This window comes from Phoenix dactylifera, chromosome 2 (genome assembly GCF_051530095.1).
Source record: "Phoenix dactylifera cultivar Ajwa chromosome 2, Ajwa_hap1_PhDact_Kaust_v1.1, whole genome shotgun sequence".
In the NCBI taxonomy this organism is placed as follows: Eukaryota; Viridiplantae; Streptophyta; class Magnoliopsida; order Arecales; family Arecaceae; genus Phoenix; species Phoenix dactylifera.
In genome coordinates this window covers 6,579,456-6,723,634 of record NC_143191.1, presented here as the reverse complement: position 1 = coordinate 6,723,634, position 144,179 = coordinate 6,579,456, and the positions used below count along the sequence as shown (strand labels likewise).

At 40.0% G+C, this 144,179-nt stretch overlaps 4 protein-coding genes, 5 long non-coding RNA genes and 1 pseudogene across 14 annotated transcripts in view; 6 read left to right on the top strand and 4 right to left on the bottom strand.

The window, feature by feature from the left end:
* The first annotated feature begins 575 nt into the window (after positions 1-575).
* LOC103719535 (putative galactinol--sucrose galactosyltransferase 6) lies at positions 576-5,072 on the top strand. Of its 2 annotated transcripts, XM_008808824.6 has the most exons (8): positions 576-959; positions 1,050-1,104; positions 1,849-2,105; positions 2,322-3,404; positions 3,528-3,737; positions 3,864-3,998; positions 4,140-4,449; positions 4,555-5,072. In XM_008808824.6, exons 1-8 carry the CDS (start codon positions 781-783, stop codon positions 4,933-4,935), a joined length of 2,610 nt encoding a protein of 869 aa, XP_008807046.3. In that variant the 5' UTR covers positions 576-780; the 3' UTR covers positions 4,936-5,072. The 2 variants fall into 2 exon arrangements, with proteins under 2 accessions (XP_008807046.3, XP_017701305.2); XM_017845816.5 differs by lacking the exon at positions 1,050-1,104 and having other exon boundaries at positions 798-959.
* A 14,537-nt stretch (positions 5,073-19,609) lies between these two features.
* LOC103719534 (uncharacterized) lies at positions 19,610-20,708 on the top strand. Its single transcript, XR_605998.5, has 2 exons — positions 19,610-20,170; positions 20,327-20,708. It is a non-coding gene; the product is annotated as an uncharacterized LOC103719534 (long non-coding RNA).
* A 6,427-nt stretch (positions 20,709-27,135) lies between these two features.
* LOC103719533 (uncharacterized) lies at positions 27,136-29,271 on the bottom strand. Its single transcript, XR_005513886.3, has 2 exons — positions 28,563-29,271; positions 27,136-28,150 (listed from the first exon to the last, which is right to left on the bottom strand). It is a non-coding gene; the product is annotated as an uncharacterized LOC103719533 (long non-coding RNA).
* A 5,884-nt stretch (positions 29,272-35,155) lies between these two features.
* On the top strand, positions 35,156-35,863 carry LOC103719532 (uncharacterized). Its single transcript, XR_605996.4, has 2 exons — positions 35,156-35,530; positions 35,628-35,863. It is a non-coding gene; the product is annotated as an uncharacterized LOC103719532 (long non-coding RNA).
* A 28,774-nt stretch (positions 35,864-64,637) lies between these two features.
* Positions 64,638-76,421, top strand: LOC103719531 (uncharacterized). Of its 4 annotated transcripts, none has more exons than XR_005513887.3 (5): positions 64,638-66,209; positions 70,329-70,517; positions 72,525-72,578; positions 72,951-74,537; positions 76,371-76,421. It is a non-coding gene; the product is annotated as an uncharacterized LOC103719531 (long non-coding RNA). The 4 variants fall into 4 exon arrangements; XR_015975035.2 differs by having other exon boundaries at positions 71,057-72,578; XR_015975036.2 differs by having other exon boundaries at positions 71,046-72,578.
* Positions 76,422-79,719: 3,298 nt separating this feature from the next.
* Positions 79,720-80,732, top strand: LOC103719528 (calmodulin-like protein 6 pseudogene; annotated as a pseudogene).
* A 1,964-nt stretch (positions 80,733-82,696) lies between these two features.
* On the bottom strand, positions 82,697-103,891 carry LOC103719527 (uncharacterized). The gene is made up of 11 exons (XM_008808820.6): positions 103,435-103,891; positions 101,172-101,240; positions 98,688-98,780; positions 98,398-98,519; positions 96,520-96,715; positions 95,810-95,985; positions 93,471-93,600; positions 92,394-92,554; positions 91,612-91,703; positions 91,187-91,283; positions 82,697-83,082 (listed from the first exon to the last, which is right to left on the bottom strand). The coding sequence occupies exons 1-11, from the start codon at positions 103,747-103,749 to the stop codon at positions 83,037-83,039; spliced, it is 1,497 nt and encodes a 498-aa protein (XP_008807042.3). The 5' UTR covers positions 103,750-103,891; the 3' UTR covers positions 82,697-83,036.
* A 4,056-nt stretch (positions 103,892-107,947) lies between these two features.
* LOC113461997 (uncharacterized) lies at positions 107,948-132,714 on the bottom strand. Its single transcript, XM_089929328.1, has 3 exons — positions 128,346-132,714; positions 108,259-111,597; positions 107,948-108,141 (listed from the first exon to the last, which is right to left on the bottom strand). The coding sequence occupies exons 1-3, from the start codon at positions 131,540-131,542 to the stop codon at positions 108,120-108,122; spliced, it is 6,558 nt and encodes a 2,185-aa protein (XP_089785454.1). The 5' UTR covers positions 131,543-132,714; the 3' UTR covers positions 107,948-108,119.
* Positions 113,765-120,292, bottom strand: LOC148714528 (uncharacterized). Of its 2 annotated transcripts, XM_089928712.1 has the most exons (5): positions 119,854-120,292; positions 117,253-117,422; positions 116,637-116,840; positions 114,082-114,145; positions 113,765-113,931 (listed from the first exon to the last, which is right to left on the bottom strand). In XM_089928712.1, the coding sequence occupies exons 1-2, from the start codon at positions 120,166-120,168 to the stop codon at positions 117,408-117,410; spliced, it is 330 nt and encodes a 109-aa protein (XP_089784838.1). In that variant the 5' UTR covers positions 120,169-120,292; the 3' UTR covers positions 113,765-113,931; positions 114,082-114,145; positions 116,637-116,840; positions 117,253-117,407. The 2 variants fall into 2 exon arrangements, with proteins under 2 accessions (XP_089784838.1, XP_089784837.1); XM_089928711.1 differs by having other exon boundaries at positions 113,765-116,840.
* Positions 132,715-142,559: 9,845 nt separating the features above from the next.
* LOC149768197 (uncharacterized) overlaps positions 142,560-144,179 on the top strand; it is a 9,611-nt gene continuing 7,991 nt past the window's right edge. Inside the window, exon 1 of the long non-coding RNA XR_016399109.1 lies at positions 142,560-143,095. This is a non-coding gene — a long non-coding RNA (uncharacterized LOC149768197). The remainder of the gene's footprint in view (positions 143,096-144,179) is intronic.

Below are 144,179 nucleotides of genomic sequence, written 5' to 3'. Positions count from 1 at the left end.
AGTCAAATTCGAGTTTTTTAAAATTTAAAAATTTATTAAAAAATTAATCTAAATTTGAAGGAATAAAAGTATAATTTAAATAAGGGATTTATATTCATTGGGTTCGGAAGCATGTTTTGCACGAAAGTGGATAACTGTTTCCGAGATGGTTGACGTGTCGACATAACATGCATTGGTCTTGCACTGCAAGCGTCCTTCTTCTTTATTTATTTATTTATTTTTTATTTTTTATGGTATATTAATAGAAGGAGGAAAAAGGGCAGAACTCAACCCGAGCCCCCTTCCATCAGGGAATGCTTGATGCGGGTTGCAAGTTTTTCTTAGTACTGATGAAAGAAAACTTAGAAAAGTATATTCATACATAGCCATCCGGGCATGCAGCATATGGTCTTTTGATTTAATCGATATTCACACATTTCGAATCTGGACAAGTTGGATAGAGTTCAAGCTCCCTTGCACCACCGCAAGCATTCTTGACCCAATGAATCAGCTCCTGGAGAAAGACCGTTTATCCAGTTTCACGTCAACCATTTTGTTGACTGACGTGGATCCAGCTCGATGTCCCACGATCCATTCCCCACGGTGGAACGAAGCCTCTCGGTTCCGTGTCTCCGCCGCTCTCTGGCCCCGACCACGACGTGGATCCGACGTGTAGTTCTCGCGCGATCGGATCTCCCGTCCTCGTCCCCCATTCCTCATTACTTCCCTCCGCCCACCGGCTCTTCGATCGATCCGGAGGGAGGAGAAGAAGCGAGCTCAAGGCGCCATTTATACCGCACCATGGGGAGTACCTGTACATGCCGTGGGTTCAGTTGGCGCCTTCTTTCGCCTTCTCCCATTCCCATAAATAACCCTCCCCTTCGCCCATTCCTCCCACCATCATCGTTTCTTGCTTTCTCGTCTTCTCCACCACGTTCTCTTGCTCTCCTTCCCATAAACACAAAGAGTCCTCTTTTCCGGTATTCATTCTTTCATTCATTGATCTCTCTTCGCTGATCGTTCTTCTTCCTCTTTATTTGTTTTAATTTGTTGTGTTTCTTCTCGTTTAGTTTCCGGTCATCTTCTCCGATTCGCTGCAGCTCTTCCACTCTCTCAAGCAGCAAGGTAGATATTTGTATTTTCTATCCGCTGTTCTCTCTGTTTCTCCCTTTTTCTCAAGAATGACCGTTCTTCTGTTTTTATTTTTTTTCCCTCCAGTTTTTTCTTCAAGATAGGATTTTTGTGACGTTTTCAACGTCAAAGAATGGATCATTCTCATGCTTTGCCCTTCGAATTTGGTTTTTCCTTAGATTTTCCTAATTAAAGCTTCGATTGATTCTCAGTTCTCCCGTAAAGGATGACGTTCTTCTGTTTTTATTTTTTTTTCCCTTCCAGTTTTTTCCTTATTGCGTTTTTGTCTTCAAGATCGGATTTTTATGACGTTTTCAACGTCAAAGAATGGATCATTCTCATGTTTTCCCCATCGAATTTGGTTTTTCCTTACATTTTCCTAATTAAAGCTTCGATTGATTCTCAGTTCTCCCGTAAAGTTTTTTTTTTTTTTTTTTGTAATTTAATCTCGTTTTCTTCCTTATTGATTAGATTTTTCTTACAATTTTTTTTTTGTCTGTGAAGCTCTGACACCTTCTCAAGCAAGGAAGATATTAGAAACGCTCCAGTTTCCGATTATTCAACTCCCATTTTCTTTTTCTCTCCTTTTCTATTCGTTTCCTTGTATTTTCTCTTAAAAATTAGTTCTGTTTTCTTCTTGTCTTTCGTTTCAAGGTTGGTTTTTGATTCTTTTTTTCCATTAAAACTTGGATCTTGCTCATGGTTTTCTTACGGTTTTAATCTTTGGATACGCTGTAGGGATCCGGCTTGGAATCATCAGTCGTAGAGAAGGCTCGAAAGAAAGAAGAAGGGAAGGAAGGCGAGATGACGATCACTCCGTCGGTTCGGATCTCCGATGGAAAGCTGGTCGTCAGGGGCCACGCGATCCTCTCCGGCGTTCCCGACGCCGTCATCTCCAGCCCCGCAGCCAGCTCCGGCCCTGTCGACGGCGTCTTCCTCGGCGCCCAGTTCGCCGAGCCCAGCTGCCGCCATGTCCTCCCTCTTGGAACCCTAAGGTAAACAATGGGGAGATTTTTCATCTGTCCTTTTTCAATGTTTTTCTCTTCAAATTTGTTAATTTTCTCTGATTCCGATCGATTCACCAAGGTTACAATCGAACTCAATTACGTTAAAAGGTAAAAAAAGAAGAAGAAGAAGACATTTTCTCTTGCTTTCCGAGTGTTTTCCTCTTCGTTTTGGTTTAACATTCTTGGATTGTGATCAAATTCCAGGGATGTTCGATTCATGGCGAGCTTTAGGTTCAAGCTATGGTGGATGGCTCAAACAATGGGAGACCGAGGGAGGGACATCCCCCATGAGACCCAATTCCTCCTCGTTGAATCCATGGATGGCGAGGAGACCGTGTACACTGTCCTCCTTCCCCTCATCGAGGGCCCCTTCCGTGCCTGCCTCCAAGGCAATCCCCGTGACGAACTGGAACTCTGCCTGGAGAGCGGCGACGCCGATACCCGGTCAGCCTCCTTCTCCCACTCCCTCTTCGTCGGCAGCGCCGTCGCCGACCCCTTCGCCGCCATCTCCGGCGCCGTTGCTGCCGTCAAGCACCACCTCAAGACCTTCCTCCAGCGGCCTGAGAAGAAGCTCCCGGGCATTGTGGACTACTTTGGGTGGTGTACATGGGATGCATTCTACCAGGAGGTCACCCAGGAGGGTGTCGAGGCTGGCCTTCGCAGCCTCACTGCCGGTGGCGCTCCCCCGAAGTTCGTCATCATCGACGACGGATGGCAGTCGGTCGGCTCCGACCAGCCTCAACGCGAATCCAAGAAGCCTAATTCTTTACTTCGGCTGACCGGCATTAAGGCGAACAACAAGTTCCAGAGCAAGGAGGATCCAGCAGCAGGGATCAACACAATTGTTCAGACGGCGAAGAGCAAGTATGGGCTCAAGTATGTCTATGTGTGGCACGCCATTACTGGGTACTGGGGAGGGGTGCAGCCTGGGGTGGAAGCGATGGAGGAGTATGGATCAAAGATGCAGTATCCAAAGATACCACCTGGAGTGGTGGAGAATGAGCCCTGGATGATGACGGATGCGATCACCTTGCAGGGGCTTGGGCTCGTGAACCCGAGGAGAGTGTACAAGTTCTACAATGAGCTGCACAGCTACTTGGCTGCAGCTGGGGTGGATGGTGTAAAGGTGGATGTGCAATGCATCCTGGAGACCCTTGGAGCCGGCCTCGGTGGGAGAGTGGAGCTCACACGGCAGTACCACCGGGCCCTCGATGCATCGGTTGCCAAGAATTTCCCTGATAATGGCTGCATTGCCTGCATGAGTCATAATACTGATGCTCTCTACTGGTTAGTGTTCATAGCTATTTCTGAATTCTGTGTTTCTTTATGAAGTCGGATTGCTTGTTGACAGGTTTCTCATTGAAGTTGGCTGTGGATGTGCTTTTAATCTCTTCGATGGTGAAAATGCAGCTCGAAGCAGACAGCAGTGGTGAGGGCATCGGATGATTTCTACCCAAGGGACCCTGTTTCGCATACCATCCACATTGCCTCGGTGGCTTATAATAGTGTCTTCCTCGGTGAGTTCATGCTTCCTGATTGGGACATGTTCCATTCTCTCCACCCTGCGGCTGAATACCATGCCTCTGCTCGGGCGATCAGTGGTGGACCGATCTATGTCAGGTGGGAAATGGAACTTGATCTTTTAGGTTTATAAGCTTCGAGTTGAATCTTGAACATAAAGAAATTTCGTATTCGAGCTAAAAATCTTCTTGTTTATTTAATATTTTCTCATTTTGGATCATACAGTGATGCTCCTGGAAAGCACAACTTTGAGTTGTTGAGGAAATTGGTCTTGCCCAATGGCTCCATTCTTCGTGCTCGGTTGCCTGGTCGTCCTACACGAGATTGCCTCTTCTCGGACCCAGCTCGTGATGGTGTTAGGTATTCAGAATTCTCTTACTATAAACTTGGTTTCAATTACCAAACGTTTTATCTTAGATTTCCTTATAGAATTGGCCTTTTTCTTATTTGATCTTGGTTGAATGTGTTTCTGAATTGAAATTATTTGCTTTATTTGTGTAGCTTGCTCAAGATATGGAACATGAACAAATTCACTGGTGTCCTTGGCGTGTACAACTGCCAAGGTGCTGCATGGAGCTCGACAGAGAAGAAGAACGTGTTCCACCATACCGGATCAGATGCTTTATCTTGTGCAGTGAAAGGAAGCGACGTTCACCTAATCGCAGAGGCTGCAACTGACCATGATTGGCATGGTGATTGTGTTGTCTTCCGCCACAGAGATGGCCAATTGGTGGTCCTTCCTCACAATGCAGCATTGCCCGTCTCCTTGAAGGTTTTAGAACATGATATCTTCACCATCTCCCCCATTAAGGTTGGTCCAATTTTTCCTCCCTTTTGTAGTTGTCCTTCTGAAAATGGAGTTAGTCTATCATATTTTTTAGGACAAAACTCTTCTCACTCCTCTACTGTAATGCAGGATTTGGCGCCTGGATTTAGATTTGCACCACTGGGCCTGGTGGACATGTTCAATGCTGGAGGAGCAGTTGATGGCCTCACATACCACATTTTGGGTGGTGCCAACATTTTAGAGCTGGATTCTAGTTTTGCAGGGGAGATGAATGGAGCCTCAATGCGCTCGCTGGAGAAAAGAAGTGGCGATGCTGTGGCCTTGATTTGCATGGAAGTCAAGGGATGTGGGAGATTAGGAGCTTACTGTTCAGTTAAGCCGAGGAGATGTATGTTGGGCTCAGCTGATGCTGAGTTCTCATATGAGCCTTCATCTGGGTTTCTTACTCTTCAATTAGAAAACCTGCCAGAGGGCAACAAGAGAGTTCACAAAGTAGCGATTGAATTGTAGTCAGAGTCAGATACTACATTACATTCTTTTGTTTGGGAGAGCATGCACATTTTATCAGATTCATCAGGTTAATTGGATTGTTTGGGCAAGATAGATTGATTGATTATTGCTAATGAGAGATTCTGAGATTGCATTGATATCTTCCGATTACAATAAATCGTTGCATCGAATCATTTTCTGTTCTTTATAAATTAGCATACTTCTGAAGAATTGTATTAACTCCAAATGAAATGGTGAAGAAAAAATTCTTCTTCTTTTGTGGACTGAGGAACGCGCCACTGCCTTTTGTCAATGATATTCTCTTATGAACTGAAGTTAATTTCCAGCCCTACAGAGTTTTGTAGACTGGTTTGAAACATGATGTTGTCTGTAACTCTGTTCTTTGGAGGGCTTTAGGGTGATTTAGAGGGAATGGGTTCCCAAAACATTGTTCAGAGAATATACTGATGATTCGTGCCTCTTTTCAGTGAAAAATATAATGAGCTCCGATGGATGATAGGAAGAAGATATGATCAACAAATCTGCACTTAGGAAGATACCTAAGACCATGAAGATTAAGCTGCCACCATGGGCAGGTTTATATCAGTTGGCTTGGTTTTTTGACCTAAGAGTTCCTTCAATGGTCTCATCAGCGTTGGGGCAGATAATTGGTGTGTTTTGCATTCCTCCTTGCATGTGAGTGTAATGTGGTTCGGATTTAAATTTAATCATTAGAATTTTCCTTGATGAGATTTAAATTGTTATGAGGCCTCATGTTTACGTTCGTGGCTAAAAGTTTTGGAGACAACAAAATGGATGTTGTCACCGAAGTTTAATAATTTTTGTGATGACATTTTGCGTCACCAATCATGCTTGTTTTCTATTAGTATCCAATTAGTATCCATATCTATGCCTATATTCATCAACTAAAGATGAATATGAATATGGAAATACAGATAACTGATATATTTTCGGCCCTATGTTTATATATGATTGCAGAAATATGGAGAAAGGCATGCTTATTGCCTAAAAAAACTATTTAGCTCATGTGATTTGTTACTAAAAAGAGGGTTACCTTTCGCATGCATAGTATAGCCCACACTAATTTTGGAGAGAAAAAAATAAATTATAAAATTATTTGAAATTTAAAAACCATATATCTCAAGTACAATATACATTATTATTTATTTACAACTTAATCTTTTCTTTCCTTATATCCATTTTTCTTGCCATCACCTATTGCCTTTTGTATATTTTCTCCATAATATCTGCTGAGTGGCACCATGGCCTTCACTTAATAATCATTATTTTGTTTTCCTATATGCTCTTTTCATCCATTTCTTCTTTAATCTCAATTAGACTAATCTTTTAATCAAATTAATGAATTTCTAGCATGGTTTTATCATCTTTTTCCAAATTTTCAATATTCCTTTTAGATGAAGTCTTATACTGATTGTTATATTTAGGAATAAAAATATATCATTCTTGATTCACCATAACATTTCTTTCATGTGAATAATGTTATAAATCTCATACTAATGTTCGTATTATATATGCTTTTTATGCGGTATATTAATTTATAATGTTAGAAACTTATAATTTACCTAAGTTCCGAAAAAGTCATAACCCATTTATCAGATGCAGTTTTACTTTTATTTTTTTCAATGAAATTTACTTTTAATTTTAAGCACCAAGCTTTCATGCTGACAGAATGAATGTGACTTAACAAATGATCCACTGGAGCCCATACTTGATCCAACCCACTCGCTCTACGAAGCGTAATCTCATGAAGTTGGGTCAAAGATGGGGCCATGGACTAAAAGATTTTGGTGCTTCCTTGGTCGCCATGGACTGAGTTATTTAGATCATGCAAGTTTGCTTTTAATGTACTAAATCAAGCTTCTTGCGCCCAAGAAAGCTAGCTCACTCTGTTCCAAACTGCTCTTATATGCTACACCAACAGCGAGTCGATGGACATTTATTGATTGCTCAATATGATCCTCCTTCGCCTTCATCGATTCGAAATCTAAATGTCCAAGGAACATCTAGGTTCACAAAGTATAGATTTTTTGCTCTTATTACTTATTTCGCTACATGTACCAGAATAGACTAACCTTGCACATTAGTGCATGTCATACATGATTTACTACCCTGACTAGTTTGTGGAAGATTGTGGGTTTTAATACCTTGTTGGATATACATGACTAGGAGTAATTTCTGTAACATCGTGCAAATGTGGAGGAAGGCATTCTTCTTTAGAGCAAAACGAAGGCATTCTTGCTCGGTATTCAACCCATATCATTACATACGAAGCAAAGCCTACACTAGGGCTTGCTCGGTATCATTTTTTTCCTTCTTATTTATTTCTAAAAATCAAATCATAGAAACAAAGATAAAAAAATATATTTCATGCTATTGTGTTTATTTTTTATTTTTAAAATTTATTTTTATTAATTTTAGAAAAAAATGAAAGTAAGAAATTCTTACTTTTAATATTTTCAAATAAAAAAATCATTGTTTTTTAGCACAACTTCCACCAAGCTCATTACCTCAGCAACCAATACAATTATTGTCTCCCCCGCTACTGCTGCCACCAATGCCTACCACCTTCAATACCATCTTCATTAGCTACATTCGTCATCATCGCTGTCTCTGCCATCATCATTGCCACTATCACTGTACCATCACTTTCATCATCACCACCTCCACCATATAGTAGGTATGCTGCCACCACCATCATTGCCACTATCTCTACATCATCATCAATGTCGCCGTTACCTCTACTGTATAGTTGACAACCCTATCATCGCTATCGCCACCGTCATCATCGCCTCCTCCGTTATATAACTAAGGCTCCTCTACCAACACTATTGCCGCCTGCGTTGCCTCTTTTGCTACTACCAAATAATTTTAAAAATAATTAACTATCCAAATATATTTATATTTTTAAAATTTAAAAAAAAAGAAATATAATTTTTATTTTTCTATTTCTGAAAATAGAAAAATAAAAGTTATGCCAAATGGCACCTAAATTATCAAAAAATATGTACGGAAAAAAGAGGGAAGAACGAGCCTCCTTTTCTTCATTCAATAAATTTGGATTGGGCAAATGCCCGACTCTTTCTCCCGCAGAAAAAAAAAAGAAGAAGAGAGAGAGAGAGAGAAGAATTAACCTGAGATATAGTTATCCATGAGGCGTGAGTATTAGAGCTTACCTAGAGACAATTCTAGTGCAGATTCTGGGCCTTGCAAGATGCAGCCCCTCAAAATATTTGTTAGCTGTAGCCTGTGCACAATCCGGTCTGCTTCATACGTCCTCTTCAATAAAACCAACGCGTACTTGAGTCATGACTTGACACCCCCCCTCCCTCCTTGTGTCATTAAGCAACCCAACAAAACTAGCACCTTGATGCACTACTGTGAAATATATCTTTCCGGGATTTTTCGGGTGGTGAGAAGAAAAGTATAAGGTGGCAAATGCAATGGACTCTCATGAAGCTTACCATAGTTATCATTTGCATAAGATTTTTTATACTTCACCGAGTCCATATTAAAGAGGCTGACAAGCCTATCCTAGTTGCCATTGCAGGCAGGGATCCTACTGTACTTTTAAAGACATGGTAGTTAGCCTCGAAGGCACTATAGAATCATTTGAATAGAGAAAGTGAAGAATTTGAATTTAAAACATGAAAAGACTACATGTCTCATCCTCTACGCAAGGGAAAGAAACGGGAAAAGAGTGGAGATTAGGTCATGATTGAGCTTTGGAAGTAACTCTAATGGGAGCACGTTAGATAGCTATACTAACAAACATATATGCATCTTACTCGAGGACTCTTAAAAAAATATCTGACCTGGGCTATATTCTGGTAATTCCCTCAATATTTGGATCTAGGAAATTCTTCAGTTTATTGATGACGCTATTATTTTCTCCAAAGTTGGTAAGAGCTATATCTCCTCTAAAAATCAATTTGAAGCTATGTCCAATTATCCATTAACTTTCCAAAAAGCTTTCTTTTGCCTATTGCTCTGGATGTTCCTCAATTGTTGGGAGTATATGGCTTGGTTGAACTGTCCTCTCCTCTTTCCCCATCAAGTACCTTGGGCTTCCTCTCAATGCCGGTAGACTCTAAGAAAGCTGACTGGGTGTCACTCATCCACAAGATGGAGTCTAGGCTGGTTGGTTGGGAAGGAAGGTTCTTATCATTTGGGGGTAGGCTTATCTTGGTAAATGTTGTCCTCTCTGCTATGCCGCTTTTTTATATGTCTTTCTTTAAACTAACTTCATGGGTAGTCAAAAGAGTTCATAGAATTCGGAGGGCCTTTCTTTGGAAAGGGCCTGACATGGTCAATGATTTGCATTGCAAAGTTAATAGGAAAAAAGCTTGAAGGTGAGCTTGGCATTAAGACTTGGAGGACTTTGACACTACTTTAGTAGCTAAATACGGTTGGAGATATCTAAAGGATGATCAGGTCCCCCTGGAAAAGACTATTATCTTGTTTCTATTTCGAGAGGTGTAAACTTGTTGATTGCTGGAAGCCTAAGAGGAAATGCTCTGCTATCTTTAATGTCATACTCTTCTCTTTGCAGTCCTTTTGGAATAGATCTTCTTTTGGAATCAAATGGGACTTGCTCTTATTGTTTGGGAAAAGTCCCTCTGAAGGTTAGATGTTTCTTCTGGATGGTATTTCTTGACAAACTAAATGCTAAGAGAGACATTTTATGAAGAATGGGCAAGTCCCTTGGTAGCTATCCCTGTTGCTCTGATCCTTTAGAAACAGACACTCATCTCTTCCTATCTTATCACTTTGTCTCTGAAATGTGGAGCATTCTTTGCTTGCACCAAAATATCCCTTGTCCAAATGGTGATCTAAAGGACCTCTGTACCAAATTGATACCAGCTTGTTTCTCAAGAGACGCTCATAATTCTGCTATGCTCATGCTAATTGTTGCTTTTCTTTGGTGCTGCTGGAAGGAGCGAAACAATCGAATCTTGCTGAATTGAAGTTCCTTACCTTCATCCACTATCTTCTCTGCTCTCAGCTTTGTTAACAGCTGGTCTATTCTCCTTGATCCTAAATTCCTTCTCGCTTTTAGCAAGCTGTGGGATTGTATTAGGAAGCCTCGAGGACCAGGTGTTTTCTCTTGAGATGAGCATGGACGATGCCTTCTTTTTGTTATTGTTGGTGTCTTGTGTTTTTTGTTTTGTTTTTTATTTTGATGTAAAGGGAGGCAAAAAGATGTTGGTGTCTTGTGTGACTCTCTGAATGAGATGAAGCTCTGCTACTCTGCTCTTCTTTTGGTGCAGTTCTTACAGAAGCAGACTATGATGGAACCACAAGCATTGGGATGATCCCAGGATCTTTTGTGCTATTTGAGCCACCTTGTCAGGCTCTACTGAGTCTCTGTTTTTCTTTTTTTACTTCTTAGCGTGCTACTGTCTTTTTTGTTTTCTTGACTTTCACTGAGTCTTCCCCTTTCTTCTTTCTTTTGTATATTCCCTCTTCAATCATTCTAGATGTACATAAAACTTTTCTTCTTCCTTAATAATTGTTCCCATGACTAACGTGGCTTACTGCCCATCAGTCTCCTTTATTCTCAGAAAAAATAAATAAATAAAGAGCTAATCATTGTTGGAGTATTTCAAAATTCCAAGCCTATCTTTTTTTTAATCTTACGTACATTTTTTAGTCTCTCATTAGAAAGAGATAAAACTCAAATGGTCTTTATATAGTCTTCAACCCTTTTAACCTAGTGAAACAAAAAAAGTAAATTGCTCATGTGTGCATGAGCTCAATTGGAGGCCCAAGCCAATATTGGTAGATCCGATCTGAAAACAAGTTAACCAGGCGCATTGCGCTCGATCATCATAAGTCACATTTGAGTTCTAGGATTGATGGCCAGCTCCAATTATATGATGGGCAAGTGGTCCTACTTATATTTTGTTCCACGTTGAGGCGAGGAACATGCCAGTTTTTAATTGAATGGTTTGTCTACTAAAGCTTCAACATCCATGTCGCGGTACACGACAAATGTGGTTATCTTTCATTGTTCTTTCTATGGAGAGAATAGCGCGCGCTAGGAGAGACAATAAGTGTGCTGTCATTTATTATATTGTATAGATAATGTTCTGGTTAGTGGTTTTCCTAGTTGGAAATCAGAATTACCAAAGGATGGGATGGCTTTGTCTTCTCTCCCATGCCCCTTTCTACTGTCATGTTGCTTATGTACACTTATTTAATCCATGGATGTTAGAATTCTAACTAATTAAGAACTAAATGAAAGAAGCCAGTTAAAAAAAAAAGTTAAAGAGTTAAAAAAAAGAAATAGCCCAGTATATTTTCTTTTAAGATGTATTTAGTTCTCGGCCAGGGTTGGAATGGATTGGAATAGTCATATTCCCTAATGAATTGGAATTAGAATATCATTTAAATACCAGAGGAGCGCCAGGAATAGAAGTTGGGATTATATCTTGGGAGATTGAGATATTCCTATTTTTCTCCTGAGATTGAAATTGGAATGGGACTCCCCCTAACTAGACGGCTGGAATGAGAGCCATTTATTTTCATTCCTATTCCAATTTCCGAGCTCAACTGCCCCCAACCAAATATGCTATTAGATAATTTAATTTAGGGTTAAATAAAGGCCAAAGTGTTGCAGGTTGAGACTATACAACATGGTCATGCAATCAAACTATCATGTGAATTTAGAAAATTAAACAGGGATGCTAAAGATTAATATCTTAACTATCTCCATGGGATATCAATTTAGCAAGATAGAAATAGAAGAGTACAATGTACTGAAATAATACTGCCTCATGTAAAGTAATTTAGTTAAAACAATATTACACATTAATCAATTTTGATTTTTCAGAATAAATTGTTTTTGATATTTTCTACTGATATCTCCGAATATGCTTGCTTACACTAACTGAGATAATAAGATCATATTATGTATATAAAATTTCTTAACAATTTAGCAATCAGTATTCAGCTGAAATCTCAACTTATGGAAATTATTCAGCCACAGCAGCATCCACATTCATGCATGACCATACTGCATGATATGAGGTACAGAGTTTCAAGGGAGATGCTTGGAAGATGGCTTTCAAGATATCTGATAAGAAACCTAAAATACCTGCACTTTGAGAACAAGCAGCACCATCAAAACTAATTATGGGGGCCTCCATTGGACAGAATGACAAGGAGAGGGGACATGACGACCCAAGACACCCCAATGCCTGGTATTAACCGTAGTAACATCAGACATATTGGCACAGTTGAACTCCAAAGCAAAGTCGAAAGGCCTTGTCAGAGACTTGAAGCAGCAAGTATGTGTTTGCCTTGAAAAATTCTCATTCCTTGTGCTCCAAATGATTCACCTGACATAAAGTAAAGCAGCTAAAAGTACCATCAGAAATATTACTGGTAATAAGCTGCAACAAATCATCAAAAGAGGATGGTAGCATTGGACTATAAGTCGATATAGCAGTGAACTCCCATACAGACCTTGCAAAGTATCCTCCAGGAGATGATTAACACCTTCACCTAAGTTAAGAGATAGATCACCTAAAATATGTGGAGAATAAAGCGACCTCCGGCTAGCAATTATGTCATTACAAGGAATGAGCTTTCAGCTTAGTTTCCACCAAAACAAAAAAAAAAACAAAAGAAAAAAAAGAAAGTGCACCCTTGGAGCAACATTGCATTTCCAAGTCCATGTGAACCCTGCTGGAGATATTAGATAAAAGAGTTCTTTTGTAACTTGTAACAAGTGATTATAAACAGATTTAGAGGAATCTTTTTGGAAAAATTAGTCCCCCTAACAAGATGATCAGCTGTTAGAATGATAGGAATAGGCATGGGTAGTATTGGACTTGCAATCTTTTCGAGGAAATATACATAGCATCAATTTCCTGTACATCCCAACTTCCATGATGAGTGGAATGATGAGAAAAATATGAGATTAGTATTGTCATGAGCCAAAATCTCATCCAAAAAGACTAGCCAGAATATATTATTTAGATTTTTTGGTCCTATATAAGCATCCAAGATCTACCAAGTATAATGCCGATATGGGACTGAATATATGCCTGCACAGATTCTTACAAGTATCAACTTCGAATATGTACATAGGAACAAGCTGGATCCAATAACCCATCTAGACCATCAATATAGGCAGTCTGATGACAAGTAGAGAGCCGGATGACTAAGCATCATTTCGGAGTCTAATGTCCACGCCGAGAGCCTTAAAATTTTTGGATAGCACGTACCACTCTGGTCCATAAGCTTTGGAAATTAACCATGAACGCATAATGCCTACTACTCACTCTAGGAAGACTGCTACACCATCTCTCTAAGCTAAACATCCCACGCTACCAAGTGAAGCTGTTTTTGATCCTTGAATTGCTCCATACAGTAGCATGAATTAATCTCTTGATGCTATCAATTACCTTGCAAGGGACTAAATAGTCTCCCATCAGAAAAATGGAGTTTACGTTAGAACATATTTAGCTGAAGCAATTCTCTCGGTGATTTTTAACCCCTACAGAGAGGTCTGGATAGGATCAAGGAGTGAGAAGCTATATCATAAAGCCGAATCATACACTAAACTTTCGGAGGGTTTAACCTATGCATACAATATCTGATTGACATCCTTTACTTTTTTCTGAGATAGGGTTATTTTTTTTCAAGATTTAGATCATGGAACTACCTTATAAAGATGCAGCGTATTGAGTGACCAGGACCAAATTTCATTATTTGGGCCTCGAAATTGCCTAATCAAAAACAAAAATTCCTTTTTCAGGAAAGTTTGACCGGGTATATCTTTTAATTTAAAAAGAATGAGATAACGCAACTAAAAACAAAATTAATATAGAAGTTGAGATGTATATTTATAAAATTTTAGCTTTTTATAATTATTTTTACTAGTTTTGTCTATTTTGGAAAAGCTATATTTTTTAAAATAAAAAAGGAATCTTGACATTAATTGTGCGAGGACAGATCTCAATAGAGGCTTTGTAACTCTGTTTTAGGAGTATATTAATAAAAGAAAAAGAGATCTAGAAATTATTTTTATCAATTTTATATTTTTTTAAACTTTTTAAAATATTTGAGTCGAGTTGGTTAAAGAAATTTCTCCTTTCTCTAAGATTGGATCATCCGGCTAATGATAATGCCTCCCATTTCCACCTATCAAGTTTTTTTTTCTGAATTATAGTAATTAGTGGCGACCAATCAGCTAAGCAGAGCCTATTGACCAATAATGGATTCGCAAGATAATTCCACACATTGTTAATATTGATGAAGGAGTATAATTTGAGTACATGACTAATACAAATATACTAGTTTAGAATTCTTCGAACAGTTTGACTCTGAATTACCTGAATAAAGAGTAAGTGGGAGCCATTTGCTGAAACAAAAGAGTTGAGTCTGAAAGCACATTTAGGTTGGCTGCAGAGAAGCAAAATTAGAGTAAGTGCGCTTGGTAATCAGGTTTAGGTATGGAATTTGTAAGATATTCCGAATAGAGTGCGGCATCTTACAAAGAAGTCCTTGTTACTTTGGTTAAAGACAAAAACGACATACTTTTCAGAAGAAAAAAAAATCATGATTCTAGCAGGATATTTTTTATAAATATATTCTTTAAATTACCATGTGGTAATTTTTTATTTGTCACGTCACCTTTCCATTATGAACACTTGTTACCAAAACTATCATCTTCTCTATTCATTTAGCCCAACTAGAAGAGAGTAATAGTGGAGTCTTATGATAGTTAAATTTAGAGAAAGAGAGAGAGAGAGAGGAGAAGATTCACACATGATGGCTGTGGAAAGATTTAGAATAGCATAAGGGGGCTAAGAACGAATCAGTTGCAAGTTACTAAATTATGCAAATGATAAGAGGCCACAAAATAAGGGTTAGATTTATGCTAGAAGACAAGTTCGAGTCTAACCACGCTATGACTCCAATAAATCCTCTCCTCTCCTTCATTGAAATGGTTAATGAGTTCTCTAGCTTGGGAATATCAGTTCTGCAAATAACATGGTCAGTAATTATGAATAAGAAAGATGTATGCTAATGGCAATGTCAAAAAGAAAATAACGATCAATGATGAATCAGCATATCATCAATAATCTTTGCTTGCAGATGAAGTCAATTCCATGGATCACAAAAGAGTATCTATCAGCCTTGCTGGGATCAAACAAAGTTGCGCTATATTTTAAGATTTTATAGACACTTACAATGTCAAGAGCTTATTGCCACAAAAGTAGTTACAAGCTGCATTTTTTGAAAAAGAAACAAAAGTAATTCCAAATCTTGACCAACATATAAGATACGCACTGATTGGGGGAATCAAATACATCAAATTATCTTTGGGTTAAAACTCAAAGCTAAAACCAATTGGTTATGAATATTGTCTTGGTGTTAGTTTACTAACTTTGAACGGTCCAAGCATTTATTTCTTTCTGTCTTTTTAAGTAGAAGAGGTCTATAGATAGGGGTGGCAATCGGGTTGGGTTGGGTCAGATTATGGTCGGGCTGGATACAGGTTGGGTCAAAAATTCATCAACCTAAATCCAACATGTTCATTAAACTGTCAAAATTTCAAATCTAAATCCAAAACCGGACCCAATCCATATAACCCATTTATTAAATAGGTTAAACAGGTTAGACGGTTTTAAACGGGTTAAATCGATTTAAACAGGTTAAACAGATTAAGTGGATTGGTTAAATAGGTTTAAACAGGTTAAACGAGTCGGGTCATAACCTGACCCAATTATTAAACAGGTTAAAACAGGTTAAATAAGTCAAAGTTTTAAATTTGAACCCAGCTCACTTAATAAACAGGTTTAGATAGGTCGGCAAATTTATGACCTAAACATGTTTATGCCAAACCTAAATTTATTTAAAGCAAATCGTTTGCAGGTCAGGTTGACGGATCGGATCATAAATTGTCATCCCTATTTACAGATAATGCATGTATTATACAACAAGCGATAGCCCCGACCTCAAATTACTCCTAACCATCAAATCCCCCTAAAAGCAGCACGGAACCTAGTTTATTTGGCCAAAAAGCCAAAAGCTTTATCGATTTGGATTGCTTGTACCTTCATATAGAAGTAAGATGCCAACCGAATAAATTAGTATAATATACTAGTGATTTGTATTTGATTTATGTTTAATCTTCTCTTCACATTAACTTTGGCCGAAGTTTCTCCTTTGCATTTCATGGACTTCTTTGACAAAAATCTGCTAGCAGCTTAGACAATCAATACTTGTCCCTGCTAACAACTTCTAGCAAAGTGGTCAAGTAAGGATACATCTGCTGCATAATTTAGTTGTATTGTTTATTGAGAGAAAGGGAGACCCATCTTTACTCTAATTACCTAGGCTCACTACCTAAAGTTCCAGTTGCTAAGCGGTGGGATATGACCAAATTTATAAATTATCATGACTAATATATAACATAGAATGTTTATTGATGTAACTATGTTAGTATTTGAGTCTCCAAACAGAGTCATAGCTGAGTATTTTTATAATTTTATGCCACATCCCTCAGACCATAGCTTAAACTAAGGCCTTAAGTCATTGCGCAATCACATTGCTGGCCCCACAAGCAGAAGCCTGAGACGCATTTCTAGATTACTTTTCTTGGACTAGCAAGCTCTCGCTATGGCACGCCATGCCACGACACAGCACAAACCTCCTAAGCTGAAAGCAGACATGTAGTTGTTGGCAAATCAAATTCACGTAACCCCAAAATTTTTGCAGTGGTTGTTGGTAAATCAAATCGACAAAGCAAGCCATAAGTGTCAGGCAGTGGTTGGAAGGCCTAAAATGTCTCCCATAACCCCCTTTAATTATTAAGCAAGGAAAGGTGTCATGGGATGCTGGTTAATTATATAAAAAAATGTCAAGAACTTCATCAACAAGCTTGAGTTGCACCAATCTTCTATGTCATGTTGGCATTGAGTAACTTTTCAAGAGAGTAGTTGTAGCATTACTCAACTTAAATTCATAGTGAACAATCCGAACAAATAAAGCTTAAGCCAACAAGATTTGAGAAGCCTTATGTTATGGGCTCTATTTATGATGGAACTCTACAAAATCATTATATGTTATTTCTATTTTTCATCCAACTTGAATAAGTAAAATTCAAACATAGGGTTAGCAAAGTGTAATCCGATCCATCAATCTGACTTGTGTTCGATTTATAATAAGCAGGTTTGAGTTTCGGTTTAACAGATTCAGATCATAAATGAATTGACCTATTTAAACTGTTTAATAATCGGATTAGGTTTAAGTTCCGACCTCTTGACCTATTTAATCTATTTAATAATCAGATCGAATTAGGTTAAGTAGGTCACATGTTTATTAAACAGGTTAACAAGTTAATAAATCATGTAGGCCATATAGGTTAAGCTAGTTACTTATTTATTAAATAGGGTCGGATGACTTGTTTATTGAACATGGCAGGTTCAAATTTTAATTTGTGACTTGTTTAATAGGCAGATTAGATTCAAGTTTGAAATTTTCTAATCCAACCCGTATTTGATCCGACCGACATAATTACCACCCCTAAATAAATAACGATCATCAAACAATGATACTAATTTTTAATTATTATCTATTATTTTCTGTTATACTAGGTATTGGTAGCTGTAACAAAGCAGTCATATTTTACTCTCATGTGGGGCAAAATTGTGTGAATAACCGTTACTATTTTTGTTATAATAGTAAATAAATATTTTTCCGACCAAAAAAAAATGGAAGGTAACACCATCGCCATAACGGCCGTTAACCAGCACCAAGCCCGGGACTCGGGTCGGGTGCTCCGCGCGCGCCGAACCAAGCCGGTGTCTGCCACTTCCGCCCGACAACTCCTCTCTCTCTTTCTACTTCTTTCTTCTCTCCTCTCTCTGTGTAAAAAGGAGCGTGGGCCCCTGGGCCCATTCTCACATGCCCCCATGTGTTGGCCCACGACGGCGGCTCTATCATGAGCTGGGAGGTGACCAGATCCACCTAAATCTTTATTTATTCTTACTAATCAATGGAACAAGTGAGCGTTTCTAATGAATTATTTATTAATTAAGTAATGGAGAAGGTTAATTGTGTGTCAGAGTGATGTCTCCCTGGCGGCCCACCATCACCGTCTGATCCGGCTGCCGCGTTGGAGGTATCAACACCCTTCAATCCATGAGCTTCTTCCTTGTGTATACCTGTGTGTTTGAGTTCCCAAGGAATCTGACAGCGTCCCACTTCCGCCGTGCACGGATTTCCGAGGTGGAGGAGGTGGAGAGAGAAAGAGGGTCAGGAGACTTCCGACGGACCGCTCTGACTCGATATTTGTGCGTGAGACGGAATGCATCTTGGTTGCCAAGCAGACATGCTAAATTCCTTCGCCATGCTAGCCTTTGTGTGCATTGAAGGGACATTTTAGGATGGATTGAAATAGAAATCAAAATAAACATATTATTCAATATATTTAATTTATGGCTGAAATCGAAATCGAAATTAAAATAAATTCGAATAGGAGAATCTGAACATTCATTCATTTCCATTTCAATCTAAAGCCTAAATCATTCGAATCAAACTTGCCCTAAATGTTTTAGATTTCTATTTAGTCATATAGTTAATTCGTTCTTTTTTTTTCTAATGGTCGAGCAAGATCCAAGTATACATTGATTTAGACTACATAATCGGCGTTGGATGTGCGGTCATTTTGTACTTATGTCTAACTATTTAACATATTGGATTGGATCAAGTCGTTTTTCAAGTTATCTCTAATCAGCGTCCATATCTAATTGACTTAGATTTGAGTCTAATTAGAATCGAAGTTGATTCAGATTTGACCTAAGTCAATATTAGCTGCATAATTTACACCTAAATCTCTTACATTCCTTTGATGGCTAGACTTGAAGAGGGCTATAATCAAGTTTTGTTCGAATAGCTTTCTTTTAGAAGATAAATATATTCTTTTGATTGGATTCATGTCTAATAGTCCTAGAATTATACTTGATTGGGTTAGTGATCTTTATGCCCGTGCAAGACTAGGACTCCACTTGCATGCTTGTACTTTAAGTTTGGATCAAATCCGAATAGGGGTGGATGAAGTTGGATCTGGGTGCGCTTGGTTGCATGAGATTTTGTAATGTCATGGTTAATATTTGGTAGGACAAAAAGTGCTCTGCTGTAACTGTTATGTAAATGTCAAGGACTCACATGAGGACATGGTGGATTTGTTTCAGCCACTGCGAGAACCAACAAACCACACATTTTTTTTGAACTTTATAATGCCCATGAAAAGGTTTATAATGTTGGCATTTTATTACTGAACTCTTTATTGATGCCCCAAAAGCCTTCCTCGCCTTCCCAAAGCTGTAACTTTTCTTTTTTTTTGGAGAGAGAGAGAGAGTTCTATGTGTGTCGTGTTGCCTTCTATTTTTTATGGGAGTAAAGGGATGGTGAGTTCGGTTCAGGCCTAAATTCTTCTCGGGATTGGGTCCTTAGTTTTTACCCAATCCCACGAACCCCTTCCTTTTTCTCTCCTCATCTATAAATTGACCTACTATCCTCTTCACTTCCTCTAAGCCCACACAACCATAGCCTTAGGTCATGACTCCCCAACTTCCTCCTCTTCTAATCTTCTCTCTCTCCTCCCCCCTCCTCCCCCCCCCCCCCCCCCCCCCCCCCCTCTCCCCCTCTTCTCTCTAGATGGCCCTCTTTGTAGTCTTCCACAGCTTTCTTGAACTGCATCCATCCTTGTAAGGTAGGGGCTTCGAATTGCAGTTCAATAAAGCTGTGGGAAATTACAGAGAGAGACCAAAGAAGCTGAATTATATATTATTCTGAAGTTATGAAGTTTATCACTTCCACTGATCTCTTTAGAGGTAGTCTGTAACATGCTTACCCCCCTCTCCCTCGCCCCTTTTCCTTCAGATTCATGGTAGGGAGAATTCAAAGCAGTTGCAGCAATGAAATAATTATCAGATCTCGTTTCATCTTTTGTTCCACCAGTCCTTGGGTGGGGTATGCGTGCAGTTGTGGATGTTTTGTCTTGCTAGATAGATGGGAGCATCACTTTCATCATGAAAGAAAAGATGCCCTCATGATGAAACTTCAAATCAAATCTTTTTTCCTTGTTCCAAATTCTAATTATGCTTCTTATTTCTCATGCTTCTTGTGCAGTTGATGGGAATTTATTCATGGATTTCTCTTTTGGTAGAGTTTGTCTTCCATCAGTACTAGCGAGGTAAAGAAAAAAATCCAAGAATAGCCATACAATCACGTACTTGCAGCCTTGCACTGATCTCTTCTTTCTTTTTCTTTTTATCTTCTTTGTTTTGTGTGTGTGTGTGTGTGTAAAAAAAGAGTACTCACTGACATGGTTTCCTGTCGTTTTACACAGTTATAATGCTCGGACTATCCGATGGTTTTAACCATATGATGAAAGCTATCAAAGAGCAGTCTTGTGGAATATGGCACATCCATCTCTCTCTCAACAATGAAGCCAGATGAATCATTTCTCCACTCCCTTGTTTCTGATTCAGGAGAAGTACCTATTGGCATCCCCAAGCACAAAGAAAAAAAAAATTGCGCTACAGTTGTGTTTTGTAACCTATGTATTGAAGTCAAAATTTTGTGAATTCTAAATGCTACAATGTGTAACATGACCTAAAGGTATTCAAAATTTCACAAGGTTGAGCCCCATGTATTGAGACATTGTTTGGTGACTCAAAGTGTATGGAAGGTAGCTAAACAAGTTGAAATTACACAATGGTTAAGTTGAAGTACCATGCAGATTGATGATTGTTTTGGTTCAGAATGGGCTTTTGACAACAAAATCATCATGTAAAATGCACAGAATCTTTAAAGTGGCCAGCTCTCCCTTTGTATCATATCCTATTACAAACCCTTAAAAGATCGAAAGGTTGGTTACTTATGGTATTGAACTAAGAAAAGCAGAAAGCTTTCCAGGATCTATTGCCATGGCCACTATTGGAGAATCCTTTCACTCAAAGAACTACCGACAAACAGTGGGTCATTTTGAGATCTGCTTTCTTAGTATGTAGATGTTCATTTTAGTTTGAACTACTACACTTTGAAGAGCCATTAATCATGAGAATGGCACCTTGTTTCTTCCCCTAAAAAAAAAAGTCCCTAACCAACTAATTAAGTACTTCCCAAGAAAGAAAAAAAAACAAGCTAGGTACTTTGCATGCAATCGGTAAGGTTATGTTATTCATCAAGAGATACCGATCCCTATTGTATCGATATCACAATCTTTATAGAGAAGCAATATATAATGGAATGGAAAGTTACCTTGGAATTATATATGTAGAACTCGTAGCAGGCAAACAAACAAACATATGCATTTTCCTTTTCAAAGTATCACCAGTAAAGGAAAAGGCAAGGAGAGAGGATAGTAATGCACACTTGACTTTGTTTCATGAGAAAGATGGTTTTAAGGAGCTAGTAAAATAGTGGATCATAGATCTACACAAAAAAACAACTACTACAACTTACAAAAGTAACTTAACAACCAATTTTTATCCAGTTCTCTTCTAAAACATGTATTACTTTAGGAAGACAAATTTAGTACTCAAGCACTAAATTAGTTTTTTGTAGAGGAAGTTTCCTAATTTGAGTCTTGAACAACTGAATTAATGAGCCATGCTTTGTTAAAAGAGGACTTAAGAAAAAAGGCAAAAAATGAAAGCACAAGCTTTGCAATTATGGTTCTCCTTCTCAAACTAATAATTCTCTTTCTATTGTTGAGAGACCTTCTTTGCTCTGCCTCTTGGCATGTTTTTACCACATCTTCTTGATACTTGAAGTTGTGCTAATCCAAGCTTTATTCTCATCCAATCCGGTCCAACCCATTGACATCAGTAAGAAATGCAAGACTTGGCATGGCATAACTAGTTGTATTATTAAAAGGTTCCTCAAAGAAACATTGATTCCTAGAGAATGGACTCTTGGTTGTCATGGGTTCCTCCATGTGCTATAGAAATGACAAGCATATGCTCTGTGGTTTGATAAAAGAATACATGGTCGGTGACAATGATTTTAGGAATCTTGTATTAGGATCCATCATAAATATACAAGCAGCAAAATGCGTTGTTTTTCTTTTTGCTCCAAACAAAAAAAAAATACTTTACCATAGAGGTTGAGCGCATTAAACAAATTGACTAAACATTTTAGATGAAGAGAATATACCAACTTTTAAATGAAGAAATTCACAACAAGAATTAGGGCTAAAGCATTCAAATCGCGTTAATAATTTTTGTGATGCATCAACTTCATTTACTACAACATGTATCGAAATCTCCATCAAAATTGAAACATCTATGTATTTAAAATGTTTTGAGTAAAACTTGTTGCTCTTAACGAGGTACGTAAATACTGAATAAGTGGATCAAATATTGACCATAAAGATTGTCCGGATAGCTCTATAGGACTGGCTCGGACCGAGCTACCCAGCCTGAAAAAGGGCTGGATGTGCACGAGAACACCACTCAAATAGGCGTGGATTCACCACTAGAGAGGAGGCCAAGCATGTAACCACCATGCCCCTTGTCCCTCTCCTCCATGCATGGATTTGCCATGTATTTTTTACACTTGGGTGCCGGCAAAGACTTAAATAGTTTAGTGAACTCAGTGGGGAGTCCCAAACTCCTACTTTGTGGACCATAGGTTGAACCTAGCAGAAGGACTAGCATTACTGTAGCCACCCAACATGTCGACCTCCACCTCAGCCTTCATCAAGCATCCTTGAAACCTATCATTAATGACCTTTGCCATGCTATCCATAACTTAATTGTACTCTTGCTTCATCATCTACCTATTGAAACACCTAGATCTGACCCACCCAAGCTGCCAGACTGAGTTACTTGGCCAGTCATGTCCATTTACTCTCTCATATTTTTCCACCATTGGCTATAATCATCCCATAATTTTTTTGGTTATTTAGTTCAGTTTAGCATAAATGAAATCAGCCAAAAAGATGCTGAGTGGGGTGTCTACGCTTTAGTTCCTAAATTGAGGTGTAGAATGGTAACACTGTAGCTGAATTGGTGGCTAGTAGAGGTAAGTATCTTCATGCATAAACACCTGTATAAATATGTATGTATTTTATGTACAACTTTCTAGTATCATGTATCAATGATTTTGTTTTGCATGAGATGTGATTAGCATATTCTGAGGTTGCATAGGGTTCCAATAAATGTTGTCTGATAAGGATACTAGATTTATCTCACCTCTAGAAGAGCATGGGGACTAAATTAAATTCTAGTGTATCTTTTCACGTGCAAACTAATGAACAATCAAAAAGGACTATTCAAATCTTGGACGATATGTTGAGGTCCTGGGTCTTAGGCTTGGAAGGCTGATAGTCACTTGTCTTTGGTGAAGTTTGCCTACTACTAAGCTAGCATTCAAATGGCTTTTGTGGTGTTGTATTGTAGATAGTGCAGGTTCCTCATTTGCTGGGATGATGTTGCTGATAGATAATTGTTGGATCCTGAGTTATTGCAACAAACTATAGAAAAGGTTTAGCTAATCAGGGAGGGCTTTATACAGTACAAAACATGCAAAAAAGCTATACGATAATAGGAGGGTACTAGAAGAAGAGGATGAGCATGGAGTTTGAACTCTAATTCCATAACTGAGATCAATTCCTAGCCTTGTACTCTTTTATTTAGGTGTATGTAGCTTGGATTAGAGTTAAATTACAAAAGAACATGGGCAAGAGTTAGTTTTGAAGATAAAAAATTTTGAGATTAGAAAATTTGATAAATAATGCTTAATTTAGTTTGTTCTACTTTGTGGGGTCGCTGATTATAAGTGAGTTGGTTCTCTATTCTTATGAAGATAATTAGTTTTTATAATTATGCTAATTATTAAAATTAATTTAATTGGATATTTTAGGTGTACTTTTGAACTGGTTTGAAATCTTGATTAAGTTTTGCTGCTTGGTAGAGGTAAGAATCCCCTCTTATACTTGTATAGATGTATAATTTTTTATATGTGCATATCATCATAATATAGATGAACTTGATTTTGCATGGAATATAACAATATTGTGGACTTTAATATTATGCGCATGATGGGTATATTCAACTAATAAAATTAAGATTTTAATATTGTTAGCTCATACCATTTATTTGCCTTTCTTTTCACAGGCACAAGATGCTTAGTACTCGATTATGGTTTAGGGTTACTAGTGAGAAATGGAACAATTAGAGCATACCTAATATGAATTAAATGTTTGAATTCACATTGAACAACTTCTATTATCTATTAATGCTAGAATTATCTTACCTTGTTCCGAGATGATGATTATATTTTATATTCTTTATGGTGTTGTAAGATGTTGTTCGGATTTGTTAGCCTTGAATATTCCTTGGGATGAACCTTCTGAAATATGCGGCCGTATCACGTGCTAGCTCAAGTAGTGGGTTGGGGCGTGACAAAATTAAACTTTATATCAAAAGAAGCATCATGATATGTTTGGCTCTGGTGAAGCCTCCTAATAAATTGAGAGGGGGAGAAATCTGTGTTATCCCTTCTTACACAGAGGTGGAGCCTATAATTTTTAGGTTGGACTTTTGCTAACTTGATATAATGGCATATGCAAGAATTCAGTCATCTTAATCATTTACTTGAAATCCTTTTGAAGCGCACCTAGTGGATAAAGGAAATTCTTGGTGGCCTCATTTTCCTAAGTGGAGATCTATTTAAACTAGGAAGCAGAAGGAAAAAGGTTTGCTATTAGATTTGTTGAGCCTTGTCTGCTAATTAGTGCACATAACCATCATCTAAAGGCATTGTTGGGAAGGTATATATTTGAGCATCACCTACGCGAGACACCTTTGTGTTACACTGACTTGATCTCCATCATATGTTTGAAATTTTCTAAGATAACTAACCAAGAAGAACATTGAATGAGTGTGTGTGTGTGTGTGTGTGTGTGGGGGGGGGGGGGGGGGGGGGGGTGAAGAAGGAAATTGTAGTCCTATTTCTGGAGATGTCAAATAGCTCGGCTGGATTTTTCTCTGAGAAGTTTTTTTTTAGGGAAAAAAAAATCCTCGACCTACTATATTGTGCTTGCTCTACATATAGTTGTGGTTTAGCCTCTAGAAATTTATTTATATTGGTTATTATAGAAAAGAAAGAGATTATTTCGCTATATTTGAGTTTTATTTAAATGTGAAGATTCAGAATTCAGCTTTGTCTTTCGACTACATAGCAGTTGCACATTTTTATTGCTTTAAATAAATTGATGGGCTGAACAATTGAATGCCCCAAAGATTTATTTGGATTCCTTGTTGGGGACAATATTGATTAATCACACATTAGGTAATCATAATATTATTTAAAACATTAAATTTAAAATATTTTATTACACATAGTAATTCCTTAGAGCGTTGGCCTTTCGCTTCTATGTCTCACCTGTAATATTTGAAAATGGGCTTGGCGTCGCCCCAACTTAAACCGAGACTTTAATGGAGGAATTCTGATGGACCTAGATTTGGCCCAACCCTTGGCGGCCTAACAAGATGAGTTTGGTATTACTATTGCCTTCTTGTGAGAAGGTTATACACTCATAAATATCTTGTTGCATATCTTGATGAGTGGGTATTCTATCCTCCTATCTACATTTTAATGCATGGAACTCTCATTTTGACACCAATATTCCTTTCCAATGCTAAAGATAAAGTAGTTCTATATTTGTTCACCTAAAAGAAAATACTATTATTTTTGCATCTTACACCTTATGCCCCTCTTACTTATGCTTTCATTACCTTCTATAGTTTGCTTACAACCTAAAAATAAGGAAACATGAACTTTAAATGTACCAAGTGCATAGAAAATTGCAATTTTTCAAATTGGAGTTTCCTTTTACTTATGTCAAACTCCAAAATATGGTCTCCTTCACTTTAGCTTAAAGAACACCTATATGTACTACTTCATGTAAATACTTGATAATTTTGTTCACGTATGCCCTTCTTTTCGAAAAAATGCTGGCGCAAAGGAAATCTAGTTATTAAGATAATTAAATAGAATAAATATAAGTGAACACTCTAATCAAAGTCAGAGTAAGATGATTGAGAGAGAGAGAGAGAAATATATAATATAATAGGTTTCGTTATCCATATAAAATGTAATACTCTTTAATTTTCTGTGAGGTGCTCCTTTAATCTATCTCTTATCTCTTCACCAAGAACTTCACACTCTCCATCAGCTCTAAAATTAAACTATTTTTTGTTGAAAATATTTGATTTTCTTTCTAACCTAATACTCCAACAAATAAGCACTGTATCTACAATTTTCTTGATACTAGCTTTCCTCCAATCTATATATAGAAGTAAGAAAGAAGAGGGGAGAAAGTATACCTTGAGCTTATGTTGAAAATTTTCTCCATATATCTTTCACAAACTTGTACTCTATAGCTTACGCAACTGAAATGCTATCATGTTCCTCTTCTCAAGCTTCTTAACAATTGAGATTATGCTAGAGACCGTTGGTCAAGAAAAGATAAGAGCTTTTGATCATAGAGTACCGAACTTAATAACTAGTAGGGGACATGTTTAAATTGTAGAGAACTGCAATTGCAGCCTCCCATGTGCGTTACACCTAGCAATATGACAAAACCATGTGGAGGGGCCAACATCATGCATAAATAGAAAATTGTATGCTATGCTCAAATAGGATGCAAGGGCGATACTAGGCACCATATATGATTCAATAATCATAACAAAAACAAGTTAAATCATTTGCAAATTGCGTCCAATTTTACAAGGATAAACCATCTATATATTATGTAGCAATCATAATAAAAATAATTTAAATCATCATTTGCAATACAAATTGCATCCAATTAATTTTACAATTTTTTGAGGAAAATATCCAATTATAATATGGTCAAGCAATATTTTTCAAGACCAATTTAACTCCCTAAAGAGTCTGCACTATATAGTTTTGTTGGTCTCTCTCTCTCTCTCTCAATTAAATGATCTTCTATCCTCTACTTTAAAAATGTCTAATTTATGTTAAAAAATGTTCAATTTATGTTTTTCTTCCTTGTTTTTTTCTTGGTAATTAAAGTGGTATATGTTAATGATTATAACATTTTTCCCCTACTTGATATTTGATTAAAAGCTAAGGAAGTTATCATCATGGTTCTGCAGTTGGCTAGCCAAGTCAATTTTCACCTTTTGTTTTTTTGTGGCAGCACTTGGATTTGCATTGTCGATAACTCCTAAGTTCTTAGATTTCTATGCATGGTTACATGCTAAAACGAGCTACAACATGTTCTTATGGATTGTGTTCATGTCACACCAGGCCAAACCAAATCCCTCCAACCCACTCCTCTCTCTAGTAGAGAGAGTCTCTACAACACTCGCACATGCACACACACAGGCCCAATACCTGATTTCACAGCCAATTGAATGAACCGGACCAATGTTGACTGAACCGGACCAGCTCTTATGGAGCATTTAATCCTTTTCAAGATAAAAAGGCATCCTTGCATTGGTAGGTTAAAATGGCAGGAACCTCTGATTCCAAGGTTGATCCACAGCCATCTTTAACCAGTATTAACCTTGAAGCAATTAAAGAAATTTAACTCCTCCTGGACTTCCAGCACCTGTCATGAGAAAATGGAGACAAAGCTTTCTAAAAGAAAAAGGTGAAATGTATGTGAGATAAGCTGCCTTCTCTCTTTGCTTGTGAATAAAGGTGAAGTCATGAGATTTGGAATTGGCCAATCCCAAATCCCAAGCCTTCAGAACGTCGCTCTTCTTTCCTTTTCTTAATTAAAGATTGTATCCCCTTGGATGCAAGGAAGATACAAGAGTATAGTTGTGTGAAAGAAAGCTCAATTGAATTATAAGATATGCATCTCAATCTCAGCCTATTAAGAAGCTCACACGCGTAGATCCATGCTAAAACCTAGTTTGAGCATTATGAAAGAAAGTTTGTGTATGTGTGAGCGTGCGTGTAATTATTCTCTTTGAAAAACAATAGTAACATAAAAAAAGTGTAAGGCAATTTGATTGTTTAATGAAAAAAAAACAGAAGAAAAAGAAAATATCAAGTTAAAAAAATGAAGACCTGATTATGCTCAAAAAGAACATTAAAGCATTAGTTGGCTCTTAGGCTCCATTTTGTTTGCAAGCCATATCTACAATCTTCTCGTGATGAGCTTTTTAATTTCCCTGAAATGTCCCTGAAAAATTCTAGAAAAATCAATGGCAACTAGAAACAGTATAAATTGAGATCAAATTTTGTCACCAGTAGATTACTTTACAAAATTGCATGAATATGTTAAGACAATTAATGAGGCCAGAATGAGCCTATTTTGGCTTCATTAATAAAGATAAAAAATAAGAGGCTATAATTCGAAGTGGGTGCTCCAAAGTTAACAAGCCAAAAGTATTATATGAGCCCTTAGTCCACTCAAAGCATCACCCTCTGAGATCACCAAGGGTTTTCTTGCAGGGGGAGGGGGAGGGGGAGGGGGAGGGAGGGAGGGAGGGAGGAGGGGGGGGGAGGGAGAGGGAGAGAGAGAGAGAGAGGGAGAGAGAGAGAGGAAAATCAACAAGGGTTACTCAAAATACAAGGAAAAATAAATAACATACCCATCAAGGTTTCCTAGCTTCCAAAGATATGAGACAGCTACTTAATTTCCTCAGATGGAACTGCTTAAGAGAGCACCGAAATGCAAAGAAGTCCTGATCTGCCATCACTTCCCACAGCTTTCTTGACCCTCTTCTTGTCCTCCTCTTTCTCTCTGGTGAGGAAAGCTCAAGAGAAGTTCAAGAAAGCTGTGGAAAGGCATGACATGGACTTGGAAGGAGGCCACTCCACTACTGTCCCGCTCCTCATGTTCTCCAATCTCCATTCTTATATAAGGAGCTGGAGACTTCTAACACATGTACATCATGTGAAAGCTGTGCTAATGTCCATTTATGCTGTAAAAAAAAATATGGGAGTAAAAAATGGCATTTACCTACAATGTGACACAAAAAATCATATGAGGTCAAAAAAAATACGGTTAAACACTTAAAGAGAGGAGCAGAGGGGTGGAATGAAGCGTATAGCTCTCTCAGAACTCTCTCTTGGACCACTCCTACCCCATCATTGGCCTTCCGCTGTCGTCTACATGCTTTACAGACAAAAACGAGAGAGAGAGATAGAGAGAGGATGGGGGGTACTGCAGAAGAGATGGAGAGTAATATGAGCTAAGTTTGTGGTAATTTATCTGGGGAACTGTCTCACTATGGTAATGGTCTAACCAGTACTTGTATTAGGGTGAGGCCAAGGTGAAACCATATGTCAATATATATCGTTTGCAAGCTTGACACCTACCTGAATACCCTGGGGACACTGCTCAAACTCAAACCTAATTGGACTTGTGCAAAAACTAAACCCAGTTGTCCAAGCCCTGACATCCTTGAGCCATGATGCCTTGCATGTGAAACTCTGGACATATGTCATCCTTCGCATTAGGTTATATCTGAGCGATCCATGGTTCTGTATGACTGCATGCTATCCATTCAGACTAGGCTTACTTTTCCGAAAATAATTATATTTGGCTTAGGTCAGATAGAGTCTGTCTCTTTATTGCACCTACGATTTAAACTGTGACGAGCCTGTCACAACTCACAAGAGCTTGTGAACAATAGTACTATAGGCTCTATCAAGGGTGCCAACTTTGAGTTGGTAAACTCTCTTTTTATTGTGGATAGAAGAGACTTGAATTCAAGTTCCACCCTTGCTATAATTTATATTATCATGACACTGTATCTTTGACAAATCATACTACTCGCACTCAAACAACTTCAAACTATGTAAACTTTACTTATTACATAGTTTTCGTTGGTTAACGCAGGTAGTGATCAAATATCTACCCCAGAGAGCGAGAGACAGAGACACAGAGAGAGAGAGAGAGAGAGAGAGCACGGCATGTGTAGCCCACCCATTCCCACGGTCAGATGCTCGCATGTGATGACGGAAAAGGTTTGTTTATTGGAATTAAAGGGGATGGGTGAGTTTATGGTCCCCAAGCTGAGGGCTGTCCCCCTGCCAATTACATCACTTCAATTGGGAGATGGGGTTGTGCTTCTTTCCCTCCCTAGGGGTAGTGCTGAGGGCAACGGGTTTCCGACCGGCCCTGATCGACCAAACTGTAGCCGGACCGAAAGTGGTGGTCCTCAATCTTGACCAATGGGGTGATGTAACAAGAGCTTCGGTACACCACCAGCTTGCCTGGATGTGCCCACAAATATCTATGGGGCTTGTCACGGCCCAATCATGAGAGATGATGGATGGCCAAGGATCGTGTACATGTTGATCTTGTACTCTGGAAAGAGCGATGCATGTACATCGCTCTGGCATGTTAAATGGATCAAAAATAGATCCCGCATCAAGATGCCTAAATTGACACATGAGAATACGTATCTGGCTTGGTGCACGCTATATATTGATCGGATAAGAGAAGAAAGGAGACGATCTTTGTAATTCTGATTGATGAAAAATTCACTTGTTTACAATGGTATGTACATGGTGTATATATAGGTATAACTATAATAGACTTTGAGTATGATAACAACACTAGTAATATTGCAGGTTGCTTACATTAACACACACTATGGTGGATTATGAAATACGGAATGATAGTCATGCCCTATTTGTTTTGGCAACTTTTGAAGTCATGATGCTTTTTATAATGATTCAGAATCTCATCCAAAAAGGATAGCCAGAAGGTATCATTTAAGTTTCTCAATCCTGTATAAGTATCTAAAATCTTCTCGGCAAATAACTGATGCAAAACTAGACATAGATCTGCATGAATCCTAATATAGTTCTCCTGTCTAAGCTCTGGCATTCTTACTAGGTTAAGGATCTAAATTCGATGCAGGATCTCATTCAAAAAAGATAGCTGGAAGGTATCACTTGGGTTGCTAAGTCCTTAATAAGTGCCTAAATTTTTTTGGCGAATAATTGATGTGGGACTAAACATACGTCCGAACAGATCCTCACACCTTTATTTTAAATAACTAAAATCTGTAGTCATGCGGTATGCATGGGTGCGGACGAACAGTTCTTGAGTGAAATTTCACATATCGTGATATATTGCCTTAATTTACTATAAAGTAATGCTATATATGGCCTCTCTTTATGTACAGAAGAATGGTTCCCTTGCCCCATGGTGCTGGATCAGCCGTAGTCCAAATGCATACATGTCATGAAAATTTAGTTGTTAAATTGAGACTAGATGAAGGAAAGTGGATATTTGGGAAACATATTTAGAGATGCAAGCCTTATAAGGTTTCTCAAAGTTAACAAAATGGATGTGTTACCTTCTATAAAAGATACTAGCTACTAAGCTTCAAAATGTGTCAGTTTAACACTGTCAAAGAAATGAAAACTAGATTTGATGCAAACCTTGTCTTGTATGATTCATTTACTTAATGAATTGTTAATAGGCTTTCCGTCTTTCTTACAGAAGAAGGAAGACTTATCAAACTCATGTCCTAATTAGACTATGATTTTTCAACCATATGTACCCCTAAAAAGTAGATATGGAAGTCTAATTCCTTTCATCCTCCTCCCATCTTTCTTAACAAGAGAAAGCAGCCTCCGTTTCTCTTGCTTCTATCCTCCTCCTCTAGTTTCAATAATTGCTTATGTTGATCCTTGGAGTGGACAGGTGCAGCCTTCCAGAAGATCAACTCTATTGGTTGTTGAATTTCAAAACAAGTTTAAGTTTACCGGCCCGCAAAAATTCATGCTCATGACAAAGAAAAATCCACTTTTGTGTAGCCATGATTTATTATCCCGAAGAGCATACAGTTAACTAAATATGATTAGATCGAAGAAAATTTTGGAAAGGGGGCTTGGATTGGTGTATGATTGCAACTTGATATTATAACTTATATTGTTAAGGGAGGAACCCAAATAGGGACTGCACCATTGCTCAAATTAGAAATGTTTTCATCGCTATTCAGAGACAAAAATATCTTCATTTGTTAATTTATTCCTCAATTTCTAAATTTTTGCAGGAGTATCTAAAGTTATACTATAGATCTCTGTCGTCTAGTTATTTGTAGTTGAACTGTATAGTTACAGAAAGTTCTACTAATTTACAAAAAGTTATGAACTGCTCAAAATATCTATCATGTCACTGCAAAACTAAATAATTGGAGACATTTTGCATATCAGCCCCTATGTTCTTCTTTTTCTTTTGCATTCTAATACGCCAGAATTCTTTTAAATTTACATATCAGTGCCTGTGAATATACATTCCAATGCACAACATGTCAACCAGTTTAAATTAACAATATCTAAGACGAAAATTCCTCTTCATTCCTGTGGCGAAGCATCTCCATCTGCTTAGAAGTTGAAGCTTCATATATTGAGTTGAGTAATTGTGAACATTCTTCTTTTAGATGCAAATCATCAGCAGTTTCATCTTTGCTTCCTCATGTAACGCTCATATGTAGATAGAAATGAAGAGGGCGACCGTTGGGAGTTCTTTAGAGGCAAAGAGGGATAGAAACCACAGTCTACAAGAGATTCTATGGCATGCATATGGACGTTAAACTTTAACTGAGATTGTCTCATGTATCATCCATTCACCTTATGATCCTTTTGCTCAACAATTCCATAAATTTTAAGTGACCAACAATATCTATGGAGTCCACTACTATCCAGTTCACACCACTCTTCATCACCCTGATCACTCCTCTTCACTCTAGCTAGAAGTAGATTTGCTTCAAGAAAATTCCGCGCAAAGTTCGATCCTAGCTGAGAGGATTCATGAGCTCTTCCAACCGCCGGTGGGAACAAGAGTAAGCAACCAAAAGTTTCCACACTGAATGCATCTGGTGAACAGTAAACATGCCGCTGCGAGAAGTCAATGAGGTAGCTAGGACGGGGCCGGCAAGCGGCACGTGCGAGTGGAGCCGGCCACGGCCTCTCTTGGACTGAACCAGGGTAAAGAGGGGAGAGGAGAGAGTGGGGGGTGGAAAGGCCATTCACTTGTGGCTTCTTCTAGGGTTCGGCCCCAGGGGTTGCAACGGCCAGTGCCAACGTAGCATACAGAGAGGCAAATAAGGACGTAAGGGGAGGAATAAAGTTATCCCAACCAGATGTGCTACGCGGCACCACTCAGCGTCGAAGCTGCAAGTATTGTCGACATGGCACCACATGAGCGAGGAACCCATCCAATGCCATGCTGCCACGATGGACTGGGGGCTTGTGGGTGAGGTGGTGGGGACGAGTGGGACTAGTGGTGGGGAATACGAGAGCGTGGGTGGTAGCGTCACGGGGGAGTACGGGGGTGGTGGGGTTGGTTGGGGGTTGGCTGCTTGCGTTTGGGCTCGTACTTATGGGCCCCCTAAACAGGCTGTGCTGAGAAGTGGGCGGCGCTGTTTGTTGGATCTTATCTTTTGTGCGTGCTCTGATGCTTGTGGTCTGGTACTTATTACCAGGTGGGATTAAGCATTTGGTAGTATGCATATCCTTTTTCATCTCCTAGTAGATCTTGGCAGGGGTTTGGTATCTGCAATGTGTTACAGGGTTAGGACCTTTTAGGTGAAAGACAAAGATGCCAGAAAAAAGTATTATATAAAAAGTAATTTGTTTTGTTAATGCCTATTATTATGAAGGTGTTGGATTTACATCTGACTATCGAATTAGAACGTAATAGATAGGAATGCGGTGAGCCAAGCCCAGGCTACGCGTAAAGACCTATGCAGGCATGTATTTAATTCTATATTGGTTATGTGTTGGATGGATCTTGGGTATCTCTGGCTAGCTTTTTTTTTATATGAGAACCTAGATCACTACAAATAATTTCAAAGCAAACTTAGCGTGTAGCCCACGTGGACTAGAGGACACTGTAGTATAAGTCCATTTAGGTTGACCACAAGCTGATCATGGTGCTTTTGATTGGATTTGTGGCATTTATGATTGGATTGGAATGGATTTGGATCCTTAGCTGGGTAAGGATATTAGGACTTAAATAGAAAAAGTGTGTGAGAACCTATGTGGGTTTGTGCTTAGTTTTATATCGATTATGTATTGGGTAAATCGTGGATACTTATACAGGACCAAGTGAACCCAAATATTATCTTCTTACTTTTTTGGGGGGATAAAGTTTTAAGTTGGTGCACAGATTGTTCATAGAGCAGGCTTGATAAGAATACTTGACTGTTGAAGATATAGTTGGCAAGTTAATCTATTAACAATTACCATAAATTAAACTCTAATATTTTTTTGAAGAAAGAAAATAATTCCAATTCAAAGTACCGACCAGGTGATTTGATAAAGCATTTTACCTTGGTAGAACCTCGCCCAAATTCAGTTAGGCTTCCAACCACATAGTTTTTTTTTTCTTTTTCTTGAAAAAATATATTATGTATGGATTTGAACATTTCTAGAATCTAATTCTACATAGAAATCTAAGCTCAATGGACATGAAAGATACATAATCCTCTTACCGTATCCATAAACCCTCCAATATAGAGGTAATTAGAATTGAATTCAAATCTTTAATAAAATCACTGAAAAAAGGGGGAACTTTGTGAACAAGCTAAACAGTCTATCTTAGTGCGTCCAAACGAATGAAAAGGTGAAACTAGTGGTGGCATTCACATAGTACTACTGGATTGATACCAAACCAAAGAAAAGCTTGAGAAGGTGAAAGAGATGAGACAAAAAGATAAATTATGAAAAAGGACATATATAGTGAATAACACAACTGTTTTACAATTACTTTTCACTCTCGTTTTTCCAAGATTATGACTGCGAATATAAGATATATGTAAGTAACATTTTTATTTTACTTGGAGAAAATTATAGCATGTTAGAAGCTATCTACTATCACTTCACTCCAGAAGATTCCAGCCATATACTTCTCTTACAATGGTAAAAAAAAAAAAATTAAAAAATAAAGGCTATAAAGGAGAGAGAAATTATACCCTACACCATATGCCCCATGCATGCAACCAATCATAACTGGTTATTTCTGTAGCGATACATTAAAATGTATGCTTGATGGATAGGGCCCACAGAAATTAATAGCTTTGATTGGTTGCATGCTCAACCGGTGCATACAGTATAGTGTATAATTTCTGACAAAGGAGGGCTATAAGGATGAGACATTGCCAACGTTAATAGCCGTGACGAGTGCATGCACAGCCTTCTCCTGCTTGCCTGGAAAAGCTTAACCGTGTCCAGAGAAAGAAGACACGCGGAGAAGGGTCCACTAATTTTCACCGAAGGTACTACCACATGGGGATTATAATTAAACCCCCTCCTTTTCGGCCACTATTTAGCCATGCCACAATACGAGATCCCGGATCCGGTTACCTCCCTCTTCTCCCACCCTCTATAATGCCTTCCTCTTCTTATCTTCTGTTTCTTCTTCTCTTTCATCCATGCATGGGAGCAAGAAGCTGCAGCACGAGCCTCTTCATCCCTTTCCACAGCTTTCTTGAACTTTTTTCTCTGCCAAGGTGAGCTTAATTGAGAAAGAAAGTTCAGGAATGCTGTGGGAATGCATGGAGAGGCTGGAAGAATTTGGGCACCAACCCAAATGGTAAAGGATTCTTTGTTATGTGCTTAGCCCTTTGTTATTTTGTTTTCCCTTTCTTACAGTGGAACTCTGGAAGATGATTACCTCTTTATTTTTATAGCATGCAGGTAAGCTTCCTTAGGTGTGCTGCATGGTTGGGATATGGCTAAGTTGTCTCTAATTCAAAAGTATGTTGCATAGAAGAGTCACTCAGACAGTTTGCAGCTTTTTAATTAATTGGTCCATTTATGACATGTTATATATGCATGTGTTGTGGTTCAAAAGAGCTAACAGAGAAGCCCAATGATGGCTAAATGAATTTTTAAATTTTTCATATACGATATCATTATTATTCTAGATTTCATTGGATTCTGTATGTCTTGGCAACAGGAAGTGTTCAAGGTGAATTTGAGTAAGAACTATGCTGACATGACGCTGGCATGAGATGTCATGATTTTTTTTGTTTGTTTGTTTGGTAGAATGGGAGGCCATAGCCTAAAAATCTAGGGAAAAAAAGGTATATTGTAATCTATCAGCTTGTTACAAAAGAGATAAATGGGGATGAGCTGTTTGGAAGAAAGATAGTCCAGATTAACTCCACTGCCATATAAATGGGTTTGCTTTCCTATATGTGCGTGTGATGCCGGGAAGAATTCCACCTCTGCTTTCATGCTCATTATTTTCTGAAGAAGTGGATTAGAATCATGCACAAATGAATTCGGATTTTCGTCCATCGAATTACCGTTCCTGGATGTCATGATTTGAAATTACACAAATAATTTAACTATAATCTTGTGCAGAAGACTATTTTTCAAGATAATTTTTTGGAATTTAATTTGGGAACCTAGATCATGTTAATCTATCTATCTATTTATTTGGCTCTACACATAGATTTACCAAAATTAAAATTTGTGATGTTAAAATAATGCCAAACATGTGATAGTCGCTTCCATATTGTATAGCACTCGCTTCATGTGAAAGCACCCGCATCATTTGATGCTATAATGTGATCTACTTTTTTCTACAATGTGATCTATTTTTTTTATTTTTTTATCGTCAAGGATCCTAGATGTTGTGAGACTTGTCTTACTTTAATCATGGAATTTCCATGCAATTTTTCTCTATAGAACATATCGATCCTATAGCAATAATTTACTAAATGCTGCAACTTATAGAGATTCGCTGGATGCAGTGGTGTTCCTTTTAAATAGTTCAATTTGGGTTGTGTTCAACTTGAAATCAACCAGTCCAACCTACTTATTTGGTTTGGTGGGATTAGATTGATCTATAACACAATCCACTCTAACACAATTTGACTAAATCCAATAAATAAGTAAGCTAATATTAATACCAACATTTCATTTAAAAGATCTATATATTTCATTTAGCTATATATATAGTTCTATTTACTTGCACAAGTAAACTCAAGTAAAATTCACGAACCTTCCTAATCTAATAAATTTTCCCAATCCCATATTACCTACACAATTTGACCCCAGCTAGCTCGCTCAACTCAACCTAATATAACCCAGCACCACTAAAATTCAACTTAACTGCAATCAGATTGGAGAAACTCCAAATCAAAGATCGGTCGAGTTTGATTAGCATTAAACATTGAGTAAGATGAGGGTTAACTCTCAACCTAATCCAAACTATGTTGAGTTGAAATCTTTATTTTTCTATATCATTTGGTTCCTCCGAGATGGCATTTGGTTATGTTTGATATCAATTTTATTATAATTGAAGTTGCATAACCCTCAAAAATGAAATATTTCGAGTTGCAAGTATTCTATTTGGTGAACTCAGATATGCTTTCACATAGAACATATAAAAGCATGTCCACTTTTTTTGTTGTTTGTTGCAAATAGTGGTGCAGCTACCCCTTTGTTAAGGTGGTGAAGAGATTGATGGTCATATTTAAGATAACCAAATCATAAGTCCTTATCTCAGAAACATATTTTGAGACACTAAAAAGCAGTCACGGCCAAAACAAACACATGCACATTTTTTAGAATTCATTTATCAAGTATGATAAATTAATCTAATCTTGATATGCTCATGAGATCTTAGGTAGACCAAATATGGTTTTAAGCTAGTTACCATTCTAATACCCACCAAATTATAGTCCATTTGGAACCCTCATTTTACAGAATCATTATTGATGGGCTGGAATACTTGATTTTTAGAGGATCAATAATTGCAAATACAAATTGGGTGCAAGCCATGTTTTGTTTATACATGCATAGCCTAAAACTTGTTCACGCCTGGATAGTCAAATAAAGTTTTACTGTGCCTAAGGATCACTCAAACATGGCATTCAACTTTCTGAAAAATCATTATAATGTGTGATGGTGCGGTACGAAATGAAGATGGGAAAGGATATGAAATAACTTGATGGTTTACTACATACTTTTAGATACCACTTGAAAATTACTAGCAAAATGGAACATATAGTGCACAAGGCAGACCCTCTAATCTATGTTTATATAAGAAATGGAACACATAGTGCACATTTGTTGACTATTCCAATGCAAATTAAATTTCATGATAATATGGCAAATCTATCTAGAATTAGATGGCAGCCAAAGATTTTTTGTCATATAAGAGATCACTTGTACAAGTATTTTCCAACTAAACTACCTAACTTACTATCAAAAAACCTTTGATTACGAATCAAAGAATTCGCAAAAGTAAAGAAGTTTCCTTCATTGAACTATACATGGAGATTAGGTTCCCATGGAACATCTAATACTCCATGCATTTACCCCTTCGCTTCCGTGTTCCACTAGTCATGAGAGTTTTCACTCTCAAGTTTCATAAAAAAGCTTAGCCAACAAAAGTTGATAATAGCAACTATATAATTGGCATTTTAGGACCTAACTATGAGCTTCACAACTAAACTCATAAAGTAAATTCTTAGAGTTTCTTTTGAATTTTATTTTTTAAAAGGAATATAATCCCCAATCATCACATGAATGAAAGGGAACATTCAACCATGCTTGTTCAGAGGTTTCTTGCACTATTGCTATCTTTCCAGTATTAACACCTCAAATAAAGTATTAAAAATTAATCCCTATCATGAAATTTCTCCATCTTATACACCATAATGTAATTCAGTAATGCATAGAAAAGATGACAATAGTTAGTGCAAGAAACACAACTAAAACTGCAAATAAGGAAAAAGTAAGTACTGAAACAAAAATACATGAAAATTAACAAATTCACAGTCCTCTTTGGATAGCAATCATAATAAAAAAAATACTCTAATATTTTCACAACTAGTGGTGAGATAGTAGACTATTATTTAATCCCCATAAAGAATGAGTATAATGCATTGGTAAGCATTATTGTATAAAGTCTCTTGACTCTCATTTTGCTTTTTGAAATATTATGCTTGCATGAAACATCAATTCCTCTTTGTTTCCCTAACAAAGATTTAACGCCGCAAATGGCAATATACCTTGTGTTTCATGCTTGGAAAATGCATATAAAGAAAAATGACCCTACTTCGTTGATAAGAAGGCTGCACTTATTTCTCTTGCTGCTCTATATGTATGTACATTTAATCGGTCATATGACCTTTTGAGAAAGGTATCGTCTCAATTTCCACTTCAATTACTACATTCCAAACAATGTAGTGTCCAACGTTTAGTGCCTTTTATCTATCCCGCTTGGAGATCTATACCATTAGTCATGCCTTGCATGGTAAAGGGAGAATGGGGAGGTTTTCTTTTATTCTTTGTTTGCTGAAAAGAATGCAAAGCCATTGAAATAATTCTATGCACAAGCAAAAGCGGGCTAAGGATGAATGGACTAATGAATATTTGGTGCAAAATTGGTCTAACAACACAATGTTTACTCTTCTATGTTATGTTCACTAACTCTTGTATGGTGTCATACTAGAGGATGAGCAAACAAAAAAAGATACATATTGGTTACATAATTGTTTTGCTTGGTAAATTTCATGATACACTACGCCCTGTCATTATTATGAAATAATCATTTAACAATCCTTAATAAGTCTAACTCCAATGTGCTGATTAGCCATTTTTAGATGCTCAACCAATAAATTTATCTTGGAATTCATTGCTCGATTTAAGAAAGTTTTCTTTTCATCCAATAACAAGCTACAACATGATGCAAGTTGTTGCTGGAAATTGGACCCGGGGGCCGCCGCGAAACCAGGGGAGGAGGAGCTCCGCCGCCGGGAGGGCGGACGGCGGTGTGCCGGCCGGCTGCGTCCTCCTGGGGGATGCGTGAGCGAAGAAGGGAGTGCGTCCTGTCCTGTCCTGCAAAAAAGCCGGTGGCCGGGCTCCCCGGCACCGGCCCTCCGATGCTTAAGTCAGATGTTCGTCCTTTTCCTGTCTACCTAAAAATATGCTAGACAGATCGTTGTTAGAACCGACGAACAAAAGTTAATTTAAATTCTACTCTTACCTTTCCTACTCGAAGAATAGTGGTTGTAAGAGGTCGGTCCACAGGGAGGCGATTAGAGTTGCATAAAAATTAGAACGTTCACTCGGATTTGAAATCGATTTTTGAATTATAAAAGAAAAAACATGATTTTGAGGATGTTGATATGATTTTCTAATTGAAACTAACTAAAGGGAAGAAAGAAAACTTGTAATTGAATTCTAATGTAGAGTAGGGGTCGATTCCTGAAGACGTAATATAAATGAAAACTGCAGATCGAATATCGAAGAAAAATTTTAAAATTATCTTAAAACTAAGAATTCCAAAATGCATAAAATGAATTGCAGAAATTAAATTGAAGCTTAAAACATAGATTGCATAAAAGATAAATGTATGGATTGCATAAAAGGAAAATTACAAAAATAAAATGAAGATTGGAAGCTTAATGCTTTCTCCTTCTACAAATAAAAGAAAAACAAAAAAAATTGCATTTTCTTTCCCTCTCTCTCCCACGGTGGGCCTTCAACATAAAATATATATTTTTTTTATTTCTTTCTTCTTCCCAAGAACAGAGCAATGCTCTGTTTATTGGCCTCCACCCCGAGCACTCCCCTGTTTCACAGCCGAGAGCCCCTTCTTATAGGTCGCCCGAGCCTTGATTTCGTATGGAGATGAGGAGGAACAGGCGCCTGGGATCGTGCACGGGATCTCTTCTTCGGAACGGACGCGGGATCATAGGAAGGCTGAGAGGTTGATTCGGGAAGGGAGGAGGCTGATCCAGTTGATTGGGTTGCCAGATTGGAAGCGGAAGGTTGGAAGGAGGACGTGGATCTGCTCCGGGATGCTTGGATGCTGGGAATCCGGAAGAGGCTTGCCGTCGGAAGGAGCTGGATTACTGGCTGCTGGGCGTGTGATCGACGGGAGATTTCATGCGCTGGTGAGGAGGCGATGATCCGTGGGATTGGAAGTGGAAGGCAGCTGGGTCTGCGGTGATCAATGGGAGGGATCACCGAGGAGGCGATGATGGCGGTGAAGACGTGGACGCTATGGGAGGAGACGCAATGGATCTGGGGTCGTGATCGACGGGAGGCACCGCACGGGCCGGCTGCAAGGTGGGGATGACGCGGAGGAGCCGATCACGGCTTGATGCTGGGACCACGGCCTTGGGGAGACGCCGGTGATGAGGTGGAAGATGAATACGGACGCGTGATGCTGGGAATCCGGAAGAGCTGGCACGGGTGCTTGGCTTGGCTGAAAATGGGTCATGTGCCAGTTTCTGCAATGGAATTGGGTTTGGAGGAAGGTCTGGGAGATACCATTTCCATCCAATTAGTCATATGAATAAAATAATGTGATATGAAATTTGGCTTGTAGACAGACGGACTAAGTTCGTCATGGGTCATCTGTTCTGACTAGAGGTCAGTTGCAAGTCTTTCAAGTCATGGGTCACCCAGCACCTTATAGTTATGACATGGCCAATTTAGATTTGCCCAAAATTATTTTCCAAAAGCACAAAAGGAATGGAGCCGATTCGGACCCGAACCCGACTCGGACCCGAACCCGACTCGGACCCGATTTGAAGTCAAATTTGTACTCAATGTGCATTTTATCTCTAATTTATACTAATCTATGTTAAACCCGAATATAATATTAATCTAGTGAATTTATCATTATTAGTTAGCAATAACACTAATTTTAGTAACATGTAGGTCGCACTTTTGTGCTCTCATCACACCCCCCAACTAGCTTATTGCTAGTCTCTAGCAATTCAGTGCGAAAATGATAAAATGAGAGAGCAAATGTGTTATTTATTATATAAATATCCTAAGATAAATACTCACTTTCGTAGAGCATCGATTGCACTTAGCATGTGCAACAAGCCGTTAAACCCCTAGGTTACCCTAGCGGACGAGTGTTGTCTCGTGAGGGTTTGTAGTGAAGTTACCCACAAACTTCATCAGTCAGGAATTTCCAAATTTTAACTCGAAATTTGAACAAGTATTACTGTATGAAACTAGAATTGCAAGAACAATAGAGACTTGTTGTTATCATATTTAAACAGACTCTAACTCAAGTTTCATTACACCCCATCTATCTGCTAACAAGTCAAGAATGTAGTGAGGTGCAAGATAGTATCATATAAATGAGTGGCTTTCACTTACTTCCAACATGATCATTCCAATTTTCAAGACTTTCTAGAGTTAAATGGTAATGAACACCCCGGATTTATTTATTCTTTTTTTTTTCAGACTGAATGCTAATAAGAATGACTTGTGCAATATCTAGCCTTATTAAGCTTTCTAGCTAACCCATGTAGCGAGTGTTAGGCCAATGACTCCCGTTCCAGATGGCTCAGGGCACTAGGTGTAGAGACACCCTAACAGGCTTAATAACTCAAGTTAACTAGGCTTCAAGGCCAAATTAGTCACTCAGAGTTTAATCTCAATGTCCTCACCTTTTTACGCGAACACTCGCTGCTTGCCAGGCAGGAGGCCCGGTTACTCAGTGAGGAGACTTAAATTAAACTCATTATTTTATTTTATCTCTTCTTTTTTTTTTTTTTTGGTTAGGTTAGGGTGTTCATCACACATATAACTCTAAATTATCCCAAAAATTAAAAGTATTCATATTAGTCGTAAGTTTACATACCCCACTATTCATGTGCTTACGTGTAGGTGCTAACTCATCTTGTATCATGTTAGCAGAAGATAGGTGGGACGACAACTCAAGCTAAAACTGCTATCATATTCCTTAACTCAAAGCTATTGTCAAAGCAATTCCTACTTTATACAGCCAAAAAGATTAGATTTTGAGTTAAAAATTTGAAATCCCCTTTTTTTAATTATATTTTTTTTAAATTTTAATATTTTTTTAATTGCATCAAAAATATTCTCTCCCCCATACCTAAATCTAACATTGTCCTCAATGTGAAAGAAAATTTAAAACAGTAATAGGATAGAGGAGAAGTTACCTGATATGGTAGGTAAAGTGACAATAGGGGCAAAAATCACAAACCTGCAAATTTTTTTTTTTTTTGAAAATATTTACATGTTGGGTTGCCTCCCAAGAGCGCTAAGTTTTATGTCTTCAGCCAGACAAAATGTAAATCCCCATTTTTTTCAACTATTATCTAAGAATGGTTTTGGAAGAGTCCGATGAAGAACAGTCGGCTGGTGACGATCTATGCTTATAAGGGGAACAGAACTAGGAGGTGCATGCTCGACCACTTCCTCGGAATGGGCAAGGTAAGCCTCTAAAGGGTCCTTATTATAGGTTTGTAAGAAAGTCTCCTGAACCAGACTTTCAATCATGTCAACTTCATTGATTTCTTTGTCGTCTGGTGGTTGTTTACTTATGTTGAAGACATTAAGCTCGACTTTCATGTTGCCAAAAGATAACTTCAGCATCCCATTTCGACAATTGATCACAGCATTTGCTGTGGCTAAGAAGGGTCTACCTAAAATTATAGGTGTGTGATTGTCTGGATGTATTACAGGTTTGGTCTCAAGGATAACGAAGTCCACAGGATAGTAAAACTCATTTACTTTCACTATTACATCCTCTACAATCCCCTTGGGGTACTTCACTGTCCTATCTGCTAAGAAAAGGGTAATATTTGTAGGCTTTAATTCCCCCAAACCTAACTTTTGGTACACATAGTAGGGAAGTAGATTCACACTGGCTCCTAAATCTAATAGGGCTCTCTGGATGATCGTCTCTCCTATTTTTATTTCAATGGTGGGGCAACCAGGATCTTTGAATTTCGGGGCAATCTGTTGTTGAATGAGAGATGAGGCTTGTGCAGCCATAACAGCTTGCCTAGGAATGCTGGTTTTTCTTTTGACCGTGGTGAGGTCTTTCAAGAATTTTGTATAGGAGGGAATTTGTCTTATGGCATCGAGAAAAGGTATATTTATCCGAACAGTTTTAAAGACTTCCATGATTTCATCAAAGTTAGATTGTTTCTTGGAGTCCTGAAGTCTACTGGGAAAGGAAACCTTAGGTTTGTATGTTTCTATGGGTTCTTTCTTTTTGTCTGATTTATCCTGTTCTTGACCCTTCTTTTGAATAGGGTTCTTATCGGATTCAGTTTTATTTTCTTTTTCATGTTCAGGAAGTTGGACTTTATTGTCCACTTGCTTGCCAGACCTTAAAGTGGTAATCGCCTGGACTTCATAGGTCGGATTTCCATTAGAATTGATTTGATACTGACCTATCTGACCTTGATTTTGTTGTCTACTAGGGTTAGGCACTGGTTGACTAGGTAGTTCACCTTTCTTCCTATCCCATAGAGAGTTAGCTATTTGGCTCAGGCTAACCTCAAGTTTTGCAATTGCTTGCGCATGGAATTGGTTAGTCTGAGCTTGGGCTGTATTGGTCTGTTGTTGTTGTTTGATAAAATCTTGTTGTTGTTTCATCATATTAGCCATCATGGTTTCTAATTGTGAAGGTTGCTGTGGGATAGGGGCATTATAAGGCGGTACAGATGGAACCAAAGGTTGGTTCATTTGTGGTGGACCTATCCTGGGGAAGTTGTTTTGAAAACCTGGTGGACCACTTTGATGCTGAATAGGTTCATTTTGCTTGTATGAGAAATTTGGGTGGAACCTATTATCAGGGTGGTAAACTGGGCTGAACGAGTTGGGAGTGGGCTTCTTAAAGGCACTATATGAATTTAGAGCATTTGCTTGCTCGGCCTTTATGATGGGCAGATTAGGGCAGCACTCCACTAGATGCTCCGGACTGTTACACAAGACACACAAACTATATGACTCGTGTTCCACTTTCATGATGGGATTTGACTCTTTGTATGAACTCGAACTAGTGGAAACAGTAAAAGCATCAAACTTTTTACTTAAATTGTTCATCCCATTCACTAGGTTGGACATAACATTTTTGAGTTCTGGGTCTGTTTTCATTTCATAATTACCTGGTTTTCTAGACCCGAACTCATCTCTATTTACTTCCTCACCATAGCTACTCCAATTTTGGGCGTTCTCGGCTAAGTCAACAAGAAATTCATAGGCTTGATCCGGGGTTTGGTTCATGAACCTACCCTTGTGCATGGACTCAATCATGTTTCTATGTGCCGGAGTTAGTCCTTTATAAAAGAAATGTACTAGATCAGCCTTGTCAAGCCCATGGTGCGGGCATTTGACTAACAGATCATGGAATCTTTCCCAAAGTTGGGAAAATTCCTCCTCAGATTTTCCTCTAAAAGTTCTGATGGCATCCTTAATTTTTTCAGTTTTTACCATGGGATAGAACTTAGCCATGAACTTCCTAGACAACTGTTCCCATGATGTGATGGAATTTGAAGCAAGGGAATACAGCCATGCAGCAGCACGATCTTCTAAAGTCATGGGAAACAATCTTAATTTAATACCCTCTTCATCTAAGTTTTGATTTCTAAATGTTTGACAGATTGTCAAAAACTTGTTTAGATGAATATAGGGTTGTTCACTCTCGAACCCATGAAACTTGGGTAACATGTTTATTGTTGCAGCCCGAATTTCAAATTAGTGAATTTAATATGACTTTAAGACAAAAAGGCGAGTTAACAAAGCGGGCTGCATTATTTATTGGCAATACTATACATGTAGGTGGACTAGCGGATGCAGGAGCGAATAATTCATTCAGGGTTCTAATATGTTCACCCATTGTAGAGATCGACGGTTGGTTTACAGTTCGCAGGTTATGATGAAAAGTTCTGTCAATCTCAGGATCAAATGGGGTTAACTTATCCCTTAATGACCTTCTACCATGCATACATTTTCCACAACTTAATTAGACTCAAAATTTTTTTTTTTTTTTAACGAAATCCTAAAAGATTAGAAGAAGGGCTAGACCAAGATCACCACAATCAACACCACACAATAATTTGACCCTATTAATTTTAGAGCTAAGTGAGGTTTAGTAGCTTCTTATATCTAGTTGCATAGAGACTTATCAGGTTAAAAAAGTTCCTGAAATTCTCTCTAGATTAGACAGCTCCTAATCTCCCTTTCAGATTAAGCTTGAGCTTACCAGTTAAGTGATCCAGTAACCAGTGACCAGGAAAGTCCCGGGGTGTGCGGTGGTGCCAAAAGGGATACACCGATACCACAATATCCGTAACAGTTCTCACTGTTGTAAAACTTTCCTAGACATCACCAATTACTAAATCCTCAATGGAGTGGCTTTCAGCCGCTTCTTTCCAAGAGCCTAATTGAGCTCGAAAACCCTAAGGCCAACGTCTAATTTGATTTTAATTTAATTTGGCTTAGGATAAGTATGCAAGGTGGTGATTTTTGGGCTAAGGACAGGTAATGACTTTCCGACCTTATCTTTTTAATGGGTTTTGCCCTTAATTACTTTATGCAAATGCTTAATACTAAATGCAGCAAATAATCAATATTTTTTTTTTTTAAAGTTTATGCAATGTCCTTAGGTTGTATTGATTAAATGAGCAAGCAATTTTTTATTTTTCTTATTTTTATTTTTTGTTATTTTTTTTTAATATATAACAATAACTTGAATGTAAACTAAACACAATCCTTATGCGTCAGTAAATCTCCGAATGCCCGTTGAATAAGCTCTGGAGATTACTCCGTGAGGAGTCCCAATAGAGGTATGATAACCTCGGGGGATTGCACCCTATCAATTACTAGCAAAAATAATAATTTTTTTTATATTTTTTTGATTTAATTAAATTTTTTTTTTCTTTTTAAACTTCAAATTTCGAATCTCAGAATTCAAATTTTGAATTTAAAAAATTTTTGAATTTTTGCATTTTTTTTAATTTTAATTTTTTTTGAATTTTAAATTTCGAATTTCAAATTTCAGAATTTAATAACTACGAAATTATTAACTAGAAATTATCAAAATAAGAAAAATTAATAAAAATAAAAATAAAAACTTACTACCGGAGTACGTTCACTCCGGGCATCCAAAATTTGATTTGATCTTCGTGATCGTTCTTGCTTCTCGATTTGCCTCCCCGGCAACGGCGCCAAAATTTTGTTCGTCCTTTTCCTGTCTACCTAAAAATATGCTAGATAGATCGTTGTTAGAACCGACGAACAAAAGTTAATTTAAATTCTACTCTTACCTTTCCTACTCGAAGAATAGTGGTTGTAAGAGGTCGATCCACAGGGAGGCGATTGGAGTTGCATAAAAATTAGAACGTTCACTCGGATTTGAAATCGATTTTTGAATTATAAAAGAAAAAACATGATTTTGAGGATGTTGATATGATTTTCTAATTGAAACTAACTAAAGGGAATAAAGAAAACTTGTAATTGAATTCTAATGTAGAGTAGGGGTCGATTCCTGAAGACGTAATATAAATGAAAACTGCAGATCGAATATCGAAGAAAAATTTTAAAATTATCTTAAAACTAAGAATTCCAAAATGCATAAAATGAATTGCAGAAATTAAATTGAAGCTTAAAACATAGATTGCATAAAAGATAAATGTATGGATTGCATAAAAGGAAAATTACAAAAATAAAATGAAGATTGGAAGCTTAATGCTTCCTCCTTCTACAAATAAAAGAAAAACAAAAAAAATTGCATTTTCTTTCCCTCTCTCTCCCACGGTGGGCCTTCAACATAAAATATATTTTTTTTTATTTCTTTCTTCTTCCCAAGAACAGAGCAATGCTCTGTTTATTGGCCTCCACCCCGAGCACTCCCCTGTTTCACAGCCGAGAGCCCCTTCTTATAGGTCGCCCGAGCCTTGATTTCGTATGGAGATGAGGAGGAACAGGCGCCTGGGATCGTGCACGGGATCTCTTCTTCGGAACGGACGCGGGATCATAGGAAGGCTGAGAGGTTGATTCGGGAAGGGAGGAGGCTGATCCAGTTGATTGGGCTGCCAGATTGGAAGCGGAAGGTTGGAAGGAGGACGTGGATCTGCTCCGGGATGCTTGGATGCTGGGAATCCGGAAGAGGCTTGCCGTCAGAAGGAGCTGGATTACCGGCTGCTGGGCGTGTGATCGACGGGAGATTTCATGCGCTGGTGAGGAGGCGATGATCCGTGGGATTGGAAGTGGAAGGCAGCTGGGTCTGCGGTGATCAATGGGAGGGATCACCGAGGAGGCGATGATGGCGGTGAAGACGTGGACGCTATGGGAGGAGACGCAATGGATCTGGGGTCATGATCGACGGGAGGCACCGCACAGGCCGGCTGCAAGGTGGGGATGACGCGGAGGAGCCGATCACGGCTTGATGCTGGGACCACGGCCTTGGGGAGACGCCGGTGATGAGGTGGAAGATGAATACGGACGCGTGATGCTGGGAATCCGGAAGAGCTGGCACGGGTGCTTGGCTTGGCTGAAAATGGGTCATGTGCCAGTTTCTGCAATGGAATTGGGTTTGGAGGAAGGTCTGGGAGATACCATTTCCATCCAATTAGTCATATGAATAAAATAATGTGATATGAAATTTGGCTTGTAGACAGACGGACTAAGTTCGTCACGGGTCATCTGTTCTGACTAGAGGTCAGTTGCAAGTCTTTCAAGTCATGGGTCACCCAGCACCTTATAGTTATGACATGGCCAATTTAGATTTGCCCAAAATTATTTTCCAAAAGCACAAAAGAAATGGAGCCGATTCGGACCCGAACCCGACTCGGACCCGATTTGAAGTCAAATTTGTACTCAATGTGCATTTTATCTCTAATTTATACTAATCTATGTTAAACCCGAATATAATATTAATCTAGTGAATTTATCATTATTAGTTAGCAATAACACTAATTTTAGTAACATGTAGGTCGCACTTTTGTGCTCTCATCATCAGAGGGGGCAAATATGTGGAGAGAGCAAGCAAGAGAGCGAAGAAGAGAGATATGTGGAGAAGATAAAGAGAAGATTGTGCTCAATTGTGTCTGTGCTGTTTATTTTTTGTCCCGGTCCGAGTCCGGGTCCGGGGTCCCTCCCCTCCTTTCCCCCAGGTTCCCTTTTATAGAGGGATATTGTGTTACCTGGGAGGTGACAGGAGAATTTATCCTCTTTTGTAATAATTGGGCACCATTTGGCCCATTAATGGCGTAGTGGAGACTAAGGCCGAATCAGACCGGAACCAGGGAGTTGTCACGGTCGATCGGACCTGTTGGAGTGGTTGAACCGCCGGCCGTGGTGGGCCTGGGGTCCGTAGATGGTAAGTGCATTTATTACCGAGTGAACCGGCGGTCAGGGAGAGCCATACGCTTTGATGGTTCAGTGATCCGGAGATCGCCTTGAGCCGTGTTCATTAAATGACTGAGTGCATCGGAGACTTGAGGGGGTCTCATGCATTAATGGCAGGTCGTGCCGAATACCTGCGGAGATCTTATGCCTTGATAACTTGGAGATAGCGGCAGGTTGTAGTGGAGTTGTCAGGTCCCTTAGAGGGTTAGGCGGGAGTTGAACATTTGGTCAAGGCAATCGGCTCGGCAGGGGTGCCGAGCCGAGCTGGTCGCCCAATGGGGCGCCCTGTGGCGGGGTTACTTCTAGTACTTCTGGTCGGCGCCCTTTGGGCAAGCGCCTTCTAGCCGAGCGCCTCTATTGGGCGGTTTTTTTGGTCGGCGCTCTTTAGTCGAGCGCTTTCCTGGTCAGTATTCTCTGGTCGGGCGCCTTCCTGGTCGGCGTTCTCTGGTCGGGCGCCTTCCTGGTCGGCGCTCTCTGGTCGGGCGCCTTCCTGGTCGGCGCTTTTTGGCCGAGCATCTTTCTGGTCGGCGCCCTTTGGCCGAGCGCCTTTTCGGTCGGCGCTCTTTAGTCGAGCGCCTCCGTGGCGGTATGACTTGGGGTTTTTCCCCCAACACTACTCCCCGACTTCCGAGTTCCAGTTGGCTACCAGCTGGAGCGCGGGAAGTAGCTTTAGTTGGGTCATTACGGATTTCAAAAATTTTAATTTATTGCGCATTTTGAATTATCGGACGCCTCGAGGTGCCTTTAATAGGCGGCGTCTCTTCTTTCCCGAAAAGCCTCATTATTGGGACACCTTTTGCGAAGCGTCCTCGCGTCGTGGGCTCATGATGGGGCCGCACGATCCGATGGGGCGCTTCGGCGTCCGAAGTGCTAGCCCTAATTAAATGCGTCGTTCTGTCTTTTGGACCGACACGTGTGGTCATCTCAACGGGTTACGGCTTTTCTTTTTGCCGATCGGGGCCGTTGGGGAGGTTTATATAAACCCTCCCCTAGCCCTCTGTCCCCTTCTTATTGCCTTCCTCCTCCAGCTTTTCTTCTCCCAGCTTTTCACAGTCCGAAGTTCTTTTCTCCGGCGTCTTTCTCAGGTCCCCCTTTTTCTTTTTAATCTCTCTCTCCCGCAATGGGTTCTCTTCCCAGTGAAGTCGTGTCTACCATGAGCGTCCTGGAGGTCGAAATGACCGAAGAGTGGTTTTTTCCTCTTCACGGGTTCCGTTTGGAACCCGCCAGGCGTGGGGATCGGGTAACCGATCCTCCGGTAGGCCGGATTGGAGTGTACCTAGAGTCACTCTGGGCCGGTCTCCGATTTCCTCTTCACGGCTTCGTGAATGAGTTGCTGATGGTATGTCGGCTGGTTCCGGCGCAACTCGCCCCGAATGCCTGGAGGACAGTGATCGGTTTCCTGTCACTGTGCTTACTGCACGGGATTCCGACTTCTGTCAACGTTTTCCGGCGACTTTTTATCTTTAAGTCGAACCCGGGAGACGGAGAGTGGCTCTATATCGCCCTTCGGGCGGGTCGGCCACTTTTTCATGGTGTCCCCTCGTCCATTCATGACTGGAAGAAGAAATTCTTCTTCCTAGGTTCTGAACGGTCCTGGGGGTTTGACCCCAGGTGGGGGCCGGCCCAGCTCAGGTCCATCAACAAACCCCCCCAGCTTTCTCCACGTGAGCAGGGGATCATCGACACCATCCGCGGCCTCGGGGACGGCATTTTGCTGAACGGCCTCATATGTGAGGACGCTTTAGTGAACGTGGGCCTGAGCTCGGCACGTCCCCACGGTAAGGATAGTTTCAGTGTCTTTTTCGTTTTATTACTGTTCTAATGTTCTAATCCTGCTCGCCCTTGCAGATATCGCAAAGATGGTGACCAAGAGCGAGGTCCTCTACGCCCGTTTCCAAAAGAGGGCGGCCGAGCTCTCGGGCGAGCCCACCGAGCCAAGAAAGAAGCAAAAAGTCTCGGCAACCCCAGCGACCCCGGCGACAGCAGTGGCCGAGGCGGGTCCTTCTCGCCCCGCGCACTCCGAGGCGGGCCCTTCTCGCCCCGCGCACTCCAGCGCGGATTCCAGGGGCACGGGGTCCCAGGGAGCTTCGGTGGTGCTCCCATGCCCGGTGCCCTTGGCACAAATCCCTGGTCGGCAGGATACTTCAGTTGCCGACCAGGAGAGGAGTTCTGCGGGTCCCGTGCTTGCGCGCCCCGCCTCAGTCGTGCGACAGTCAGATCGGCCTTTTGTCCGACCCCAGCCCCCTAGCTCCGAGCCGGGGAGCAGTCAGGGAGCCTCGGGGTCGGCTCCGCCTAGGCCAGTCGATGCTGGCCTTCCGGGCCCATCAGGCTCGGGGGAACGGGTGCCCCTTGCACCCGTCTGGTCGGTATACGAGGGCGATTCAGCCCTCGACAGTCCTCGAGTGGCGCGCGAAGTTTTCGGGTCGTGCTGCTTCCGGCCGACCGGGCCAGGATACAGTCCATGAGCTATAATGCTTTCATGGACGCTACCCGCTGCAACGCCGTCCGGGTAAGTAAAATTTTTCATCTGTGTAATTTGTAAAAGATTTTTACTCGCAGCGCCTCATGTTTTTCTTTTCGTCTCTTTTACAGCATTTGCACGAGACGGAAATGCTGATGCACATAGTCCAAGACTACCGGGAGCGGGCCCGGAGGTGTCAGCGTGGTTATGAGGAGGCCCAGGCGAGGTACCTAGCCACCGAGGCGAGGTACCAGGCCTCCGAGGCCGAACGTCAGGTGCTCCAAGAAAGAATTGGAGCATCTGAGGAAGGGATTCGAGCTCTGACCGCCGAGCTCGATGAAGAGAAGGGCGCGCACACACTAACAAGGTCCGAAGTGCGCGCCGCTGAGGCTCGTTTGGCTGAAGCCGAGCTGGCGTTGGCCTTCCGCGAGCAGGAGGTGGGGAATGCCCGCCTCCGACACTTAGAGCTCGGGCGGGAAATAAGAACCCTCGAGCGGAAGGCCGCATACCACGAGGCTCGGGAGCAAGCTCAGAGCGCGGTAGCGCTCTTTCGCGAGTCGGAGGAGTTCCACGACCTCCTAGCAGAGGAGGGCGTGAACGGGCTAATTCAGGGCTTCCGAGATTTCCGCAACCAATTGCGGCGGCTCCTCCCGGATTTTGATGTGAACCTGCTCCAACCGGGAGCAGGGGTCGAGAGGCCGGAGGCGGAGGCAGAAACTCCGGGGGCCGACCAGGGAGGTCTGGCCGAGGCGGCTGTAGCCGTCCCCAAAGTGACCGAGGTCGCCTCCGAGGCTGCTCCTGTTGCTGCCGAGGCCACTGAGGAGGTCCCGACTGCTGAGCCCGCCGCTCCCGACACTGCCGAAGCCGAAGTGGTCGAGCTCGAGCCTTGAGTGTAAATTTTTTGTTGTTTTTTGTTTAGTCGGGGTGGTCCCCACATTTGTAAGGGCCAAGCCCGAAATTTTGTACTTAGCCTACGAACTTTTTGAAATGAATATATTTTTTTTGGAAACTCGTCTGTTGTAGTCCAAGTTTCTCTGCTCGGATCCATTTTAGGTTCCGAGGATATGGGCTCTAGGGCCTCAGCTTTGCCCGCCACAGGGTTTGGTTTTAGGTTTGGCTAGCCGAGCTCCATTGCTCGGTCCTTCGACCAGTGGTGTAGCGACGCTTATGCTTATACTAAGGGGATTTGGGCTCGGAGAATTTTTCCGAGCCTAGTCCAGAATTCGACCAAGCCCTGGGGCGGTCGCTAGGACTTAGATTTTTTAGCGTAGTGAACTTCGAATCCGAGCCTCGGGTTGCCGGGGCGGACCGGATTCTTTTCCAACGAATGGGTCGAATGCTCGTCAGCTCGTGACGGGGACTCAACAGACTAGGTTTATACCAAGTTTGTTGGTATCGTGAGTGTTTTCACGCCGAGGCGACTAAAAACATTCTGCTCGGAGTCCACTCTTTGAGGACGTCGGCAGAGAAATCCAAAACAGATAAGATAATGTAGAAACATTAAATAAATGGGTACCTTGTACCGTGTGCGTCCTTGCGTCGAGGCGACTGAAGACGCTCCTCTGCTCGGGGTCCGTTCTTTGAGGACGTCGGCAGAGATCCAAGAACAGATAAGATAATGTAAAAATACTAAATAAATGGGTACCTTGTACCGTGTGCATCCTTGCGCCGAGGCGACTGAAGACGCTCCTCTGCTCGGGGTCCGTTCTTTGAGGACGTCGGCAGAGATCCAAGAACAGATAAGATAATGTAAAAACATTAAATAAATGGGTACCTTGTACCGTGTGCGTCCTTGCGCCGAGGCGACTGAAGACGCTCCTCTGCTCGGGGTCCGTTCTTTGAGGACGTCGGCAGAGATCCAAGAACAGATAAGATAATGTAAAAACACTAAATAAATGGGTACCTTGTACCGTGTGCGTCCTTGCGCCGAGGCGACTGAAGACGCTCCTCTGCTCGGGGTCCGTTCTTTGAGGACGTCGGCGGAGATCCAAGAACAGATAAGATAATGTAAAAACACTAAATATATGGGTACCTTATACCGTGTGCGTCCTTGCGCCGAGGCGACTGAAGACGCTCCTCTGCTCGGGGTCCGTTCTTTGAGGACGTCGGCAGAGAAATCCGGCGATGGAGAATGAGGCGAGCTCGTTGGTTGAAGCCGGTGGAGAACGAGCCGAGCTCGTCTTGGTCAGTGAAGACCGCATCCCAACGTATCGGGGCATCCCGAAGAATCGGGGCATCTCGACGTCTCGAGGCATCCCGGCCGAGGTCGGGGTAGGAGAACGAGCCGAGCTCGTTGGCCGATGGAGCACGAGCCGAGCTCATCGGTGGAAGTCGATGGAGAACGAGCCGAGCTCGTCTGGTCAGTGAGGACCGCAACTCATATCTCGACGTCTCGAGCTTCCCTATAACCGGGGCATCCCGACGTCTCGGGGCATCCTGACCGTGGTCAGGGTAGGAGAACGAGCCGAGCTCGTTGGCCAATGGAGCACGAGCCGAGCTCGTCGGTGGAAGTCGATGGAGAACGAGCCGAGCTCGTCTGGTCAGTGAGGACCGCAACTCATATCTCGACGTCTCGAGCATCCCTATAGCCGGGGCATCCCGACGTCTCGGGGCATCCCGACGGATCGGGGCATCCCGACGTCCCGGGGCATCCTGACCGTGGTCAAGGTAGGAGAACGAGCCGAGCTCGTTGGCCGATGGAGAACGAGCCGAGCTCGCCGGTGGAAGTCGATGGAGAACGAGCCGAGCTCGTCTGGTTACTTAAGACCGCATCTCGACGTCTCGAGCCATCCCGACGGATCGGGGCATCCCGTTGTGGCAGGGCATCCCAATATATTGGGGCATCCTGACGTCTCAGGGCATCCCGACGGATCGGGGCATCCCGACGTCTCGGGGCATCCTGACCGTGGTCAGGGTAGGAGAACGAGCCGAGCTCGTTGGCCAATGGGGCACGAGCCGAGCTCGTCGGTGGAAGTCGATGGAGAACGAGCCGAGCTCGTCTGGTCACTTAAGACCGCATCTCGACGTCTCGAGCCATCCCGACGGATCGGGGCATCCCGTTGTGACAGGGCATCCTGACCGTGGTCAGGGTAGGAGAACGAGCCGAGCTCGTTGGCCGATGGGGAGCGCATCACGAACTCACGAACCGTCTTCAGGGAGTCCACGTTGGCACTCTATCATCCCGAGATATCGGGGCATCCCAACCGTGGTCAGGGGAGGAGAAATAAACCTGGGACCATGAGATAACCAGGAAAATCGGTGAGCTTGAAATGAGTATGCAGACCATAAGTTTATTATGAAATGAAATTCATAGAATGAAATTCAATAGTTGAATAATGAGGGACCCCTTGGGGTTCTACTGGTGGTACACGCGGAGATTTTCAGAGCTCCAGCTCCACGGAATGGGAGTCCCATCTAGAGACTCCAATTTATAAGTTCCGGGTCAGCGGATGCGTGTGACTCGGTATGGTCCTTCCCAGTTCGGGGCCAGCTTCCCTTGCTCAGTTGGTCGGGAGGCTTCAGCTCTTCTGAGAACAAGGTCCCCTGGTCTGAAAGATTTGACTTTGACCCTGGCGTTATAGTATTGAGCTGTCCTTTGCTGGTACCTCGCTATACGAACTCGGGCGGCCTCCCTTGTTTCCTCGACTAGGTCAAGGTTGCTTCTGAGCTGCAAAGAGTTGGAGCTGGCGTCGTGATGCTCGACTCTTGGAGAAGGAATCCCAATCTCCAGTGGGATGACGGCCTCCGTCCCGTATGTCAGGTTGAAGGGAGTCTCGCCGGTGGGGACGCGGAACGTGCTCCGGTAAGCCCACAAGACATTGTATAGGTCTTCGACCCATTGTCCTTTGGATTTGTCGAGCCTGGCTTTGAGACCCTGCAAAATAGTACGGTTTGTTACCTCGGTTTCTCCGTTCGTCTGAGGGTGCGCGACCGAGGTGAAGCGATGGTCAATGCCAAGCTCGGAGCAGAATTCTCTGAAGTGAATGTTGTCAAACTGGCGACCATTGTCAGAGATGAGGATGCGGAGAAGCCCGAATCTGCAGATTATGGACTTCCAAACAAAATTCCGCATCTTCTGCTCGGTGATCCGGGCAAGGGGCTCGGCTTCCACCCACTTTGTGAAATAGTCGATGGAGACGACCAGGAACTTCCTTTGCCCAGTGGCCAGTGGAAATGGCCCTAGGATGTCAATTTTCCACTGGGCAAAAGGCCAAGGGGAGCTGATCGAAGTCAAGGGAGCCGAGGGCCGGCGTTGGACATTGGCGTTCCTCTGGCACCGGTCACATCTTTGGACGAAGTCCACAGCATCCTTCTGGAGTGTCGGCCAATAGTATCCTTGGCGTAAAATTTTGTGGGCCAATGCTCGTCCTCCCAGATGATTTCCACAAATTCCTTCATGGACCTCGCGCATGGCGTAATCAGCCTCCGTTGGGCGAAGGCATCTGAGGAGGGGAGATGTGAAAGATCTCCGATAGAGCTTTCCCTTGTATAGTATGTACCGGGTGGCGGAGCGCCTTATTCGGCGAGCCTCTCATTCATCGGTGGGGAGGACTTCGTCTTGCAGGTAGCTGATGAGTTCATCCATCCAGCTTGGCTCGAACTCGGTGCAGAGGGTCTGCTCGGGCTCGTCTGTACTGGGCTTTTGGAGATACTCCAGTACTGCCGCTTTGGGAAGCTCGCTCATGCGAGAGGACGCCAGCTTTGATAGCTGGTCGGCCCTGAGATTCTCCGACCTGGTAACATGTTGAATGTGAAAAGAGTCCAGGGTCGAGGCGAGATCCCGTACCTTCTGAAGATACTTCTGCATGGTCGGGTCTCTGGCTTCAAAGTCGCCCATAATTTGGTTGACGACGAGCTGAGAATCACTGAAGGCCTTCAAGTCCTTTACTCCTAGCTCTTTGGCTAGTTTGAGCCCGGCGACGAGCGCTTCGTACTCCGCCATGTTATTGGAAGCAGGAAACTCGAGGCGCAAGGCTTGCTCGGCGACCACCCCCTCCGGGCTGGTGAGGATAAGTCCCGCTCCGCTACCCCCCGAGTTTGAAGAGCCATCGACATGCAGAGTCCATGTCAAACTCGGGGTCGGCTCCGTTGGTGGCTCAGGCTCGGGCTCGGCCTCGTCCGGTATGGTGCACTCGACTATGAAGTCTGCGAGCGCTTGTGCTTTGATCGCCGGTCTGGGTCGGTACTCGAGGTCGAATTTCCCGAGCTCGATGGCCCATTTAGTGATCCGGCCCGCACAGTCTGATTTCTGCAAGATCTGCTTGGCCGGCTGGTCGGTCAGTACGGTCACTGTGTGGGCTTGGAAATAGGGTCGGAGCCTTCGAGCTGAGATGACCAGAGCATAGACAGTCTTCTCCAGCTTGGAGTATCGGGTCTCAGCGTCCCTTAAGACCCGGCTGGTGTAATATACTGGCTTTTGGAGTTTACCCTCCTCTCGGACCAGGACCGAGCTTACTGCTACAGGGGAGACAGCTAGATATAGATAAAGAAGCTCTCCCTGTTGAGACTTTGTGAGCAGGGGAGGGGAAGCCAGTAGATGCTTGAGCTCCTCAAAAGATTGCTGGCACTCGTCCGACCACAAAAAATTCTTCGGCTTCTTGAGGGCTGCAAAGAATGGAAGGCAGCGCTCGGCCGAGCGGGAGATGAATCTCCCGAGGGCTGCCACTCGGCCCGTGAGCCGTTGTACCTCCTTGACCGTCCTGCGAGGCGTCATCTCTTGGAGGGCTCGGATTTTTTCGGGGTTGGCCTCGATTCCCCGTTGTGTAATAATGAAGCCGAGGAATTTGCCGGAGGTGACTCCGAATGCACATTTGGCTGGATTGAGCTTCATCTGGTACTTTCGGAGTGTGAAGAAGGCTTCATTGAGGTCGGCTATATGGTCTTGTGCCACCTTGCTTTTCACCAGCATATCATCAACATAGACCTCCATGTTCCGGCCTATCTGGTCTTTGAAGATCTGGCTGACCAGCCTTTGATAAGTTGCCCCGATATTTTTTAAACCGAACGGCATCACTTTGTAGCAGTATGTTCCCCCGTCGGTGATGAAGGCTGTCTTTTCCTCATCTTCTGGCGCCATGCGGATCTGGTTATATCCGGAAAAGGCGTCTATAAATGCCAGCAGCTCGTGACCTGAGGTGGAGTCCACGAGCTGGTCGATGCTGGGGAGTGGGAAGCTGTCCTTTGGGCAGGCTTTGTTCAGGTCGGTGTAGTCCACGCACATGCGCCACTTCCCGCTGGCTTTCTTGACGAGGACCACGTTGGCGAGCCATTCCGGGTAGGATATTTCCCGGATGAAGCCAGCTTCAAGGAGCTTGCTGACCTCCTCGGCTGCTGCTCGCTGTCGTTCAGGGGCGGCGCCTCGCTTCTTTTGTCGCATGGGCTTGCTGGTTGGCTTCACTTAGAGCCGGTGGACCATGACCTCTGGATCTATCCCTGGCATGTCCGCAGGCGACCATGCGAAGACGTCCATGTTGTCGCGTAAAAAATTAACGAGGCGACCCCTCTCATGCTCGTTGAGGCCAGAGCCGACCTGCACGGTTAGCCTGGGAGAGTTCTCTTGTAAAGGAACTTGAATTAATAACTCACCAGGCTCTACCCGCTCTTTCTGAGGGTTGACCCGTGCCTCCAGAGTCTTAGTCGAGGGCTGGTCGGTCATTGGGACAGGCACCTCGGCTGGTCGCTTTGCCTCGTGGGTCGCCAGGTAGCATCGCCTTGCCACCATTTGATCTCCTCGAACTTCGCCGACTCCCTGGCCGGTGGGGAACCGCATGAGCAAGTGGTGAGTTGAGACCACTGCTCGGAGGGCGTTGAGGCCTGGCCTTCCGAGGATGGCATTGTAGACTGAGGGAAGGCGTATCACGAGGAAGCTCATTCCCACGGTACTTTCACGGGGGGCGAGCCCAGCTGTGACCAGAAGGTCAATCTCGCCCTCTACTGGGACTGAATCCCCAGTAAATCCAACTAACGGAGCGTTCATCCTCCGTAGCTGCTCTTTTGTCATCCCCATTTTACAATAGGCACCAAAATACAAAACATTCACCGAGCTTCCATTATCAACCAGGATGCGTTTTACATCAAATTTATTTATGATCATGGAGATGACCACGGCATCATCATAGGGAGTTTCGACTCCCTCTAAATCATCACCTGAAAAGGAGATGGCTTCAGAGGCGTGCAGGCGCTTCGAGGAGGTTTCTTCCCTTGAAGCTTCTCCGGCCGAGGCCCCGCCCCGGATGGTGTTGATGATGCCGGCGATGGGCCTGTTGGCATTTGAACCTTCAGGCTGGGCGGCTCCTTCGGCTGGCTTCTTTTCTTCACGTTGGCCTTGCACGAACCGATCGAGCACCCTCGGCGGATGAGTGCTTCGATCTCGTTTCGGAACTGATAACAATCCTCAGTATCATGGCCGTGATCCCGGTGGAAACGACAATACTTCTGGAAGTCACGCCGAATTCTGGTATCTTGTTTTGGAGGTGGGAGCCGGATGCGGTCCCGACCCTCGATCTCCATGAGGATTTCAGCCCGAGGAGCATTGAGGGGAGTGTATTTTTCATACCTCTCCTCAGGTGCATGGGCCCGCAGTGGGAACCTCGGGCGGAGTGGTGACCTCTGCTGTGGCGGTCCCCTCAACCGGGGTGGACTCTTCGGGCGGGGCGGATTCTTGGCTCGTCGCAGAGACGGGCTTCTGGGCTGGCCGCGCTCCTCGCGGCGTCTCTTCTTGGGGTTCTGCTCGGTCCCGCCCCGCCTAACTGCCACGGCCTCTTCCGCCTTGGCGTACTTCCGCGCCCGAGCGAACATTTCGGTGAGGTCCGCGGGAAAATTCTTCTCGATCGAGAAGAGGAACCTGTAAGAACGGGCTCCAGTCTTTAGCGCTGACATGGCGATGGACTGGTCAAGCTCCCGGACCTCCCATGTTGCGGCGGTAAACCGGTCCAAATACTCCTTGAAGGATTCTCCCTCCTTCTGTTTGATATCAAGGAGGGAGTCCGATGTCCGCCGCTGGGGCTGGCTGGCGGCAAAATTGCCAGCAAATTGTCTGTCGAGCTGCTCAAAGGAGGAGACAGTACTCGGCTTCAGCCCGGTAAACCACAGCCGGGCTGGTCCTCGGAGTGTCGCCGGGAAAGCTTTGCACATCATGGCCTCCGAGGACCCTTGTAGGGCCATTAAGACCCGGTAGCTTTCCAGGTGGTCAAGGGGATCAGCTTTGCCGTTGTAAGGCTCCACCTGGGGCATCTTGAACCGTAGTGGAACCGGTTCATCTTCAATCTCCGGGGAGAAGGGCGACTTCGTAGTAAACTCGAAGTCGCCATCACGTCCTGATTTTCTTCCGTGGAGTGACTGGATTTGGCGCTCCAGCTTCTCGACCTTCTTGTCGAGTTCATCATTCTGGAGGATCGCTGCAGCGGTTCGTTCGGGTGCAGGTTGCCCTGGAACCGACTCAGCTTTTGAAGGTTGTGGCCAGCCTCCGTGGCCTCTGACTGGGTGCGCTCTCCAGAGGGAGGCCTGGACTTGAGAGTCCTGACCTCGAAGGGGAAGTCCGCTTGTAGGAGGCTCCGGTTGAACTGGAGCCGGAGGAGGTGGTGTCGTTGGGATGCCCCTGGGTTGCAGGCTTTGGACAGCGGTGGCCAAGGCCTGCACCTGTTGCACCAGGGCATCAAACTGCTCCGTCCGGACTTGAGGGGTTGACTCGGCCGGAGGCGGCGAGTTTTGGACAGAATGTCCAGGACTGGGTGGAGGACGTCGAGAGGCGTTGGAAGCCCCTTTGCTTCTTAGCTTCATGGCAGCGACTCGGGCCCTTCCTCTAGCGCCAACTGTTGCTGGAAATTAGACCCGGGGGCCGCCGCGAAACCAGGGGAGGAGGAGCTCCGCCGCCGGGAGGGCGGACGGCGGTGTGCCGGCCGGCTGCGTCCTCCTGGGGGATGCGTGAGCGAAGAAGGGAGTGCATCCTGTCCTGTCCTGCAAAAAAGCCGGTGGCCGGGCTCCCCGGCGCCGGCCCTCCGATGCTTAAGTCAGAGGGGGCAAATATGTGGAGAGAGCAAGCAAGAGAGCGAAGAAGAGAGATATGTGGAGAAGATAAAGAGAAGATTGTGCTCAATTGTGTCTGTGCTGTTTATTTTTTGTCCCGGTCCGAGTCCGGGTCCGGGGTCCCTCCCCTCCTTTCCCCCAGGTTCCCTTTTATAGAGGGATATTGTGTTACCTGGGAGGTGACAGGGGAATTTGTCCTGTTTTGTAATAATTGGGCACCATTTGGCCCATTAATGGCGTAGTGGAGAATAAGGCCGAATCAGACCGGAACCAGGGAGTTGTCACGGTCGATCGGACCTGTTGGAGTGGTTGAACCGCCGGCCGTGGTGGGCCTGGGGTCCGTAGATGGTAAGTGCATTTATTACCGAGTGAACCGGCGGTCAGGGAGAGCCATACGCTTTGATGGTTCAGTGATCCGGAGATCGCCTTGAGCCGTGTTCATTAAATGACTGAGTGCATCGGAGACTTGAGGGGGTCTCATGCATTAATGGCAGGTCGTGCCGAATACCTGCGGAGATCTTATGCCTTGATAACTTGGAGATAGCGGCAGGTTGTAGTGGAGTTGTCAGGTCCCTTAGAGGGTTAGGCGGGAGTTGAACATTTGGTCAAGGCAATCGGCTCGGCAGGGGTGCCGAGCCGAGCTGGTCGCCCAATGGGGCGCCCTGTGGCGGAGTTACTTCTAGTACTTCTGGTCGGCGCCCTTTGGGCAAGCGCCTTCTAGCCGAGCGCCTCTATTGGGCGGTTTTTCTGGTCGGCGCTCTTTAGTCGAGCGCTTTCCTGGTCGGTGTTCTCTGGTCGGGCGCCTTCCTGGTCGGCGTTCTCTGGTCGGGCGCCTTCCTGGTCGGCGCTTTTTGGCCGAGCATCTTTCTGGTCGGCGCCCTTTGGCCGAGCGCCTTTCCGGTCGGCGCTCTTTAGTCGAGCGCCTCCGTGGCGATATGACTTGGGGTTTTTCCCCCAACACAAGTCAATCAACAGCGCGTATTTGGGTTAACATCGATGATTTAAGAAATATTTTTGCACAGAATAGTTGTAAAAATCATTTGACCTCGTACTAGAACTTGCATAATTGGATATTGGATGTATTGCTTAAACAAATCCCTTTGACGGTATATATCTAATGTCCTAATCATCTTAGAAGTTCTTTCACAAAAAAATCAAATTATGTAGGCAAGTCAAAATTTTAAATGATAATCCTTACCATTTATGAGCATCTTGCTAAACCTATACTATGAATACTCCTATTATTGTGGTCGAAATAAAGTGCAATTCACAGTACACCCTACTCAAAGGCTAAAATAGCCTGGTTACCAATTATCATTGCTTCAACATGTATACACAAAATTGTTGTAAATTCAATCCTTGCTTGTAAAAGTGACCTACTACATGCAAGAATATAAAGGACGTAGTCTAGAATGAAGACTAAATACCTGCTTTGCTGAATTATAATTCTTGAAAAGAATCGCATACGGAATTTATATTCCTATTTATGTAATAATATCCTTAAGCAATGTAACCTTCTTGACTTTTGTGGCCATGACATGAACTATCAGAGTATTTTAAGTGCCTCATGATTCATATAATTTAATTTAGTCAAAAATCCAACAATGTTAGTTACTTCTAGTTTGTATCAGTAACAAAAGGTTCTTAAAAATAAATATTTACCAACAATGATCTATAAGTGCCATAAATCTTTTAGTTATTTTCTTATGGATCTAGTAACTTAGTTCCATGTAATTCGGGTTTTTCTTATAAATATAGTTGGCATTAAGAATGATACTTGCTTGTTTAACTTTAAAATAGATTCGGAGGATCTCCAAAATCAATGTCGACCACTTTCACCACTATGAGTAGGGTTGGACAGATGTCCAGGAGCAAGACCCACCACATCGAGAAGACGAGTCACAAGTCAAATTTTTGGAAGCAATAACTTGTTGTGCGACGTCTGATATGATTTTTTTTTTTTTTTAAATCAGACAGTTTTTAATATCTATGACATGCATCATGCTTCTTGGAGGTTGGCGTTCCTAACGATCGAACCCAAATTCAATCATTTGGGGCCTAAAACGGGCCAACTAAACTGATTTTTTTTCCGTATAAGCTTTTGACCGAGTGTATCTCTCCATCCGAAAAAAAATCATGCAAAATAACAGAAGGCATAGTTGATCAAAAATTTTAACTTTTTCGAGTATTTCAACTAACGATATCTACTTTAGAAGAGGGACCTATTAAAATTAAAAAGAAAAATCTTATCTAAATTGTGTATGTACGGATCTTAGTATTGTAAATAGCGACTCTGTACCTCATTTTTTTGGAACATCAATGACAGAAAATGAGACTTAAGCTCTACTTTAACAATTTTTTTTAAGATTCAAGTTTAGTGGATTGAGAAAATCTTTCTTTCTCCCGAGTAGCATTGCATCAAGAATTATATATGGACAAAAAATAAACGCTTTCTTGCATTTATGAAGCCTATTTTTTCAAAATTAAAAACTAAATATGATTTATATATAAGATCACAGCGCAACCTTGAACCATATTAACATTTCTAATTAATAATTAATTCTTTGTAGTTTTTAAATCTTTAATGCTTTATCTAATATGCGCTTTAATAGCCATTTTCTCTAGTAAAACATCTTGTTCAATTTAAAGGGCTTTATAAATATTATTAAACTAATATAAATCAAATATATGGCAAAGTATATTAGGAGATGCAAGGCGCCGAGAGAGGAGATCCCGGCCGCGATGGCACTTTTCCACTGCCTCTCGGCATGGACTGGAGCGCTCGTCCCAAGCGATGGGTACCTCTTTCGCTCCTCCTCCTCCTCCTTCCTCTCTTTGGATCTCCGGTTTTATATTCGGCTATGATGCTGTTGCCACGGTGCTCGTTGCCTTATTGGTTCTTGATGTTTTCTTCTTTCAAGATTCGATCTTGAAATGTTAATGGGTGCTATTGGATTGTGTTCCCGTACATTATGTTGTTGGCACTGTGATTATGGCCGCTTTCTGCTGCAGTTCCGTTGCTGCTTGTTTTCTAGTTGATTCTTGATGTTTTTTTTCCCCTCAAGATTCGATCTTGATTCTTGAATAATTGATGTGGTTCGATAAGGCTTGTCTTTGCGATATTCGTCTATGATGCTGTTGGCTCTGTGATTCTGCCTGCTTTGTGTCAGTATATCATTTTCTACCGTTTTTTTTTTATTGATTCGTGGTGATTTCCTTTCTCAAAATTCGATCTTGGATCGTTAATATTATGCAACAGGTTTTTGCTCTTGTGCATAATGCTGTTGGCACTTTGATTCTTGATTCTGGCCTCTCTGTGTTACCGTATCATATATATGGGCTTTTCTGGTTGATTCTTGAATTCTTTTCTTCAAATTTTTGATCTTGAATTGTTCATGTCATTGCTTTAGGGTTTTGTTCTGGGATTTTATGTGCTTCTTCTATATGCTTGAGCATGCTTGGACCAATTAAAAGGAAAATGCTTGTTGATGAAGCATTTGAACTTGTAAATTTTCTTGATTAAGATTATTGTCGTAAGATAATTGCTTGTCCGCTTGACTGGTTTAGTTAACAGTGAGATAGCCAAGTTGAGTCTGATATTAATATAGATATGGCCAATTTTACCTAAAGAAAAATTCTGCAAATTATTTGTCTTCTTTTTATTGTTATTGTAATCCTTAATGTCAAGCTTATATACTAGTTATCTGTAATTGTTTTATTTCAGTTTTTGATAATCATTATTTGTGGGGAAAAATGATGAGTTTGATCTCCCTCACAATCATGAAGTTGAAATGATCTCTGTAAATGGATCAGGTTATCTGTTCTAACCCTTTTTTGTGAGATTGTTGATGCCATCAATTCTACCTGCAGTTATTTGTGAAGAATGTCGCCACTTCGTTATTATTAGTCATCCAGTTTAAAGGATGAAATGTAAAGAAGAATATTCAAGAAGCATTGTAATTTATAAATTTCTTTCATCCTGATATTTTGATCTTTTTTTCCTGGTTTTTATTGTGTGTGTGTGTGTGTTGGGGGGCCGGGGAAGGGGGGGGGGGGGGGGGTGTTGGTAAGGTGCTGTGATTTTTAAGAGCCTGATTTGTACAATGATTGTAGTCATTTTGGAATATGCCTGATAGTGATTGAACTATTCAAAAAGCTCGTAATTATCTTAAACTAACATTAAGTACATGAAATGTACGTGACCTTGCATATAAAAGATGCATGATAGGGATGGTTGAGATGGTCCAGATTTCAGAATGGGAATGGTAATTCTAGAATGGGCACTCAGAACAGGGTAGAAAAGGAAAAGGCAGAGCAGCATCACAGAAAAAGGTGAGAAATGGAAATTTTTGAATCATAGAGACTGCAAAAATTGTTGTTTTGTAGTTGAGCTTGCGTTGTGAAGTTTCAACCCCAAAGTTCGCATCAGAATAGTAGACAGAGATTAGATTAATGTACTCAAACCACAAATTAATGTTCATCATTTAAGAGCACTAATGACCATTGTAGCATCTCTCCAATATACCCCACTTTGATCTCAACGACCATGGAGGACATGAGGCAACTGCAAGAGGAGCAGAGGATATGTCAGTGCCACAGCTTGCTAAAGTATTGGAATTTGTAGCTGCACACACTCCTTCAGTTTTTGGAGGTTCACCTCGTGAACCTCATTTCTCTGCCTCCTTTGAGCCCTTCCTTTCTTCTTTCTTCACTTGAGAGCAAATTAGGACATGATAGGGCCCATAAGGTTTTACAGCATGCTCTTTTGCTCTCATGGCTTGCGCCTAAACCTGATCTGTTCTCTAGATCGCAGCTAGACCCAACTGCTTGCTCACAGTTATTGTTTAGCCAGGAGAGAGGGGAAAAAGGAATGATTGTTGACCCACCTGGATTTGGCCGGTGTTGCTTGCTTATTAGGTTACATGGGCTCCGGCAGGATGTTCATCGGGTACAGAGTGAGCTGCCTACAAATAGCCATTTGGGTGTGTGGGCTCAAAGCTGGTTAGCCAAGGGACCACATTTGCCTGGATATTCTGAGAATCAATTTTTGGATAAATGAAAAGAATAAAAGCTATCATTATTGTATTACTCTTATATCTTCTAGACATTATTTAAATCCCTCCCCATGTTTTTCATACAGGTTTGAAAGCTTAATCTTAGTTTCATTGCCATTTACATTGTCTTATCTTAAGGCAGGATATTTTCTCCAATGAGTAAGAAAAGGGGCTATATCATCAATTCTAATCCATAAGCGTTCTTAAAATAGTGGTTCAAATTATATTTTAATGCAATCAATGTGATTTACAATTATATATGCACATTTTAGTAAGTTATTTCTTTTAAAGGTAATATATGCTGCAGATTTAATTGTTTATGTCTGTTATTTGACATTATTCTAATTTTAAACTTTAAGCTGTCCAATTGCATGTTCATTTACTAGAATACATGATCTGATTTTAGCTATTAGTTTAGCACATCTCATCTTATCTGTATTTCTAAAATGCAAGAAGGGAAAAAACACTGTATGGCCACATGATAATTGACCGGCGGGAGTTACCATGTTATGATTCCTTCTTGGATTGCTAAATCTGAACCAGAATGATCCAGCAACAGCTTTCTGGATCCTATAACTGTAAGGTTCCTTATTTGCCTTCTAGATTCGGTGAACTAAAACATTTGGCACAAGTGTGAAAAAGGAATCTTCATTAATAACTTTCTCACATTTTTACTTGCAGCTATAGTCATATTAGCATTTAATCAATTAATTGAAGGAAAATACACATTTTTCTTACTTCTCCTAGAAGATAAAAATATTTCATGCATGGAGAAGGAAAATTTAATTATATATCAAGGGAAAATACGAGAATATTTTCATTTAAACGATTCAAACATAAGCTTTGCTTTAGTACAATCAATGATGCTGGAAAATATATGGGGGACAAACTTCTGAGGATTTTAAGAAGAGACTAGAGCTAATCTTAATATTTGCTGGTTTCTCTTTTGAAAAAGATGGTGTTCACTTGGAGTGTGATGAAGAAGGTAGTAAAACCTCTGGTGCTTGAAACTTTTTTTGGGTACAATGTGAAACCATGGTTTGCTTGGCATCTTGAGACCTACTATGGAATGAATAAAGAATTTTGGATGTTGCTGGAATCTGTTAAAGCGATGAAGTTCTCAGGTTAAAAACTTAAATTTGAGGGAAATTTAGGTACTTCAGGAAGATCAAAAGTTGTATCCTTCTAGTATATTTTGCATCCTAGCAGTAAAATTTAGCTCTATAACTATATATGTTATTTTTTGACTTGTATTTGAGAAGCATAATGCATCTCACAGACTTCTAATATATTCTGCTAAACAAGGTCATCTACTTATCAAGCTCTAGTTAATCAAATCATTAAGTAAATCCATGTTAATCTTGAGAAATCATCTATAAAAGCAACTAAATAATGATATTCATAATAAGAGATGACTAGGACCCTAGACTGCTGAACAAAATAGTATAAAAGGACTTGAAACTCAATTTACAATTCTAGACTTAAGAGGAACTCAATGATGTTCCCTTAGTTGACAAGACTCACAATCTAATATCACACGACTCAAGGAAGTAATTTCTTCAACGTTGCTAGTGATATATGCTAAGACAACAATGTCATTGTAAAGGTGATAGAGATGAATGCAATTCAGCTGGATCCATGCTATCATCAAGATAATATAGACCTTTGGAGATCTTGGAACACATAATTAGTAGGATAAAATGTTATTGAGCAATTCAAAGCTTTAGTAAGTTTACTAAGAAATAACAAACTAAAGGGAAGTTTTGGAATATAGAAGGATGAGGAGTGGTAGATCATAGACTAGCTACACAAGTTCAAGTGCAATCAGCTAGAGTAACACATGGAGAAGTAGAAGAGGGCTAGAGTAACACATAGAGAACCTCTCATATGATCTAATATGCCAAAAAAATGATCCAAGAAGAGTGAGAAACAAGACAAGCTATAGCTGTATCACTAAGCTAGAGTAGCAGTGGATGTAGATGACTGCTAGCGAGATTGTGACTGAGCAAGTAGGAACTTAGCATACTTTAGCTTCGAAATAGACACCATTTCATCATTGTTTAAAGGAGAATCACCGTTATCATCGAAATAGGATGCATGATTGGCAGAACTAGTGGGTTTCCATGAAGATCGAAGTAATAATCAATAGTATGTCCATTCAAGCTACAAAGTACACACTTACAGGAGCCATGACCACGATCACAATTTTTTGAATCACGACCACCTCTATTGCCACCCTACCATCTCTACTACCACCACCATGTTCACCTCCTCCACCAATAGTGCAACCAAAAATAAGAGCAGATTGCTCTTAAATTGGACTAACTATGGAATCTAAAATGCAATCTCTTTGCAAATGAGCAAACACTTCTTCAAAAGAAGGTAGCTCCTTGTTGGCTAAAATTTGAGACCTAATAAAAACAAGTTCAGGTTTCAGGTATGAAGAAACTAGGGCTACATCCAACTCTTCTATTAGACTTCCATCTCCCATATTTACGGTTGTTCTTGGCTAAGTTAACCGGGGGTAAGACATGATTTCCTACCCCCTGGTACTCTAAATTTGGGTTCCCAATCCTCCCACCCTATATTGGCCCTCTTGTCACAATCCTGGTGCTCCCTTCTCCACTCCCCGCTCTTCTTTGTCATCTAATCTGACCTCAGCTTCGTCCAACCCTTCTTTTATCTCAATATCCGCACCCCCACTGACTTGTCTTACTAGTTTCTCTTAGACCTTGCCCTCTAATGAAACCCTACTCGTCCCCTTGGCATTGCTCCCCAACATCAACTTACTGCCCTTGCCCCTATCCTTTTTCCTTGGCGACTCCCTCCATGGCCATCTAGCTCTTTGATACCCACCTCCGTCACTAGTCTCTAGGCCCCCACATTTTAGCTGCTCGTGAGTTGTCATTTAGGGCACCCTCATCGGCAAGATCTAGGGCATTGGTAGGTCACCCGCTAGTTGAGGACCTCAACCCAGCCCACGCCACCTCCTTAAGAAGTGGATGCATGATTGTGTCATCCTCAACCGGAGGCTTCTCACGATGGCATACTGCAGCGAGGTGGTGTATGACCTAGACCTAGTAGCGAAGGTGCCATCGGAGTCCATGCCAACGGCACTCGACCTTAGTTGGAGGGGGGTCAATAGGTACTCTAATGATGGTTTTAGAAGTTAAAAATAGTCGAGAGAGATAAGGGGTGATCTCTTTTAAGATGGAGGGTGGCTTATTTCATCACAAACTATAAAGAAAATGACCATCCACTCATCTGTTAGAGTTAAGCTAACCTTATGGCTATTTTGTGAATAAATAAGACATTCTGGGTCGATTTGAATGAGGGTAGGTTAAATATACAATATTGACAAATTATGGGTATGATATGCAAAAAATTATCAATATCGACATATTTTTCAACAAGCAAGACTGTCTTTGGTGTCTTTATTTGAGCAAGTTCCTCTTATTTTTCACCTACATTACATGTACTAAATATTAATTTACATAATGAAAACTAAATATTAATATAATATTATCAAACACCTCTCAAACTGTTAGATGTTTTTGTGATGTGTTTATGGAATTCTGTAGACTAAAACTTAATTTTAAATTACCAACCATTTGGCAAAAAGAGAAAATGTCAGTAGTAAAGGACAAATATAGCAACCAATCATTACTGCTATGAAGATAAAGAGAGATTTTGTTAAGCACCACGGGTGTGTCTTAGAGTTCCCACCCACCTTGCAAATATCATGGCATCCTTAATATTGCATGAGGGTGCAATAATTGGTGCACTCACCATTTTCTCCTCCTTGTATAATTAAACTTAATGGTCTGTAATTAATATGCAAGACTGCCTCCTCCCCACTCTCATTCCTGGTAGTCTCTCCATTCCTCTTCATTTCTCTCGTCTCTTTCTCTCTACCCAAAATTTCTAGGGTTTCACCATGGCAGGAACTCCTCCTTGTTAAACCCTATACCCTAAGAAATAAGAGAGAGCGAGAGAGGAGTGATGGATCTCCAACTCCTTCTCTAATCCTTCTTCCTCCCTTCGGTCCTCGCCCATTCCCCTTCTTCCTTTCTTTACCTTCTTTATTTGATGTATAATACTTGTACCTCATTTTCAGGTATAATTTTCATGAAATGGTCATGCCAATCTGGTTTCTGCTTGACTCTCTCTCTCTCTCTTTCCCTCACCCTCTCTCTCACTCACTGCTTGCACTATATTGTTTTCAGCATTTTAAGATGTGAATAAGCACATTTTGGAAGGCAATGCTCCTTTGGTAGCATCTTCACTTCCAGATAAACCCAGTTCAGATGCTTTGTTGTTGATCGTTCATCAGTTGCATATAAGCCTTATTTTGTAAAATCAGATTTCTTAGTGATAATATGCATGAAATATCTGATGTAGGAAAGCCAAGGCAAGGAAGTTGTTTTACTGCCTTTTATTAATGCATTTTTTGGAATACTTATTTGGAAAGTGAGATTCAAATAGTTTTTGTTGAATCTTCACCTCAAGCAGTTGGATCGAGTTGCTTCATGGTAGCTGTCTTGAATTTCTTGTTAGAAAACTTTATATTTGTATTTGTTACTAAACTTTTGTTGTATTTAACAATCTAGGTTTTGTGTCCTAGTAGCTTGACTTTTTGAGTTCTAAATTGAGTACCCGTTGGTTATTACCTTATAATTTTATGTATGTTCTTTCAGAGAGTTCTTCAAAATAAAACAAAGATGGGCATGCAAAATCAGCAAGAAGAAGCTTCTTAATGAACATAATATTCTTCACCATCAGCTTGAAGAATGCAGTATTAACTTTCTTATATGAGAAGAACATAAGTTCACAATTAGTCCATCACTGCCCAATGCTTTATGTCTCCTGACAACCTTGGACAGCAGGTTTTGCCTCCTCCTTGCAGAGATAATTTTCTTCATTATCCATTATTATCTGATCAAGTATTTGGTTTTAACTTCTACATTTGTTAACAAACCAGTAAAAAAGATTTTGTGTTCTTGTGTTCCTTTTGCAATAGTCATTTTCATACTCTTGATTTCTGTTTATGCTAGTCATATTCTTTTAGTGTCGTGTGAAATAAATATAATAAACAAACAGCATGGTAATAATGTTCTCTACAGATCATCAGGTTTTTACTCTGGTTGATTGGCTCATATCTTGGTTTCTACTCGATAGAGAATAAATACCTGAAATATTTTGCAAATAACAAGAATTTTGGGACAATGCCTGATGCTATATTGCAACAGATTTTAAACGAAATCATATGGTTCAGTAAGGAAAGATTTATAGCACAGAGCAAAAGGCATTCCTTGGTAATTTCATGAGTGATAGATCATGAGGAAGAATGGCCATATTACCAAAATAATTTTGCTTTGACTGATGAATCACCTGTCAATTATGTTGAGGTTTAGTTTTATCTCAGAAAATAATCCCTGGAGCTTCAGCTAGAGGGGACATGAAGTTGGGTATGCGAGAATGAGATAGACCACTGAAGAGTCAATGATTACAACATATTTGACTAAAGTTCTTGAAGTTTAGAAGACAGGCTGAGAAGCATGCTACTGGAATCCGGGGTTAGATGCAGTTTTGCTAGTCCTGTGACTTTCCATAAATAGCAGGACAAGTTGAACTTTTCATGAGTTTTTATATTATGTATGAAGTCCATTTTTTTCCAATCTAAGGGCCAATTTCCAGAAGCAGCTAGCAGAAAGACACCAATAACATGACATATGTGGACATGCTTATGCAGTCAAAGGAGTGCATAATATTTGAGTGCCTTTTCTCCATTTCCTAGCTTGCATAATTAATTGGATGGCTATTGTACCCCAGATGTGGGAGGTGCTTTCTTGTTGAACTGTTCCCAGTAAAGGAGTCCTATCACCCATGGAACCGGCAAGAATTTTAAAATTTCTTGGGATCATATGAGTTGTAGAGAATTTATGGTCTCCCTCCTATTGATGCTCATATTCATGGCTCCATGATGTCATTTCCAGATTTTGAGTCACCACATGGCACTATGAGAGGTATTTAATTGCATCTGTCTGTGCATGTATGGGTGTAGTGTGAAAATCCCAGCAAAATGATGGAGGTTGGGTTTTGCAGGACAAGCTGGGTGAGAAGCTATTGTGCCTAAAAATCATGTATTTGACATATCATCGTAAATTACTGATCACTTGAATAGTAGAACAACAAGTAGAGAAACTGAAACATTGCATCTGATGAATCTCATATGCCATTAATAACTCTTCAACATAGATTGGAATTACCAGAGGACTCACATGCATTTTACTGAAAATTACTGATATATGGAAGTATGGAACAAAATGTAAAGGTGATGTTTGGTTATTTGAGCCCTACTGAACTCCGAGTAAAATGACTAATGTAATAGCAACAGTTTCCAGAAATGGCTGCTTATACATTTAATAGCCACTCATACGACTGTTTGTGTCTAATCATTTTGGATGCTTTTAAATAGTCAATCAGCCATTTACTGCACTAAATCACATAATTGATGATCTAGCACTAGATTTTGAAACTTCATGTGTGAGTAGATAATAAACTTAATTACTAATCTAATATTAAATGAAATTAAGTACCTAAATCTGATACTTTAGATTGGATTTCTTACTTGAGTGTTTGCATTTCTAAATCCACTCATATTTGTCTTCCATCCTGTTACTCATGTAGTTAATGGTCATGACATGCCATTTTTATTAAAATTAACTTTCTGGTAAACAAATCATTACTTCTATTTTATTAGCTGCAATTGACTTCAAAAGCATTTAGTGTTATCCTAGAAACTGTTTAACCAATTTGACAACCATTTGCTACACAAGCATAATTCTTTATCTGGTCTGACATGCAATAACCATGTTGCATTCATATTTTAGGTGCAACACTACACGATAAGGCAAGTTTACATTGGGACATGCAATGTTGGTTAGGTCGGTAATGCTTTAGCATTTTCAGCACTACGAGATCTCATCTTCTCCTCCTCTTCTCTCTCTCTTTTATACATCCAAAGCTGCATGATAACAAAATTGTTTTTACATATATAATTTGCAGCGGAGTAACAAGGTCACTTACTTCCAAGTTTTGAAAATTTTCAATTCTGGATTTATTAGAAACAAACTCATTTTTGGCCAAAATTGATTACTTGAGCTGAAACAGCCTGAGTTTTGACTATTTTGCAATTTTGGGTAGTTGGCTGAAACTGACCGGTTTGGTCAAATTTTGATGGTTTTAGTCACACCTAACATATGTAAGTTACAAAGCAAGTATAGTTTTGAGAATGACAAACCAAACTTTCTGTGTAGGCACGACTCATGGCACAGGATATTAGCATACAGAAAATGCCAGAGAAGCAACTCGTCTGAAAATCTCAATTTGATCAGCATCGATCATGGTGACATAATGGATGACGACATGCAAAAAAATTATGCCAGATAATATCATAGACAATGTTTAAAGACTGAGGAAGCACATAAGTCAGTCATCCGACTTGTTCTCAGAAACTGTTAGTGAACCAGGGGAAGATGGAGATGCCATTCATTCCCTACGGTAAAGCTATTCCAAACAGGTTCTCTCAAAGTTGAGGCTGTGGAAAATTTCCTTGATTTTGACAGTCAAGGAAGATGTCATTTGCATGGGAAACTATAGCAGACAGGTTCCTTGAAAGATGCCTTGGGGCTGAAGCATTTTCAAGATGCGACAGCCAAATCGCTGAAAGTTATCTGCGTTTCAAATGGCAAGTTAACTGCACTTGTATATCTGGGCTACCCTCCTTTCTAAAGAATATTGCTCCCTTGAGACTTTGTTTCATAATTTATCAATAGAATAAAAAATATTTTATAGGAAACTGCTTTTATCATGGACTCATAGCTTAAAAGCTTATGTTAGGAGGAATAGCCCAGACTAATAAACTCGTGGCATTCTTTTTATCAGTCAGTGTAGGACTATGATAACCTCCTTCACTCAATCTCGTGACAAGTCGGCTCATCTTTGAGGGAGGGAGGCCTACCCATGGCTCTGATTCCATCCTTCTTGACCCCAGTATACCTCAGTGAGGCGCTCACATGACCCAAAAAAGATGGCGATGCATAATGGGTCTAGCTTCGAAATCACTTGTTACAAATTCGCAGCCCTAAAGCTTAGGACCGACTTAGGGTAATAAACTCATGTGGTGCCTCAGAACAGGATTATGGCACTTTGCTCTCTTAGAAGTTCTTTATGTAACCCTTCCAGGGGGTTGAGATGCAGATAGGTCAGGCATAAATTGTGCAAGGTTTTTTTCTAGTCTAACAAGCTTTTAGATCTACATTTAAAACCCCCCATGAAACGACTGTCAAACTAGGGTGACCATCGCAAGTCTCCCCAACTTCCTCAGGACGCGTCCATCGCAAGTGTAGAATAATTGTAACAAAACATTAAAATAAACTGGAAATAAACCACTCAAAAAATGAAAGTATACCCAATTTAATAAATGATACAAATTTTTAATATGATCATACATGGATGCATGGCTCTCACACCATATTTGTGCGGTTGCTTTTTGTGGTCTTCGAACCTACAACCTCATGGATAAATAACGCATTGCACCGCAGGAAGTAGAGCAACTAAAAGACCCTCTCAAAATTGAAACGAAACAAAGAATGGCAATGGCAGCTGGTGCCTGGAATTGTGGGATTGTTATCCTACGCTCCTCCTCCTCTCTACGTCGTTGCTATACTCTGGTGAAGCCCTCAGTCCTCCTCGACCCTAAAACCCAAAACACCTCTTTCACCTCCGCCTCCTGTACCCAGAGGAAGACGAGGCCAAGGAGGGTTTGCTGCTCTGCACGCCCCGATGGACGGCAAGAAGCCGAAGAAGGAATCGAAACCATCGACGATGCGCTCCTCTCTTCAGTCAGATTTCTTCTTCTCTCATCCTTTCTCGCAGTTATTTTGTTTATTAGGGGTTAAAAAGAGACCACCTTTTAGAACTTTGGATTTATCAATGGAAGAAAATAGGCAAGAATTTTCTCTGCGCGTTCATAAAATTTGACAATTTTATCGACAAAAAAGAATAAATTTACAATTATTTCGTCGAATTTAAATTATATCCACGGTTTTTATCGAGAGAAGCCCATACGGAGAGAGAGAGAGAGAGAGAGAGTAAATTGCACTTGTTCGTGTTAGTCTTCTTTTTTTCCTTCACTTTAACTGGACTTAGGGTTTACGGCAGGCCCCCCCGTCTTGCCTAGAATTGTATTTTGTAAGCAGCCTCAAGTTTAGCAAAGGGCCCGCACTAGGTTTGGAGTAGAATTAGAGTTGTAATACCTTATAATTGCACCTTGTGATGCTCAAGAACCATAGCAATTAGGTTCGTTCCAATTAGTTCTTCGATTCTTCACATTTTGCAGTTACCCATTTGCTTCTCGCTTGTCGAGACATTGAGGAAGATTGAAGAAAGCAGTGAGAGCAGGTGTGAATTATCTTAAATGCTGATTGGTCTTGCTTGGACCTGTAAAGCTCACTCAACTAGAAGGTTCATTTAGAAAGCTTCTCGGCCAAAAGGAGAGTGTCACTGGTTGCGAACTGGATGATGATCTTTTGGTCTTTATTGTACATGCAAAAATGCAACATAGTATTCTGTGCTAGATGAGTTAGTTTATTCCGTGAGCAACATTCCATAATGATGTCAATGTTGGGCCAGAGATATTTGAGGAATCAAACCAATTAGTATGCATGCTTAGTCTGGTGCCTCTAAACACGATAACAGTGGATTGCTGCAGTCTTTGTGCTTGAAACAGGAAACAAAGGTAGTTTAGGGCCAGTTGGTATTTCCTTTGTTTTCGAATATCCAAGAAGAAAATGAACCAGACTGAACATCATGTACAATGAAACTCTTTTATTTTTTTCTAAATTGTTTGTGAAATCTTCAAAGCATTTGCAAGTAAAGATTTATGGATTTCAAAAATATATATAAGCAAGGAATATCAGGAGTTTCCTGCAAATGCTATCTTCCATATCAATCTTATGTGGTATTTTCATTGGCATGCATCAAACTGAATTATATTGGTGAACCAAGCAGATTAGGCTGAGTCAGGTTTGACTTTGGCCATTCATATAAGCTAAGCCTTGAGCTGGGCATGGATCAGAAATAGCACAGGAGCTTTAATGTGTCTCTTTATATAGTATTCATGTTGTTTTATGTAACAGTATTTAACATTATATATCCAACATCTTCCCTGTCTCTGCTTCATTACATGAACACTCATGGTGGGTGAATATCTCCACGTGGCGAACTTCTCCATTTTCCTCTGACATGCACAGCAGGTGCTCAGATCTTATAGACATAACCTTGATGAGAGTTATGAAACCATCCTAGCCTAATGCAATATAAGTAGACATAAGATCTCTACTTTCTTTCCCCCAAGTAGAGATCCTATGTTCTTGTATTTGTTATATGTTTCTTGCTTTCCTTAACTAAATGGCATATTCTATTTACTCAAAAAACATTTAGTGAAGCTGCCATCACTAAAAGCCACATATCTTTAGATTTGTTGTATCTTTAGAGGTAGTTAAGCCCCAGAAGACCTTGCTTGTAAGGCAGCTGGTGCTTATCTCGGCAGCAGAAATCTCATTGTCTCATTCCCTCATGCGCTATAACTTGTCTATTATTTTGTGACTAATTAATTCGGGGTATTTATGCTATGACCTAGCTGTCCTCATTTTGATGCCTCTTTTTCTACACAGTTGATCATGGGATTGAAGGCAAAGATGAGAATAAACTGACTATAAAGAAAATAGGATTACAGTTGTTATTGTATGATCAAGGGTTCAGAAATGATGATGAGACATGGACAAGAGGCAGATACGACATTGAACTGACCAAACAAAAGGGAAAGACCTTGACCATCGCTACTTCTATTTTCTAAGGAAAAAATTGAAAGGAAAAAACAAGTGAATCATGGTTATCCAGGGCCAGTGTATGTGAAGTTGTTTCTAAATTCTAATTGAATGCTTGAGGAAAAAAAAATACAAAGATGCTTGGTTCCATTCATGTTGGCATCTTTCCACTCTCAAGATGAAAACCCACTCTATCATGGTTATCCTGGGCCAGTGTATGTGAAGTTTTAATGTTGCAAAGACCTAAGACAATCATCTGTATAATGTAATGTTATCCTTTCTTGGATGATAATTGGTAAATCAAGATGCATCATGAATATAAAAGAAGAGTCACTTGGCCTATGAAGGAGACCATAGATGTGTTGTCTTTGTTTTGAAAATATGTTCTTTTTGAATTTTTGATTGTTCTCTTTATCTTGCAATCCACCATGGATTCATAGTAGAACTTAATTTTTTACATGCTTCTGTGCTTGCACAAAACAGGATGATTTTGGTTACTTGTGGAAATTGGCAGCTGGGTCTGTTGGCAGCGGTGCAGCCATTAAATATGGAAGCATTCTTTTCCCTGAGATAACAAGGCCCAACATAGTACAAGCTCTGCTAATGGTTTCACTACCAGTACTGGTGGCTGTTCTGATCTTAATCAAGGAGAGTAGAACGGAGAGCCAAAGGGAGGATTTACTCTAGCATTAATGTGGAATCCATCCTCTGGTAAAATCCGCATGACTTTTGATATCTATGCTTCCAAGTTTTAACAGATTTCTGTTCATTGTTCATAATTTTATATATGTGAACTTTTTTTGCTTTTGAAAAGGTGACTGGGATTAAATATTGATGTGATGTTGTCAGTGTAGTGCATGATTGACTCTGTTTATGTAAAACTCTGGTTTTTTTTCTTTTCTCCTTATTTAATTTTTGGTCATGTCTTTCAGTTTTGGTGGACTGACAGCGCTATAAAGTTTGAGAAGATGATAGAGCTGGAGTAAGTTTATTTCGGTTAGTTGATGCCTTTCATTTTCATATTTCTTCCTCCTTAGATGTAGGTGTTACTGAGAAAGTCCTGTAGAAACTGATGGTTCAAGTATGATACTACTAGAAAATAAAGAAATGTTTATCATGTAATTTATATCTTGGTGCTTTGGGGATATCAATTTCAGTCCAGTTTCAGTTTTAGGTATCTGGGAAGGCATGAGGAGATTGAAGCATGGAAGTACTTCTTGTTTAATCCCTGGAATTCAGTTGTGTGGCTCTTCTTAGTTGCTATTCTTTTGGCTAGGTAAAACAAGGTCCTGTTGTCTTGTATGTCATCTTTTTTCCTTTTCCTCATCTATTCTTCCTGCATAATGATATCTTTTCTTTGATGCTTGGCATCATGGGTAATGGAGCAATTCGTGGTGCTCAATTGCCCAGTTCGATTGAACTGCACCTGACTATTGCCACAACTTTATACATAGAAATCTCAAACAATGTATTTTTTTTTCTAATCCATTCACCAGTATTTTAGATTAAACTGTAGATGTGCTTGTTTTAGGCTGATCAGAAGCTTAAAGTCTTAAATTCTAGAGAATAATAAGTTACACATCTTAAAGTTACCAACTATTTCGGCATAACAGGTGCGAATTGGCATATCCAAAGAACATATATGCAGATTGTTTCCATGGTGATCTGCCCTGCTATGGTTCATGCACTCTTTTCACATGCAAATATTGTGCCCAAATCCAACTAAAGATTCCCCTCTTTTTCCACATGAGCTCGCGCCAAGAGTCCGCTGAAGTTATATAGTGTGCCATAAGCCTGCGTGAAGAAGAAGCAAGCAACTGGGATTCCAATCTTTTTCACGCGCAGAGATCATGCCAAAGTTCAGCTGAAGCCATGTATGCCCCAGAAGCCTTGGTTTTCACTCCTCGGCTCGCTTAGGTACAGCTCACGTTCTTTTCCGTCAAGCACAAGCCTTATTATTTGTCTCGATCAGGGGCTTGGGGCAAGACAAACCCAAAGAAAGTATAGGTTGGCTTCCAGCTCAACCTCAACCGGCATCTTGCTAATTAGATTTTTTTGTCGTGGCATCCTGTCCCTATTGTCCTTGCCAACTGCTTTATCTCTAGCAACAAAGATGATCCGAGGGGCAAAGAAGAAACCGAGACCAATTGATTCCTGAGTATAAGAAAGAGCGAGTAAAGAGCAGAAACAACTTATTTCAAATCCCATTGGATGATTTAGACGTTTTTGACTTGATTGATCAATGAAATTGCCTAAAGGATTAATGGAATTCTACTGCAGAACCATGTTTAAGTTAAAAGCAATGCAGCATGGTCCAGGAGAATAATATTACAAGAGAGAAATAACAAGGTAGTTGATCATGGTTTGCACATATATTAGGTAATATTATTAAATACTAATTTTAAGATGGATGTGGTACGTGAGCAGTTGCATATGCTAATGTGATATGTCCTTGGAATTGGACGTATTCTCCGCTTGGTGGAAGTAAACCAGTTGTAATCTACTGCCGGGAGTCTAGAGGATCTAGAATTTAGATCATGCGTGGGTTATACGCGTTTGTTGGACGATCACAAATTCTCAACGTGGATTTCCTGCTGACTTTTGTGCCAGATTTTTCCGACCATCAAGAAAGTACGATATTTTCCGACCGTTGAAATTTTTTCCACACAATAAACAGTTAGCAACCGTTTCTTGGTGCAAGGCCGTTACCATGATTTTGAAACCGTCGGAACATATGATATCTTTTTTTTTTTCTATCTTTCTTTTTAACGTGAGAAACATATGATATCGGAAACTACGGTTGCGGCCAAAGGTGGACATCTAAGAGCCTCCGCCGTTTCAATTTGTTCCAACTTATTTCTTGGTCAACTCCGTTACCAATTCAAAATCAAATTTAGTTGTACGATTTCGTGCGTCAGAGGAGTGTCAGCTTAATTATGAAGGCTTATAACCCAATCCTCCATGCTATATCGGCTTTCTAGAAAGAAAAAAAAAAGGAGTCATTATTCTATTCCATGGTCCAAGGACATGGAGCTTGGGGAAGCCTTTGGAGGCCTTAGGAATAGAATAGATGACGTGTAGGCCGCCATCAATGGGAGAAACGGTATTATAGTGTTCACGCGGTTTTGTGGGACCAGCAGTCTCTCCGTATCACGCGTACACTAGCCTTTCTCCGAGTAACTCTCCTCCCACGTCGCTTTAAAGAGCCTCCACCGCTCTCCCTCATCTCTTCTATTCTTTTATGAGACCCTTCTTTCCCTTCTTCATCATCTCCCCAAGGAGCTAATAACCTCTCTCCTCTCCTCCCCCTCTTGTCCTGTTCTTCTAAAATTAACCATGACTGCCCTCATATTGTTTGCCATCCTCTTCACTTGCGGCCTTATCAACTCCTACTTCTTTTTCCACCCTTCAAAGGTCTTGGAATGGCTTTGTTCGATTCTTCATATAGCTTCTTCCACTCCAAAGCCAAAAGAGAGAGCTCCGAAGGAGGAGGACAGGGAAGTGGTGGTTAACAAGGTAATATTCGACAAGCCCGACCTTGAGACGATATTTGCCACCTTCGATAAGGATGGCGACGGCTTCATCACTGCGAAGGAGCTCGAGGAGTCGCTCAAGAAGTTGGGGCTGTTCAGCACGAGAAATGAGATCACGAGCATGATGGAGAGGGTCGACACCAATGGAGACGGTCTCGTAGACATCGAGGAGTTTAGAGAGCTCTATGATTCGATAGGAAGAGGCCGAGGACTGGGGCGAGGAGGAGAGGATGGTGATGAGAGAGGAGAGAGAAGTGGAGAAGTGGAGGAGGAAGAAGAAGAGATGGAGTTGAGGCAGGCCTTCGATGTGTTTGACGAGAACGGGGACGGGCTGATAACGGTGGAGGAGTTGGGATTGGTGCTGGCTTCTTTGGGGTTGAAGCGAGGGGCGACAGTGGAAGACTGCAGGGATATGATAAGGAAGGTGGATTTGGATGGGGATGGGATGGTGAACTTTGAAGAGTTCAAGAAGATGATGAAGTGTGGAAAGATCTTTTGATGATGCAAGTGTATCACCTACCTCTGCAATATTGAGGAGATCATCTGTAGTTAGTGGACAAGGTGGTCTCTCTTCTTTGCCAATGGTGTCTATACCTTCAAAGAAACTTATTCTAACTCTTTTTTAGCTTTTTTTTTCTTCCTTTTTTGGGGTTGGGGTGGGGGTGGGGTGGGGAGGGTGCTTGGTATTACAATGTAAATCAAGTTTACCGTTTACCTTCTTTGGATATATACAGTTTTTAACCCTATCATATGTTTCTTGTCTTTGAAAAGTTTTCTGTTAGATGCTTCATTTGCTCGAAATTACCTGCTTAGCTTGCAAGATGCAATGGATATATAACATTGTCTATCTGGGAATCATATTCTATTTTGGCCAACTTGTTTAGCTGGGACAAGACTTGATGGTTATGGTATAAAGTGCTTATTTTGTGGGCTCATGATTTGTGCTTATGAAGGATGTAGGGATACATGTAAAATCTTATCTGATTCCTACTTCATCTTGTGTTCTGTCAAGTATAATTGAAACTCTTAAGGCTTACCTACATCATAAGCTCCAATTAGTCCAAGCCCATAAACAAAGTGTCCATTCCCATGTTTCAGATGTGAAGTAACTAGGATGTGTCAATCAAAGTTTGGAACCCACCATGAAACCCAAACTAAACACATTAGACCTAACATGAATGAATTGAGGATTTTACCTAAGGAATCTAAACTAATCCAACCTATCAAGTCAATGGGTCAGGCCTGGTCTAAAGTCTAGATCTAAACCACTTTGGGACTGCTTTAGGTCAAGATGGACTTAACAGCTGGACTAGATTCAGTTTGCTAGCATCCCTGCTTGGCAGAGAGCCTAATCAATTAAAAGCCAGGCGTGAGACATATCAAACTCTAATGAACCATGTAGCCGACCTGCATGTAGGCTAGTTGGGGATTCTTTTTCTTTTTTCTCTTTAACAGATGGATAATTAACCACCACATGATACACTATGTACATGATAAATATATAATTTTCAAGGATATCCGAATCTGGTTGGTTAAGTTCGAGGATGTTTTGTTTGACTTTTGTGCATTAATTTCTTGATAAACTAAGGTGAGACAAGGAGATGTGCTCTCTCTCTCTCTCTCTCTCTCTCTCTCTCTCTCTCTCTGTGATCAGTGGACTAAAGCAGTAGTTAAGTAATTATTTATATCACATTGGCAAAGATGATGGCAGGAAATGGCCGTAGTTTGCGTGTCAGCTGATGTATAAAAATTAAGGACAAGTAGACATGTTAGTGGTCCTATTACTGGAAGGTGTCAATGAGAAGGCATTGCACAGAAAGCAGCTAAGATAAGACAGGAATTTGATTTATAGTTTGTTACATTGGCAGTCATAGATCTCAAGAAACAACTCCAGGTCCTTAAGTCTTCTTGCTTGACCTAGCCTCGTGGATGGAGACAAAAGGATGGCCTGCAGCATCCAAGGCTGAGAATATTAAGGGGTACCACAAAGTAAAACAGAAAGCATTCCGTCTAGCATAATTTGCTTGCCTGCTTTTCCTTTTGCTTTAAAGAAGTATTGATGCCCCCTTCGATGTCGGAAGGATATATGGAATTCTATTCTTTGAACGAACCCACAGCCCATGCATAAAGCTTACATAGAGAAAATATGCACCATCTAGAAGTATCAATTCAGATTTCTTCATTGTAAGCCAAGATTAGCAGCAATCGAGAAGAAATGAATCATTACACGTGCAAAATTTAGCATGACCCTTGAAGAGAAATCTATTTTTCCTTTTTAAAAAGTTTTTCTTCTTTTTTTTTTCCCTTTAAGAGTGTCTAATTTTAATTCTTTATGTAAGCTTAGCACCACTTTTCAAACACACTTCATCATCACTGATTGTCAATTTGAGCACCATAGTTTTCTGTACTGAGGTATAAGTGTGTACATCATCTATGATTTGGAGATGATTATCATAATCATCGTGGCGTAAAATCCACTATATCCTGATTCTTGTTGAATACCCTGAAAATATTCTCCATTCAGTTTCAGCTATTCTAATGGTTATGCAATTCAAACTCTAACATGTTACCCTTCTGAGATTAAATAACTGGAACTGAAGAGACAAGCCTGCAAAATCTGCACAGAACAATGGGCGGCGCTGATGGAAAATAACACACGGTGCCCTGAACTATTTTAGCTTGTCCTCACAGGACGATAAGAATACAAAAAACATTACACTTGTGCAAAGAATTGCAGTTGTTAATTGTTAACTCTACAGGAAGGGAAAATAAATGAAAGTTAAAAGAATGTCCCAAGAAGTCTCTCATCCATCATTTCTTGAATATTATCCTCCCATGTGTTGGCTTGTTGCAGCAACGGCTGTGACAACTTCGGGCAATTTCCAGAAAAAAAGAATGGGAGAACACGGACCATGGACTCATCTACATACCGGACAGAGATGGCATCATCATCTAAAATCTGTAAGAAACTGCATTTGAACTAAAGGTTGTCTTTCAGCCACTTTAGTGCTCCATTAGCAACTGACCTGCAAGTTTCGAGTTCACATAAGATCTGGCATTGGGCTTAAACCATATTGTGAATATGACTAGGTGAAATGAGTTTGAAATATGTAAAAAAATAAAAAAAGAAATGAAATAATACTGCTTTTCCATGAAGGGATAAATAGCAAAAGCAGATATATAGAGCCAACTCGGCATCAAATAAGTGTACAGTTGTTTATGATATTAAGTATGGTTGTTTAGATATTAAGAACGGTTATCCACAAGTAACTTGCTATTGTTCAGCAACCCCTCAGATCAAGATTGTTTTTCTGTATATTATATACTTTAGTAGGTATGTAAATTTCCTGTTCACCTATAAAGTCCAACTGGCTGTAAGAGAGGTCCTGACCAATAACTGCTGGCAAAAGATCACTTTATTGCAAAAATGGGCAGTCCATTGTGTGTACTGTTCATTTAGTTACATGCAGCATGTTGGGATGCTTATATTAACAAGCATTAGGCATTACTCTGTGAATCACTATAAAATGTATTGCTGACAAAACAATGATTCATAGTGTAATGCCCAAAGCCTTAGTTGTGTTAAGCATAAATGACAGCTCACAAGATCAAATCACCTTCAAATCAAAGTACGGCAGACTAAGACAAAACAATTCATACGGTAATGTCTAGTTCCTAACTGTATTAAGCATAAATGGCAGCTGACAAATCAATTCACCTCAAAATCAAAGTATGGCTGACCAAAGAATGATCCAGGCCAAATTAAAATCTGGGCCTTGGTTTGGTCTGGATGCTGGAAACACATACTTAGGAAACCGGAATCCAGAAGACAACTATCTAGGAACTGGCCCGAACTTCGATTAAATTCACTAATATTTTTTCTGTTTGAACATAAATGCTTATATAACTGTTGTATATTGTAATGCAACCTCCCATGCAAGATTCCACTTTCGTCCTACCATTGCCTTGAAAATATACACCAGCAAATTCTCTCTTTCCCTCTCTCTCTCTCAGAGCATGTGCACCAAGTGGAATAGCATTTATTACTTAAACAGAAAATGAAAATCTTTAATCAGAGGGAATGACAGCTATCCATTAAAGATAGCTTCCTATTAAGTGCATTTTCCATGCCTGATGCTATTATCTTTTTCTGTCCTAACTTCTTTCGGTTCGGAAAGTAGAAGATAGGTCGAAGTACATATTGCATGTACACAAGCATGCGTACATGTACATATGCACATATGAATGTATTGCTGAAGATCATAAAGTCATATGTCTGCCCCCCTTACAGCTAATAGTAAAGCATCCATTCTAAGAAGGGGTAGCCAATTGGAATTAACAAATGAGATTTCAGAATGGAGATTTGAATTCCATATGGATATCCCAACATCCTGAAGTAGACAATTTAGGAATAATGAGAGATGCAGATGTAATGGGCCTGCCTGAGACCTGACGTTAAACCAAACCGGTTAAGACTTGATTCAGCCCCTCCGGCCCCCTTAATGAAAATATGGTCTGCTTGGTTATAAACCTATATGCCACTTTTATTTAGGGCCAGACTTGGATCTTCCAATTTCTAACCCAACCCTAATTCATATATAGACCATGGTGGATTAGGAAACTCCCTGACCCAACCGACCTAACAGCCCCATCCTAATATATAAATTATCTAAATAAGCAATAATTAAATACATACATACATAGTTAACTAGTCAAGGCAGTAAATGCCAACCCTCTTCTGACTCTCAGTGAAAAGGAACTTCAAAGCCTCCCAGTCGAATATGTTGGTTCCCTTGTCTTCACTGTTGCGATAGTGTCTCTAGATCAAGGAAGTGGCAAAGGTGATCCACTCCAAGAGGAGAGTAGGAGATTGCAGGACCGGCACGCATCATAGAGATTGCCAGTTGGTAGGGCTCCCAATGGTTCAAGGAGGGGGGGACCATGGAGAGCTCGGTGAAGAACCCTAGCACCAGAATGGAGAGCTAAGAAATAACGAATAAAGGGAAGAAAGGAACCTTTTAAAATAGGGACAAGGATAATTTTGCCCCTAACTTGCAATCAAGGTTAGCTAAATCATGCCGAACCAGCCGATTTGAGACGTGCCAAACCGGACCAGTTAGTTACCGGCACAGTTCAACCGGTCGGTTCAGGATATAAAGGCCTTCCCACATTCGAAGCCCTAATCCCCTCGCTTGGTTCTCTTCAAAGCCCTAGTCCCCGAATCCATCCATCCCTGTCGAGTCAATCACGACGACGATGACAAGGTCCCCAGCCAGGTGAGTCTCTCTCTCTCCCCCTCTCTCCCTCGATCACCATCATTAGAACTGGAGCTTTCAAAGCTCCCTCATGACAAATTGAAGTGGTTTGGTCTCTCTCTCTCTCTCTCCCCCTCTCTTAGTCCCCATTGCTAGATCTGAAGCTCTCGCAACTTTCTTGCAATGGACTGAAGTGGTTCCGCCTCTCTCCCCCTCTCCCTCTCTCTCTCTCCCTCCTTCCTCTCCTTCCTCTCCCTCTCTTTCTTCCTCCCACCCTCCCTCTCCCTATTTCCATATGCTCCGGCACGATACGGTATAGACCCGTATTATACCGAACCAATCGCTTGCTGGTACGAGCTTCAGTATCAATTCGGCGATCCTTGCTTATAAAAGTCCTACCAAATATTAAAAAAAAAACAACCGTCCACATCCATTAGAGTAAGCCTAACCCAAAAGTGTTTGCACCTAAAAAAAGGTTGATATTTTCTAGATTGATTTGTAAATAGTCATAAGAGAAACTTTTCTATGTAATATCGACAAATATTTGGTGTGACTTGCAAAAAACCCTTCTTCGTTTCCTAAGTGATTTTTTTTCTCAATCAGTGGTATGAGCTAAAATTTCTAAATGCAAAATTGTCTAACGGCTTTCCTAAAATAGCTAGTTATAATGCAATATATTTTTTTGGGTGCTACAAAAAGGATTGGTAGACTAACTAATTTTTGTTGGTATCTAGAGAATTCTTGACCTCGAAAATATTCCAACCTTGAAATCAATCCCAAGACAACCCCAAAAAGATGGGGATGAACTCGAATCTAGAAAAATCCAACTTTAATGCATTTTCTCTATGTGGATCTTAGATATAAAAGTGTAATCAACATGACATAGTTTATACGTGGGTTGGGTTAGATCTAGAAATTACATCCAAATTTAAATAGGGTTGGATTTGGATCATGCAACCCTACTCCAATCTTGACTTAGTTGCAGCCCTAAATATAAAACATGGATAAATTTTCACAATATATAAAATTATGCTTGACTTTAGATTGAACCTTATTTACATGAAGCAGGCATGCATGCTAGAGCCAATATGGAAGTACATACAAGGAGCCACATCTATTTATTAAAAAATAAGGAAAAGAAAAATTGAATAAGGAAACTCTTTGGAAGTGGGTGCTAGGATGACTTTCCAAAGATTTTGAAGCACGTACACCACCCTATGTAGAAGTTTCTTGTTACGAAAGATTTTTTATTGCATTATTAGAAAAAATCTGCTATATTTGAGTTTAGGCACTCTAAAAAGTTAACATCATGTTTTTACGAAAAAAAAGTTCATTTACATTGTGCTATGATCATACACTTTGATCACCAAATAATCATAATAATGCACCATATTCTAAAATGAGGACAACTAACAACCTAGTCTTCTTTTTTTATTTCCGTAAGTAAGTTTTAAAAAACAATGACTTTCTTATTTTGAAGGTGACGTATGTAGCCTCATATGTGGATGCAATTCCCTAAGCAAACCTCATTCCTCATATGTGGTAACTAGGCTGTATGATCTGACTAGGCAGCTCATTTAGCATTATAAGCCCACATATGTGGCCCCGACTAGCATTATGCATCTGTACATGCAGCAAGTTTAGCTTTATATGCATATGCAGCTCACTATTATGCAAGCCTATGTGAGTAGCACAAATTCAGTTAATTGGTGGCTAGATGCAGGTTATGGCTAGGCAAAATATAAGTGTTATTACAAATATTAATTTGTCAATAACGTTATACTATTGCTATTAGGTATAAAGTACTGAGTAGTAAGTAGTAATTGTTAGTTGTTGTTGGTGTTGTTACTAATTGTTATTATTTTTCGATTATGTATTATGTTTATTTGATAATAATTTATAAAAAACCAACTACTTAAGCACCCAAATATGTCTGCATATTGTTTATGCCCCTTGGCCACCCACATACCTGGCCTCTTTTTAAAACATGGGAACTTAGGTGGACAATATATATGCTTGCATTCAATCAAGATATAAATTTTGGTACCAAGTGACTACACAGACAAATGAAATTTCCCACACTGCATTTTGCCATCCTCCATGTCTAAGAGTAGGCGAAAGTTAAGATGGCAGCTGTGTTGGTGCATGAGTTTAAACTAAGATAGCTTTACTTGTTGTCATTCAATGTTTAATGGCACATGATTTCTTCCAACAATCACCTTGGCTAAGCATTCGTAATAAATTCATAAAAGGCTCAACATCAAGCTTAAAGCCAATTGTAGAAAGTTGTTAACTAGGATGTATCATACTTTGATCATAAATCTAACCAGATTTAGAAGAAGTATGCTTGATAGTTAAGTATGGTAATACCCGAATCATATTTTGCCAATTGACACTCACAAGACTGTTGGACAACTATATCAAAGTTGGATGTCAAGATAGTGTAGGCTACCCCCTAGTTCTCAGTCTAGAGTCACCACCTAAGTTTTGGAGTTAGGGTATCATCACGAAACTATAGCGTGGGATAAGGCAATGGGCAAGGTCCATGTTAATGGCGAGGAAGGGCCATAAAGGCACACCCCACCACCCCTGCCAGGTGAAGATCCTAAAGGTAGATTGGATACTTTAGGGGTTCTACTTCTAACCTATTCTAAGATTAGGGTTTTAATCTCAAAAAAAAGAAGAAAATGCAAAGAAGAAAAAGAAAAAGAAGGGGAGAAAAGGAAAGGAGATTAGGAAGACACCAATGTTGCATCTCGTCTTTGTTGCTTCCTCTACTTATCCCCTTAGTATCTGAGCTTTACTCAGAGAGGCCTCCAACTAAGATAAAAATGATAGGTCTTTCTTCTTGATTGGATGCTTGGATCAGGTCGTAGGTGCTTTGAGGTGGCTTGTTTGGGTTTGGAGCTAGAAAAAAGGGCTTGGTGCAGAAGACCAGCTAGGGCTTTGCTAGACTCTAATTGGCATGACCTCTCCTAGGGTTGCCAATTTCTCCTCTTTTTTACCAAGGGAGAAGAGGGGTATTTATAGAGGAAGAAGAGGGAAACCAAGGGCTAGAGTTGGGGGTTCTGGGCCCTTCTTGAGATCTAAGGGCTTGGGATCAGTTGCTAGGTGGTGTATTCCAATTAGCTAAAGAAGAGGCTCAAGCATGGTGATTTGGCAAGGGATGAAGGGTTGAGATTTAGTAAAGAGGTGTTTCTTGCGTTTCTTCTTCAAGAGATGGCTAGGATGAAGAAAGGGGTTCTCGAGGATTAGGATTGAAGCTCTAAAGGCTACTTAGATCCATTGGTGGAGATGAGTGACATGGAGGGCTCTTATTGGCTGAGAGAGAGAGGATTAATGTTGTGTAGAGCTAGGATGCAAGGAGGTTATGTTTTCTTTAGTTGTGTTTCTCCGGATGGTGGAGATGAAAAGATAGGAACAAAGGGCTAGATTGACAGGCTTCCTGATATAAGGGCTAAGAAGATGGTGAAATGGATGAAAGAGATTGACTAGTTTAGGGTGGAGAGGATTAGTGCAATGAGTGGTTGAGATTTTCTAGAGATGTGTTTCGTACAACCAAAAGGGATGGCTAGGATTAAAGGGTGGTGAAGGGTCATTGCATATCATCAATTTAAGTTCGGGGATGGAGGTTGTTGGGAAGAAAATCTCCCTGTCTTTACTTGGAAAGGCTTTGGAAGTATAGAAGGAAGGGTGTGGAGGTTGTTCGGGAGAAAATCTCCCTTCGTCTTTATTTGGCAAGGCTCTGGGAGTATAAAGGAAAAGTGTGTACTGAAAACTTGACAAAAAAAGAATGAGAGATCAAGTTAGTTACAGGACAACAAGGACGGAGATGATGTGAACGATAAAGAGGGTGCCACTTGTCAGGTCGTCAGCAAGTGGTCCCAAAAGAGGATAAGGTTTCCCTAAATACTGGGTGGAAATAGAGAGTTGTTCTTCATCTCAAGAAAGGGCTTTGATTTTAGTGTACACCTATACTAGAAAGAAGAGGCACAGTGTTGTTAAAAGCGGTTGCCTAGGCACTTTATTTGGTCGGACTGCATAGGCCACGCCAGTTTGAACCTTACCTCTTTATGAGTTTCTTTTCCAATCTTTTTTACCAATTTAAACCTCATATGAAACACATGGGAAGACAGTGAAGGCTACCACAACCTAGTATATCCAGTAGGCTGGTACACGGCATCTAATAGGTCAACTACCAATGGCAAGCAACAAGAGGCAACTACACCTCTTCTTGATCCCACCATTCTTCTACTTTTTCCCCTAAATTTTTCTTTTTCTACTTGCTAGTCTCTAGTATGCTTGCCTCTTCCTGCTTCTTGTTAGGTGGTTGCAAACTGGATACGTTCTGTAACTTGCAGGGCAACAATTATAATATTAATGTCCTTACAGATTTTGATCTTTAGACTTTTTATATGTGAAAAATAGGTTCATGATCCCAAATAGCATGAAAATAAAATATATATGAAGTATGAATACTAAAAGCTTAGAAAGCTTTCCCCTCTTGGCGGTTGTTTAGGTGCGTAGGTGCCCGCATAGGCCATACAAAGGGTCCACCGGTTCGCCTCACCTAGGCAATTTGACAACCTTGAGTGCGAGAATATCAAGGAGAGAATGTCACAACAAGATAGTTAGGTTGGGTAGGGTTCCTAATTAGGCAACTGGGGCTTAGGTTCGGGCCATTCTAGGGCTTAGGATGGGATTAGTCCATAGTTCTAGGTCAGGCCGATCTAGGGTTAGATTCAGGTTGGTCTGAGTTTTATGCTCGGATCCATATAGAATTTTGGTTCCAATTAATCTATTGTTTTGGATGGATCCAACATGGAGGAATCTTATTCTCCCTCCGATAGCTAGGGGATGTCTACGGATAGATATGAACATTTTTTTTACACAATTAAAACTAATAAACAAAAATAATAATCTAATTCTAAACTCCCAAAATCCTTTTCCCCTTTCACTTTTGAACCATTTTCCTCAATAATCCATCGCAACTTTCTCAATTCCAATAGAGCCCATTGCCCACCAATATTGTAACCACCTAATAATGAATGAATTAGACCTCTTAACAAAAACCAACTCAAAACTTTGTCATCCTATCAAAACTCCATCCTTGCCTCCTTCCATCCACTAAGAAATCACTTACTTGTGGCAAAATCCCACAGCTGAAAAAAAAAACTAATTATCATCTATAAGACCTTTACTCACCAAAGTATATGATGAACCTCACTCTCACATTTCCCATTATCACCGGCATGATTTGGACCCCAGCTAGCTGAAGTATATTTTTCCAAAAGCTAACTTTTGTCAAAATATCTAAACATTTTGGGTGTTCAAAGTCAAGTGATGTATTAAAAGCATAAAGGCTACATGTAACTCATCTTTTAACACCATTCATACAATATAATCTTTCCAATAATAATTTGGATAACATAATCATATCTTGCAGCAATCGTTTCCTCCTACTCTTTCCAAATGACTCATAATACAGCCAAAGAATCAATCTAGTTAATGTTTAAAGTTTGACAAAACAAGAGACTCTTTTCATAAACTTCAGCTTTGTCTCCCATCACATTGCACCAAAATGTCCAATTTTGCTACATCTTAAGACTATCCACAGGTTATAGCACACATTGGATCAGTTTCTCTTTTAAGACAAGAGTAGTACACCATGACATTTCAACACAACAACAATAACAAAAATGAAATATATTGGCTGCAGAAGTACAAGGCATACAGATAAACAGGGTATCTAGAATCTCCTAAAACATCATAACATCTTGGACATTGATACTTGCCTAGTTATCACTCATCAGCATAAGAAGCCACTAATATCCTTCAAGAAGCACAGATTATGGGATTATACATGAGTACTTACCCTGCAAAATCTTTTAGTTTCTGCCAAAAGTCATTTTGCCCACCAGATTGATCCCAATCTTCTGCCTCCACACTTTGTTGGCTATCCATTCTTTTTACTGCAACAAAAAATAGATGGTTTTATACTTCTCTAGGACTATAATCTTAAAGTTTATTAAGTACAATATGTGCTTACACAACTAAAATGAGCACTTAATACTTCACTTTGAACGAATAAAGTACTGAGAAAATCAACTTTTATAAGGAGATTCTCTCTCTTTTCATTAGTGCGCGTGCAACATAGATTTGACATCACATGTTCTCCAGTCAACCTTCAAAAAAACTTATGTCTCCAGTTTAATATCCCAGTACCATTAGCGGTACCAATTGGGTGCCAGTCAGTATGGTACTGGTACGTATCTATAATTTGCAGTGCTTTCAACTTACTCTGCGATTTGGCTTTAGCACTGGGACGTGTACGGCTGAGAGAAGTATCACTCAAAGATGCAAGTTCTTCAAGCAACTCACGCTCCCGTCCACTGCAAGAGAATACAGAGTCAAGAGATGGTAGGAATGCCAAATATTACAAATAATGATCACAATATGTATTCCTATAAGTTCAACAAGAAGACTGACTAAGATAATTGAGAGCTGAAATCAACATTGGTTAACAAACATTAAGAATAAACTTGAATAATAAGAAATTGCTAACCCAGATGCTAGGACAATTAGCTGAGAGAGATAGCATTGATAAACTGATAAATCGTAGCATAGGCGAAATTCTATACATTCTAAGACAACCATTTATGCAATCTGCCGGGAGCCAGCTTTCTAATATTAACAAGCTTAGGTTATTAAGAACCATGTTCAAAAAGAGGTCTATATAGAAAATGTGACTTTCTCTTCTTCAGGAGAATTTGTTTCTTAATGCTACATAAAGAACCAGCAAGCAAAGAAACAGAAGAGGTTTTTGTCCACAAGCTGCTTTGGTCAGTTTAGGGGCCAATGATGTCAGGTAAAATTGGTCAGCCAGTTCTTTGCCAATCTAGTGGTGTGTTTTGGATGAACTCCAAGTCCTTTTTGTCTGAAACAATCAAATTTAGACAAGATTAATGTTACAACGAAGAAGTAGGCAAACAAAGCAAATCAGGTATTGCACATTTGATTCCCTTTTCACTTTTAAGATGGCTGTAACTAGCTCATTTATTGGAAAAGTTTATAATGATCACCTGATATGATTTGGTATAGTGACCTTAATAGCAAACAAATGGTCACCACGTATCGATGGCTTGTTTAACTTAGGGACACCTCGTTTAGCTAGAACAACCATGTCACCAGGTTGAGTACCAGGAGGTATTTGAAGTTCAGTAATTCCATCAACTGTTTTCACCTGCTCAATGCAAGCTTTTACAAGGAAAAAGATCAATACAGCTGCATCATTAATAGTGAAATGATGTGAAAACATGAACAGGATATAGATCATTCAAAATGCAATAAATCTGCATTCTTTCTAATGTACTAGGCCACTAGCAGGTAGAAAGAAATGATAAGCAAATGATCATATAGACAAAAACTACAAATATACAAAGGGAAAAAAAAAGAGGCATGTCAACAAATTAAGGTGAAGTTATTTGAATTTCCTATTATTCACGCATCTAAAATGACTTGAAGGAATCAGAATATAATTCTATCTATAACAATGGGATGGTTAAACTTGAAATATCCATGTCTGATACCTAAATCCTGAACACTGACATCAAATTCTGCATTAATACCTCATTTTTTAGTCATAAGTTTCCTTATTAAGTTCACTGTTCATGAAGATTTAACATGGTCACAAAATACATAATAAATTTAAAATGTATTGCCATTTATTAAAAAAGGTTATTCGTGAAACAAATATACACATCCTCTATACTGTGAGAGGACCAAATGGAAATATTAATAGCTTTAGGGTGATCTCAGCATTAGGCTACTCTTGACAAGCTGGACATAGCTCCCTAGATTGTTAGTGATGTAAATAAGAAACTGTTTCTCCAGTGGACAAGTTGATCCAGATGCAATTATGATGAGGTCAGGAGATTCATTTTTGCTTTGTCTCCTTACTGAGAACACGCAATGCATGGCCAGTTACCGTTTGAAGAACCATGGAACAGATGGGACTTACTAGTTATTAAGATCCGTTTTCATTCTTCATAGTTTTCACCAAGGTGGTTGGTTTGATGATAATCATATATCTTTAAGGCAATATGTTGCAGTTGCATAGTTCAATAAAGAAGTCAAAACATGGCAAGTTTAGATTTCACCTTAACAGTAGCCCCCAAAATGGCTTCAATATAATTTATTGAGACAGTTGAACGTAAATTGATGCCGTCCCTTTGTATCTCTGGCACCTCTTCCACATCAAGTAATACATAAAGATCTCCAGGAGGACCCCTGGTACCCAAAAAATAAACAAATAAATAAATAAAATGCACACCAGGATAAGCTTAATATGTATATTTTTCTACATATACTAATTTAAGATGTGATAGAAAACTAGGCTGACGAGAAATCCTCTACTTGTTTTCTTAGAAGAAAGAAAGAAATGAGAATTTCTTTCCCTTCCAGTTGATTTAAGGCAACACCACTCCTTTCTTATTTTTTTATGCCAATGCCACCTCACCCCTCACGAATCATGTCTCTCACTCTCTTCCCACTCTCTTTTTGCTCTCCCATGGTAACCCCAGCTTTTAATTTTGCCCAAACTTATAAATCTACATCCCCCCCCCAGGGGGTGCCGCCTCTCCTTTCCTTTTGGTTATCCAAAACCCGTTAATTACCAAGCCTCTAACCCCATGTCTCTCTCTCCCTGCTTCCCTCCTTAGACCACCCTGTCCTCAAGAGATGATCCCCATCTTTTCTTCTTCCTCTGTGATCTCTAGTTCTTCCCTGCAGCACTCAGCATCTACAAGTGGATTTCTCACTAGTATCTATGCTTGCTGAAGGGATAGTAGAGAAAGAGTAAGTCAAAAAATAACTTGCTCATCTGATGGTGCACTTCTAATATGTTCTTCTGGATGGCAAATTGGGATCCTGCAAAGTCTAGCCAGTTCTGAAATCCATTAGAATCTTTTTTTCCTATTGTGTGCATGCTTGCATGCATCTAAGTGAAATGGTTGGAAGTGGGGACAGAACTTGCACATGTGACCTTAAATATACAATTGCGCGTAAGAAACAAAAAAGAATGTACATGTGGCCTTAAATCAATTCAAATAAAGCATATAGAAGAATGTCAGACAAGGTCAATTTGATCAAATTCATGGAAAAAAGACATGTATGTACCTTACATTGACACTGCTGGAGGCTAATATGTTGGAATAGTGGAAAATGTCAGAAGTAGTTATTGTGAATCAAATGAGACTCGCATAATGGTAAGCCTACGCAAACTATCAGCACTAAGCCAGAATCCATTTACACAAATCATTAATGAACTTATTGGATATTCAGGAAGACACAATGTGGATATTCAGGAACACATTTTACTTTATGTTGTTCACAATATTGTACTGCCGAGTGATGGTTGAAATTAGGATTAATACACACTAGTAGATCATGCCATGATCCATCACACTGATCACATTATATGGAATACAGATTTTTGGCTAAGTTGCAGTAATTTTGATGGAACAAGGTTAATTGCTAAAACCAAAATTTTGAAAGAAAACCTTAAACAAATAAGGACAAAAGTTCTAATACAAAAACAAGAGTCCACAAAATTTATTCTGAAGGAAACAAAGATGATAATGAAGCCATACTTTAAAATTCAACATCATGAGTCTTGTAGAGTTCATTATCTTAAATTATCACACTAAAGTTTAGACAAATAGACAAAAACATATTCAAAAGAATCAGAGTTAAGGCAACATGTGAAGAATTACTTTTGCATTATAAAGTAGCTGAATAAATTGGTGATTGAAGGGGAAAAATTACAAAAGGCAATCAGACCCGCAACATTATATGGTTTTGAATTTTGGGAGAGGCCAAGCAAGCAAAGAAACATGGCAAAGAAAAGAATGTTAGGGTGAATTTATAATAAAATTAGGTAGAACAGTTTGAAGAATGAGCAAGTCAGAGGAGGGCAAGGAGTTACACTAATTTAAGGAACAGTGGATAACCAAGGTAATATGACATGTGGAACAAAGCATGACCGATGACCTCAATTTAAGATAATCTAGATGAAGTTCTGAAAAAGAATTTGCCAAGCCCGCAAAAGCATTGGAGTTCACTCAATAGGGAATCATTGGTGAAGAAGGATTTGTAAAGCTTGGGATAACACTTAAATAAGCATGGTCCACTTATGGGGTTTCCAAAGCACACAAAAAATACGATTGCTCATATAATTTACAATGTCAAAATTCACAAGTTCACATGATAGCACATAGCATATTTCATTTAAAATCAAAATTGCTCAATTGTACTGCCTTCATAATCTCAATATTTTAATACATACTATAGAAATATGAGAAACAATGGAAAAATTCTTTACCCATATTTGATGGGAAAAGGCTAGAAGGAGGAATGTGAAACCCATATATTCTATGAAAAACAATAAGATATTGTATTAATATATAAGCTAGCAACTTTAGAACATTTTTTGACATACCCTTTGGGTCCGGCATCACCTTCACCACGTACACGAAGAGTACTACCTTTGCTAACTCCAGGAGGTATTTTCACTTTAATATCTTTTCTAACACGTATACGCCCTTCCCCAGCACACTTTCGGCAATACTCAGAAATGATTTCACCCTCTCCACCACAGGTGGGACAAATGGAAACCTGTATATAAATAAAATTTGAAATTTATTAGAAAAACTATTTAACTTATGGTGAGTTTTAATGAAATTAGCACTTCCAAATTATCATAAGCATCACTTTCCATGTTGTGATTGTTTCACCGAGGCAGAGAATAGAGAAAAAAAAGCATATTAAAGTAGTGATCAAGCAAGTTAACTTTTAAACCAAGTAACAATTACAGAAAAATATTTAATCATCCTCAAATTTTTTCATCATTTTTTCTTGCGCTTGTACTGACTTCTTGGAAAAAAAATTACTCTTTTAAGAATATTTTGCGATTTCTGAAAGTTCTTGTCTTATTCTTCACAGATTATATGGGGACTTTTCTTTTTGTCTCCTATCCATTGAGATTCTTCAATGTTTAATATATTTCTCAGCTCCTTCACCTCTCAATCTCCAACATATCCCAAATTACTCCTGATTTTTAATGAATTGCATTTTTTTCCTTTGATGAAATAGTCTCACATCTTGATTGCTGTTAATTCAGTTGGAAAGATAGATATATTTCCCACTCACCTGGGAAAATAATCCAAAAGGTGTTTGCTCAGTTCGCATTACTTGACCTCGTCCACCGCAAGTTGAGCATATTCTCATCTTGGAGCCAATCTTTGATCCGGTGCCAGCACAGACATCGCAAGTCTCCAAATGAGACAACACAATATCCTTTTCTGTGCCAAAAATAGCCTCTGAAAACTTCAAAACTACGTCATATCTGGCGATACGATTTGGAGTTAGCTAAGTAATCTTCATGAAAAACGTAAACAAAGAGGAACTGCTGAATAGTATCACATCAAAAGACAATTAAGTAGGCCATATGCAAGACTGGGTAGACAACAATCAGTAATCCACACTACACGACATACATCCATATACTTAACTGGGAAGCAGAACATATGATTGTTTAGGAATCAGTAACACATATTAAACAAATTTTAATAGGACTACCGTGTCAGGCTTGCTTTCCCGTCAATCTTCCCAAAAGTTAAAACAAGCAACTTGGCAGTGAAGCGCCAGTCATGGATATATAGCGATCAAGTCTACTGATATATCACCTTAAATTACTATCAGAAGGATCAAGAAAACGCAATAACATTCCACAACTGCTACCTTGAGAGTTTCTAGCAGCAGAACTGGCTGAAATCCACAATGATAAATAGTTGAAATTCATCATTGTGGACATTTTCTTCTTGTTACCGGTAGGTGCTAAAGCCTGTCAATGCCAGTAAGAAGCTCCAATAAAGTAGGAAAAAATCATGTAGATAGACATACCCTGACTGTTAACAGACTTAGGTAAAGGGGACGCATGTCCAATTGGTCAACAGCTCTCCTCGCTGTGCCCAATTTATTAGACAAGTTATGCCCCTTGGCATATATCCATGGAAAAAGAGACTGTAAAATTGCTTCAGATCTTAAGTTGGCTTGAGACTTCAACTCTCAAAGTTAATGGTAGTGATAACAATACCAAATATTGGTGAACTAGGACTTGTTCTAGCTGTTACACCCTTATGCTTAGCACCCAGAGGTTCTAGGTTCGAATCTTGGATGCTAGAACTCAAAGTATTTACACATAGGTAACTAAAAGTGCAGGTGAGTGGGTCTCCCTCTTTTTCTCAATAAAATAAAATATTGCATAGGTCACAACTAATGCAAAATTTTCAGTATAGAGAATTGTAGAAAATTTTAAAAAAATGTGCAGAAGGAAATGAAAGATGTTGAAATTGTGATGCCCTATGCATGAAGCTTGCAGTATATCTCACTGAAAAGAGTCTTAGAATACAGGTAGCATAAATAAGCAGTAAAATTCTCCTATTGGAAAAGGAATTTTTAAAATTTGAGCACGTAAAAGAAATATGTTCAATAAATTAATCAATCTATCAAGTAACATAACATTAAATATATATGTATGTATGTATGTATGTATGTATGGGTGACCAGGCTCCAGTCAACTGAATCTGAAATGAGATCCAGTCAACTAAAATTGGAAGACAGGGGAACAGCACCAATGATCCAAGACGTCAGATATGATCTACTACCTCCATACTGCTTATCAACCGAAAATCATGTATCTTGGAAACCCCTAGTAACACGTATCAAGTGGTCACAAATGAGCATAGTGTCATATTATTTAAACTGTCCATTTTGATGTGCAGGCTAGGGACCTCCAATATATATGATTGTTGGTCTATAGGCAGTTTATTTGTAGTAGATTATATTCAATTTCAGATAATTGGTGCATGCATGCATGTACATATGTATAGCTAGAAAGTGCATCTTTTATAGCTTGGGCGTCATAAATGTGATGTGTGCATGTTCAAAGATTATCGTTGCCTATTTCTCAAATCAGACTGAAATAAGAAAGCAATTTTTCCAGACACTTGGAGGTATTTATGTCACCTTATATCTTCACCCTTGACAGCAGCACCGCGTCTGCGTGTTCTAAATGTACTCTGGTCCATGCCAGAGAAACCACCCATGCTCGCACCAAAGAAAGTCTCAAATAGGTCAAAAGGATTAGTCTGCAAAAAGGATAGAAGAAATCTACTTGAAAAAGACATGCATCTTATTGCTCGTATATTTAAGAACATTTCCAAATGCAACTAACAGGACACAATCTCAACATGAAGTCATTAACACATCTACTTAGCCATTCAATAAGACGTGCACATAAAATCTTAGCTTATTACCGTATATGCTCCAGCTGAACCTCCGACCGAACTCTTAACTCCAGCTTCACCATACTGATCATATAATGCCCTCTTTTTATCATCTGACAGCACCTGACAGTGAAGAGATTCAGTAATAGAGAATACTGGTTTATCAAAAGAAAGGTTTTTCAAAAAAACTAGAACAGGAAAGCTATGATAAATATCAGACTCAAGAGACTAAAGATAAAAATAATAATAATAATACAAATTCAATGTAGCTAACAAAGAGAGAGTCTGTGAAGTCCTGTAAACCTATATCCAGGCCCCTCAGGGGTTTTACAATTCTTACAAGAGTGAGACGTAAGGTTGTGCAAGTAAGATAGCCTTAATGTTTGTAAATTTTAACATATTACCCACAACTTTTATGTGCTATACAAATAGAACTACATAAGTGTCAAAATAGTTATGCTCAATGTCATGGGTACAGCTAAATTTTCAATTATGGTGAACCCATAACAAAAGCCAGCTTCTCAGACACTGGTTTGACTAGGGAGCAATTCAAGAAATCAGAGTTATATAAATATAGAACATGGAAGAATATGGAAAGTCAAAAAGGAGAAAAATACTAAAAAAGATTAAGATTGTAAGGTAATAAATGTATCTATATAACGATCATATAAAATCAAAATGCATATGAGGGGTAGCAACAGGTAGAAACAACCAATATATATTAAAGTAACTGTATTATAAATATAAATTCATCATATACAGAATATTTGTGAATGGTTTCAAGGATTCAAGTATTGGTGTGTATAGGTCATAAAGTACCATACCAGTAAGGTACTGTACCAGTATACCCTCAGTACCATACCATACCAAATTACCAACACATCACTTGCACCTTGCTTTTGCTTTGTTGGCACCAACACACAAACAAAATGTGCCAATAGAGTACCAAACCATATTTGTAAGACACCAGTATGGGCATCAGTATCACCGCTTCAATTTCTTGGTGAATTCTATGATTATTCAGGTTATACGCAGAGCATAATTTAGGCAATGAAATATTTGTATACAATTGAAGACATTCCAATAATTTAGATATCAGTTTGCTACATATAGGCCTTTTAGTATATCTCCTTTATCAGGTATCAGTAAAGACAGGACATAACTGTATAGAGAAACTCAAAGCTCAGTGAATATGATGATTACATGCAAGGTTTCTTATGTGATCACATACAAGGTCCTCATGATGGAGCTCTCTTGCATATAATGGGTTCAATCATGAATTTAATGCTCACTCATGCTTTCAAAATTTTATGTAACCTCATGGCAGTGCTGCTTTAGTGAGCATCGCAGTCTTATTCTGCTCAGATCTTCATGATGCATATCCCTATGGTTTTGCCATATTATGATAATAACCATAAACATAACCACCAAACCTTGTCCCCACTATGATTACGAACAAATCTTTTTTCATGAGCACACTGCACTTATTCAGAATACAAACAATTATGTAGGCAACTTGCAGATAAATGGACCTTGTATATAGATCCTAACATGAAATATTAGATCAAAGGTAAGTCCACCATCCGTAAAGCACAAAGTGATGGAAACCAACGGATATGTGATAGCCATGTCTGATGCAGGCCTAGTATGACATAGAACAAGAAAAAGGGGTACTATTGTAAGGAAAGATTTGCAAAAGTTTATTTTGAGTTTTGATGAAAAATGGCACCTGTAAGTAGGAGCAGTGGTAGAAAATAACATGCAAAACCAGTTATAAATAGTTGGGCCTTGTGACTACAGATATAGTCAGGGGACTTCAGAATAACAAAATTTGTGGCTTAGGACGTTTCATGCAAGCAACCAATAAGGAGCAAAATTTTGGTCACAGATGATGCTACAAGAAGTTTATGCTTCACATTTCCTATGTATGACTCAGATTTTCAGGATATCTATCAAAGAACTAAAGCAGAGTTTGTAAGCTATTACTCTATCTATATCACATGCACTTATGCAGATTCTAGGTCTACCTTGCAAGCCTACAAGGATACCATTAATTGTACCTTGCGTATATGTGCATTTGCTTGGGTCTTCACGAAGAGTGGCTCATATCATGTAGACAATGGGTCTCTAGTAATCTTAGTGTGATTAAGTAGTAATACTGAAGAACAACCATGGATGCAAACTGCATGTTGAACGATGAAAATTAAGTAAAGATGGCAATTGACATGGAGCCTTGCTCAGTTCAGTATACCAAGGATTTGTTTTGCTATATGTTCTGGGTGTCTAAATCTGTGAACAGTTTCTAAGATAAGCTTGCACTGCGTGCTGATCATCACAGTATTAGGAGATCTGTAGAATGTGGAACACTAAGCAAATGAAGAACATAAAAATCAGCTTTTAGGTAGAACAAGCAAAATCTTAGTTTAGATACAAGAGCAAACAACTATAACAGGAAACAAACCTCACCCCCCCCCCCTCCCCCCGGGATAAAAAGTGTGACAAAAAATTGCATACCTCATATGCAGTGCTTATCTCCTTGAACTTTTCTGTTGCTCCAGGTTGTTTATTGACATCAGGGTGATACTTGATAGATAAAACATAAAGTCAGCATATTGCTGCAGATGCAACATAAAAGAATGTGCATATTTAATGTTGTTAAATAAGTAGGGCTTTAAATCTAGACATGTTCTAGAAACTTCATATTGACTACTTCCTAGAGCAGGCAGCACAAGGTTTGGACTCAGTTAGCCCAAGTATGACTGAACAGTAATTAAGCACATAATTATTTAAAAGTCAAATTCCATAAAAATGAGGCATGAATTGCCAATATTGTTGAATGCAATAGTGAACCACCATGATTGCCTCCTATCTAGTTTGTATCCCTTATCATAGTGGCTTTCATTAAAACATCCATTACTTCTCAACTTGAATCCACGACAACATTACTTACACACGATTTCCCTAATTCTTAAAAGACATGACCAAGTCATCCCCATCAATGGTCTACTTTTCTTTGTAATAGAGCCACATTTTAGAACTATAACAACATCCAGACACAAATGCTGATTTAAATTTTTGCCTCAGTTTCTTGTTATTCTTGCAAATTTGGATATGGATAAAGATCTTAAATCCACAAGTTCAGATTCTAATAGAACTTTACGTGCTGATATACTAATTGAAACAAAAAAAAGAACAAAAATCTTCCTACAATTACCTTAATATCCATATATCCTATTTTCACATGTGCATGACACCATCATTATTGCTCAAACAGCCCGAAAGTATAACCACTTTCAACACTTCAACAAGATTTTCTGTGGTCTCACTGATATAGTATGATCACACGCCAAGAATAGTAAGCTACTCCATCCACCACACTAACTCTACTTGGTACGTTCTTCATCAATTCACATATGAAGTTAAATTTATACCTAGGGCCTGTTACGCATGATTGATTTAAGAGGAGGGGCTATTAGATGGATAAGAGAAGGGGTTATTAGATGGATGGTTGTGATACCACCAGCAATGAATTGTACCTAATTTAGGTCCTTTTATTATGTTTGTTTTGTTTAATTTAACTGAGTTAATGAATACAAACCCACTTTTGCTTAACATACTTCTTTTGATCTCATTTAAAAATGTTAACTTGAGAGAGAATTAGAGGAATGTGTTTACTGGATGAGGGTGTGTGCTTGTAAAGGCTTTACAGTATAAAGGCACATCAGGTACAATTTCTAGTGGGAGCTTACACAAGCCTCGCAGCCTTAAGCAATCTTCCATCCATGCTGAGGCATCTGTGTCATACCCTGTAGCTAATAGCAAAGATGTCCCAGAAATAAAATTACAACTTCAATCTAACATTCTAAACTAGTAAAAGAAAGTATACCATGCACATTCATTGCTGATTAAGTTTTACCACTTAAGTCTATATTGCACTTGTCAGCACCCCTTTATTGTCTCTGGTATATGAGCAATTGGGTATTCATCCAAGTTTTCCAGCAGTGCATGTCAACAAAAATAACATTGGGTATATTTATTAAAAATGGCAACATCTCCTAAGCAATATTCGTTAGATCTTGGATGTTTCTCTTTTTGTGATTGATCTCTAAAATGATGATGCCATAAAGATTTAATACAACAGCTTCATAATTTTCTTCTTCCCTTCTAACCTTTTTCATACTTCTCCCATAACAAGAAGACCTGTATTCACTTACCTGAAAAGGGACATGCAGTGCACCTTTACCAGCAGTTTTACTTTGGTTGAGATCTTTGATGTCAAGATTAAAGTCATTTCCAATAACAAGATGGCATCTGCCAGAGATGCAATTAATAATTTGAAGGAATACACCTAAGGTTGGGTAGACTTCTATCTGTCATGTTGTGCATTTTTGGAGGCACAGTGAATACAAGGCATTCTAAGGTAAGTCTAATGATCTAAACATTGTCAAAATTGTGTTTTTCCTAGCTAATGCAAGACATTGTACCAGAGCACGATTTCTTTATGGACTACATCTGTTTGTTTTTATAGTTTTGCCTCTTCTAGGTTGTTGTATTTATCGTTTTGATCTTAATAGGCAGAAATAACTGATCTAGTACAATCTGAGCAAAATTTAGGTTTCATTTCATGCCTTCTCTATGACCAACCAATTAAAAGCTACCAAAATCTCTGAAACATTACGAACTAACGCCGACCAAGTTTCAATATAATTTCTTGATTGGAGACGGAAGAAAAAGAAATCAAAGCCAAGAAAGGTTCGAGAACACCGGCAACGAGTACCTGGCGAGCTAATCTTCGGTAGGCGGCCTTGATCTCCTTGTTGTTAGCTGACCGGGGAACTCCGAGAGTCGAGTAGTAGTCCGCCGACGCCGTGATAACGTTCGCGAATCCACCAACGCCGCCAGCCGAGCAGTCCCCGTTTCTCCTCGGGCTCTTCCTCTTCTTGGAGTGGCGGAGCGAGAGAGAAGGGTCGGCGGGGAGGCGGTGGTCGAGGGAAGAGGGGCGGAGGTGGCGGCAGCGGGAGAGATCGGGGCCGAATCCCCCAAGCGATGGCTTGGAGGGGGCGAAGGAGAGATCGGAGAGGGAGAGCGCCATGGTTGGACGCGGGGGAGGGGATGGGAATGGAAAGGTGTTTGCTTTTATGGACCAGAAAAGAAGCGAGAGCGTACCTCAGGAAGGACTGGAAGGGCCAGAAATAGCATTCGCTCGAGCGTCAAGGGAGGATATTTATGTCCGGATCACGATATACAAGAAGAAAGAGGTTTTATTAACGGACTAATGCTGGGTGCGTGCAGATTTATCTATTTTTCTGGTATATTAAAAGAGAATTATGTAAAACAATTAGCAGATCATGTACAATTTTTTGATGGTAGGTCAAAATTGTCCTGGGCCTTTCCACCGCATCCCATTAATTTGCAACATTGATCCATGTTGTGCAAGTTCTAATTGAATTTTGCATAAAAAAATGTGAATAGTTAATTTAGAATATAATTATAAAAATAGAAACCTTAAATAAACCTTATATTATGTATATGTAATAAATCAGGTATTTATGCTACATTTATATCGATGACTCCAATCAGTATATCGGCCAAAAATAGGTCTCAGAAGGTCATTACCGAATAATAGTAGATCTTTAAAAAACACTTCTCTTACAAGTCGGACAATAGTAACTAGTAAGTGTATAGACTGACGCACATATTTCACTTTTAGGCGATAGATAATGTTACAAATTTCTTTCTGTAAGAAAGATAATATGATGACGCAACGAGATGTCATTTTTCAATCAAATACCAAGGTGTAAAACAATAACTCGATTAACAGGTAGCAGTACTCAACTTGTAGGCTGAAGCTGTACTCTACTAGTAGACTAAGTAGTGCTTAAGCAACTGGCTGAAGTTGTATTTGGTCAATAGGTCATACTTAGCCAGCAGGGCAACACAAATGGCCAACCTATCAAGTACTACTAAAAGGATGCCAACCTTAGATCGAATATCAGGGATGCAAACCGAGTACTGAAGTGTAGATTATGGGAGGAGAGACATATCAACCTACAATGGGACTTTTAGTATAATAGAACCCGAATAAGGTGGTTAGCTAGCAATTACCACTACCTGGAATATAGGAGTAGTAGCATTGCCAAAAATGTATGAGTAGTGTAAGGGAGGTAACTGCGATGCATAGTAATAGTGCCCCACATTGCACAACATAGGCCAAACAAGTGTCAAAGCTAAGTATTGACACCTATCCCACCAATCAATAGGAGACATTTGTAAATATTTTTTTTAGTTTATCTTTTAGTTATCTTTATCATTAATATCTTAGTTCATATCCCTTATATCTTTTGTCACCACTTCCTTTTAGGAGACAATGATACCCACTAATAAAAGACCTCAAAGGCTAAGGTAGTAGGATCCACTGTTACGCCATCAGATACCGGTGGCATGTCCATGCATATATCTAGTTGGGCCATCGACCTATTTCTTATCCATTTCGCTATGCAAGAAGAAAGAGAGTTTCACTGGGTATATGCAGGTTTGGGTGTTCGGGTCAAGTTCATGTCAACTGGGAATAAAAACCTCAAATTTAAATTCAAGCTAAAAAATCAAGAAGTACGACTTCGATTCTATGCCCAACCCATTCATCATTGGGTTTGGGCCGAGTACTAAGTTTGGAGGTCGGACAAATAGCTTTTTTGGGCCATGATTAGAGAGAAAAATCAGTAACATAGCCGAGGTCCATCTTCAAGAAGGCATTTGGTTGCCAAAGAAACATGCGCACTCAGATCCTCTTATACTAGAGAGATTTTGGGAAAAATATCTAAGTTATTCATTCCATGTAAGTACATGGCAATTCTCTCCCATCTCTTTCTATGATGGATATAGAAACCAACAGCCCTTTGTTCTCTTGATTTCCCATCACATTGTATATTGGGACATTGGTAATGGCCAAAACACTGTATTTCTTCACGTTAGGATCATCAAATTGCATCTTGTGGGGTTATGCACTTTCAACTCCCGTCTTGATATGGCCCTCCAAATGGCTTGAAGACCTAACTATCTAATTCAGCTGGTTCTCTGATATATCAACTTGTGATGATATCTTGAAACAAAATTGCCCAACTTGTGATGATACCTTGAGGTATATTCTCTCAAGCTAATGAATCTCATTTGGGTTGAGTTCATATTGACAAGATTCACATATAATCTATTTCAGGGTTGCATATTAATTTAGACCTCTATCTAACACATAGGTCTTACTTTGTACTCAAGTCTAAGTCCAACCCTATCCAAAGTTAATTTATAGTTATTTCATGTTTTGTGTTTTCATTTTTTTATTTTTAAATGTACTTAATTCATCCACTAATTTGGTTGCTTTTTAGTCATCACTTGGAATTGTCACAATCATTTTATTACACTTTTGACCATTTTCATTTTTAACATATCTCAACTTTATAACATAATATTGACTTTTACTTGAAAATAGAATTTTAACTTATTTATTGAGAGCCTTAATTTATGGTTCCAAATTTTTTTTTTTTAACTACTGGAATAGTTAATATTATTATCTTATTTTCTTCTTTATTTACTAATATTTCATATGCTAATAATTCATTCTTAATTTTTGTTTCATCTAAATTTTATTTTTTAAAATTTGTTTGCCCAACCTTATTAGAAGTAGTTTACACATGCCTCACATGGGACATCGTATTGCCTGAAATGGAATTAAGTACTCCCTGCAGTTTGCTTGCGGGGGCTAGTTCAGGTTTATTAAAAAAACTAATTCCGTCAAGCTACTTGCCGTTACTAGTCCATCTTTGTGGTCGGCAATGAAGTGCAAAATAATAGAGATTTAGATGCCCGTTCTCAATACCTTCAGCAAATAAAATTAAGTAATCCCCGCAGGCCGTGGGCGGGGAGTGGTTCAATTTTACGGCTGCCGTCCAGTAGCAAAATGACAAACAATTTAGTGCACATTCAGGGATCTTTGAGTAATTTTGTCCGCAACTACAAGTGACCTAGTTCCAGCAATCCGCATGCCGATACTAGATATTTTTTTCTCCATACCAGGAGAGTCACTGAACTTAAATAGAATAGAGAATACGATGAGGACCTTTTAGCTAATATTATCCCAACAGGTTCATTTTACACTCTGAAAGTTAGTTAACAAAATCTCCCTCAACAGTGTTCTTATTAAGATGAGATTCACCTTCTTAAATATTTTCATATGGACTTAAAAGAGTCTAAAACCCTAGTCCCCTTACTCTCTCTTCTCTAGTTTTTCCCTTTCCTCTCCACCACCACCTCAACCAGTATTCCACCGCTACGCCGTCGGCCGACATCCGCTATCACTTGATCACTGTCTCTACCACCGCCGCAGCCACCAACAACCCTTGGACCCCCACCATTTGAGGCACACCCTTCCTCCTCACATTGCCTTCACCGCTTTCTTGTTCACATTTAAATTCCCTTCCTTTTCACCCCCCCCCAATCCAGCAAAGAGCGGCGAGGATATTCAAACCCTATCAAGCAATCAGTTACATCACCAGTGGCGTCCCTTTCTCCATCCAAAGATTGGAGATCAAGACCTTCATCACGGTCAACATTGGAAAAGCATGGCAAATATATGATGTAAGCTTACTATCTTGTAAAGTTTGTTCTTTTTCGGTTGTTTGTCGAGTTCTCTTGAATGTAAGAAAACTTATTAAAGAAAATTGTACTCAAAGTATAATAAGCTTGGCCTTGCAAGCTGAATTTTCAGAACTTGTAGTAACAGCCGCCCACTATCATTTGTTTGCAAGTTGGTTTAATTGATATGCCTGATATATTTTTTTAATAGAAGCTTACTTAAGATTTGTAGTTGAAAAACTAAAATTTATTCCCTATGAGTCTGTACTTCTGATGTGCAGTGTATAATTGATTTTAGGATGCATTTGGTCTCCAAGTGAATTTCTAGACAGTGTGCCTATGGTTTCCCAATAGCAACCCGTCTGGCATACTGAGCCCCCACCTAGAGAGTTGGTAGCCTAGCCAAAGATCAGGTACATAAAATTAAAAAATATTCAGTTCTTATGCCATCTAGGAGGTGATTTGACTGTTTGAAGCTTCTCGCTTGCTGGAACAGTCATAGGCTTTTATAGATCTGGCCAATCTTTAATCGCAAAAGCAACATAAAAGAAGTACCGAGATCAAACAATAGAAGTTTATCTCCAAGATCGATCGAGAAGGATCCTCTTAAAACAATAAAAAAAGATTGACATGGAAGGAAAAATAAATAGAAAACATGGAGAGGGTGAGCTAAATCATGATCTAGTGCATATGAATTGTTGAGGTTACATTCACGATAATGATATAATACCATCAAAACACTAGGAAACAGAAATTACAGAGGAGATATCCAAGTCCAATACAAAGTTTACATGTGGAAAAAAAAGGTAAAAACAGTGAGCACGTCGATCCCAACTGCTAAATCGGCACGAAATTGTCTCTGTGAATAGAGAAAATTAATATATATGAGATTAACGACATCTATATATGGCAGCAGGTCTAACGGTGATAGACAAATTAATGAGGGAAAGGTAAAAGTAATGGAAGTAGAAATCACCTTGCGGAAGAGAGGGCACCCGCAAGCTCTTCTGGTTGCACGTTGGTTTCAAAGGTGGAAGGGGGTCCCTTGGTATACCGTATATATAAGGTGCCATCTGTGTCTTTGATCCAGACTCGGGGGATCCACTGAATGATGGGCCAATTTGGTCTATCCTGAAGGAAACTCTCAAACAATGTTGAGCTGCATTTCAGTCTAAATTTTTTGAGATTCTGCACTGCAGTCGGAGCATTTTGATCCTCCCCGAGTAGGTTCAATAACCACTGTGGGAGTTGCTCTGTTTGTTGATCAAGATTACTGGAAACGTCTGCGAGGCACTCCAGCGAGGGAATCTCCGAGGTCCCCTGTACTGCAGAAGGATGTTTCAGGTTCAGGTATTGCAACTTATCAAGAGTCTCCACGTGCTGTAACCTCGGACAATTCACTATTTGCAAAGATTTCAGCGAGGGAAAGTTGGATATTCTTTCCAACCTCAGGTTTCTCTTGATGTAGATCCTATTAGTTAAGGAGGGGAGGTTCTTGATATCTCTCAGGTTGTGGGCGCCCACAATTCTCAATGTCTGCAAGTTGGTGGCATGCCCCAGACCTTCCGGAAGAGCTAGTATCTCGGGACAGTCCTCTAGCTCCAGGGACTTGAGATACGGCAGCAGCTTAGAGGCTCCTCTTATTTCATCGCCAACCTCTTCCACCATGCCTAATGACCATTCTTTCCAGTTGCGCATGTGGGAGAGTAGCAGGAATTCAAGCCTAGGAAATGCAGTTATTGCTGAGGCACGGCGACCAAGAAACTCGGGTCCGATCGTTATGATTGCGTCTGCTCCTGAAATCCGAAGGTATTTTAGCTGGGGCAGCAGGCCTAGCGGAGGAAGTTGGGGACACGATTTACATTCACGAAGGTGCACGTATCCCAGGTGAGAAAGGGAGGCACCCAATGAGGATGACATCAACCAGCCGGGAAACCCACTACCAAAGAAGTTGAAGAACCAAAGCTCTTCTAGGCTGGATGGAGGAGAGAGGTCGTTGCATATCTCGTTCACATTTTGGATTGCGTCCTCTCCACATCGTAGCTGATTGTTCTCAACTTCGGGTGGCAGCCACCTCAAAGACAATCTTCTAAGGAAGCAGGTGTTTGCAAGCGCTGAAGCTCCTGCTTGTGACCTCTCTAACCTATCTATCCATAGCACTCTCAGCTGGGACAGAGATTGCAGCTCCTCCAAATCGCACCCCTGCTCTTGCTCACCTCCATCACCGACCACAAATCCTTCAAGATTGTTGAGATGTCTCAGTTTGCCTATTCCTCTTGGGAGATGGCTCAATGGAGTTTTATTGAGGCAAAGGCATCTTAGATTGCACAAACTTGTGATGGCATTGGGAAGCATGTGCAAGGATTTACAGCGCGAGAGACTCAACGTCTGCAGATTTTGAAGGCATCTTATAGACTCTGGTAAATTTTTGACATTCGTTCGATCAAGATCCAAGTACCTTAGATGTAACAGGTTTCCCACCGACTCTGGAAGGCTCTCCAATTTCGTACCGGTCAAGTCCAAAACTCGTAGCGTCCCGAGTCTTCCGAGTTCATGCTCAACTATCTTTGTGTTGGGACTCTTCCAGACAATTAGAGTCCTCAAGCAATTCTGCTTCATCACTGCATCAGGGATTTCTAGCCCCTCTCCAACATTTGAAATTGACAAATGACGAAGCTTGGTCAAGGGGTTCGTGGTGCACATTTTTCCATCACCAACAAAAGCACTCTCATCTCCTATCAAAAACTGAGCAAGAGAACGTAGCAGATCGTGCATTGTGCACAGAATTTGATCTGCGTAATTAGAAGCTGGTTGTAAAAGATTTCTACAAATCAACTGTTTATAGTAATCTTCGGCTAAATCTTCTAACAATACATCTCCTTGTGATTTTACAAAACCTTCAGCCAACCAGTATCGAACAAGATCATTACGATGGAAGCGAAAGTCCTCAGGATATAATGAACAAAAAAGGAAACATTGTTTAAGATCAGGCGGCAAATCTTCATAGCTTAAAAATAAGGCTCCTGAAAGTTCCGTCTGAAGTGGGCTCATAGACCATGCATCACTTATGAGAACGTTATTCCATGCTGTGCTGCTTCTCTCCTTCGACCTTAAAACTCCTGCAATAGTCTTGATTGCAAGTGGAAGACCATCACATTTGTCGACAATTTTCATCCCAATTTTTTTTAAATTAATGATCTCTTCATTCTCGTCATCTCTAAAGACTTTCTTGCAAAACAATGCCCAACCTTCATTGCGACTCATTTTGTGAACATGGTGGACACGTGCTCTCATATTCTTAGCCACATTTATGTCTCGAGTGGTGATCACAATCCGACCACCAGCCGTTGCACTTTCCAAAGAATATCTGAGCAGATCCTCCCATACTTTTGCTTCCCATATATCATCTAATACAACAATAAACGTTCTTGAAAGGATAGAGGAAAGAAAGGGTATGAGTTCAGCCTTCGTCTCAGCCTGCCCATAGTTTCCACCTGCGCTTCTAATTATCTCTTTCAGCAACTGTGTCTCTGAAAAATTCTTGGAAACACACACCCATACTCGTGTAGGAAAGTTTTCTTTTATTATTTCATCATTGTATATATTAGAAGCAAGAGTAGTTTTGCCGATTCCACCCATCCCAACAATCCCCAAAATCCAGAGTTTTTGTTTATCTTCTTTGACTAACGACTCCACAAGACTTTGGGTAGCCTCTTTAATTTGTGTCCCTACGATATCAGAATTGGCCTCAATTGGAAAAGTCTGACGGGGATTCACGCCGCTCTCTTGGACATCTTGGTTAGTGTATTCTAGTTTAGGCAATACTGATCTATCCTCTGCAATCTCTTTCAGCCTCTTATTAAGATCTCTAATTTTGTCACCAATTTCGTAGCGAAACTTCATACAACTAAAGCAAGAAAATAAAGGGAAGGGATGGCATACCACAGAAACGGACTGATGGCTTTCCAATAATTTGCCGCCTTCGATGATGCAAAGGTCGATGATATCATCCGCATCATACATGATATCTTTCAACTCCCTCACCCAATTACTGATGTTTGGGTCTTCATGCCTCTTCCGCTCTGCATGTTCAAGAAAACCTCCGATCCTTTCCAGTCTTCTCTGAAGCTTCTGGAGCTCATCCTTCACGTTGAGAATGATTGATGCCTCACCTTCTACAAAATCTGCAAGTTTGTTCATGTATCTTTTCACGAAAGCATCTAAGATCATTGCCATCTTTTGAGAAAAGAAACTCTCGATACTCTTTAAGAGAATTGGAAACTGTGAGGCACCGTGGATCCTTCCAAGCCTCTGTATGAACATTCAAAGACCCTGTCTTTCAAAGTAACATGAGCAAGGTCAACAGAATCGCCACAGAAAAGAGAAAAGGAAAAGGACTTAAAGGACAACTTGTTGATTAATAAATACTTCTTCCACCATTACGTTTTAAAAAAAGAAGGAAGAGGACAACTCTATAGCACCAAATTTCCCTAGCCGGCTGTATTGGTTTTATTTAATTAGTTATCATCACGCTATTTGTTTATCTGCTGTTATCATCAACTTGTTTGTATTATAACAGCTATCATGACATCCATTATTTCATAACCAGTAATTTAACTCATAATTCAATTGGGCAAATATTAGTCGTTATTTCTGTTATAGTGGAAAATGATATTTTCTTTGTAAATAAACAAAAACTAAGTTAATTACAGTAACGATATATTTTTACTGAGAGGTCTCTCTGCTGCACATCCTAACATAATCCAAGGGAAAACCTCACAAGCAGAAGAACAGCCCTAAACTGACCGTTGCTAGATCTTTTGCTGGAACATATTCTCCTTAGCTCATAGTGCTAGGTACTAAACGGAACCGTGTTCATTGATCATAAAGTAAGTTTGTTCCATTTGACTGAGTCACTCCATAAGATAATGACTGGATATTCATGACTGGAGAACGGTTCAAATCTCAACTTAAATAAAGCTAGTGGAGAGAAGCAGGCAACGATGTAAACTGGCCACCAACCATGAAGCTAATATAACTTACAGCAAAAGTTAATAATTTTGTTGGATTATTAAGTTTATTATTTTGGTGGAAGGTTAGAGAAGGAGATAAGAAACAATAATGTTGCATCTTTGCTCATATTCAAATCAGATTACTACAAAATTTGATGTATGTAACCTTTCCCGAGGATTGACATATTGATTCAATATCTATAGTGCATCAAATAATAGAGATATTAGCTTGCATTTGGTTAACAGCTACTAATATGGAAAATTTAACCAATGAGTTGTTAGCTATCACGTCCCAAACCCGTCATTAGACCTGATACGTGACAAGGCCGTACGTTCCATCAAACATAACTCTATTAGATATACAAGAACTACCAGATGAATAAAATTATTCAAACTCATCATTTCCAAAATAAATAATTATGATATTATTGAATAATAAGAACAGTCAAAATACTTTTTTTTGGTCCGAAAGGATCAAATATATTTATTTTTTCTTCCACCACTCTCTAGCAAACCCCAAATCTCAGCACTAAGTATCATATGGCTTTGAAAAGAAAAACAAGAGATAGCATAAGCTAACAGCACAGTAAGAATCTCTAGATATACACCTCCACAAATAATTAAAGATAAGCAGTAACAAATAATCAATACCAAAGTATTTATAATTATCACAAAATCACATACCAACAATACAGCACATTTCAAATAAGCAGAAAAATACCCATATGCACCATATATCAAAATTATTGTTCTATGATATTTCGTGTAATACCAAATTAACCGTTTTATTCAACAATGATTTCAAATAACTTATTTATCGTTTTTTAATCAGCACGATCCAGGTCGAATAATGGTTATCTTTCGACTTCGGGATAACCTCCGTCATGTTTTTTGCCCATGATGGGGCAATTAGTAATGTTATATTTTTCGCCATAACAACGCAATCGATAATGCTACATTTCTAGATTGTCATAGGGCAATCGATAATAACGCGATTAGCCTAGATTCCATATTCACCAAACAAGTTCATACACATATCCAATATTTTATTTTTAGCTTTAGACTAACCATGGCAACATTTTCTATTTGTGACGAGGCAATCAATAGCACCACGTTCCGGCCCATAGTAAGGCTATCACACTCACGCTTCAGCACGTGACTAGCAATTCATAAAAATATGGCTAATCTAAAGCTTTTACCCACCCATTTATTTTAAGAATTCATATTAATTATATTAAATTATATACATCGTTGGACTGACTTATCATCCGTGATAGGGTAATTGATAGTGTCACGTTTCATGCTGATGATAGAGCAATCAATAATGCCACATTTTCAATCTATAGTAGGAAAACCAATAATAGCATGACTAGTCTAAAGCACCCCACCCAATCATTTAGTTATGCAAGTCTCATTTTATTAATTAAATACATTAAATTGTTCATATTATATAATTCAAAATATTGCTAATTTTTATGTGTAATTTCAAATTTATTTATTTTCTATAACATACATGTGCATGTTGGAATCACACATACATATGCCAAAAATAATATACAAAGTAAGCATGTAAAGGAGATTCTCACCACTACCGGTGATAAAACCCAAGCAAGGTGCCTACTAGTCCATGTATGCCCCTAACATATTCAAATCAATTTGATATTAATATTTAACATAAATGGAGAAACTAACTATCCTCATCAAAATCCACAAAATTGATCGTAATCTCCAGGTTTTTCCCAAACTAACACCTAAACTAAATAATTGAGGAGATTAGGGCCTTTTACCATAATTAAAAGATTTGGTTGTGGAACCCATGCTAGACCGCTCCTTGTTCAGATGATTGCACCCCTACAAAAATTAAATCACTAGATTATAGAGGAAATGAAATGTGATAGAGGGAGAAGGGATAAGGCTAGCCAGGTGATGGTGCTTGACATCCCAAATCCATTCAGATCAGAGTGGCAACCCACTAAACTAGGGATAGAAGTCCGATTTGAGCAAGGAAAGGATGTTCAAGATTGTTAATATATCTATTGAGGCAAGAAGAGGATTGATCGGTACAAAAGCCATCATAGATACTCAACTGGTGGCGACATCAAGAGGATGAAATCGAAAAGGAATGGAAAGATACATCAAACAACAAGGTAGCACAATAGAGGCATGGGGCAATTTAGAGGCGAAGATACACGGGGCTGAATTCATTTCTGATACAACTTCAATGCTATATGATCTACAAGAGGAGAAGAGGGAGGAAGTATTGCAGGGTGATAGCGAGAAGCAAGCAAAAGCTTTTGGGTTAATCAAGAAGTAGGCATAAAGATGAGGGTGTGCAAGAAGATGAGGCCTAAAGCTCGGCTTCCCCTTGTCTAATAAATTGTTCTTCTTCTATGCAATTCCCATCGTATAAATAAAATAATGAGGAAAACCATGATAAAGAAGCAAAGAAAGATTGAGTTAATAAAATTACTAAAGAAAGAGCATTGAAGAGAGTTAGAAGGAGGAGGAGGAAGAAAGAAGAGGCATATGGTTGGAATAGTGTGAGGAAAAGAAAGAGAGGAAGAGAGAGAAAAAGAGGTGCAGTATAGCTTCCCCAAAAGAAGAAGAGAGCGGAGATGGGGGTCCTGGTGCTTTGATATTCAAAGGAATAAAGAAAGAGAGGATTGAAAGAGAGGAGGAAGAGAGTGCAAAGGGGTGGGAGAGAGATAGAGAGCATGAAGGCAGTCTATATAAAAAGAAAAAGAAAATGAGAGGGATCGAGCTTGTATCTTTTGTGCGAAAAAAGGATTCACCTTCCTTCGTGCGTATCCACTATTGGATCACCCATGGCACAGATCTCAAAGAGCTCCGTACTCCATCATTCATTGCTTGCATAAATCTTGAAGCGACCGGTGGATGATCCAACAGTGGATTCATGAGAAGGTGGGGAAGTTCAAGATGCAATTGGAGTCTTTTCCCTCTGCTTACTCATCCTTTTCGAGGCTGACCTCGATTGGATCAGTTTAGGTCCTCACATTTTCTCCTCCTTATTATCCAACAATGTAATGGAGTTGAGCAGACGTTTCATCGACTCAAATAATACTGGCAAACTTTCTATTCCATACTTCACATTTTTATCTATGGCCTCTCAATTTCTGAACCAACCATTAGCCCTTTGAAGATAGGTCTAGCACCAGTCATGAATTAGAGCATCAAAACCTACAGTCTTGGTTCACATTTGTTCAATCAAAAGATATATTCAAGCCTTACAATTCCATCACTAGATAGGCATATGAATTGTTAGCATGATTTTAGGGAATAGGCCAAATAGATGCTCCTTTTCTTGTTTAACCTACATAAAATATGCGTAGGTCTCTTATAAGCACAAATTAAATTGGCATGGTGAGTTTTAGTTTTTCATTATGTAGAAGCTGAATAATTGTTTCCTTTTCCTTTCTTTTCTTTTCTTCTTTTTTTTTGCAGTGTGCTAAGTTGACATTAGTGCTTGCTGGTAAATTTTTTTGATTATTTTTATATTTGCATAATTAATGTTCTTTTCTCTTCTGTTGGTTCTTCATGTGGACATCTAAAATGTAATCCTTTTATGCTTATTGAATGTTCATCTTCTCTGTCAACATATCTGTACTACTTCTACGAAATTTCTCCTTATCCATATAAACAGTGCTGATGAAATATATTTTTTGTTATTCCTATGACTTTCAACTTCTAGCAATAGGATAAAAAGATAGATTTTCATTCATACTATAAAAGAAAGTACATTTATAATATTAGAAAGCACTTTTTGGTCCATAGTTAAAAGGTCCACCAAGGTTTGGAAACTAAGTTGTGCTTTAACTTTTTAGCTGGGTCTCATGAGTTGTAGAATCAGCGACTTTGGCTCTAGTTATGATAGTAATGGTCAATAAATAATAAAAAGAACTTGAAAAATAAATAACAACAACCATCATATATTATTTTATATTATATTTTATTGTACGGGACACTTAGCTTACTATTTATTTACTGGTCTTGGACCAATTTTAACCCATCACCGCCCCAAACCGGAAAAAAATCTCATAATTTCATAGTGTAATGCTGTGTGCATGTGCCTTTGATGATAGCTTAATAGATGACAATTCTATTAAATTTGAGCTCATTTAGAGTTCAGACCCTTTAATCCACTATTCCCCCTATTCTCTTCTTCCCCTCTAAAAGTTCTCGCAAAAACCGCAAAAAATCTCTTATATCTAGAGAAGCTGTACCTTTATGAAGAACTTTTAGAAATGGACATGCATATTTTTTTTAACATGCAAATTTTAAATCTAATTTTGAGAAATTGATTTTTGAAGGTTAGAGTCATCACCTTTGAGGAAGGACCCTTCTTTAAGCTTAAACTGTCACGCCCATTGGTAGCCAAGAAGGTCCATTGCAATTGTGGAACATCAGCACCAAGAAAAAACTTTATGAATTCACAGGCTGGAATTCATCTGTTTGTTGCTGTGTTGCATCGCCTGCATTGGATGTAGTTGCAGTTGGCTGTTCTGATGGAACGATTCACGCACACAACCTGCATTATGATGAAGAGTTAATTTCATTCACCCATTCTACAAGTGGTGCCGTGACTGCTTTATCATTCAGAACTGGTAATTTTTTCAGCTGAAATATTGTTTAAAGGACAAGTTAGAGTTAATGAGGCACCATATTTTTCTAGAATTATCTTTAATTATATAATAATTGTTTAAAATCCCTTTAAAATATGAATCAACATGTGATTATTTCATCTATATTTAAACCATTTTGTTTTCATCGTATAATTGCTTGTGTTGTTTTCATACATATGAAGAGCTACACTTAGCTTATATCTAATGTTAATAAAGCAAATGCTTTGGTTGTGTTATTGCACTAGAATTCATCTCGATCACCTCTCCTTCAGTTTAGGAATTTATAAATATGTGTATTTCGTATAAAGCAAGCGCTACCTTGTTTCTTTGCCTTACTAACATGCTGTTAGGGGAAGAATCATAGCAGAGGCAGCATGGTTGATTGTGACTGTCCTATCAACATGGCTGGACTTTGGCGTGAGGCCTTTCTCGCTGTTATAATTCCACCATCTTTGTTCATAGACCTGTCTGTCTTATCTTTCTATGTTCTGCAAAGCAAACAAAGAGAAGTATATCAACCATAAGTTCGAGCGTGTGCGCATTGATTCATGTAAATAAAAAAGTTCAACACAAGTCTAATTGTGAACATTTCACTGATCCATAGATTATGTCCGTCCATCATATGGCTTCCTCTTACGTCACTCGTGCATTGCATGTGTTGATCTTGAGTCATACTTGTGTACCAGCATATCATTTCAATTAATTGGTTCCTACTTTGAGAGATGTACTTGTCAATTAAATTTATCAAGTTTAAATCTGGAATTTTTTGTTAGACATCTCATATAACGATAGGAGTAGATGAATTTAAATAAGTAGGACTTTAAAGCTAGACGTGTTTTAGAAACTTCATATTGACTCCTTCATAAAGCAGGCAGCACAGGGTTTGGACTCAATTAGCCCAAGTATGACCGAACAGTAATTAAGCACATAACTATTTAAAAGTCAAGTTCCATTAAAAATAGGGATGATTTGCCAATATTGTTGAATGCATTTGTGAACCATCATGATTGCCTCCTATCTAGTTTGGATCCTTTATCATAGTGGCTTTCATTAAAACATCCATTACTACTTCAACTTGAATCCATGGTAACATTACTTACACAAGATTTCCCCGATTCTTAAAAGACAAGACCAAGTCATCCCCATCAATGGTCTACTTATCTTTGTAATAGAGCCACATTTTAGAACTATAAAAACATCCAGACACAAATGCTGAATTAAATTTTTGCTTCAGTGTCTTGTTATTCTTGCAAATTTCGATATGGATAAGGATCTTAAATCCACAAGTTCAGATTCTAATAAAACTTTACATGCGGATATACTAATTGAAACAAGAAAAACAAAAAAAAACTTCCTACAATTACCATAATATCCATATATCCTATTCTCACATGTGCATGACACCGTCATTATTGCTCAAACAACCCGAAAGCATAACCACTTTCAACAAGATTTTCTGTGGTCTCACTGACATAGTATGATCACACGCCAAGAATAGTAAGCTACTCCATCCACCACACTAACTCTACTTGGTACATTCTTCATCAATTCACATATGAAGTTAAATTTATACCTAAGGCCTGTTACGCATGATTGATTTAAGAGGAGGGGCTATTAGATGGATAAGAGAAGGGGCTATTAGATGGATTGTTGTGATACCACCAGCAATGAATTGTACATAATTTAGGTCCTTTTATTATGTTTGTTTTGTTTAATTTAACTGAGTTAGTGAATACAAACCAACTTTTGCTTAACATACTTCTTTTGATCTCATTTAAAAATATTAACTTGACAGAGAATTAGAGGAATGTGTTTACTGGATGAGGGTGTGTACTTGTAAAGGCTTTACAGTATAAAGGCACATCAGGTACAATTTCTAGTGGGAGCTCACACAAGCCTCGCAACTTTAAGCAATATTCCATCCATGCTGAGGCATCTGTGTCATACCCTGTAGCTAATAGCAAAGATGTCCCAGAAATAAAATTACAACTTCAATCTAACATTCTAAACTAGTAAAAGAAAGTATACACTGGACATTTATTGCTGATTAAGTTTTACCACTTAAGTCTATCTTGCACTTGCCAGTACCCCTTTATTGTCTCTAGTATATGAGCAATTGGATACTCATCCAAGTTTTCCAGCAGTACATGTAAACAAAGATAACATTGGGTATATTTATTAAAAATGACAACAGCTCCTAAGCAATAAAATTATATCTTGGATGTTTCTCTTTTTGTGATTGATCTCTAAAATGATGATGCCATAAAGATTTAATACAACAGCTTCATAATTTTCTTCTTCCCTTCTATCCTTTTTCATACTTCTCCCATAACAAGAAGACTTTTATTCACTTACCTGAAAAGGGACATACAGTGCACGTTTACCAGCAGTTTTACTTCGGTTGAGATCTTTGATGTCAAGATCAAAGTCATTTCCAATAACAAGATGGCATCTGCCAGAGATGCAATTAATAATTTGAAGGAATACACCTAAAGGTTGGGTAGACTTCTGTCTGTCATGTTGTGCCTTTTTGGAGGCAAAGTGATTACAAGGCAGTCTAAGGTAAGTCTAATGATCTAAACATTGTCAAAATTATGTTTTTTCTAACTAATGCAAGACATTGTACCAGAGCACGATTTCTTTATGGACTATATCTGTTTGTTTTTATAGTTTTGCCCCTTCTAGGTTGTTGTATTTATCGTTTTGATCTTAATAGGAAGAAACAACTGATCTAGTACAATCTGGGCAAAATTTAATTTTCATTCCATGCCTTCTCTATGACCAACCAATTAAAAGCTACCAAAATCTCTGAAATATTACGAAGTAACGCCGACTAAGTTTCAGTATAATTTCTTGATTGGAGGCGGAAGAAAAAGAAATCAAAGCCAAGAAGGGTTCCAGAACACACGCAACGAGTACCTGGCGAGCTAATCGTCGGTAGGCGGCCTTGATCTCCTTGTTGTTAGCGGACCGGGGAACTCCGAGAGTCGAGTAGTAGTCCGCCGACGCCGTGATAACGTTCGCAAACCCACCAACGCCGCCAGCCGAGCAGTCCCCGTTTCTCCTCGGGTTCTTCCTCTTCTTGGAGTGGCGGAGCGAGAGGGAAGGGTCGGCGGGGAGGCGGTGGTCGAGGGAGGAGGGGCGGAGGTGGCGGCAGCGGGAGAGATCGGGGCCGAATCCCCCGAGCGATGGCTTGGAGGGGGCGAAGGAGAGATCGGAGAGGGAGAGCGCCATGGTTGGACGCGGGGGAGGGGATGGGAATGGAAAGGTGTTTGCTTTTATGGACCAGAAAAGAAGCGAGAGCGTACCTGAGGAAGGACTGGAAGGGTCAGAAATAACATTCACTCGAGCCTCAAGAGGATGATATTTATGTCCGGATCATGGTAGGTTTTATTAACGGACTAATGCTGGGTGCGTGCAGATTTATCTATTTTTCTGGTATATTAAAAGAGATTTTTTTTTAAAAATAAGCAGATCATGTACAATTTTTTGATGGTAGGTCAAAATTGTGCTGGGCCTTTCCACCGCATCCCATTAATTTGCAACATTGATCCATGTTGTGCAAGTTGTAATTGAATTGTGCATAAAAAGATGTGAATAGTTAATTTAGAATATAATTAGAATAATAGAAAACTTAAATAAACCTTATATTTTGTATATGTAATAAATCAGGCATTTATGCTACATTCATATCGATGACTCCTATCAGTATATCGGCCAAAAATAGGTCTCAGAATGTCATATAATATAGACCGAATAATAGTAGATCTTCAAAGAAACTTCTTTTATAAGTCGAATAAAAGATTCTAAAAAGTTGTCATCTTTCGACCAAGTACCAAGATGTAGAACAATAACTCGATTAACAGGCAGCAGTACTCAACTTGTAGGCTGAAGCTGTACTCTATTAGTAGGCTAAGTAGTGCTTGAGCAACTGACTGAAGTTGTATTTGGTCAATAGGTCATACTTAGCCAGCAGGGCAATACAAATGGCCAACCTATCAAGTACTACTAAAAGATGCCAACTTTAGATCGAGTTTCAGGGATGCAAACCGAGTAATGGGGTGTAGATTAAGGGGGGAGAGACATATCAACCTACAATAGGACTTTTAGTATAATAGAACCCGAATAAGGTGGTTAGCTAGCAATTACCACTACCTGGAATATAGGAGTGGTAGCATTGCCAAAAATGTATAGTGTAAAGGAGGTAACTGCCATGCATAGTAATAGTGCCCCACATTGCACAACATAGGCAGGACAAGTGTCAAAGCTAAGTATTGACACCTATCCCACCAATCAATAGGAGACACTTATAAATATTTTTTTTAGTTTATCTTTATCATTAATATCTTAGTTCATAGCCCTTATATCTTTAGTCACCACTTCCTTTTAGGAGACAATGATACCCACTAATAAAAGACCTCAAAGGTTAAGGTAGCAGGATCCACTGTCATCTATCCTTTTCGATCAGATACTAGTGGCATGTCCAGGCACATATCTAGTTAGGCTGTCGACCTATTTCTTATCCATTTCGCTATGCAAGAAGAAAGAGAAGAAACACTAGGTATATGCAGGTTTGGGTGTTCGGGTCAAGTTCATGTCAGTTGAGTATAAAAACCTCAAATCTAAATTCAACCTGAAAGATCAAGGAGTATGACTTTGATTCCATACCCAACCTATTCATCATTGGGTTTGGGTCTGAGTACCAAAGTTTGGAGATTAGAGTAATAGTTTTTTTGCGCCATACTTAGAGAGAAAAATTAGTAACATAGCCGAGCTCCATCTTCAAGAAGGCATTTGGTCACCAACGAAACATATGCACACAGATCCTCCTATATTAGAGAGAGATTCGGAAAAATATCTAAGTTATTCATTCCATGTAAGCACATGGCAATTCTCTTCCATCTCTTCCTATGATGGACATAGAAACCAACAGCCCTTTGTTCTCTTTATTTCCCATCACATTGTATATTGGGACATTGGTAATGGCCAAAACATTGTATTTCTTCACGTTAGGATCATCAAATTGCATCTTGTGGGGTTATGCACTTTCAACTCCCGTCTTGATATGGCCCTCCAAATGGTTTGATGACCTAACCATCTAATTCAGCTGGTTCTCTGATATATCAACTTGTGATGATATCTTGAAACAAAATTGCCCAACTTGTGATGATACCTTGAGGTATACTCTCTCAAGCTAATGAATCTCATTTGGGTTGAGTTCACATTGACAAGATTCACATATAATCTATTTCAGGGTTGCATATTAATTTAGACCTCTATCTAACACATAGGTCTTACTTTGTACTCAAGTCTAAGTCCAACCCTATCCAGAGTTAATTTATACTTATTTCATGTTTTGTGTTTTCATTTTTTTTATTTTTAAATGTACTTAATTCATCCACTAATTTGGTTGCTTTTTAGTCATCACTTGGAATTGTCACAATCATTTTATTACACTTTTGACCATTTTCATTTTTAACATATCTCAACTTTATAACATAATATTGACTTTTACTTGAAAATAGAATTTTAACTTATTTATTGAGAGCCTTAATTTATGTTTCCAAATTTCATTTTTTTAACTACTAGAATAGTTAATATTATTATCTTATTTTCTTCTTTATATAATAATATTTCATATGCTAATAATTCATTCTTAATTTTTGTTCCATCTAAATTTTATTTTTTAAAATAGTACACTAAGTGTTTTTTTTTCTCCTTTGCACCGCAGTGGGAGTTATATTAGCGTATATTTGTTTGCCCAACCTTATTAGAAGTAGTTTACACATGCCTCACATGGGACATAAAGAAGTGAAACTGTACTGCCTGAAATGGAATTAAGTTACGTTTTATTAAAAAACTAGTTCCGGCAAGTCATTTGCCGATACTAGGCCATCTATGTGGTTGGCAATGAAGTGCAAAATAATAGACATTTAGGTACATGTTCTCGATACTTTCAACGAATAAAATTAACTAATCCCCGCGGGCCGTGGGCGGGGAGTAGTTCAATTTTACGGCTGCCGTCCAGTAGCAAAATGACAAACAATTTAGTGCACGTTCAGGGATCTTTGAGTAATTTTGTCCGCAACTACAAGTGACCTAGTTCCAGCAATCCGCATGCCGATACTAGATATTTTTTCCTCCATACCAGGAGAGTCACTGAACTTCAATAGAATAGAGAATACAATGAGGACCTTTTAGCTAATATTATCCCAACAGGTTCATTTTACACTCTGAAAGTTAGTTAACAAAAGCTCCCTCAACAGTGTTCTTATTAAGATGAGATTCACCTTATTAAATATTTTCATATGGACTTAAAAGAGTCTAAAACCCTAGTCCCCTTACTCTCTCTTCCCTATTTTTTTCCTTTCCTCTCCACCACCACCTCAACCAGTATTCCACCGCTACGCCGTCGGCCGACATCCTCTATCACTTGATCACTGTCTCTACCACCGCCGCAGCCACCAACCACCCTTGGACCCCCACCATTTGAGGCACACCCTTCCTCCTCACATTGCCTTCACCGCTTTCTTGTTCACATTTAAATTCACTTCCTTTTCACCCCCCCAATCCAGCAAAGAGCGGCGAGGATATTCAAACCCTATCAAGCAACCAATTACATCACCAGTGGCATCCCCTTCTCCGTCCAAAGATTGGAGATCCAGACCTTCATCACCGTCAACATTGGAAAAGCATGGCAAATCTATGATGTAAGCTTACTATCTCGTAAAGTTTGTTCTTTTTCGGTTGTTTGTCGAGTTCTCTTGAATGCAAGAAAACTTATTAAAGAAAATTGTACTCAAAGTATAATAAGCTTGGCCTTGCAAGCTGAATTTTCAGAACTTGTAGTAACGGCCGCCCACTATCATTTGTTTGCAAGTTGGTTTAATTGATATGCCTGATATATTTTTTTTAATAGAAGCCTACTTAAGATTTACAGTTGAAAAACTAAAATTTATTTCCTATGAGTCTGTACTTCTTCTGATGTGCAGTGTATTTGATTTTAGGATGCATTTGGTCTGCAACTGAAATCAGAATCAGAATCGGCATAGATTAAAATTAGAATTGGAATGGCCATATTTTCCAATGTGTTTGGTTCATCGCTGTAATCGGAATCGAAATCAAAATTGCAATAGCCAATTTCTATTGTTGCTTTTGGTTCATTTAAAGGCAAAAATCTGAATTAACCCTGTTGTGGTTCATATTTGGCCCGAGGGTGACCACGCCGGAAGAGTCGAGGGATCTGCCGGAGTATGGAGGAAGAAGATGAGAGCCACCTCCCGCGATCGGCGGTGTACCTGCACAAAGTTTCACCGGTGCTTCTGGTGAGGGCCCTCCGACGATCAAATTAGAGTGGTACTTAGTTTGTCCAGCCAAAAAAAGTCCCTTAAGTATTACCTAATGGGGCTATTTATAGTCCCCGTGGAGATACCCAGGTGGCGGCGGTATGGCCCGTTCTCATCATAAGAGGGGATGGCTCTAAGCCAAATGGCGCGCAGCTAGAGCTTGCTAGTGGCACGCGGTGCAGTCCATTCTTGGCAACGGTAAGGAATTGACAGTCGTAGCAGGGTATGGTTAGGGTAGCATGGCGCTATCTTTGACTGTCGTGGGCCAGCAAGCAAAGCATGATGTGGTAGTATCGCAATATACAGCCACGTAGGAGGGCGTGGGCACGCATATGGGTGCGGGCGTTAGCAAAGCCGAACTCGTCGAGAGGTCGCATCATGCATTTGGTGAGGTCGGCTTAACGGATGCTGAGGCTAGCCTAGCATCCCGGGTCCGAGGTGTGCTCGGTAGAGCACCCCGAGCTCAAGAGGATCGGGGTATATTATTGGAGAGGGCGCCCCGAGCTCGGTCGGGGCGCGTCGGCAAATAAGGAAGGCCCCCTGAGCTTGGTCGGGGCGGGTCGGCGAACGTAGAAGGCGGGAGCTTGGTCGAGGCGAGTCGGCAAATGTGGATGGCGCCGCGAGCTTGGTCGGGGCGAGTCGGCGACCGTAGAAGGCGCCTTGAGCTTGATCGGGATGGGTCGACGAATATCCTTGAGGTCGAAGGAGCTTTCGGCAGAATCCAAGGTCGGGCTGGTTCTGGGCCGATCCGAGGTTCCGTCTGTTTGGCGTTGGTGTCTATTGGGCCGAAATTGGGTGGCTTTTTTGTTGTGGGTAGGACGATCTATTTCGCCCCCCATCAAACCTAAATTTTCAATTTTACCTTGAGCAAAAGATCTTCAAATTTTTTTTTTTTCATCTATTTGAGCTTTTGGTTCTTTTTGCGACCCATGTCATGAATTTAGGTTGTAATAACCAAGGAAGCATTAGAGAGTTTCCCACATCCATTGCACTGTCTATCAAATTATGCACCTTTAAGAATATATACTTTTCCTAGTAAAGATAAATCAGTGCTTCATGTCATTTTGCTAACAAGTATCAGATCAGGTTACTGTACAAGATTATAGAGATACCTGACACTTTCAAAGCCTGCTGGGAGTGACAAAGACATTGTTATGGCCAACTTATCAGATTGTTCAGCTTTTATTTTTGCTTTAAACTTTTCGTCAAGCACATCTCATGGTTACTTTGAATACAAAATTATTATATCTCGGAGCCTTTAGACAGTAATAAGGATTACCTACTAGCAATTGATGAAAACCTGAAAAAAAAAATATTGCTAATTAACTACATTATGGATTGAATCTACGTAAACCAACATTTTTTAGTATATCCAAGACACTTAATTAAGAGTCAGCATAAAATCTTCCCTTAAAACCTCAAATCCTATTAGTTCCATGTGCTAATATTCATGTCATAATTGCCGGTGAAACCCATTATGTTGGTTGTGAGGTCCCGTGCGGGCGTGTGTCTAGTCCCACATCGGTTATTCGCTGGGTAGATCTTGGGTACTTATACAGGATCAAGGAACCTAAATAATAACTTCCGAACCATTTTGGGTGAGGTCTTGGATTGTTACAAATGGTATCAGAGCGGACCCGACCCATAACCTATGTGGACTAGGGGACACTGCAGCACGGATCAATCGGGGCTGACTATAGGCCAATCGTGGTGTTTGTGATTAGATTTGAATAGATTTGAACCCTTAGCCTGATAAGGACGTTAGGGCATGAATGGGGGGAGTATGTGAGGACCCATGCGGACGTGTGTTTAGTCCCATATCGGTTACTCGCTGGGTAGATCTTGGGTACTTATACAGGATCGAGGAAACCAAATAATACCTTCCGGCTAGCCATTTTGGGTAAGATCCTGAGTTGTTACATTGGTGCTATTCCTTTCCAGCTTATAAGTATAACTAAGTTTGCGTTGCTTCTTTTGCACCTTAAGAATTCCCACATGAGGTAACCCTAAGCCCAATAAAACCCCATCATGGGAAGCAAAATCTTAGCGAACAACTGGACCACGGTTGCTGCAGTTTGTCATCAAGATGCGTCAAGTGGAGGGCATCTGCAATTCTAGGCCTTAATGTTTCCATGCCCAACCAAATAGAAGATTTCTCTCACTTGCTGCAGCCTGCAGCTAGGTTCCACTAACAACCAGTTGCCGCTATCCAAATAGATCATGAAAGTAAATCTTGGATAAAAAACTAAATTTACCTTTTTTTGAATAAAATAAGAGAGAATCCATATCTTGAATAAAAGTAATAGGAGTGCATGATTCTACTTGGCATGGTTTGGAAGCTGTATGCGTGTGCAATGCATTAGCTGACAATTACATTCTCCTAAAACAATAGTTGTTCAACTTCTACATTATTTTTTCTACCAAAAAAATTCTATGTAATTTTTGTATTACACACACGAGGAGCATAGCAAGGTTTTCCATATGATGGGTAGCTTCTTTTATATAAAATGTTTGTGCTGGAGTCTTTAGATCTTGGGGAGCTTTTTTTCATCCTGTGCTACTAAACGACTTGTTTCATCCTGTCTGGTACGCAGCTCCAAGACATCCATCTGATCACATCCTGACCCAACCAAAAAAGGCCACGGTAGCATCGTCAGTGGGGCCCATCAATAGAGTAAGAGAGATGCTCAACTAGCACCAACCCGACCGTCTAGTACCATCACAGGTGGGTTGGGGCTGTGCAGGCCGGATGGGATTTTTAGAAAATTAATTAATTATATAGATATATTTAAAAACCACTTGTTTGGTTGGAATTTTCGAAGAAAAAAATAAAAAACTAGCATTCCTATGGAAATAAGATTCTCATATTTCATGGAAATAAAAAAATTCATGTAAAACATGAGAAAACTACTTTTTCACCGATTGGAAATTGAGATTTTTTTTTCTCCAAAACTATCCTTCAGCCATCAAAATTCAACTTTCCTTAAAAAGTAGATGCTTAACCAAACATAAGCCATTCGAAAATATACCACTTTTTCATGATGAACTAAATATGCCAAAATTATTTTTTCAGATATCATATTCCGAGAAATCAGTTTCTTAGAAAAAATATTCCGGTAAAAAAAAATTCTACCCACGGACCAAACAAATCCTAAATTATAGATTAACAATACTTTAAACTATATTATATTAATATAAAAATAGTACTATAATATAATACTATTATAATATTATACTAAAATAATAATACCACGTTCATAAAGTATAAATTTCTAGAGTCTATTTCAGGAGTCTGGTTGTGCATCGGTTCCTACGATCAAAGGACGAACACCCCAAGCATGAGTTTCTAGATATGGTCTCGCAACGGTTTCCCAATAGCAACCCGTCAGGCATATTGAGCTCCCACCTAGAGAGTTGTTAGCCTAGCCAAAGATCAGGTACATGAAATTAAAAAATATTCTGTTCGTATGCCATCGAGGAGGTCACTCGACTGTTTGAAGCTTCTCGCTTGCTGGAACAGTCATAGGTTCTAATAGAGCTGGCCAATCTTTAATCGCAAAAGTATCATAAAAGAAGTACCGAGATCAAACAATAGAAGTTTATCTCCAAGATCGATCGAGAAGGATCCTCTTAAAACCAAAAAAAATTGATATAGAAGGAAAAATAAATAGAAAGATGGAGAGGGTGAATGAAATCATGATTTATTGCATATGAATTCTTAAGGTTACATTCAGGATAATGATATAATCCCATCAAAACACAAGGAAACAGAAATTACAGAGCAGAAATCCAAGTCCAATACAAAGTTTACATGACGAAAGAAAGAAGGTAAAAACACCGAGCACGTCCATCCCAACTGCTAAATCCGCACGAAATTGTATCTGGGAAGAGAGAAAATTAATATACATGAGATTAATGGCATCTATATATGGCAGCTAGTCTAATGGTGACAAACAAATTAATGAGAAAAATGTAAACGTAATGGAAGTAGAAATCACCTTGCTCAAGAGATGTCACTTGCAAACTCTTCTGGTTGCACGTTGGTTTCAAAGGTGGAAGGGGGGCCCCTTGGTATACCGTATCCATGAGGGACCATCTCTATCTCCGATCCGGACCTCAGGGATCCATTGAATGATGGGCCAGTTTGGTGGATCCTTAAGGAAGCTCTCAAACAATGGTGAGCTGCATTTCAATACAAATTTTCTGAGATTCTGCACCCAGGTCGGAGCATGTTGATGCTGCCCGAGTAGGTCCAATAACCACTGTGGGAGGTTCTCTGTTTGTCGATCAAGATTACTGGAAGCGTCTGCGAGGCACTCCAGCGAGGGTATCTCTGAGGTCCCCTGTACTGCAGAAGGATGTGTCAGGCCCAGGAATTGCAACTTATCAAGATTCTCCACGTGTTGTAACCTCGGACAATCCAGTATTTCCAAAGATTTCAGCGAGGGAAAGTTGGATACTCTTTCCAACCTCAGGTTTCTCACAATGTGGAGCTTATCAGTTAAGGAGGGGAGGTTCTTGATTTCTCTCAGGTTGTGGGCGTCCACAATTCCCAAGAGCTGCAAGTTGGTGGCATGACTCAGACCTTTCGGAAGAGCTATTAGCTCGGGACAGTCCTCCAGCTCCAGGTTCTTGAGATGTGGCAGCAGCTTAGAGGCTCCTCTTATTTCATCGCCAACCTCTTCCACCACGCCTAATGACCATTCTTTCCAGTTGCGCATGTGAAAGAGATGCAGGTATTCAAGCCTAGGAAATGCAGTTATTGCTGAGGTACGGCGACCAAGAAGCTCGGGTCCGATCGTTACGATTGCGTCTGCTCCTGAAATTTGAAGGAATTTTAGCTGGGGCAATAGGCCTAGCGGAGGAAGTTGGAGACATGATTTACAATCAGTAAGGTGCAAGTACGCCAGGTGAGGAAAGGAGGCACCCAATGAGGATGACATCAACCAGCCGGGAAACCCACTACCAAAGAAGTTGTTGAACTGAAGCTCTTCTAGGCTGGATGCAGGAGAGAGGTCGTTGCATATCTTGTTCGCATTTTGGATTCCATCCTCTCCACATCGTGGCTGATTGTTCTCAGCTTCGAGTGGCAGCCACCTCAAAAACAATTTTCTAAGAAAGCGGCTGTCTGCAAGCACTGATGCTCCTGCTCGTGACCTCTCTAGCCTATTTATCAGCAGCACTCTCAGCTTGGACAGAGATTGCAGCTCCTCCAAATCGCACCCCTGGTCTTGCTCGCCTCCATCATCACCGACCACAAATCCTCGAAGAACGTTGAGATGTATCAGTTTGCCTATTCCTCTTGGGAGATGGCTCAACGGAGTTCCATCAAGACGAAGGCATCTTAGATTGCACAAACTTGTGATGGCCTTGGGAAGCATGTGCAAGGATTTACAGTTCGAGAGACTCAAGGTCTGCAGATTTTGAAGGCGTCTTATAGAATCTGGTAAATTTTTGACATTCGTTCGATCAAGATCCAAGTACCTTAGATGTAACAGGTTTCCCACTGAGTCTGGAAGGCTCTCCAGTCCAGTATCGTTCAAGTTCAAAACTCGTAGCTGCCCAAGTCCTCCAAGTTCATGCTCAACTATCTTTGTCCTGGGACTATTCAAAACAAATAGAGTCCTCAAGCATTTCTGCTGCTTCACTGCATCAGGGATTTCTAGCCTCTCTCCCATATTTGAAATTGACATGCGACGAAGCTTGGTCAAGGGGTTCGTGGTGTACGTTTTTCCATCACCAACACAAGCGCTCTCATCTCCTATCAAAAACAGAGCAAGAGAACGCAGCAGATCGTGCATTGTGCACCAACTCTGATCTACGTATATAGAAAGTGGTTGTAAAAGATTTCTGCAAATCAACTCTTGATAGTAATCTTTGGCTAAATCTTCTAACCATACATCTCCTTGTGATTTTACAAAACCTTCGGCCAACCAGTACGAAACAAGATCATCACAATACATGCAAAAGTTCTCAGTATATAACGAGCAAAAAAGAAAACACTGTTTAAGATCAGATGATAAATCTTCATAGCTTAAAAATAAGGCTCCTGGGAGTTCTGTCTGAAGTTGGCTCATAGACCATGCATCACTTCTGAGAACGTTATTCCATGCTATGCTGCTTCTCTCCTTCGACCTTAAAACTCCTGCAATGGTCTTGATTGCAAGAGGAAGACCATCACATTTGTCAACAATTTTCATGCCAATTTTTTTTAAATTAATGATCTCTTCCTTCTCGTCATCTCTAAAGACTTTCTTGCATAACAATACCCAGCCTTCATCACTACCTATTTTGTCAACATGGTGGACCCGTGCTCTCATATTCTTAGCCACATTTATGTCTCGAGTGGTGATCACAATCCTACCACTAGCCGTTGCATTTTCAAAAGAATATCTGAGCAGGTCCTCCCATACATTTGCTCTCCATATGTCATCTAATACAACAATGAACCTTCTTGAAAGGATAGAGGAAAGAAAGGGTATGAGTTCAGCCTTCGTCTCAGCCTGCCCATAGTTTCCACCTGCGCTCCTAATTATCTCTTGCAGCAACCTTGTCTCTGAAAAAATCTTGGAAACACACACCCATACTCGTATAGGAAAGTTTTCTTTTATTCTTTCATCTTGGTATATATTAGAAGCAAGAGTAGTTTTGCCGATTCCACCCATCCCAACAATCCCCAAAATCCAGAGTTTTTGTTTATCTTCTTTGACTAATGACTCCACAAGACTCTGGGTTGCCTCTTTAATTTGTGTCCCTACGATATCAGAATTGGCCTCAATTGGAAAAGTTTGACGAGGATTCACTCCGCTCTCTTGGACATTTTGGTTAGGGTTTTCTAGTTTAGGCAATATTGATCTATCCTCTGCAATCTCTTTCAGCCTCTTATTAAGATCTCTAATTTTGTCACCAATTTCATAGCGGAACTTCATACAACCGAAGCAAGAAAATAAAGGGAAGGGATGGCGTACCGCAGAAACGGACTGGCGACTTTCCAATAATTTGCTGCCTTGGATGATACAAAGGTCGATGATATCATCCGCATCATACATGATATCTTTCAACTCCCTCACCCAATTACCGATGTTTGTGTCTTCATGCCTCTTCCGCTCTGCTTGCTCAAGAAAACCTCTGATCCTTTCCAGGCTTCTCTGAAGCTTCTGGAGCTCATCCCTCACGTTGAGAATGATTGATGCCTCACCTTCTACAAAATCTGCAAGTTTGCTCATGTATCTTTTCACGAAAGCATCTAAGATCATTGCCATCTTTTGAGAAGGGAAGCTCTCGATACTCTTGAGAGAATTGGAAACTGTGAGGCACCGTGGATCCTTCCAATGAAGATGGAAAGACCCCGTCTTTCAAAGTAACATGGGCAAGGTCAACGGAATCGCCACAAAAAAGAGAAAAGGAAAAGGACTTAGAGCACAACTTGTTGATTAATAAATACTTCTTCCACCATTACGTTTTAAAAAAAGAAGGAAGAGGACAACTCTATAGCACCAAATTTTCCTAGCCGGCTGTATTGGTCTTATTTAATTAGTTAACGTCGCGATAGCACCGCCATTTTGTTAATCTGCTGTTATCATCGACTATTTTGTATTATAACAGCTATCATGACATCCATTTTTTCATAACCAGTAATTTAACTCATAATTCAATTAGGCAAATATTAGTCGATATTTCTGTTATAATAGAAAATAATATTTTCTTTGTAAATAAATAAACAAAAACTAAATTAATTACAGTAACACTATAATTTTACTGAGAGATCTCTCTGCTGCACATCCTAACATAATCCAAGGGAAAAGCTCACAAGCAGAAGAACATCCCTAAACTGACTGTAGCGAGATCTTTTGCTGGAACGTGTTCTCCTTAGCTTATCGTGTTAGGGACTACAGGGAACCGTGTTAATTGATCATAAAGTAAGTTTGTTCCATTTGAATGAGTCCCTCCATAAGATAATGACCGGATATTCATGATTGGATAACGGTTCAAATCTCAACTTAAATAAATTAAAGCTAGTGGAGAGAAGCAGGCAACGATGTAAACTGGTCACCAACCATGAAGCTAATATAACTTACAGCAATAATTTATAATTTTGTTGGATTATTAAGTTTATTATTCCGGTGGAAGGTTAGAGAAATATCTATGGTGCATCTTTGCTCATATTCAAGTCAGATGACTACAAAATTTGATGCATGTAACCTTTCTCGAGGATTGACATATTGATTCAATATCTATGGTGCATCAAATAATAGAGATATTAGCTTGCATTTGGTTAACAGCTACTAATATGGAAAATTTATCCAATGAGTTGTTAGCTATCACGTCCCAAACCCGTCATTAGACCTGATACGTGACAAGGCCGTACGTTCCATCAAACATAACTCTATTAGATATACAAGACCTACCAGATGAATAAAATTACTCAAACTCATCATTTCCAAAATAAATAATTATGATATTATTGAATAATAAGAACAGTCAAAATACTTTTTTTTGGTCTGAAAGTATCAAATATATATTTTTTTTGCTTCCACCACTCTCTAGCAAACCCCAAATCTCAGCACTAAGTATCATATGGCTTTGAAAAGAAAAACAAGAGATAGCATAAACTAACAGCACAGTAAGAATCTCTAGATATACACCTCCACAATTAATTCAAAAAAATAATATTTTCTTTGTAAATAAATAAATACCAAATTAATTGCAGTAGCGATATATTTTACTGAGAGGTCTCTCTGCTGCACATCCTAACATAATCTACGGGAAAACCGCAGAATAGGAGGTTATTCTTTTACCTTGGATTTGAAGCACTAAACTGACTGTTGCTCTATCTTTTGGTGGAACATATTCCCCTTAGCTCACCATGCTAGGGACTAAACCGAACTGTGATAATTGATCATAAAGTAAGCTTGTTCCATTTGAATGAGTCACTCCATAAGATAATGACTGGATATTCATAATTGGAGGACGGTTCAAATCTCAACTTAAATAATGTACTGGAGAGAAGCACGCAACGATGTAAGCCGGCCACCAACCATGAAGCTAATATAACTTACAGCAATAGTTTATAATTTTGTTGGATTATTAAGTTTATTATTTCGGTGGAAGGTTAGAGAAGGAGATAAGGAACAATAATGTTGCATCTTTGCTCATCTTCAAGTCATATTACTACAAAATTTGACGTATGTAACCTTTCCAAAGCATTGACATATTGATTCAATATGCATAATGCATCAAATAATAGATTTATTAGCTTGCATTTGGTTAGAAGCTACTAACATGGAAAAGTTATCCAATGAGTTGTTAGCCGTCACGTCCCAAAGCCACATATACGTGACAAGGCCGTGCGTTGCATCAAACATAACTCTATTAGATATGCAAAACTTACCGGATGAATAAAACTACTCAAACTCATCATTTCCAAAATAAATAATTATAAAATTATGGAATAATAAGAACAATCAAAATACTTTTTTCTTCTAACACTCTCTAGCAAACCCCAAATCTCACTACAAAAGAAAGGATATCTCCCGGCGCTTTTTGTGGTCTCTACCGACGCTTTTAAGCGTCGGCGAATTTCCAAACCACGCACCGCAAAGCGTGGGTCAGACGTCGGGCAGGTGGGCGTGGGTCGGGTTTAACCCGACGCGTCAAAAAAGCGTCGTTGGTCTATGCCGACGCTTTTAAGCGTCGTTTCGTTTATCATACTCCGACGCTTATAAGCGTCGGCGAGAAGGGTTGGTTACTCTGGTTTTAGGCCGACGCTTAAAAGCGTCGTTAAAGGCGTGCCAGTTTACGTTCCTTTTGCTTTTTCCGACGCTTTTAAGCGTCGTTTCTTCTATCAGACTCCGACGCTTATAAGCGTCGGCGAGAAGGGTTGGTTACTACGGCTTTATGCCGACGCTTAAAAGCGTCGTTAAAGGCGTGCCATTACGTTTACGTCCCGACGCTTATAAGCGTCGGCATTAAATTTTTTTTAAAAAAAAAAATTTGTAAAAGTAATTTTTAAATACTCTGTGTACATTAAATTCTTACAAAACAATAGAAACAAATACACTGAATCACATATATAACAAAATATGAGTCACAAACAAGAACTTTGATTACATTCATATTATCATATTTGATTACATTGTACTTCAAAAACATTCTAAAAACATACAAGTCAAATTCCTAAGTACACAATCTACAATATGTATCAAGGGTCGGCATCATCATCTCTACAATATTATCATTAAGCTTGGGGCGAGCCCAGTCAACCAAGCCCTGCTGCTTGCTCGGGCGAGTCTTGTCCACAGACCGGCGTCCTATTAAGAGCTCACGAAGGACAACCCCGAAGCTGTAGACATCACTCCTAGCTGTCAAGTGACCGGCTTCACATTCATCATCAGGATTTGCTTGAGAAAGGGGCCTTGCTGTTGTCAATACTCCAGTAGATGTTGGAATTGGTGAGTAGGTCGGTTCCTGGATAGCCTTCCTTTTATGCTCCTTAAAAGTGTTTGGTAAGAAACTCCCAACGAGCACCTGCAAAAGCAACAGAAACCACATCATCGGGGCATCTTTTACATCCGAGAAAATCAAGAGATGTCACCTGGGAGTTGTGCCCATTGAATACATGCAAACAATAACTCGGCTGCAAAACAAGCCAGAAAATTGTGTTAAGAAATCAGATCATCTTGACTTAAGGAGCTCTACTTGCTTAGTCACATGACTAATGAATTCCTATCTTCCTATATGTTTGTGTGTGTGACAACTATCATATTCTCTCATACAAATAGCAAGTGCAACAGTCTATATCGTATGATATATTTTTGTTGAAACCATATCTGCCCACAATCTGCTTTCCCTAGGCATTATGGCTGCTCTAGCTCATTCTCAAATATGATTTAGACGGGATGTACGTAGCAGACCAGACCCTTTTTTTACAGTACATTGCAGATTGGTTAGGAATAAATGGCTTCTCTAAGTTGTTCAGATATTTTTTTCAACTTCATAACCAAGAACAAGAAATACCATCTCTCATCTCAAGATTGTAAACGAGAAAAATTTTGAAGGGTCGCATTCTTGTCAAATCACTATATCAGCATGCACCATACAAGATTACATCGCAACTAATATGATATTATCATGGGATTGGACTGACACTGGCACATTCATTTTAGCAATTTAAAAATGCAATTTCAACAGTCAATCAATCAAATTTTGCAGGCATTAAGATGCACAGCTAACAAGATGTTACAAAGCTTAAGCAACCTCAACCACTGAAGTATTAGTCACATAGCTAGTAATCATTCAATTCTCGTTACAAAAGTTCAAGAAAAAGGCATCTGACAAATGTGATAATATACTGCAAAGAATCCTCGTATTTCATTGAAATAGCATAGAAAGTATCCATGTAAAAACCAATCAAGTTTAGAAGTGCTTCTAATTGCTCATGATATTTAAAAAATGAATGCCAGAGACTACCAGTTGATATTAATCTGATTTGTCAATTCAAAATTAAGCTTATGTTGAATCTGAGGAAATATCATTGGCTGCAGCAACTAATTTGGTACATGATTTAATTTTTTTCTGTATTAAGATAGTTTTAAGTTGCATCTAATTAGAAGACGTAACCAGTGTCTAAAGCATTCTTTGCATAGAAACAGATATTAAAAGCAAGACTTAAATTAACAAGCATTTGGCACGCAATGAACCAAGCAAATAAAAAAAATCAAAAAGAGAAGTAAAATAGTTATAAGTTATGTATCAGACACCGTGATGACAGACAACTATCTGAGATGAATTTTATCACAGCATATCAACTTTTTTTAATGGTCAATTTGGCATCTTGTAAGTGTGCAGTTCATACGAGTATTTTAATGACAGCATGCTAAAGGCAACAATTTTCACATCAAACACAAATACCTGAACAAAGATCACATCCATTCTCTCAGTGTTTGCTGTTCTCTCTTTGCTCGCTGCAAACATCTGGCCGCACTTACTGACCTAACCACCAAAAATCATGCAAATTATGCCAACTTTTAGCAATATAGAACGATTATTAAAGCCCGATAAATTTTGAAAAGAGATGATAATCCATGGCATGCAAAGAAAATTGTCTAACTATAAACTAACAACTCACCAACCGAACAGCAGCGGACCTCACCAGCTCATCTTCATCCCTGAAAAGCTCAACCGCACGATCATAGCAGCAGTCGATGATCGAACTGTCGATATCAGATCCAGCAACCTCTTATCAAAACAAGCCAGAAAATTGTGTTATAAGCATCTCTTTATCAGAGAGTTGGATACTCAACAAGCATCTACTTTTAGACTGCTCAAAGCTTCCTATGTACAAATCCTTTTGAACAACAACATCATCATCAAGAAAAAGTATCTTATCAAGCCGTGGATAAATAGAATGAACAGTTTACTTGCATGAAGAAGATGTATTCCAGTTACCTCATCTAGTTCGTGGGAGTCAAGTTGTCCAGCCGGACTGCCTGTCCTGAAACCATGTTCCTGTCAAGTCAACATAGAGCCATTCCCCAAGTAAGATAAGGTGAAGTAGATAAAGTAGTGCATATTTGAAGAACATACTAATTTCACAAATAAGAACTTTTCATTCAAAATATTCATATTATCATATTTGATTACATTGTACTTCAAAAACATTCTTAAAGCATACAAGTCAAATTCCTAAGTACACAATCTACAATATGTATCAAGGGTCGGCATCATCATCTCTACGAGTAGATGAAGTATCATCAACCTACAAGAAAAAAAAATATTTTAGAAACTAAAAATACGAAAGTCATCACGCTCATACAAGAATACATTATAATTACATAAAATATTCAAATAGATTTAGTTATGTACCGGAGGAGCAAATCTCTGCAAAAAGGATGAAATATGGTCAAGCTGGTCCTGCAAAGATTGTATCTTCAACTCTTGGCTTTGCTTCAACTCCGCCATATCAGTCATATGACTCTGCCTCATCTCCTCTATCCTTGTCTCATATGACTGCTTTATCTGTGCCATCTCTGTCTTCAAACTACAAACCTCTGCAGTGCTAGTACCTTGTCTGGCATCTTGGGTATATCGGCTCACTGCAGACAGCTGAGTGGGGGTAACTCCGACACCGTAACCCCTCACGCGACCATAGCGTTCTGGGCCCATCAATTCAGCATAGACCTAAGCCTCGACGCGACTGGCCGCGTCGGATGATGATGACTCCCCGACGCGCTCTGAAATAAGAGTTGTAGCTCTTTTCTATATCTCTCTCAAGAAAAAAAACAGTCACATTAATATTTTAAAAGAAGTAAAATTAATAAAAAAATTCTGAACAAATAAAAAATGAATACATACAACTATATCTCTCGACTCGTCCCGGACAAAGCTGCCATCTCGGTGAGTGTGGGTCATCTTATAAAACTCTACCTCACCAGGCTCCCTTCCATGCTCTACCATCTACACATACGGAAAGTATATTGGCAAACTATATATCATGATACGTGCTATATGTTAGTAAAATATCAAATAGTTTCAAAAGAACTTACGAATTCATTTCTACGTCTCGCAAAACTCTTCGAGCCTGAAGTATGAGGAACTGCTTGAGATGCTCGTGCAGCTCTGCCAATATTAGAATATGTCTGCCAAAATAAAAGCACACAGTATAATATGATTCAATGTATATATTCGCAATCTATATTAATAATAAATATAATATAAAATATTGAAACAATATACGTGACCTGTCCTCTTTCTGAAAACCAGTAGTGAACAAGCTCCCTCCACTGCTGAGGATATACATCAGGAGGAGTCACACGAGCAACCTCCTCCTCTGTCATACCCTCGCGCTTGAAGTCCGTCTTCAATTTTGCTTTATATTTTTTCCATTTGCGATTGAGGGACTTTAGCACCCAATCATGGCTCTCTGGAGGGAGTACAAACTTATCCTACAACAAGATTCAGAATGTTATAATAATATTAAACATCTAAAATAAAATTATGATACTAAGCAAATTAATATACAGGAGGTGTCGAATTAAAAAGAATAAATTCAATTCATTACCTATATAAGTCTAAGAAGCTCAACCTTATACGAAGGAAGCATGTCATTCCACTTCGTATAGTTGAGTGGACACAGCTGACCCTTGCGTGCAACCGATCCTAAAAAGCTTGATAGTAGACTTCCAGCTCTATTGATGGGCTGCCCCAATTCGTTGCATCGGATGATGATTTTCTCACCCGGAGGAAGCTTCCACACATCCTTTGCTGGGACTGCTCAGAAGTAGATCCCACCTGAGAATGCTGGAACTCCACATCTCTAAATCGTCTCCCTCGGGGCATATTGTTACCTGGAATGCACAAAAAAGAATCAATATTTGGTTAAATAATAAATTTATACTAAATAAAAGGCTAATAAAAGAGAATATAATACTTGGTTAAATGATAAGACATGATCATTGTAATTAATAAAGATATACTATATATATATTTGACTGTAAATAATAAACCAATTCCTAGGTATTACTAGCTATTTTTTTCTACCATTGGTTACAATCAATGTTAAACTGTCTATCAAACTATATATCCCAAATTCTTACTGCTCTTCAATTTTTCTCTCATACCTCAAGGGCACCAAATCTTCTCAACCTATCAAGGTCTCCTCAAATCATACCTATTGCACAATTATTGGGTAGCATAACAAAAACCCTCATATATTTTAGCTTATCTCTCCGCATTTCAACCAAAACAGTTCATCTCTAAGAAGCGCATTTTTAACTCCGGCTCTTTCTTCTCCATCTGCCCTTTATGGACACCCTTCGCCTGTAATAGTCTTTTTTTCTTATGTCTCAAACTCATGATATGGCAATCAAATTATTCCAGAGGCAGTTCTCCACTTAGTTTATCCATCATAAATCCATTACATTTTGCCTACACCAATCTTACTGCCTCTGGCATCCAGAGGCAGTATGAAGCAAGCAGGCATGCATGCATGCATACACAAGGTCGGCTGCTAAGCAGAGGGTTGACTCCATTTGAACATATCATGGCAAGCAGCTTTTCTTTAATGACAAAAGGAATGCACTCAACCACATTGATCAGAAAATGGATTAAAACAAGCAATGCAACCAAATTTTTGAAAAAAAAAGCGTGGAGAAAAGAGAGAGAAGGGGTGGGGAGGAAGAATTGAATCAGACCATCAGGTGATACTAATCTAGTATATCAAGTAAAAAATATATGAACTGGATAAAGCACGAGAAATACCAGCAAACCAAAACCCAATTCTATAAGAAAATTTAGAACAAAATCCATTGTCAACACTAAACCAGTCTAATAGCTTTTTCTTGCACAGGAGAAAGCATTAAAATTGATAAAAAAACAACAGCTCTGATGTGGTAATATTTGGCATAATCCCGCGAAAGCAAAAAATCAAATCTATGAAATTTGCACCTGATATTTGACCCCAACAGCTCCGATGTGGTAATTAGCTTCGGAATCCAGCCACTGGTGACGCCTCTGGATCGATCCACTGTAACCCTACGAAGATTGAAAGAAGGGAGGAAGAAGGGTGGTGAGATTGGGTATGGGAATGCGGGGAGCAGCGAAGTGAAAGCAAACGATACCCTTACCGTGGCCCAAAAAACCCTAAAATTAGCTTCACCAGCTTCCCCTTTGTTTCCTCTCAAAGGCCCAAGGGGTGTTGGGGTCGGTCGTTCGGCAACACGGAAGCTTTGCAGAAGGAGGCGGAGAAGGAGGAGAAAAAGCGAGAAGAAGGGAGCGGAGGAAGGAGGAGAAAAATACCTCGGTTGGGGTCGGTCGGTCGGCGCCGGAGAGGAGGGAGGAGGAGAAGGGGTTGGAGTCGGACGGCCGGCACTGGAGAGGAGCAAGACGGAAGTGATGATAGCGCCGGAGAGGAGCAAGATGGAACCTAGGGCAGCGCCGGAGAGGAGCAACACGGAAGCTCGAGCAGCGCCGGAGAGGAGAAATAAGGGCTCGATCGGGGTCGGTGGCTGGGTTAGGGTGGTGTGATGGCATTCGACGACGCTTATAAGTGTCGTTGTAGGTCTGGAAGAACAATGACGCGTAATAGCGTCGCCCTATAACCAATTCCCACGCTTCCTATCGTCAGTTGGAAATATGGACTATGACGACGCTTAAAAGCGTCGTTTATTCTTTAAATTGCCAACGCTTATCATAAGCGTCGGCAAAAGTACAATAGAGGCCAAATTTGCCGACGCTTTTCCATAGCGTTGGCATTGAAGAGTCGGCTTTGCTTCTTTCTTTTGTAGTGACGCTTTAAAGCGTCGTTGTTTGTTGGTATTTTCCGACGCTTATACAAAGCGTCGGCAAAGGTTGGCGCTAAGCCAAACTTTACCGACGCTTTTCCCTAGCGTCGGAAAAAGTTAGTCGGCAAAACCAACATTTCTTGTAGTGTCTCAGCACTAAGTATCATATGGCTTTGAAAAGAAAGATGAGATAGCATAAGCTAACGGCACAGTAAGAATCTCCAGATATACACCTCTACAAATAATTAAATATAAACAGTAACAAATAATCAATACCAAAATATTTACTATTGTCACGAAATTACATACCAACAATCCAACACAATTCAAATAAGCTGGAAAATACCTATATGTATCATATATCAAAATTACGATTCTATGATATTTCATGTAACATCAAATTAACCATTTTATTTAACAATGATTTCAAATAACTTATGTCACAACCCTGACCCGGATCCGTGACACGGTCGTGCTATTGCAGATTACCGCCCCCAATAGCATAAAGCCTCATACACGAATAACAGGGTAGTCAAACTGGTCAACTTTCATATATAACATTTCCAGTATAACTTACTGGGTAACCAAAAGTACAGAGTTTCTATAACATTTTATGTACACAAAATGTATGTTTTATCCAAAAATAAAGAAACCCTGATGCAAAAGTCTCTTGCTGCTATCCCTAGCGATGATCTGAAAGAAAAATATAAATAAATTGTATGAGCTACACGGCTCAGTGAGTAATCATGCATAATCTTACTGGATCAAATATAATACTAAACATTTTTAAGCAGAGTTTGAGAAGCTAACATGTACTGACAATTTCTTTATAATAAAATATTTATACTGAGCCGATAAATCAGTGCATGTAAAAACATATCTTTTCCTAATAAATGCATCGTAAAACTGTATGTCGATATGCCATGGTTTAAAATCTACACTCTCAGATTTATAGCTACAGCCGTACTTAACTCCTACTGCAAGGATCGTATGCTCAGTTATTCTTTCTCACTGGTAGGGGCCATACGCTCAGTTATTCTTACCCACTGGCGGGGGCCATCCATAGCATCTGAGAGCCTATAAGTAGTACTTTTCACAAATAGTACGCATAGGTAGAGTGAAAGCTCATTCATAGCCATTAAACAACTAATCTTATGTTTATACCACAAATACTATATTTAATGCACTTATAACATCATAATTCATCTCATACATAATTCAAAATGCATAAATAACACTTTAAAATCTTTATAAAACTTGATATATACATGATTCATAAAGTAATAAGATTAAGGTAGGTTACTTAATTTGCTTTCCAATTCTTTAAATCCGGGTGACAAATCCTCAACCACCTAAAACAATATCATAAGGATCACATTATTCCTTATTACATAATTTCTTGGTTCATCATACTATGAATTTACTTACTTGGATCCCATCCAAGGATCTAGCCTAAGTCCAACTTATCCAATTTGGAGCTTTTGGGCTCGGTTCAAAACCAGATTGGGCCCACATAGGTCAATTGGATTTTTAATTAAGGGATTGGGCCTGGTTCATAATTGGGTCTAGCCTTTTCTAGTCAATTTGGTCTTTTGATTGGGTCATTAGGCTCAGTCTCAAGTCTAATTTGGTCCAGGGTCAATGTAGCTCATTTGGACTTAAGTCAGGGTCAATCCTAGGCCAATTTAGTCTCAAATTAGTTGAATTGGGCTTGAATTGAGCCTGATTCATATTCAATTGGGTCCGCTGGAACTAACTCAGCTTAATTGGGTTCGGACCTAATTTAATTTGGGCTAAATTTGGTTTGAATTTGTCCCAATTTATCGTTTGGGCTCGTCCAGAATTAGCTCAATTTGATTGAGCTCGGGTTTAGTCAAATATGGCTAAACCTATTTTTCTTTTTTTTTATTTGGGCTTAGCAGGTTCGGACCCGAATCCAGATCTGATCCGTTAGGACGGACCCATTAAGGGTCCTTCTCAATTTTCTCTAGAGGCTTCCGCCTCTGTCTCTCATCTCCTCTCTCTGTCTCTCTCTCTTTCTCCTTCGTCCCCACCGAAAAACCCTAACCCTTCTTCCACCTCCGGCCAAAACCTCTGGCCTTCTCCCATGCTCCCTCCTTCCTCTCTCTTGCTTCCCCCCCCCCAACCTCCCTTGTTTTCCTCTCGCCGTGCCGCTGGGGGGTGAGCCTCTCGGCTTCCGCCGAGAGACGTCTCCCACCTCGGAGCGGCAAGAAAACAGGGTCAGGGGCCTTGGACCTCCTCTGAGGTGATGCCGAAGGAGTTGAATGGGGTCCCCGAGGTGGGACTGTCGCCCTCGGCCCCCCTTGAGGAGGCCGACTCTCCCTCGGCCTGCAGCCTCTCCAACGACTACGGCTGAGGGGTGAACCTCCTCAGGGTGGAAGCAGTGAGAGAGGGAGGGGCTAAACCCCCTCCGAAGTGATGCCAGAGGAAGGTTTAGTCTCCGGAGACCTCCCTCACCTGCTTCGATCACGGCGGAGGAGGACCACACCATCCGAGGATGAAGCTCAAGGTTCGGTGAGTTCCTCCCCCTTTTTCTCTTTTTTTATCAGTTATTTTCTATTTATTTTCTTTTTCCTTCTCTTCCTCCTTCTGTGGTGGCGCCACCACCTCCTCACCGGAGAAGAGGTGGGGCTCGGCCAAGGCCTGGCGGCCCTGCGACCGCATCTGGTGCCCTAGGGCAACCACGGCCGAGCCTGCGGTGCCCTAGGTGCCTGTAGGCCAAGCCCAGTTAGGCTCGGCCCGGCTGGGTCACTGAACCTGGGCCGACCCTGGTTGGGCTCGGCCCAGATGGATCACTGAACCTGGGCCGACCTTGGGTTGTACTCGGGCCGGCCCACGGCCTGCCCTTGTGCGCGGCCTGGTTCGAGGTGGAACCCGTCGGCCATTTCTCCCTTCTCCTCTCTCTCCTCTCCATCTCCTCTGTGTCTGAATTTCTTCCCTCTGTTTCAATAGTGAAACAGAGGGGAGAAGCATTCCACAGAGGAACTCCCCTTCTTCGGTTAAACCAAGTAACTAAGTGAACAAGGTTTTTACCTTGTTTTAGTTGGCTGCAAAGGCCAACAATCCTTCTCTCCTACTAATTTAACATAAAGAACAAATTCTTACCTTGTTTCCGGATGGCTGTAGTGATCAGCAATCCCTCCTCCAACTCCTCAGGGATCCAGGGGTTCAGTTCCTTTAGCTCCAGGCTCTAGGGGTTCAGCTCCTTTGGTTCAGAATTTCAGAGGTGCTGAGAGAAAAGAGAGGGTACAGTAATCAATGTTTAAAATGGGAGGTTTAAATAACCTCCCTTAAACAGTGTCCTTAGGAGAGGTGGCACCCTCTCCTTCCTCAGTGAATGGGAGGCCAACAGTTGACCTTTTCTCCTAGCCAGCTGGGGCCCGTCATACCTACTTGAAGCATGAGGTGGCAACCCTTCCTTTCTTCATGAACGAGGGCCCAACAGCTGGTCTTCTCCCTACTAGCCAGCTGGAGCCGTCACCTCAATCTGTAGCATGAGTAGGGCTGGAAGTGGGCTCGGGCCGGCCCGAAGCCCATCGGGTCGGGCCGCTTGCGGGCCGGGCTATGGGCTAGACCCAATGAATTTCGGGCCGGGCTC

Bases quoted from the DNA above. Each gene is read 5' to 3' on its own strand.
- LOC113461997 (XM_089929328.1), bottom strand. From the start codon at position 131,542: ATGGCAATGATCTTAGATGCTTTCGTGAAAAGATACATGAGCAAACTT. The intron at 111,598-128,345 runs GCCCCCCTTCCA...TTGAATGTTCAT, and splicing joins TGGATACGGTATACCAAGGG to ACAGAGGCTTGGAAGGATCC. The intron at 108,142-108,258 runs GTGATTTCTACT...CTCTATTCACAG, and splicing joins GGTGCCCTCTCTTCCGCAAG to AGACAATTTCGTGCCGATTT.
- LOC103719527 (XM_008808820.6), bottom strand. From the start codon at position 103,749: ATGGCGCTCTCCCTCTCCGATCTCTCCTTCGCCCCCTCCAAGCCATCG. The intron at 93,601-95,809 runs GTATGTCAAAAA...TTTGGGTACCAG, and splicing joins GGTGATGCCGGACCCAAAGG to GGGTCCTCCTGGAGATCTTT. The intron at 91,284-91,611 runs GTAAGTTGAAAG...TTTTTGTTGCAG, and splicing joins TGCTAAAGCCAAATCGCAGA to TAAAAAGAATGGATAGCCAA.
- LOC148714528 (XM_089928711.1), bottom strand. From the start codon at position 120,168: ATGGCGCTCTCCCTCTCCGATCTCTCCTTCGCCCCCTCCAAGCCATCG.
- LOC103719535 (XM_008808824.6), top strand. From the start codon at position 781: ATGGGGAGTACCTGTACATGCCGTGGGTTCAGTTGGCGCCTTCTTTCG. The intron at 2,106-2,321 runs GTAAACAATGGG...ATCAAATTCCAG, and splicing joins CTCCCTCTTGGAACCCTAAG to GGATGTTCGATTCATGGCGA. The intron at 3,999-4,139 runs GTATTCAGAATT...TTATTTGTGTAG, and splicing joins CCAGCTCGTGATGGTGTTAG to CTTGCTCAAGATATGGAACA.